Source organism: Phocoena sinus, chromosome 1 (genome assembly GCF_008692025.1).
Source record: "Phocoena sinus isolate mPhoSin1 chromosome 1, mPhoSin1.pri, whole genome shotgun sequence".
In the NCBI taxonomy this organism is placed as follows: Eukaryota; Metazoa; Chordata; class Mammalia; order Artiodactyla; family Phocoenidae; genus Phocoena; species Phocoena sinus.
The window spans coordinates 163446388-163590566 of NC_045763.1; the positions used below are offsets into that span (position 1 = coordinate 163446388).

The window sequence follows — 144179 nt, forward strand, 5'->3', positions numbered from 1 at the left end:
CGATTTTTCTGGCTGAATTGTTTAGCCTTTTCTTTTAAAGTGTCGCCATTTTGTAGTGTCAGAAGTGCGACTCGAAGCAGACAAACCCCTGAGGAACTCATGACCCACAGAATTGTGTACGGTACCCACTTGAACCCCTTGTGCACTCTGCTCCCATGAGTCGAATTCTTCCTTTCAGTTTGGTTAGTCTCCTCTTGAACTCAAACTCCCTCATTTTGGTCGAGCCCTCAGACTTTACTCAGGATCTGTTTCCTTGAAGGCGTCACCCTTTTGGTGAGTACTCATTTGGTTTTTTGTTTTGTTTGCTTTTCTTTTGTTTTCTTTAATCCCTGCTTTTGAAGTAGGGGATCCCAATCCTCTAAATTCTCTCAGGAGGGCCCTCCTTCTGGGACCTTTGCTGGTTTTATGTTAAAGAACTATGGTCCCTCCTCATACACATTCTTAACTAAATGGGTCAACTTAACCAAAGATAATTTAGAACACTAATGGCCATTATGGGGAAATTTCAAGAGCCCCAAACCTGTTTTTCTCAGAACCAAATAAGAAGACTGCTGCTCTGAAATTAAACATACTGAATGGGATGCCTATTTAATTGGTACCTGGAAGCTTCCAAACATACCCAAGATTCTAAAATTGCCTATTTACAAAATACCATTCCTAAATTATTCAAGGTGAACAGACGATTAAAGGAAGACAGAAATGCTTCTGAGGTCTCTTTTCCCCTTCCCCTGTTCTCTGTGTCTCTGGCGCCACCTTTCTCTTCCTCTTCTGCACGATACCCATCTCCTCTATACCCTCCACTTCCTCATTCTAATAGCCTCACCGAACTTCCCTTTCTCTCTGAACCTCTCCCCTCTTTCTCCTCCCTTAAACGTATTAAAACCTGCCCCTTCAAAATCAGACCCTCTGAAAATCCAAATGCTGAACCCCTAATATCTTATGTTCCCTGAACTAAAGCTGAACTACAAGCAGTAGTCAAAGATTTTCCCAAAGTAACTGAGGGTCTCCACAGATTTGCTGAGGAATTTAATATAGTCATTCAAACTTGTCAACCTGGCTTCGCTGACTTTTATCAGCCAGTACATATGCTTGCTGGTGAAGGTCAGGCCCAACACTGGATGAAAACTGACAGTTGGGATGATCCTGAGAAGTCTTTAGAACTACAGCTTGGGGACAAAGAAAAACCCTTACTGCCTTATTCCATGATCAAGTGCAGGAAATTTCCTGCCAAGTCCATTTGGCAATTCCTAGGGCTTTCCCAAAGGCAGTCAACGGGAATAAGATCCAGGCTTGTACCCAGGAGCCCAGTGAGTGTGTAAACAATGATTTCAGCTCCATATCATGTTTAAAGAAGACTCTGGTCTTCCTTTGGATGTTGAATCCGCTCAGGTAGCTTTTAACTCTATGTTCATTGTGCTTAATTGGGATCTTTCTCTTGTAATTAAAAGAACCAGGATAAAATGGGAAATTATGTCCACTCCAGATTTAGCAAATTTAGCAAGCCAGCTCTCCCACACGCTAGATGATTCAACTAAAAGGAAGACCACTAAAACCCTTTGTCTTCAACTCCAACAGATGAAGGCCCCTAAAAAAAACCAGGGGCTTTCCTGGTGGCACAGTGGTTAAGAACCCGCCTGCCAATGCAGGGGACGTGGGTTTGAGCCGCGGTCTGGGAAGATCCCACATGCCGCAGAGCAACTAAGCCCCTGCGCCACAACTACTGAGCCTGCACTCTAGAGCCCGTGAGCCACAATTACTGAGCCCATGTGCCACAACGACTGAACTACTGAGACCCACGCACCTAGACCCTGTGCTCCGCAACAAGAGAAACCACTGCAATGAGAAGCCCTTGCGCCGCAACAAAGAGTAGCCCCTGCTCGCCACAACTAGAGAAACCCCCTGCGCAGTAACGAAAACCCAATGCAGCCAAAAATAAATAAATAAGAAAAAAAAGTCTTGAACTATTAGAATGAAGTGTATTAGTATCTTGCTTAGAGGACTGTCCTTGGGCTCTCTGTGCCAAGGAACTATATTTTAGATAAGGTATCTTTAAGTACCTAAGGAACTAAACTACTTCAAGAGAGGAAAGAGAATACGACTACTTTGCCTTGTACTAAATTCTGTCCATTTGGAAACAGCTTTGGAATTAATCTAGATATTCTAAGTATTAAATCCTGTAGAGGTTATTTAAGACCCCCTTCAGTTCTATGTGCCTAGGAACTTGTAACTTCTAATTTCATTTCTTCCCAATTTTCTCCTTATTTCCCTTTATCCTTCCTGAAATGAAATGAAAATATGGCATTTCCCATATAATCATTTGCTGTATTTTGAAGAGTCCATACTATTCTCCCTAATAAACTCTTCTAAGATAATCCCTTACTTAATACTTTTATATAATGACAAATCAGTGCTTATGATTTCACAAATGATTTCAGTAATACAAAAAAGAACCAACATGAAAAATATCATAGGATTTGGGTAGAACTAGCAGACTAAGAATTCTGAATTTTAATCCTAACTCTAGTACTGATTTATTTAGTATACGTGACTTGTGAGGAGGCTACTTAACTTTATATATTTGCACATTAATGGTTTCAAGCCGTAATATGATCCTGTTAAGTTATAACAGTACATAAATGCTAAGTAATACCAGTCAGGCATAGGACAAAATCATTTTCTAAAAGCTTGGTCACAAAGTGAGTTTGTTAATTCTGTTGATTATAGATTTAAAATATGTAATAAATGTAATGCCATATAAACGGCTAATCATTAAAAAAAGAAATATGTCATACAGAGAAAGATGAATACCATATGATTTCACTTATATATGGAATCTAAAAATCTAAACAAACAAAACAGAACAGATACAGACTTACGGACAGAGATCAAACTGGTTGCCAGATGGGAGAGGTTTGGGGGGGTTGAGTGAATAGGTGGAGATTAAGAGGTACAAACTTCAAGGTATAAAATAAGTATGTTACAGAGATTAAATATAAAGCATAAGGAATATTGTCAATAATACTCTAGTGATTTTGTATGGTGACAGATACTAGACTTATCATGGTGACCATCCTTAATGCATTTAAATGTTGAATCACTATGTTGTCCACCTGACTCTAACATAATAGTGTACATCAGCTATACATCAATTTAAAAAGTTAGGCTTTCAATACTCTCACAGATGTTGGATGCTATGCTCCATATTCCCTCTGCCCACACCTCTGTTTCTCTGTGGAGACTTCCTCAGGCACTACTGTAGCTTGCCTGGTTCAGGGTAAGTCATCCCCCAAGGACTGAGATTTAATGCCTTCAGGGGCATCCCTCAGTCTGCCTGGAACTCCTCCCAGTGGATAAATACTCCAAATTTCTGGTCCTTTGATGGGACACTCCTGAGGTGCATCTACATGGCTCTTTAGATGGCCTCTAGTAGGACTGACCCGAGTTACCTATAGTGGTAAACTATGCAATGATGTACCCCTGAGAAAAATGTAAGATCATACATAAAATCTTGTTAAAAGGTTGGCTGTCCCTTTTAACTAGGTAATGGTGTCTTTCTTTTACACTGTATTTCTATCTCCTGGTGCTTTAGAACAATTTGTAGCATAAATCCAACTGAAAAAAAAAGTGCTACCTTATCTTTTCAGGAGTCCTTGGATTCTGGAATACTATTTGTTGTATAATTATAAAACCCCTCATTTAGTACAGTTGCTGCATAACTTACATCACTGTTAAATAGGCCATTGTTTTCCAATCCTGGCTTGCATTAAAAACAAAACCTGGGAAGCTTTAAAGATACAAATTTCTAGGCTCCTACTTTGAATGACAAAATTCATCTCTCTGTGAGTGTGTGTGTGTGTGTACATGTGTGTGTAAATCTCTCAGGTGATTCCCAGCTCAGTGTGGGAACTGCACAAAAGTTTGGTGTAATTCTTCCAACTCTTGCCCTTAGGGAGGGGGATTACAGAAGACAGGGTGGAAAGAAAGTGTATGAGTGGAGGTTTGCAATATGTGGTAATTGAGACATTAGAATTTTACAGCTACATAATGAAGATGATTTCATGACAGTGTCAAAAGCCTGTATCCAGCATCACTGAGATGTCTCTCAGATTAGTCCTTCTTTATTACAGCTTGTAATTTAAATGCCAAGGGCACAAGCTGCTTTGATGATGAAGTGTTATCCTTGAATATCTTTTATGTAAATGTAACCTTTGGGTGAGGAAGGAGGAGAGACAATATAATTAGTGAATCAAATGCAGATAATCAGCACCTTGTGTAGTACTGGCATATAATTACAAGGCTGAAATTCTCGAAACTTGATATTTGGGCAAGGAAATAAGGAAAACACCTGGAACTCATTCTGCAAGGTTAAAATGGGGTTCTCTCCAGTCTGTTTTCAACACAACATTAAACAGCAGATACTAAACCAACCAACCAAAAAAAAAAATCTCTCCTCACTTGGTATCTATTTCATGAAATCATTTTTAAAAATGAGATTTTTACAATCTTTCATTGAACTTTAAAGAATATATTAAATTTTCTAATGCCATAAAACATCCTTTAATCAGTCAACCTGCCCAATTTCCATCAACTCCTCCATACACAACAATACTGAACAAAGCGCTTTGGTGGGACAATTTGTCTCTAGGAGTCTTTTGCCTTCAAGCCCTTTGGGAAGCTTCTGTAAACACGTGGCACACTGCAGCACCTGGGACATGATTAATAAACAAATACACGAACCAGTGAATGAATGCACGCATGATGCACAGACCCTTACACACCGATACTCCAAATTGGCCTTGCCAACACATCCTCACATTCCACAATAAGCTGTCAAACATTTATCAAACACAGCCTATGCTAAGGTGTCAAAGGTAAACAAAACTGGACATTAGTTAAGGCGGTGAAAACAGATTTTATTCAGTAACTACTCTCAGAAGAGGAAAGAACTGAGCTCTATTCCAATATGTGCAGAAATGACTGGGAGTTTTAAAGGGAGAATGAAGGAGTAAGGAGGGAGAGTGAGTCGGGGGATCAGATAGAGTCAAAGAAGTGAAATAGTACAGAGACTACCTCAGTGTAATTGTGATGAGGCCAGCTGTGTTTACTAGCAGACAGTTATCAAAGTTAGGATGCTTTACTCCTACAGAGACAGAAGACAGAGACTCTCTCCTTCCTAATGGTTTTTAGGTGCCTGAGAAAAACATTCCTGAGTTGGAGAAGACACACATACATTTCAAAGGGACAAAGAAAGGATTCACAATTGTAAGCCCTTTTTAGTAAATGCTGTAAGTAAGGGAGGTAAGGGGCCCATTTGCATGTATTAAGCAAAACAAACAGTAAATTCTTTTGGCAGCTCTGAGCCTTTCCAGATTGGAACTCAAAAAGGGGCTTGGGGCTTCCCTGGTGGCGCAGTGGTTGAGAGTCCGCCTGCCGAGGCAGGGGACACGGGTTCGTGCCCTGGTCCAGGAAGATCCCACATGCCGTGGAGCGGCTGGGCCCGTGAGCCATGGCCGCTGAGCCTGCGCGTCCGGAGCCTGTGCTCCGCAACGGAAGAGGCCACAAGTGAGAGGCCCGCGTACCGCAAAAAAAAGAGAAAAAATGGGGGCTGTGTTTTCCCAGAGGCATTGACCTTAGGCTGCTAGAAACCAAGTTAAAGTTTGGTCAAGTCTCTTAGTGCAGGGTTATAGAGCCACTTATGTGCTGAGAGTTCTCTGCATTTCTCAGGGACTGTGACACAAATGACAATGAGTAAGACCAATTACTTATCTTCAAAGTCTTTACAAATGAGAAAAGATAGACCAAAAAATTAATATAGAACATCATATTATACACATAGAAGGAACTTTTTTTTACAAAGTACAAGGAAAAGACTCACAGATATTGTCATGGAATAGAGAGAAATGTTATGGATTAGCAATTAGGGAATGCTAGGAAATAAATCAGACAATTTCTAAGCAGAGTCTCGAGTACATTAGAAGTTAGGGAGTCTGAATTGTGGGCTATCCTGCAGCCCTGAAAGAGAAAGGGAAAGTAGAGAAGGATGAGGATTCTTACGTAGGCGAGGAAAAATATAATTTTCCTTTTACCCTTCTAAGGGGCTGGGGCTCCTCTAACAAAAGACAGATTAACAAGAGAAAAACAAACAGAAGTTATTAACATGTATACCAGGGGAAACCCTCAAAGAGGTGGCTTAGAATTCAGACTTAAATACCATCTTCTGGGCTTCCCTGGTGGCGCAGTGGTTGAGAATCTGCCTGCTAATGCAGGGGACACGGGTTCGAGCCCTGGTCTGGGAGGATCCCACATGCCGCGGAGCAACTAGGCCAGTGAGACACAACTACTGAGTCTGCGCGTCTGGAGCCTGTGCTCCGCAACGGGAGAGGCCACAACAGTGAGAGGCCCGCGCACCGCGATGAAGAGTGGCCCCCACTTGCCACAACTAGAGAAAGCCCTCGCACAGAAACGAAGACCCAACACAGCAAAAATAAATAAATTAATTAATAAACTCCTACCCCCAACATCTTAAAAAAAAAAAAAACCACCTTCTTTAGCTAAATTGAAGAAATAAAAGGTGTGAAGGAAACCAGTTATGGGGAGGTGACCAGGAAAAACACAGTAAACAAGAGTAAGGTTAGTTATGCAGATTTAAGTCAGTGCCTTCTCCACGGATGAGCGTTTCTTGTGATCATTCTCTTCCTGGTAAATAGAGACATGCTTACAAATGGAGATGTCTTTTATAACTGTAAATTTCCTTACAAAAGGGTAACCTCTACTGTATGTTCAGAGCATCTCCTGTGGCTGATCCTTCTGAAAATAATCAGCTCAAAGTAATCCATATGCCAAAGGCATATTTTCCCCCATTTTATTCACTCTGAGTCTGGATCAGCAGAAAAGTAAACATATGAGAGGCCCCAGGGCAGGAAGGGCAAGCAATTTCATGTTTTGTGCCAGTACTGACAGACTGGAGGTGGTAACCCCAGCACACTTGGAGAAAAATTCTTAGACTGAATCTGAACTGTGGCTGCCCAGGCGTAGGAAAGAAGAGTGACCACATAGATGCCACCCAAAAGATCACATCATGTACTTCAGAGGCTAATGTCTGAGTTCAAGCTCAGCAAGGATTAAAGTAAATGCACTGAGTGAATTGGGGGATGGGAAAGAGGTCATAAATAAATTTTTTTTTTTGCGGTATGCGGGCCTCTCACTGTTGCGGCCTCTCCCGTTGCGGAGCACAGGCTCTGGACGTGCAGGCGCAGCGGCCATGGCTCACGGGCCCAGCCGCTCCGCAGCATGCGGGATCCTCCCAGACTGGGGCACAAACACGCGTCCCCCGCATCGGCAGGCGGACTCCCAACCACTGCGCCACCAGGGAAGCCCTAAAATTTTTGATAAAGTTAGATGATGGTATCAAGCCCACCAACAGAGGCAGCCAGCAAACCTATAAATAAGTTTCACACCAAAAATGCCTCATGTTAAACTCTCCAGCTCTGTGGGAAAAAATTAATACACTGTATTCTCCTTGACCACTCCATTAAGATTGAATTAAATAAAGCAAATGCACTTAAGAAAGGATCCCTGTGTTTATATTCATAGGTCTATTTTAACATTTTTTTTCAGTTTATCCCTAAATTATGAGCACTTTCCACATCTGATCTTTCCTTATGTTGTATCAAATTCCCACAGCTTTTGCAAAAGAATGCTCAAGTGAAGGTGGGATCAGGATGGCAGAGTATGAAGACCCTGAGTTTACCTCCTCCATGGACACACCAAACTACAAGAACACATAGAACGACTCTGAGAATGACCTGAAGACCAGCAGAACAGCTTTCCTACAGCTACAATTATAAAGAAAAAACTACATCAAGATGGGTAGGAGAGCCAGAGATGTGGTTTAGTCAGGATCCATATCTCCGTACAGTGCCCCACAAGCAGAAGGGGATATCACAAACACAGAGGTCCTCCTTAAGGAATGAGGGGTTCAAGCCCCACAACAGGCAGCCCAGCCCTACGGTGCAAGACCTGCACCAGGAAGGTGAGCTCTCATAACTTCTGGCTTTGAAAACCAGCAGGGCTTATGTCTGGGAAAGCTGGAGGGCTATAGGAAACCAAGACTTTGCTCTTAAAGGGCTCACACAAAACTCACTTGCTCAAACTCCTATTGCAGAGACAGCAACTTGAAAAGCACTTGGGCCGTATGTGAAAGAGATTCACTGACTAATTCTAGGGCAAGTGCTTAGGGGCCGGGATCTGTTGGAACTTTCTCAAAACACTAGTGGGCACCCTTTTATTTATTTATTTATTTATTTTTGCGGTACACGGGCCTCTCACTGTTGTGGCCTCTCCCGTTGCGGAGCACAGGCTCCGGACGCGCAGGTCCAGTGGCCATGGCTCTCGGGCCTAGCCGCTCCGCGGCATGTGGGATCCTCCCAGACCAGGGCACGAACCCGTGTCCCCTGCATCGGCAGGCGGACTCTCAACCACTGCATCACCAGGGAAGCCCCCACCCTTTTATTTTTATTCTCCCTCTACCTAGGGGCCTCATGCAGGCAGGCACCACTTCTAACATTTGCCATCTACCTTGCTAGCACTGCTTGCCCCACCTCAGTGTTCCCCTGCAGACCCACCCCAGGCAAACGACCCACCTCAACTGGTACCCCCAAAAGTGGCTGCCTTGGTGATGCCCCTCCAAGGCAGGTCCCAAGCCACCATATACAACAGGTGGCTTCAGCCTGGACCAGCACTGCCCTCCCAAAGTGGTTCCTGTCCCAGGATCTCAGACCTGACCACCAGTGCACAGCTGGGCCCTACAGCCAGTCACACTGGGGCCAGCCTCCTCCACCAATGTACCTGCAGCTCTTGTGTTACTATAACAACAAGAAGGTACATGCAGCCCACAGGGGACACCCATGGATCACCTGGCTCTGGTCACCAGAAGAGATTACTCTTCTGAGCCCCACAGGAAACCTTCTACATAAGGCCACTCCTTCAAAATCAGGATCTGTAACTGATCTACCTAATACACAGAAACAAGCACAAATAATTTGGGCAAAATGAAGAGAGGAATGGATAAACATAGTGAGAACTTCAAAAAAGACACAGAAAATATAAAAAGAACCAATCAGAGCTGAAGAATACAAGAATTGAAATGAAAAATACACTAGATGGAATCAACAGAAGATTAGGTGATGCAGAAGAACAGCTCAGTGATCTGGAAGACAAGATAGTAGAAATCACCCAATTGGAAGACAAAAAAAAAAAAAAAGAATTTAACAAAATGAGGATAATACAAGGGATCTTTTGGACAACATCAAGCAGAATAATATTTGCATTATAGGGGTCCCAGAAGGAGGAGAGAGAGAGAAAAAGACAGAAAATGTATTTGAAGAAATAATGGCTGAAAACTATTCTAACCTGGCAAAGAAAACAGACATCCAAGTCTAGGAAGCACAGAGTCCCAAACAAGATGAGCTCAAAGAGACCCATACAAAGACACATTATAATTAAAATGTCAAAAGTTAAAGATAAAGAGCAAATCTTAAAGGCAGCAAGATGAAAACAACCAGTTGCATACAACAGAACCCTCATAAGATTATCAGTTGATTTTTCAGCAGAAACTTTATAGACGAGAAAGGAGTGGCATGACATATCAAAGTGCTGAAAGGAAAAAAATTACATCCAATATTACTCTACCCAGTAAGGTTATCACTCACATTTGAGGAGAGATAAAGAGTTTCCCAGATGAGCAAAAGCTAAAGGACTTTATCACTGCTAACCTGGCCTTATGAGAAATGTTAAAGGGAGTTCTTTAAGAGAAAAAGTAAAGGCCATAACTAGAAATAAGAAAACACATTAAAGGAAAAATCTCACTGATAAAAGCAAACATATAATAAAGGTAGTTGATCAGCCACTTACAAAGCTATCATGGAGGTTAAAAGACAAAGTAGTAAAATAAACTAAAAAACTACAAAAATTAGTTAAGGCATACCCAAAAATATGTAAAATATGATATCAAAAACATGAAAGTTAGTGAGGGAGTAAAAATGTGTTTTTAGAATGAGTTTGAACTTAAGTGACCATCAAATGAAATAGACATGCATAAGTTGTTACACATGAACCTCATGGTAATCACAAACCAAAACCTTTAATAGGTGTATAAAAATAACAATAAAGGAGTCCAAACATAATACTAAAGAAAATCATCAGATCACAAAAGAAGAGAGAGAAGAAAGGAACAGAGAATAACTGCAAAAACAACTTGAAAACAATTAACAAAATAGCAATAAGTACACACCTATCAATAATTAAGTGTAAATGGACTAAATTCTCCAATCAAAAGTCAAGGGTGGCTGAATGGATAAAAACAAGAACAATCTAAATGCTGCCTACAAGAGACTCACTTCAGATCTAAAAACATACAGAGACTGAAAGTGAAAGGATGAAAGAAGATATATTCCATGAAAATGGAAATGAAAAGAAAGCTGAGATAGCAGTACTTATACAGGACAAAATAGACTTCAAAACAAAGCCTGTAACAAGAGACAAAGAAGGCCATTATATAATGACAAAGGGATCAATTCAATGCAAGGATATAACGCTTGTAAATATTTATGTGCCCAATATAGGAGCATTTAAATATATAAGCAAATATTAACAGATGTAAAGGGAGAAATTGACAGTAATACAATAGTATTAGGGGACCTTAATACCCCACTTACTGAAACAAATATATCATCAAGAAAGAAAATCAATATGGAAACACTGGCCTTAAATGACATATTGGACCAGATGAAAATAATAGATTTATAGAGAACATTTCATCCAAAAACAGCAGAATGCACATTCTTTTCAAATGCACATGGAACATTCTCCAGGACAGATCACATGATGGGTCACAAAGCAAGCCTCAATAAATTTAGGAAGATTGAAATCATATCCAGCATCTTTTCTGACCACAATAGTATAAATCTAAATTAACTACAAGAAGAAAACTGGAAAAAATACAAACGTGGAGAATAAACAACATGCTACCAAACTCCACAAAACACTAATAGAACTAATGAATGAATTAAGTAAAGTTAGTTAATTAATTTAGAAAACACTGTTAAGCAGTCAGTCCTCGTTTCTCCCCAGGCCTCCAGCCATAGACAACTATTAAAGAGTATGGGGTTTCTTTTTGGTGTGATGAAAATATTCTAATATTGACTGTGGTGATGGTTGCACAACTCAGTGAATATAGTAAAAACAACTGCACATTTTAATTGGGTGAATTGTGTAGTATGTGAATTATATCTGGATAAAAGAGGTATAAAAACAGGTAACATACTGTAGCACCACTTCATTTGGCTGGTGAACACTTCTGATAAACAAACATTAGATAAAATTTAGAACTTTAACAGGAACATACATCTTACTTCATCATTACCATAGCCATATGCACAGGGAGCTCAGTATTAACAGATTTGGTGAAAGCAAAATATATGAGGGAGACTTCCATGGAATAAGAATTGGTTGGACTGTATATGTATATTTCCTGTAAGTTTCTAGTGTGTGTGTCCATCATTTAATTCACTAAGTCAGAATTTTTTGACCATCTGTTATCTATCAAATACCATTTTTTTGTCTTTTTTTTAACATCTTTATTGGAGTATAATTGCTTTACAATGGTGTGTTAGTTACTGCTTTAAAACAAAGTGAATCAGATATACATATACATATATCCCCATTTCTCCTCCCTCTTGTGTCTCCCTCCCATCCTCCCTATCCCACCCCTCTAGGTGGTCACAAAGCACCGAGCTGATCTCCCTGTGCCATGCGGCTGCTTCCCACTAGCTATCTATTTTACATTTGGTAGTGTATATATGTCCATGCCACTCTCTCACTTTGTCCCAGCTTACCCTTCCCCCTCCCCGTGTCCTCAAGTCCATTCTCTACGTCTGCATCTTTATTCCTGTCCTGCCCCTAGGTTTTTCAGACATTTTTTTTTTTGGTTCCATATATATGTGTTAGCATATGGTATTTGTTTTTCTCTTTCTGACTTACTTCATTCTGTATGTCAGACTCTAGGTCCATCCACCTCACTACAAATAAGTCAGTTTCATTTCTTTTTTTTTTTTTTTTTTTTTTTTGCGGTACGTGGGTCTCTCACTGTTGTGGCCTCTCCCATGGCGGAGCAGAGGCTCCGGACGCGCAGGCTCAGTGGCCATGGCTCATGGCCCAGCCCCTCCGCGGCATGTGGGATCTTCCTGGACTGGCGCACGAACCCGTGTCTCCTGCATCGGCAGGTGGACTCTCAACCACTGCGCTACCAGGGAAGCCCCTCGTTTCTTTTTATGGATGAGTAATATTCCATTGTATATATGTGCCACATTTTCTTTATCCATTCATCTGTCAATGGACACTTAGCTTCCATGTCCTGGCTTTTGGAAGTAGAGCTGCAATGAACATTGTGGTACATGACTCTTTTTCAATTATGGTTTTCTCAGGATATATGCCCAGGAGTGGGATTGCTGGGTCATACGGTAGTTCTATTTTTACTTTTTTAAGGAACCTCCAAAGTTTTCTCCATAGTGGCTGTATCAATTTACATTCCCACCAACAGTGCAAGAGGGTTCCCTTTTCTCCACACCCTTTCCAGCATTTATTGTTTGTAGATTTTTTTATGATGGCCATTCTGACTGGCGTGAGGTGATACCTCATTGTAGTTTTGATTTGCATTTCTCTAATGATTAGTGATGTTGAGCATCCTTTCATGTGTTCGTTGGCAATCTGTATATCTTCTGTGGAGAAATGTCTATTTAGGTCTTCTGCCCATTTTTGGATTGGGTTGATAGTTTTTTGATATTGAGCTGTATGCACTGCTTGTAAATTTTGGAGATTAATTCTTTGTCAGTTGCTTCATTTGCAAATATTTTGTCCTATTCTGAGGGCTGTCTTTTTGTCTTATTTATGTTTTCCTTTGCTGTAAAAGCTTTGAAGTTTCATTAGGTCCCATTTGTTTATTTTTATTTCCATTTCTCTAGGAGGTGGGTCAAAAAGGATCTTGCTGTGATTTATGTCATAGAGTGTTCTGCCTATGTTTGCCTCTAAGAGTTTGATAGTGTCTGGCCTTACATTTAGGTCTTAATCCATTTTGAGTTTATTTTTGTGTATGGTGTTAGGGAGTGTTCTAATTTCATTCTTTTACATGTAGCTGTCCAGTTTTCCCAGCACCACTTATTGAAGAGGCTGTCCTTTCTCCATTGTATATTCTTGCCTCCTTTATCAAAAATAATGTGACCATATGTGTGTGGGTTTATCTCTGGGCTTTCTATCCTGTTCCATTGATCTATATTTCTGTTTTTGTGCCAGTACCATACTATCTTGATTACTGTAGCTTTGTAGTATAGTCTGAAGTCTGGGAGCCTGATTCCTCCAGCTCCGTTTTTCTTTCTCAAGATTGCTTTGGCTATTCGGGGTCTTTTGCATTTTCATACAAATTGTGAAATTTTTTGTTCTAGTTCTGTGAAAAATGCCATTGGTAGTTTGATAGAGATTGCGTTGAATCTGTAGATTGCTTTGGGTAGTATAGTCATCTTCACAATGTTGATTCTTCCAATCTAAGAACATGATATATCTCTCCATCTGTTTGTATCATCTTTAATTTCTTTCATCAGTGTCTTATAGTTTTCTGCATACAGGTCTTTTGTCTCCTTAGGTAGGTTTATTCCTAGGTATCAAATACTATTTTTGGTGCTGGGGAATAAACAGATAAATGAATATATATAATTAATATATATAATGTGTATATAAATACATTTATATGTAGACTCTAGGACTTTATATTTATATATGCACACATATATAATGTGTATAAACATATATTATATTTATATACATACAAATATTAATATATCTAAATGTATATATATGAAGGTAAAGTCCTAGAGCATATACTCCATGCTGTGGGGGATGTAAAAGCAAATGCTACCTGCTGTCAAGGAAAGCTTCCAATTCAAGAACCCAAAACATAGTCACATAATCCTATTGGTTAACAAATAGGATTATTTGATGGCAAGTTACACAAATCAACTTGACATACTTTAAGCAAAAAGGTTTTTCTAAGGGTAGAAATGCAGCTGGGCTTCAGGAAGGAATGGAACTGGAAACCAGAAAATTTCAGCCCCCAGGTAGTATTTTCTCCCTGTATCTTGTTTGTGCATCTCTCTGCCTGCTTCTTCTCTTTCTCATTAGTATTCTGCTGATTTAGCCACTAGAACAAGTCTGGTTTCTCAGAGTTCATAGATCCAGACACAGAAACAAAGTCTGCTTTCTTTTTTGTCTCTTTTCTCATATTCAGTTTCAAATTACTTCCACAACCAAAAGCACCCTACCTTTCTGTCACCCTAAGTTTTCAGAAAGTAGCAGAATGTCCAGCTGTGTATTGGCTTAAATCTTTGTTACTGCAACTGAGGTTTATGGGCCAGCATCATCAGTGTCACTCAGGGGCTTCCTAAAAAAGCATGCTCTCTGGGCAACAAAATCAGAACCTGTACTTAACAAGACCTCCAGGTGGTTGGAATGCATATTAAAGTCTAAGAATTGGCTTAAAGAATAAGGGAGGGGCTTCCCTGGTGGCGCAGTGGTTGAGAGTCCGCCTGCCAATGCAGGGGACACGGGTTCGTGCCCCGGTCCGGGAGGATCCCACGTGCCGCGGAGCGGCTGGGCCCGTGGGCCATGGCCACTGGGCCTGCGTGTCCGGAGCCTGTGCTCCGCGGCGGGGGAGGCCACAACAGTGAGAGGCCCGCGTACTGCAAAAAAAAAAAAAAAAAAAAAAAAAAAAGAATAAGGGAGGTGTGTTCTCTCATGTAACAACAAAGCCCAAGACTGTCAGTTCCAGGGTGGGCTGATTGATTCAGAGGCTCAGCAATGTTACCAATGTCATCCTTCTGCTGCCCTCTTAGCTCTTCTCAGGCTCCTACGAAGGTTGCAGCTTTTGCAGGATTCCCATCCGTGCATAACAATGTCCTTAGAGGAGAGGGTATTCTTTCTTTGTGCTCTTTTTTAAATGAGAGAAAAATCTTCCCAGTGTCCCCTTAGCAGATTTCCCCTCACATATCACTGGCTGGATTGTGTCACACACGTATTCCTAAATCAGTCACTGGTAAAGGAACAGAAATACCATGATTGAAAGACTAATTAAGATTCACCCCTGCGATCTGGGGTGGGCCTTAACTTCCCCGGAAGCACATGGCCTCCCATTCTCTGATCAGAATTGGGCTCTATGAGCAAGGAATGAGGGAAGGAATGGGAACTGGTCAGGTACCAAGAGTGTCTGCCATATCAGTATAGCAACAAGCACCAATGTGTGAGTACGAAGTACCAGCATCCTATGTGTGAGGAATTAGTAGTAGAGGAGTTGATGTGTCAAATGGAAACAATACAGAAGAGCTCTTTGATCATTTCACATAAATTCCTCAGCAAATCCCATGTTCATGTACTTGCCCAGTAGCCTTCACCTCCTCATTGGAAAGCGATTTCTGCACAATGAAAGCTAAGTGCAACCATTTTGGGGAGAGCTGGGAGAGTAGTGGTGAAATTGACATGGATATTTTTTGACATGATGTAAGTCACCACAACAGGAGGCTGAAAATTTTAGTTTTAGCGATTGCATAAGATCTTGATCAACAACTCAAATAATGGATTGATATAAAATAATCGTAACTAAAATTTATTGAACATTCATTACATACCAGTTACTATTCTAACATGCTATTTGTGAATTAGGTAGTCCAATCATCTTATCAACCATATCAAACATATAATATACTTTTTTTTTTTTTTTTTTTCGGTACGCAGGCCTCTCACTGTTGTGGCCTCTCCTGTCGCAGAGCACAGGCTCCAGACGCGCAGGCTCAGCGGCCATGGCTCATGGGCCCAGACACTCCGCGGCATATGGGATCTTCCTGGACCGGGGCACGAACCCGTACCCCCTGCATCAGCAGGTGGACTCTCAACCACTGCGCCACCAAGGAAGCCCTATAATATACTTTTACTACCTCCAATATACAGAAGGAAAACGGAAGCAGGTAAAGTAAAAATAACTTGGTCAAGGTAACAGAGTAAGAAACAGAGACAGGATTTGAACTCAGAATCCAGGATTAACAGTTGAGGAAAAATACAGAAATTATGTTTTTTTGAACAAAAACTAACCCACACAAAATTTACTACAACGTTATAAACCCAAAGGAGTTTTCTGTGCCTTTTATTTTACTTCATCAACCTATCTAGTGGTGTTGCACTTTATGAATAAACTCCAGGGAAAGAAACATGCACATTATTTAATAATGCTGTCTACTAGTTTAAATATCTGTTAATTAAAACATCACATTTACATATCCCAATTATTGGATAATAATGTGAAGGAAAAAGTATTATGCAAAAATAGCCATGAAGGTTAGTGTATCCAGCTTTCTCTCTACTGGCTGCTGATTTTTAGTATCTATATTAGAATGTGATTTAAGGAATTTAAGCTTTTATAAAGCTAATTTAATCTGCATTCCAAATGGTAGCTAACTTGGGTTGTTTTTGAAAGAAAAAAATTTTAGTTATCCTATTATGGTTATTCAGTAAGGACTATAGAGGCCTTAATATATTGGCTCATTAAAGATTAACCTTCTTGTTTAAAGTGCTTAGAGTTACTTGGGGACTTCCCTGGTGGCGCAGTGGTTAACAATCCGTCTGCCAATGCAGGGGACATGGGTTCAAGCCCTGCTCAAGGAAGATCCTACATGCCGCAGAGCAACTAAGCCCATGTGCCACAACTACTGAGCCTGCACTCTAGAGCCTGTGAGCTACGACTACTGAGCCTGCGCACCACAACTACTGAAGCCTGTGTGCCGCAACTACTGAAGCCCGCGTGCCTAGAGCCCGTGCTCCATAACAAGAGAAGCCACTTCAACGAGAAGCCCGCACACTGCAACGGAGAGTAGCCCCCGCTCGCCACAACTAAAGCAAGCCCACGCACAGCAACAAAGACCCAATGCAGCCAAATAAATAAATAAATTTTAAAACATAAAAAATTAAAGTGCTTAGAGTTACTTGAAGTAATAGTATATAATTCTTGGATCTTATTTTTTTTTTCTAAATCAATTCATTCTATTATCACCAAGAGGCCTTGCCTCTGTGGTGAATTCAAATGGGCAGATGTGAGCTGAATTATAAAATTTATGGACTTTTAAAATACTAAAAGATCAATTGGTTTACATGAGAGAATTGTTTTGGTGTTGACTGATCAATTACCCACAGAACTAATCAGAAGAAAATTGTATTGTCCTCAGATTTGGTTAAAAGACAAACACTCATGGAGTATTCTATACGTGAGTTTTCAATCAATTAATCTCAACACTGGTCTACTAAGGAAAGAATATTTGGTAGAATTACAGATGAAAATCATCTCATTTAAATTATAAAAATTGTTCATTTGAGTACAAGCTTTTTTACTCTTAGAGCATCTCTATAGTCAATTAATATTTATCAAGGTACAAACTAATCAAACAGTTCTTAATCATGGTTTTGTCTTTCCCTATCATTAGCTGGTTTATTAAGTGCTCCCCAGAGCATTTTTGTTTGTTTGTTATTTTTTATTGAGGTATAATTGACTTACAATACTATATAAATTTCCAGTTTTGAGCTCACCATGTTTAAAGGTTATACTTTATTATAATTATTTATAGTTGGCTATATTGCCTGTGTTATAAAATATACCCTTGTAGCTTATTTTATATATAATAGTTTGTACCTCCTAATCCTCTAGCCCTATCTTTCCCCTCCCCCCTTCCCTCTCCCCACTGGTAACCACTTTGGATATGTACCCAGGAGTGGAATTGCTGGATCATATGGTAGTTCTGTTTTTAGTTTTTTTAGGAACCTCCATACTATTTTCCACTGTGGCTGCACCAATTTACATACACACCAATAGTGTTCAGAGGTTCCCTTTTCTCCACATCCTCACTAACATTTGTTATTTGTGTTCTTTTTGATGATAGCCATTCTGACAGGTGTGAGGTGATATCTCATTGTGGTTTCGATGTTCATTTCTCTGATGATTAATGATGTTGAGCACCTCTTTATGTGCCAGTTGGCCATCTGTATGTCTTCTTTGGAAAAATGTCTATTCAAGTCTTCTGCCCATTTTTTAACCACTTTGTTTATTTTATTGATACTGAGTTATATGAGTTGTTTATATGTTTTGGAAATTAACCCCTTATTAGTTATATCATTTGAAAATATTTCCTTTCATTCAGTAGGTTGTCTTTTTGTTTTGTCAACGGTTTCCTTTGCTATAAAAAGCTTTTAAGTTTAAAAAAAAAAAAAAAAAAAAAAAAAAAAAAAGCTTTTAAGTTTAATTAGGTCCCATTTGTTTATTTTTTGCTTTTGTTTCCTTTGCCTTAGGAGATAGATCCAAAAAAATATTGCCGCAATTTATGTTAAAGAGTGTTCTGCCTATGTTTTCTTCTAGTAGTTTATGGTTTCTGTTCTTACATTTAGGTTTTTAATCCATTTTGAGTTTATCTTTGCATATGGTGTTATAGAGTGTTCTAATTTCATTCTTTTAAATGTAGGTGTCCCGTTTTCCCAACACCACTTTTTTTTTTAATGGAGATTTTTTTCTTTATTCAGAAACTTAAGACTTGGGTACATCAAATAAAACCAATTTCTGGGAGAAAAAAATCAAAATCCACAATAGAAAAAAAAAAGTTAAAACTGTCTGGGCCATATCAGAACCCAGAGTATATATTCTTTTAATTGAAAATGTCTAGGCATTTCATAATTGACCTTTTGATATGAACTGACCTATAACATTTTCAATTTGTCGTTCTCGGTGTTGAGTACATAGGACAAGCTAGGAAGTCTTCAAACCTTGAGCTGAATTCCATGAGGGTTTATTTGGCTTTTGAATCGGTTTGTCCTTGTCTAAGAGATAGCAGCAGCAACAGCGCCCACCTTCTGGGCAGCTTCTTTCTTGGCATGATGAGCCTGTAGGACTGTCACATCTTTATCTACCTTGGAGCAGAGAGACTCGGGGGACTCCAGCATGTGCAGCAGCATAGAGCTGTCAATCCTCAGCAGCATTCCCATAATCTTCCCAGCCAGGTTTGAGTGCATGGTCTAGATGAGCGGGAACAAACGTTCACCCAGCATCTGCTTCTGTTCCTTGTGGGGGCGGGGGCGGGGGCGGGGGGAGAGGAGCGCTGCGGCCAGCATAGAGGCAGTCAGCGGCTCCTGCCCCTGCACATGGACCGCAGGCTGGGGTGCCTGTAGGGGCTGGATGGCAGGGTGAGGGCTGCGGACACTGGAGGCATATTCGTAAGGTGCAACAGCCCAAGGAGCAGCCGCAGCAACAGCAGCCCAAGGTGCTAAGTTCTGCACAGCTGTGGGAACTCACAGACTCACAGCTGTCAGTCAGCCCTTGCTGGGCAGCACCAGCCCCACCAAAGTCCATAGCCAAGCAGTCCGGGCACTCAGACCAGACTCTCTGAGCGGTTGTAGAGAGGCCGCGAGAGGCCAGAGCATTACCAGTTGGAGCCAGATGGCGAAGAGCTGGACGAGGCCCAGACTGGCGTATAGCACTTGGCATTCCTTGGAAGCCTTGAGGTCTCCCACGTTGCTGCCGGCGTGGATCAGGCCTCATCTGTGCTAACTGGTTAGGTGTATAATATGGAGGTCTTCCCTGAGCCTGTGGAACTGCTGGCACAAAGCAGCCCCCAGCTGCATGGTGGAACTGATTTAAGATGGTATTGGCAGGGAGAGCTCTCATCACAGCCACCTGCTGCATATACCGGTTGGTCAGGTGAGCCTTTTTCTCTTCCTTTCTCTGGGCCAGGGTGACATACAGTGACTTGGAGCCCATGATGCGTCCACTCAGTGACTGCTTTGGTTGCCTCTTCAGGGGCTGAGGAGCAGACAAAGCCAAACCCTTGCTTCTCCCATCCTCCAGCATCACCTTAGCACTGGTGATTGATCCTACTGGGCATATACCCTGAGAAAACCATAATTCAAAAAGATACATGGGGCTTCCCTGGTGGCACAGTGGTTAAGAATCCACCTGCCAATGCAGGGGACACGGGTTCGAGCCCTGGTCCGGGAAGATCCCACATGCCATGCAGCAACTAAGCCTGTGCACCACAACTACTGAGCCTGCGCTCTAGAGCCCGTGAGCCACAACTACTGAGCCTGCGTACCTAGAACCCGCACTCCGCAACAAAAGCCACCACAATGAGAAGCCCACCCCCCGCAACGAAGAGTAGCCCCCGCTCTCTGCAACTAGAGAAAGCCCGCGCACAGCAATAAAGACCCAACACAAACCAAAAAACTAATTAATTTTTTTAAAATAACAATTAAAAAAAAAGATGCATGTACTACAATGTTCACTGCAGCACTATTTACAATAGCCAGGACATGGAAGCAACCTAAGTGTCCTTCAACAGATGAATGGATAAAGAAGATGTGGCACATATATACAATGGAATATTACTCAGCCATAAAAAGGAAAGAAACTGAATTATTTGTAGTGAGGTGGATGGACCTAGAGTCTTTCATATGGAGTGAACTAAGTCAGAAAGAGAAAAACAAATACTGTATGCTAATGCATATATATGGAATCCAAAAAAAATGGTACTGATGAACCCAGTGGCAGGGCAGGAATAAAGACGCAGACGTAGGGAATGGACTTGAGGACACGGAGGGGGAAGGGGAGGCTGGGACGAAGTGTGAGAGTAGCATTGACATATATACACTACCAAATGTAAAACAGATAGCTAGTGGGAAGCTGCTGCATAGCACAGGGAGATCAACTCAATGCTCTGTGATGACCTAGAGGGGTGGGATAGGGAAGGTGGGAGGGAGGCTCAGGAGGGAAGGGATATGGGGACATATGTATATGTATAGCTGATTCACTTTGTTGTACAGTAGAAACTAACACGACATTGTAAAGCCATTATACTCCAATAAAGATGTGAAAAAAAAAAGGGGGAAACTCTTAACTTCTCATCATCAATGGTATCACCCAAGTTCTTAATGTAGAGATTCAGCCCCTGATAGCAACTACTTCTTTCCTGTTCCAGCTGTTCAAATTTCAGCTTTAAATCAGCCTGCCATTCCACTTTCCTCTGTGGATGGCCAAAGAAAATTACTTTCCCACTGATTTAGGATTTTCTGTGTATAGTATCATGACATCTGCAAGCAGTGACAGCTTTACTTCGTTCTTTCCAATTTGGATTCCTTTTTTTTTTCCCTGTCTGATTGCTGTGGCTAGGACTTCCAAAACTATGTTGAATAAAAGTGGTGAGAGTGGACATACTTGCCTTGTTCCTGATCTTAGAAGAAATGCTTTCAGCTTTTCACCATTGAGTATGACGTTAGCTATGAGTTTATCACATATGGCCTTTATTATGTTAAGGTATGTTCCCTGTATACCACTTTCTGGAGAGATTTTTATCATAAATGTATGTTGAATTTTATCAAAAGCTTTTTCTGCATTATTGAGATGACAATGTGGTTTTTATTCTTCAATTTGTTAATATGACATATCACATAGATAGATTTGCAGATATTGAACCATACTTGCATCCTTGGGATAAATCCCACTTGATCATGATGTATGACCTTTTTAATGTATTGTTGGATTTAGTTTGCTAATATTTTGTTGAGGATTTTTGCATCTATGCTCATCAGTATTATTGACCTGTAATTTTCTTTTTGTGTGATATCTTCATCTGATTTTGGTATCAGGGTGATGCTGGCCTCATAGAATGAGTTCGGAAGTATTTTTTCCTCTGGAATTTTTTGTAATAGTTTGAGAAGAATAGTTGTTAACTCTTCTCTAAGTGTTTAGATGTCTGTTTCCTTTCCCAGGTTAGGGAAGTTTGCAGCTATTATGTCTTCAAATATATTCTCAGCCCCTTTCTCTCTCTCTTCTTCTTCTGGGACTCCTATAATGTGAATTGTCATACACTTGGTGTTGTCCCAGAGATCTCTTACACTGTCCTCATTTCTTTTTTTTCTTTTTTTCTTTTTTCTGTTCAACATCAGTGATTTCGACTACTCTGTCTTCTACCTCACTGATCCATTCCTCTGTATCATTTAGTCTACAGCTGATTCCTTCTAGTGTATTTGTCATTTCAGTTACTGTATCCTTCAGTTGTTAGTTGTTCTTTATACTTTCAAACATTTTGTTAAAAACTTCAATGTGCACTCATTCTTCTAAACCTGGGACCCCAGGGCCCTGCAGCCAGAGACTCTTGAGACCTAGCATCACCTAACAGTGAGCAGGAACCAGCCCACACAATCCCTGGCCCTGCCCACAATCAAGTCTGCTCTAGCCTTGAGACTAGCCTCACCCACCAGCGGGGTGCACTCATTCTTTTCCTGAGGTCTTTGATCATCATTACGACCATTACCCTGAATTCTTTCTCAGGTAGATTTCCGATCTCAGCTTCACTTAGCTTTTCTTCTGGGGTTTTATCTTGTTCCTTAGTTTGGAACATGTTCCTCTGTTGCCTCATTTTGCCCCACTTGCTGTTTTATTTCTATGTAACTGGTAGGTTGGTTATGTTTTCTGACCGTGGAGAAGTGGCCTTTTGTAAGAGACATCCTACATGTCTCTGCAACGTACTCATCTCTAGGGGTGCCCCCCTACGTGGGCTGTGGGGATCCTTCTGTTGTAGTGGGATGACTCCTGTAGGTGGTCTGGTTGACTTGCTTGGCCCTCTGTCCAGTTGGTTGCCAAGCCCTGCCTTGTGTGGGGGCTGTCAGCCACTGATTGGCAGGGCTGGATCATCAGGCATCTGACTGCAGAACCCTGGAAGTTACTGGGGCTAGTCCTGTTTCACTGGTGGGCAAAGTTGGGGTCCAGGAGATCCTGAGGCCGGTGCTCACCCACCAGTGAGTGAAACCAGGTGCTTGGGCTACTGCTGGCCCACTGATGGAAAAGCCAGGTCCTAGGGTCTGACTGCCAGGCCCAGGTGTCCCATAGCTGGTGTTGGATCACTGATGGGTGGCGTTGATTCCTGACACACCTGGCTGAGTGGTCTGGGGTGTCCCGAAGCTTTTGTCTGTCCACTGGTGGTGAGGCTGGTCCCAAGGTTAAAGCAGACTTGATGCTAGGCAGGGCCAGGGGTTCTGGGGCTGGTACCTGCCAACTGGTGGATGGCGCTGGGTCTGAGTCTCTGGCTGCAGGCGTCTGGGGTCCTGGATCTCATGCCTGTGCACTGGTATGTGGAGCTGGGTCCGAGGTCCTCTGGTGAGCAGAACCGTATCCAGGGGTGGCCTGGGCTCAGGAGGTCTTAAGGCAGCCTCTCTGCTGGTGGGTGTGTCTGTGGCCACACCCAGTTAGTTGCTTGGCTTGAGGAGCCCCTGTTTTTGTACCTACATGCTATTGTGTCAGGCTGGGGCTGGGTCCTGAGGCTAATAAGCTAGAGGGAGGACTCCAAAATGGCACTTGCCAGCACCAGTGTCCAAGTGGTAGAAAGAGTTTCCAAAAATGGCTGCACCAGTGTCTATGTCCCCAAGGTATGCTCCAGTTGGCTTTTGCCTCTCCAAGATCGGCAGGTAGGTCTGACCCAGGCTCCTGTCAAATTACTGCTTCTGCCCTGGGTCCTGGAGCATGTGAAATTTTGTGTATGCCCTTTAAGAGTGGAGTCCCTATTTCCCTCAACCCTGTGGTACTCTCACAATAAGCCCCGCTGGCCTTCAAAGCCAAACATTCTGGGGACTGATGTGGGGCTCAGACCCCTCACTCCTTGGGGAGAACCTCTGCAATTATAATTATTCTCCCATTTGTGGGTCACCTACCCCAGGGTATGGGACGTGACTATACCATGACTCTGCCCATTCTACCCATCTTGTTGTGGTTCCTTCTTTATATGTTTAACTGTAGATGATCTTTTCTGGTAGATTCTGGTCTTTTTCATCGATGGGTGTTCTGTAGATAGTTGTAATTTTGGTGTGCCCGTGAAGGGAGGGGAGCTCAGGGTCTTTCTACTCTGCCAGCTTGGTGTATCTCCACTGGAGCATTTATTTTTAATGAAGTATACAGTAATTGAAATACAATGTTATATTAGTTTCAGGTGTTCAACATAGTGATTCAGCATTTATATACAGTATGAGGTGATCACCAAGATAAGTCTAGGTACCACCTGTCACCATTTAAAGTTATTCAAATATTATTGGCCATATGAACTATTCTGTATATTATACCCTCATGACTTATTCATTTAATAACTGAAAGTTTGTGGCTTTTAGTCTCCTTCACCTATTTTGCTCATCCTCCAAACCCCTCTTCTCTGGCCACAACCAGCTTGTCCTCTGTATCTATGCATCTGTTTCTGTTTTGTTTGCTCATCTGTTCTGTTTTTTAGATTCCACATATGAATGAAATCATACAGTATTTGTCTTTCTGTCTGACATTTCACTTAGCATAATATCCTCTAGATCCATCCCATGTTGTTGCAAATAGCATGATTTCTTTTTTTTTTTAATGGCTGAGTGACATTCCATTGTTAGATAAATATATATATATATATATATATATATACCACATCTTTTTTACCATTCATCCAGCAGTGGATACTTCAGTTGCTTCTATATCTTGGCTACTGAAAATAATGCTGCAATGAACATAAGGGTGAATATATCTTTTCCAATTAGTGTTTTCATCTTCAGGTAAATATCCAGAAGTGGAATTGATGGATCATATGGTAGCACTATTTTTAATTTGGGGGGAACTTCCATATTGTTTTCCATAGTGGCTGCATCAAGTTACATTCCCACCAACAGTGAATGAGAGTTCCTTTTTCCCCAATATCCTCAACAACACTTGTTATTTTTTGCATTTTTGATAACAGCCATTCTGACAGATGTAAGGTGAAACAAGCATACCTTGGAGACATTGCAAGTTTTGTTTCAGACCACTGCAATAAAGCAAATATGGCAATAAAATGAGTTGACAGATTTTTTTGGTTTCCCAGTACATATAAAAATTATGTTTACACCATATTTTAGTGTATTAAGTGTGCAATAGTATCATATCTGAAAAACAATGTACATACCTTAATTTTAAAATACTTTATTGCTAAAAAATGCTAACCATTGTATGATAACAGAGTGTTGCCACAAACCTTCAATTTGTACAAAATAAAATATTCGTGAAGCTCAATAAACCAAAATACAATAAAACAAGATATGCCTGTATTTTGCTGTGGCTTTGACTTGCATTTCCCTGATGATTAGTGATGCTGAGATTTTTTTCATGGGCCAGTTGTCCATCTGTATGTCTTGTTTGGAAAAATGTCTGTTCAGATCCCCTGTCCATTTTTAATTGGATTGTGTGTTTTTTGATATTAAACTGTATGAGTGTTTTATATATTCTGGATATTAGCCACATATTAGATATATGATTTACAAGTATCTTCTCCCATTCATTACGTTACCTTTTCATTTTGTTGTGGATTTCCTTCACTGTGCAAAAGCTTTTTACTTTCATGTAGTCTATTTGTTTATTTTTGGGTTTTTTGCCCTTGCCTGGAAAAAGATACAAAAAAAAAAAATTACTAAGATCAATGTCAAAGAGCTGAATGCCTATGATTTCTTCTAGGAGTTTTATGGCTTCAGGTCTTATATTCAAGTCTTGAATCCATTTTATTTTTGTACATTGTGTAAAATAGTGGCTTTTGCACATAACTGTCCAGTTTTCTCAACACAATTTATTGAAGAAACTTCTTCCTATTGTATATTTTTGCCTCCTTTGTTGTAGATTAATTGACCATATAAGTGTGGGTTCATTTTTGGGCTCTCTCTTCTGTTCCATAGATCTATCTGTCTGTTTTTGTGTCAGCACCATATAATTTTGATTACTATAGCTTGGTTGTATAGTTTGAAATTAGGAAGGATGATGCCTCCAGCTTTGTTCTTTCTTAAGACTGCTTTGGCTATTCAGGGTTTTTTTTGTAGTTCCACACAAATTTTAAGATTATTTGTTCTAGTTGTGTGAAAAATGCCATTGGTATTTTGATAGGAATGGTATTGCATCTGTATATTGCTTTGGGAAGTACGGACATTTTAATATTAATTCTTCCAATCCAAGAGATTTATCTTTGTCTTCTTTCATTTCTTTCCTGAATGTCTTACAGTTTTCAGTGTACAGGTCTTTCACCTGCTTAAATTTACCAGACAGAAATCATACTTTCTGTCTCTACAGATTTGCCTGTTCTGGACATTTTATATCAATGGAATCAACAATATGTGGTCTCCAGTAAATGACTTCTTTCACTTAGGATAATGTTTTCAAGGTTCATCCATGTTGTAGCAATCGTACTTCATTCCTTTTCATGCCTGAATTACATAACATACCATATGAATATACCATATTTTGTCTGTTCATCTGTTGATGGACATTGGGTTGTTTCCACTTTTTGTTTATTACAAATAATGTTTCTATGAATATTCATATGCAAGTTATTATATGAATTATGTTTTCATTTCTCTTGAGTATATATCAAGAGTGGAATTTCTGGGTCAGATAATAACTCTATGTTTAACCTTCTGAGGAAATGCCAAACTCTTTTCCAAAGTAGTGGTACTATTTTACATTCTCACAAACAGTATATGAAGGTTCCAATCTCTCTACATTGTCTCCAACACTTATTATCTCTTTTTTATTTTAGCCATCCTAGTGGGTATAAGGTGGTATTTCAGTGTGGTTTTGTTTTGCACTTCCCTGAGGCCTAGGGAATACATCATCTTTTGATAAAAATTAGAGGAGATGAGCTTTTTCTATATAATTAACCATTTCTTTGTTTCAGAGGATGTTTCTTTCAGACAGACTTCTTTTCATTGGCACAATTTTTCATAATTCCCAATTTACTTAAAACTTAGGGCAATCCACTCATCACCATTTTTATCTAGGTGTTTCACATACATATGCCCACTGATGGGCATACATATTTATACTCTCACAACCCCTATTGCAGTAGTTCTTTATCCCATGTAGGTATTTTTAAAATGCATAATTAATAATAAAGTAATAATAGTTCAAAGAAAAGCTGTTCTCATGAGAATAGCAAGCAGCGGTTCTCAGAGGCTGAACCTTCTCAGAATGGCTAGATTTTTGTCATTTAATCTTTGCCTACCCATTTACAATATATATTGCACTGTGAATAACAAAAGCAACACCCTTCCCTAAATTCCCAAAATATGTAAATCAGAAGTTGTAGTTCACGAGAGAAAATGTGGGTTCTGAGGGAATGGAGAAAGTACATGGACCACTATCTCTAAGAAACAAAGTTCTCTAAGGAGGCAAACAATAGCCCCTGTAACAATTGGCCCAACATGGCCAGGAGTTGGTTAATGATTGACAGCTCCTTTAAGTTTTGTCTCCATCTCCAACTTAAGGCCAGCCAGAGACATCCCTAAGCAATCATATAGGACGCCCCCCTTCTAGTTAGTCTTCCTAACCCTCCTACCACTTCCCCATGCTAACAGCCTCCAATCAAGGCATACCTGAAGCCTTCCCTTTTCCACTATAAAGGTTTATCACTCCTCTGTCTACCTTTGAATCTCTGCCAAAACACAAGTCATGGTGGCTGACTGCCTTGCTACAGTAAGCTCTGAATGTGTACCCCTTGGCTGTTCTCATTTGGTTCATCTTCTTTTACTTCCACATAGGCTATTTGGATTTAATAGTCTAGCCCAATTTAGAATCGGCTTAACTATTTTCTGGATCCCACAGAAGAAAGTAGGACTCCTGTGACATTGACCTTACTCTGAATCAGTCTTATGGAGTGGAAAGAGCATGAGGTTTGGAGTTGAGAGGCAATGATTGTAGTTCAAGTCTGCTGCTAACAGCTGTGTGACTCTGGTTCTGCCACTGGACCTCAGTTTCCCTACCTATAAAGGGGAACGGCTGGGGTGGGAGGAGAGGAGTGTACTGTATCTCTAAAATAGCTTCCGTTTCTTAATCACAGGATATTAGAATTGGTTTATAATATTCTGTGATTAATTGCCTCCCCCAACCTTCTAACTTCATTCTCATCTAATTAGAGCAAATTTCCTACACATGGAAGCCTGGTGTTCCTTTACACCAAGTGTTTCACACTAGTCTTCAAACCAACTTCATCAGACACCTGTGAGTATTTGTTAAAAAACACAGTTTCCTGGTCCCTACCTGACTTAATGAATCTGGATCCCTGGTAAAGGGCCCCAGAATCAACACTTCTAACAAGCTCCCAGGTGATTTGTATACTATTAATAATTAATATTTATTACTATGTTCCTGGATTGTTTCAAATGCTTTATATTCACTAATTCCTGTAAGCCTCACAGCAACTCTAAATGGTCAAGTTGGGGAGCTTCAAGATGGTGGAAGAGTAAGACGTGATCACCTTCCTCCCAACAAATATATCAGAAATACATCTACATGTGGAATAACTCCTACAGAACACCTACGGAACGCTGGCAGAAGACCTCAGACCTCCCAAAAGGCAAGAAAATACCCATGTACCAGGGTAGGGCAAAAGAAAAAACAGAGACAAAAGAATGGGGACGGGACCTGCACCAGAGGGAGGGAGCTGTGAAGGAGGAAAAGTTTCCACACACTAGAAGCTCCTTCACGGGCGGAGACTGCGGCTCGCAGAGGGGGTAAGCTTTGGAGACACGGAGGAGAGCACAGCCACAGGGGTGCGGAGGGCAAAGCGGAGAGATTCCCGCACAGAGCATCAGGGCCGACCGGCACTCACCAGGTCGAGAGGCTTGTCTGCTCACCTGCCGGGGCGGGCGGGGCTGGGAGCTGAGGCTCGGGCTTCGGTCGGAGAGGACTGGGGTTGGCGGCGTGAACACAGCCTGAAGGGGCTAGTGCACCACACCTAGCCGGGAGGGAGTCCGGGAAAAGTCTGGAGCTGCCGAAGAGTCAAGAGACTTTTTCTTCCCTCTTTGTTTCCTGCTGCGCGAGGGGAGGGGATTAAGAGCGCCGCTTAAAGGAGCTCCACAGACGGGCGCGAGCCGCGGCTATCAGCAGGGACCCCAGAGACGGGCATGAGACGCTGAGGCCGCTGCTGCCACCACCAAGAAGCCTCTGTGCGAGCACAGGTCACTATCCACACCCACTCCCGGGAGCCTGTGCAGCCCGCCACTGCCAGGGTCCCGGGATCCAGGGACCACTTACCCGGGAGAACGCACTGCGCGCCGCAGGCTGGTGCAACGTCACGCCGGCCCCACCCTCCGTGCCCCTCCCTCCCTCCCCCCCCCCGTGCCCCTCCCTCCCCCCCCGTGCCCCTCCCCCGCCTGAGTGAGCCAGAGCTGCCGAATCAGCTGCTCCTTTAACCCAGTGCTGTCTGAGCGAAGAACAGACGCCCTCCGGCGACCTACACGCAGAGGCGGGGCCAAATCCAAAGCTGAGCCCCCGGGAGCTGTGCGAACAAAGAAGAGAAAGGGAAATCTCTCCCAGCAGCCTCAGGAGCAGCGGATTAAATCTCCACAATCACCTTGATGTACCTGCATCTGTGGAATACCTGAATCATCCCAAATAGACGAGGCGGACTTTAGAAGCAACGATATATATATATTTTTTTCCTTTTTCTCTTTTGTGAGTGTGCATGTGTATGCTTCTGTGTGTGATTTTTTCTGTATAGCTTTGCTTTTGCCACTTGTCCTAGGGGTTTGTCTGTCCTTTTTTTTTTTTGTATAGTTTTTAGCATTTGTTATCATTGGTGGATTTGCTTTTTGGTTTGGTTGCTCTCTCTCTCTTTTTTTTTTTCCGTTACGCGGGCCTCTCACTGTTGTGGCCTCTCCCATTGCGGAGCACAGGCTCCGGACGCGCAGGCTCAGGGGCCATGGCTCACGGGCCCAGCCGCTCTGCAGCATGTGGGATCTTCCTGGACCGGGGCACGAACCCGTGTCCCCTGCAGGCGGACTCTCAACCACTATGCCACCAGGGAAGCCCTGGTTGCTCTCTTCTTTCTTTTTTTTATTATTACTTTTTAAACTTTTTTACTTTCAATAATTACTTTTAATTTTAATAACTTTATTTTATTTTTTCTTTCTTTCTTTCTTTTTTTCTCCCTTTTATTCTAAGCCATGTGGATGACAGGGTCTTGGTGCTCTGGCCGGGCGTCAGGCCTGTGCCTCTGAGGTGGGAGAGCTGAGTTCAGGATATTGGTCCACCAGAGAACTTCCAGATCCACGTAATATCAAATGGCGAAAATCTCTCAGAGATCTCCATCTCAACGCCAAAACGCAGCTCCACTCAACGACCAGCAAGCTACAGTGATGGACACCCTATGCCAAACAACTAGCAACACAGGAACACAACCCCACACATTAGCAGAGAGACTGCCTAAAATCATAATAAGGTCACAGACACCCCAAAACACACCACCAGATGCGGATGTGCCCACCAGAAAGACAAGATCCATCCTCATCCACCAGAATACAGGCACTAGTCCCCTCCACCAGGAAGCCTACACAACCCATTGAACCAACCTTATGCACTGGAGGCAGACACCAAAAACAATGGGAACTATGAACCTGCAGCCTGCAAAACGGAGACCCCAAATACAGTAAGTTAAGCAAAATGAGAAGACAGAGAAACACACAGCAGATGAAAGAGCAAGGTAAAAACCCACCAGACCTAACGAAGAGGAAATAGGCAGTCTACCTGAAAAAAATACAGAATAATGATAGTAAAGATGATCCAAAATCTTGGAAATAGAATGGAGAAAATACAAAAAACATTTAACAAGGACCTAGAAGAACTAAAGAGCAAAAAAACAATGATGAACAACACAATAAGTGAAATTAAAAATTCTCTAAAAGGAATCAATAGCAGAATAACTGAGGTGGAAGAATGTAAGTGACCTGGAAGATAAAATAGTGGAAAGAACTCCTGCAGGGCAGAATAAACAAAAAAGAATGAAAAAATTTTAGGACAGTCTCAGAGACCTCTGGGACAACATTGAACACACCAACATTCGAATTATAGGGGTCCCAGAAGAAGAACAGAGAAAGAAAGGGACTAAGAAAGTATTTGAAGGGATTATAGTTGAAAACTTCCCTAATATGGGAAAGGAAATAGTTAATCAAGTCCAGGAAGCACAGAGAGTTCCATACAGTATAAATCCAAGGAGAAACACGCCAAGACACATACTAATCAAACTATCACACATTAAACACAAAGAAAAGATATTAAAAGCAGCAAGGGAAAAACAACAAATAACATACAAGGGAATCCCCATAAGGTTAACAGCTGATCTTTCAGCAGAAACTCTGCAAGCCGGAAGGGAGTGGCAGGAAATATTTAAGTGATGAAAGGAAAAACCTACAACCAAGATTATTCTACCCAGCAAGGATCTCATTCAGATTCAACAGAAAAATTAAAACCTTTACAGACAAGCTAAGAGAATTCAGCACCGCCAAACCAGCTCTACAACCAGCTCTACAACAACTGCTAAAGGAACTTCTCTAGGCAGGAAACACAAGAGAAGGTAAGAGACCTATAATGACAAACCCAAAACAATTAAGAAAATGGTAATAGGAACATACATATCGATAATTACCTTAAATGTTAATGGATTAACTGCCCCAACCAAAAGACATTGACTGAATGGATACAAAAACAAGACCCATATATATGCTCTCTACAAGACATCCACTTCAGACCTAGGGACACATACAGACTGAAAGTGAGGGGATAGAAAAAGATACTCCTTGCAAATGGAAATCAAAAGAAAGCTGGAGTAGCAATTCTCATATCAGACAAAATAGACTTTAAAAGAAAGAATATGACAAGAGACAAAGAAGGACACTACATAATGATCAAGGGATCAATCCAAGAAGAAGATACTACAATTGTAAATATTTATGCACCCAACACAGGAGCAACTCAATACATAAAGCAAATGCTAACAACGATGAAAGGGGAAATCAACAGTAACACAATCATAGTAGGGGACTTTAACACCCCACTTTGACCAATGGACGGATCATCCAAAATGAAAATTTATAAGGAAACACAAGCTTTAAATGATACCTTAAAGAAGATGGACTTAATTGATATTTATAGGACATTCCATCCAAAAACAACAGAATACACTGTCTTCTCAAGTGCTCATGGAACATTCTCCAGGATACATCATATCTTGGGTCACAAATCAAGCCTTGGTAAATTTAAGAAAATTGAAATCATATTAAATATCTTTTCAGACCACAATGCTATGAGACTAGTTACAGGAAAAAATCTGTAAAAAATACAAACACATGGAGGCTAAACAATAAACTACTTAATAACCAAGAGATCACTGAAGATATCAAAGAGGAAATCAAAAATTATGTAGAAACAAATGGCAATGAAAACACGACAATGCGAAATCTATGGGATGCAGCAAAAGCAGTTCTAACAGGGAAGTTTATAGCAATACAATCCTACCTCAAGAAACAAGAAACATCTCAAATAAACAACCTAACCTTACACCTAAAGCAATTAGAGAAAGAAGAACAAAAACACCCCAAAGTTAGCAGAAGGAAGGATTCATAAAGATCAGATCAGAAATAAATGAAAAAGAAATGAAGGAAACAATAGCAAAGATCAATAAAAGTAAAAGCTGGTTCTTTGATAGGATAAACAAAACTGATAAACAATTAGCCAGACTCATCCAGAAAAAAAGGGAGAAGACTCAAATCAATACAATTAGAAACGAAAAAGGGGAAGTAACAACTAACACTGCAGAAATACAAAGGATCATGAGAGATTACTACAAGCAACTATATGCCAATAAAATGGACAACCTGGAAGAAATGGACAAATTTTTAGTAGCGCACTACCTTTTGAGACTGAACTTAGAAAAAATAGAAAATATAAACAGACTATTCACAAGAACTGAAATAGAGTCTGTGAGTAAAAATCTTCCAACAAACAAAAGCCCAGGACCAGATGGCTTCACAGGTGAATTCTATCAAACCTTTAGAGAAGAGTTAACATCTATCCTTCTCAAACTCTTCCAAAATATAGCAGAGGGAGGAACACTCCCAAACTCATTCTACGAGGCCACCATCACCCTGATACCAAAACCAGACAAAGATGTCACAAAAAAAGAAAACTACAGGCCAATATCACTGATGAACATAGATGCAAAAATCCTCAACAAAATACTAGTAAACAGAATCCAACAGCATATTAAAAGGATCATACACCATGATCAAGTGGGATTTATCCCAGGAATGCAAGGATTCTTCAATATACACAAATCAATCAACGTGATACACCATATTAACAAACTGAAGAATAAAAACCATCTGATCATCTCAATAGATGCAGAAAAAGCTTTTGACAAAATTCAACACCCATATATGATAAAAACTCTCCAGAAATTAGGCATAGAAGGAACTTATGTCCACATAATAAAGGCCATATATGAGAAACCCACAGTCAACATCGTCCTCAGTGGTGAAAAACTGACACCATTTCCACTAAGATCAGGAACAAGACAAGCTTGCCCACTCTCACCACTATTATTCAACATAGTTTTGGAAGTTTTAGCCACAGCAATCTGAGAAGAAAAAGAAATGAAAGGAATCCAAATTGGAAAAGAAGAAGCAAAACTGTCACTGTTTGCAGATGACATGATACTATTCTTAAAGAATCCTAAAGATGCTACGAGAAAACTACTAGAACTAATCAATGAATTTGGTAAAGTAGCAGGATACAAAATGAATGCATAGAAATCTCTTGCATTCTTATACACTAACAATGAAAAATCAGAAAGAGAAATTAAGGAAACAGTCCCATTCACCACTGCAACAAAAAGAATAAAATACCTAGGAATAAACCTACCTAAGGAGACAAAAGACCTGTAGCAGAAAACTATAAGACACTGATGAAAGAAATTAAAGATGATACAAACAGATCGACAGATATGCCATGTTCTTGGATTGGAAGAATCAACATTGTGAAAATGACTCTACTACCCAAAGCAAACTACAGATTCAATGCAATCCCTATCAAACTACCACTGGCATTTTTCACAGAACTAGAACAAAAAATTTCACAATTTGTATGGAAACACAAAAGACCCCGAATAGCCAAAGCAATCTTGAGAAAGAAAAACGGAGCTGGAGGAATCAGGCTCCCAGACTTCAGACTATACTACAAAGCTACAGTAATCAAGACAGTATGGTACTGGCACAAAAACAGAAATATAGATCAATGGAACAGGATAGAAAGCCCAGGGATAAACCCACACACATATGGTCACCTTATCTTTGATAAAGGAGGCAGGAATGTACAGTGGAGAAAGAACAGCCTCTTCAATAAGTGGTGCTGGGAAAACTGGACGGCTACATGTAAAAGAATGAAATTAGAACACTCCCTAACACCATACACAAAAATAAGCTCAAAATGGATTAAAGACCTAAATGTAAGGCCAGAAACTATCAAACCCTTAGAGGAAAACATAGGCAGAACACTCTATGACATAAATCACAGCAAGATCCTTTTTGACCCAGCTCTTAGAGAAATGGAAATAAAAACAAAAATAAATAAATGGGACCTAATGAAACTTCAAAGCTTTTGCACAGCAAAGGAAACCATAAACAAGATGAAAGGACAGCCCTCAGAATGGGAGAAAATATTTGCAAATGAAGCAACTGACAAAGAATTAATCTCCAAAATTTACAAGCAGCTCATGCAGCCCAATAACAAAAAACCAAACAACCCAATCCAAAAATGGGCAGAAGACCTAAACAGACATTTCTCCAAAGAAGATATGCAGATTGCCAACAAACACATGAAACAATGCTCAACATCATTAGTCATTAGAGAAATGCAAATCGAAACTACAATGAGATATCATCTCACACCAGTCAGAATGGCCATCATCAAAAAAACTAGAAACAATAAATGCAGGAGAGGGTGTGGAGAAAAGGGAAAACTCTTGCACTGCTGGTGGGAATGTGAATTGATACAGCCACTATGGAGAACAGTACGGAGGTTCCTTAAAAAACTACAAATAGAACTACCATATGACTCAGCAGTCCCACTACTGGGCATATACCCTGAGAAAACCATAATTCGAAAAGAGTCATGTACCAAAATGTTCGTTGCAGCTCTATTTACAATAGCCTAGAGATGGAAACAACCTAAGTGTCCATCATCTGATGAATGGATAAAGAAGATGTGGCACATATATACAATGGAATATTACTCAGCCATAAAAGGAAACGAAATTGACTTATTTGTAGTGAGGTGGATGGACCTAGAGTCTGTCATACAGAGTGAAGTAAGTCAGAAAGAGAAAGACAAATACCGTGTGCTAACACATATATATGGAATCTAAGAAAAAAAATGTCATGACGAACCTAGGGGTAAGACAGGAATAAAGACACAGACCTACTAGAGAATGGACTTGAGGATATGGGGAGGGGGAAGGATAAGCTGTGACAAAGTGAGAGAGGGGCATGGACATATATACACTACCAAACATAAAATATACATGTATGCATACAATGTATGCATACATACATTGGGAAGCAGCTGCATAGCACGGGGAGATCAGCTCGGTGCTTTGTGAGTACCTAGAGGGGTGGGATAGGGAGGGTGGGAGGGAGGGAGATGCGAGGGGGAAGGGATATGGGAACATATGTGTGTGTGTGTGACTGATTCACTTTGTTATGAAGCAGAAATTAGGACACCACTGTAAAGCAATTATACTCCAATAAAGATGTAAACAAAAAAAAAAACTACAAACAATAAATGCTGGAGAGGGTGTGGAGAAAAGGGAACCCTCTTGCACTGCTGGTGGGAATGTAAATTGATACAGCCGCTATGGAGAAAAGTATGGAGGTTCCTTAAAAAACTGAAAATAGAACTACCATATGACCCAGCAATCCCACTACTGGGCATACACCCTGAGAAAACCATAATTCAAAAAGAGTCATGTACCACAATGTTCATTGCAGCTCTATTTTCAATAGTCAGGACATGGAAGCAACCTAAGTGTCCATCGACAGATGAATGGATAAAGAAGATGTGGCACATATATACAATGGAATATTACTTATCCATAAAAAGAAAGGAAACTAAGTTATTTGTGGTGAGGTGGGTGGACCTAGCGTCTGTCATACAGAATGAAGTAAGTCAGAAAGTGAAAAACAAATACCGTATGCTAACACATATGTATGGAATCTAAGGAAAAAAAGTGGTCATGAAGAACCTAGGGGCAGGATGGGAATAAAGACCCAGACCTACTAGAGAATGGACTTGAGGACATGGGGTGGGGGAAGGGTAAACTGGGACAAAGAGAGTATCACTGACATATATACACTACCAAATGTAAAACCGATAGCTAGTGGGAAGCAGCATTATAGCACAGGGAGATCAGCTGGGTGCTTTGTGACCACCTAGAGGGGTGGGATAGGGAGGGTGGGAGGGAGGGAGACGCAAGAGGGAAGAGATATGGGGATATATGTATATGTATATCTGATTGACTTTGTTATAAAGTAGAAACTAACGTACCAATGTAAAGCAATTATACTCCAATAAAGATGTTAAACAGGGCTTCCCTGGTGGCGCAGTGGTTGAGAGTCCGCCTGCCGATGCAGGGGACACGGGTTCGTGCCCCGGTCCGGGAGGATCCCACGTGCCGCGGAGCGGCTGGGCCCGTGAGCCATGGCCGCTGAGCCTGCGCGTCCGGAGCCTGTGCTCCGCAACGGGAGGGGCCACAACAGTGAGAGGCCCGTGTACCGCAAAAAAAAAAAAAAAAAAAAAAAAAAAAAAAAAAAAAAAAAGCTGTTAAACATAAATAAATAAATAAATAAATGGTCAAGTTATCCCTATTTCACAGACGGGAAACTGAGGCATAGTTTCTCTTGGCCAGGATCACAAAGCTAGTGTAGGGGAGGAAAAATTCATTTCCCTCAACCCTCGTAGGGTCCCTTGGCTGGATCTGAACATTAAATTGAAAGATCAACATGAGGAAAGTAAACAAATTTGTTTAATACAAATTTTATATGGCAAGGGAGCCTTCATAAGGAAATGAAGACCAAAGAAACAGTTAAAATTGAGTGGTTTTATGCTACGTTTTCTGAAGAGTGAACAGTTGTGGAAAGATATGATAGGGCAAGGAGTATGAGCTAAGTGTAGTAAACTGGGGAGAGAGCAAGCTCGTTCGCTTTCTTCTCAGTGTTCCTCCATCTCCGAGATAAGTACTCCTTTCCTCCAGGTATAGGGAGAGCACCTGTCACATGAGGGTTTCACGACCTGCTTCAGGGGGGAAGGATGGGGGAAGGTCAGAGAGACCTTACTTCTTTTGCCATCTTCTCAAACTCCTTCAGCTTGAATTATTAATATGCCAAGGTGCAGGGCTTCCCTGGTGGCGTGGTGGTTGAGAGTCCATCTGCTGATGCAGGGGACACGGGTTCGTGCCCCGGTCCGGGAAGATCTCACATGCTGCAGAGTGGCTGGGCCCATGAGCCATGGCCGCTGAGCCTGCGCGTCCGGAGCCTGTACTCCGCAACGGGAGAGGCCACAACAGTGGGAGGCCCACGTACTGCAAAAAAAAAAAAAAAAAAAAAAAAAAAAATGCCAAGGTGCAATACTTGGGGGTAGCATGTCCTGAACCCCATCACTAGTAAGTGGTGAACAAGCACGCAAACCCAGGAATCTTACTCAGACTCTGAGCTCCAACCATTATTCTATGGCCATGCCACCAATTTATTGGATGACAAGAGGCCAAATCAGGAGGTCACTTTGTTGCTCACCAGGGCACTTCTACACAAGCCCTGAAGCTGCGTTTCCCCCTGGATGTGGCCTGGGGCAGATGGATTGGTATTTTGGTTACTTTCAGGTAATAAGCAATTTCTTTTTCTTAGTATTGAAACATCTAAGCCAGGATAATATCAAGACTCTAGACTCACCCAGTTTACATTGTCTCCCTTTCCCAGTTTGGTCCAACCTCAAGCTACAAGGTTTGCAGTCAGGCAGGGGTGGGAGGGATGGAGAAGAGGTAGAGGGGACAGATGCAGTGCTTTCTTGTTGGGCACTGTAATCTATAGCTGGGACCTTTTGTGTGACTGATGCCCCATCACTGGCTCTTTGTCCCATGATGTTTGTTTCTTTGTCAGTCCCCCCACCCCCTCCCTCCCACACACTGGGAGCCTCCAACTGTTGTTTCCTGGTGGAGCTGAAGCCTGCTCCCACTGCCACTCAGTGTTCCCTCCTCCCTCTAATTTCTGTATTCTTTGGCATAGCTCTAGCATTTTTCCACTGAGGTGTCCTCACACCTGGCAGGATACCCTCTTGGGCCAGGTTCTTTCTAGAGGGCTCATAGCCAGTTTCCCCAAGAACCATTTATCTTTGCCCCTCCACTAGGGAAAGTGCAGCTCACTCTGCACAGCTCTCTTCCCTCTAGCTGCAACCTCTCAACTTTATACTTTTTCTAGATATGAATCCCATAAAAGTCCCCGCATATTCCAGGGGATATGACTGAGCTCTCCAAGTGATCCTTTAGAGCTTCTATCAGTTCTCTAAAGAAATCATTCTCCAGGCTCTTCAACCTTCTCTTATCTAGTTAGGCTGAGATGTGGGCTAAGATTGACAGAACGATTTTCACAAGAATTTAGCCTGACCTGTAAAAGTGGTCTACAGCAGTGCTACCTAAAACTGCTACCGGTCTGTGAAGATCTCAGTACAGAAATTGAGAGTGTTTGCAACATTTTTGGCAATCTGACATTGCTACAATATCCAAGGGCATGATTTTGTATTTTACAAAATCTCCATCCACAATGGACGGAATGGTTCTTCACCATATATAATAGATTGAGAAATTACAACATATCTTAGGATATGGGATACTTTTTCCCCATTGGTTTGTTTTTAGCCTTTATGGCCTCTGCTGAAACTAAAAATCTAGGGAAGAGTCTTATTTTAATATCCTGTTACAATAAAGATTAAAAATAATTGTTCTCTTCAGTTTGGATATTACTAATATACCTAATCAATCTCCAAACTGTAAATACTTAATCTTCCTCATCAACCATAATAAAAGAGGAATTCTAAAAGTCCAGGCTACCCTGACAAGGCTCCCCCTGTCCTGTTTATGTGTCCAGGGGTGTCCAGCGCTTCTAAGTCATCATTGGATGCCAGTATAACTTGGTCTCATCTGGCTGTGTGCCTGCTGAGGAGATGTGTAGCTTCTGATAAAAAGCTGCCTTGCAGGCTGTATGGTTGTGTATCCCAGCTACTAAGTGGACAAATGTGAACCTTCAGCTTTGGGCTGTCTGTTTTCCCTCCCTGAACATGCTGATGGAGGCTGCAGACATCTAGAGTAGAAGCTGGCTGGGGCTGCTCAGAAGTGCAGGGGAGGTGTGTAATGGCGCTTAGGGCCAACTCAGCAACTGAGTCTCTCCAACTTGACATGTGGGTTATGAAGAGGTAAGGTAATGCCCATTCCTGCAGAGCAGTGCCCAGGCTGGGTCCACTTCTCCACCAGCTAGTAAGAAGCAGTCCCTCCAGGAAAGGCTGATCCCCCACCAGTCCTTAGACCCCACAGACTTATTTCCAGAGTGGCTGTCAAGGACTCTAGCAATTAGTTTGTTTAATGCATATACACAGCCACATCCCGGAGTACAAGCCAGCCCTGCATGCACAGTCAGCACTGGTACCAGCAGCTGACACCTCATGGCCCAGGACCACCATCACTGCCACCCAATCCTCCCCACCCTGTCCAGGATATTACGGGGAGCTGTCATCAGAGATTCTCCGGGAGTTTTGGAAACCTGCTATCATTGTACTATCGTTGGCTTCAAGTTGGAATCCTCTGAGGCATTTCAGAAAATGTTAATGCCGGGTTCCCATCTCTAGATCTGATTTAATTGGTCTGGTGTACAGCTTGGACGTCAAGAGCTTTCAAAGCTCCCCAGGCGATTCCAATGTGCAGCAGGGTTTGAATGCAACCAGTAGAGCTGGTAACCCCTCTCAGTGAAGAAGAGAAGAAAATTACACAAGTGTGGGCTTTAGTGGGGCATTCCCTTTGGAAAGGCTCCTACCAAACACACAGTTCTTCCCGAGGTTTTTCCTAGCCATAGTTTTGGAGCTTAGCTCAGATGAAGGCAACACGGAGCCCCTCCTGGCAGTCTAGCGTTGCTGTACTGCCAGCATTTCACACTGATAAACTGGGGGGTTGGATCATTGCATTCCCCTACCGTGGCTAAGAAAGCAGTGACAATACTAATTATAATTATAATTGTTTTTAAAAGATAAAATGATGTTCTCTGAAGAGTGTTCCAGCTCAGTAAAAATGCCAGCAGCATAGAATACAAACTGTGAAGACTGTAAATCTAAGGACAGCCAGAAGTTTTATTTCCATAGTTCTTGAAAACTGCTTAGCATTTGCAAAATCTGAAATGATACCCAAGAATCACGTGCATTTAATTATTTGAAGTTAACTCTGGCTACTTTGCCAATTACTTTTAAGGGGGGAAAAACTAGAAAGAACATGTATTAAGGAAAAATGTGTTATTATAATTCAGTAGCTAAAAGAGCCTATCAGTACAGAGAATATTTGAAATGAAGGGCAGACACAAGTTTAAATTCTGGAATTACCCCTAAAAAAAAACTCACTCAAAAGCTATACTCAATAAGAACTTATTTTGTGCCATTCCAAGGTCTACCCCACCATTTTTCTTCCCCCTCACCAAAACATACATATGGGTATACCTATTACACATTCATACGCATGCATGGCAATGAAAACGTGATTTGGGTAATGTTTACATTTATGGAAAGCGGCATGGTGCTCTAGAAAAAGCCGGAGGTTTTGGAGTCCTACAGAAGTGGCTTTGAATTCTGTCCTTCCTACAATCTAAGTGTGACTTTGGACAACTTACTTAAACTCAGAATCTCCATTTCCTGTAAAACAGGAATATTCTCACTTTTCTCACAGCACCATGCATGGCTGGGGGAAGTGGAGAGAGAAATAAGATTGAAGAACGTCTGTGACATTAGACAAATCTTGGTTCCGTCCCATTCCTTCCCTTCAATTCATTCAACTGAAAACCAAAACCCATCTCCCTTTCTCCTGGTACTGTCTACATTAACATAACTTTACTCTTTTATTACTTTCATTAGCACAAGTTTACTCTTTCAGGATGTTCTTGCCCAAGCAAATATCCTGATTGTTTGTTCTAGGAACTTCCCAAAAGACTCATCAACTCTTCAATAGGAAGCATCAACAGATGGTTTGTGGCCTAAGATTTCCTTGCTTCAAAACCTTTGCCTTGCTATTTCCGCCAATTCTAAACCAGGAGAGTCTCAATACAAATGGAGAATGGCCAGACCTCATATAAAAGTAGAACTCTGACCCGTAATCTGTGGCAGCCAGCCCAGGAATCCAACTCCATTATCAATAATAACCAGCCCAGGAGGCCAACCTACTGTCTACAAGTCAGACTTATAAGAAGTCATATCACTATCTCTAGCAAACAGTCCAGGCAGCCAAACCATAACTCCTGCAACAATTGGCCTCAAACAGCCAGGACTTGATTGAAAACTGCCAGCTTCCAAATTTCTGTGCCCACTTCCAACTTAGGACTAACTGGAGAAGAAAGCCAAACATGGCTAACCAGTCACTTCGGATGCTTTGCATCCAGTCAGCCTGCCTGTAACTTCCTCATGTCCATAGCCTCCAATCAGGGCACACACACGTTTCCTCTCTTCCACTGTAAAGCTGGACCACTCCTCTGCTTTCCTTGGAGTCTGTGCCAAATCCAAGTGATGGTGGCTGACTCCCTGGCTCTGAATAAATAGCCTTTGCCTCTTCTCATTTGGAGGGTCTTCATTTATTTCCACAACTGTTAAATTGTGATCTTACCGAAATCTAATTAAGACCATGTCAGGAAATGAACATTTTCGTATTTCTGCACAGTTAGGGATCTTTGAGCAAATTTTACTGGGATCTGGGTTAAAAGACAAGTCTTGGAAGTTAAAGGGAAGTTGGATGCCAGAGAACTCCAGAAAGATTTACCTCTCTGGAGACACACGTTTACATTTCAAGGGAGGATAAAACAGGGACATGGAGACATTCCAGCAGTTGTAAGCCCCAAGAGGCTTGTGTAGGTATCCCCTGGAGACATTTATTTGCCTTGCAGAAGGATCTTCTCCTCCAGAGGAGATTTTGTTTATAGTAGGGAGATTAAGTTTATTTCCCTCTCTCAGAAAGGGAGCCAAGTTGCTGTGCATGTTGTCCTACGGAAACTGCCAGATTGATGAATTTGGGGATCCTCTCCTGTGGAGTAAGAATCCCATTTGTACACACAGGCCCAACCGTCTGGCTCTCACTGCATTACACTAGAAGAGGGAAGAATTAAGGCTGATGAGCTAATATAGTTATTTCTGTGAGTAAATAATAATCTGCCCTGCTCCAAAAACCTCATGCTTTCAGGATAACATAAATAAATAAAAATATTAAAACTTATCAGGACCCCCCTTCCCATACTGAAAGACTTGCCTTGCCTTAAACCAAACTTCAAATTCTCAGTAAATTCCAATCTTTCTTTCGCTCTCGGAGACCCTACTGTCAAGGCTGTGCTCTCCCTTAGCACAGTAAGCAGTAAACTCAGCTTTTTCTTATCAACGAGCAGTGTTGGTGATAGGTAGGTAGCCAGCATTTGATACAAACGATATTTGTTAAGCACCTACTGTATGCCAGAAACTGCTCTAGGCACTTGGACTACAACAGTCAACAAAACCAATAAAAAGCCCACCCCTCATGAGCTTCCATTCCAGTGGAGTGAGATACACAAGAAACGTAACAAGGCACGCAAACAAAAGAAGAGGAAAGAGAATTCCTCGCATTATCCAAGTCTACAAAGATTAACCCGCTGAAGGGGCTGACCAGCAGTGCACTCGGTGCTTCAGAGAGAGGAAATTAAAGACAGTAACAGGATGCTCTGTGCTTTGGACAAACAGGCCCTCAGGTATGCATTTCAGGAAGAATTTTAATGAACCTCGCTTCTTGCATCTTCCCATACATAGGAAAGCACCATAATTCCTCACTTGAGATATCTGTGCTTTGTGACTAGCAGTCATCTTTTGTTAAGATGCATGCTTGACTTCATGTTATTCCCTAACAAAAATCACATACAAACTAGTCTCCTCCCTTACCTCTTTGGACCAGTTCCTCACAGCCATCTGAGAGTCTGTCTCCCAGGCAACAGTCCTCAGTAAGACCCTGAATAAAACTTAACTCACAGCTCTCACATTGTGCATTTTTCTTTCAGTTGACAGGTGAATTATATAGACTACTGAAGGTGATAAAGTGGTATAGTGTCAAAACGAGATCAGGAGTACCTGAAGAGGACAACGAGGAAGAAGAGGAGGTAGGATGAAATAATGTGAGACTCAGCAAAAGCTTTGTAGTGGAAGAAAAATAATTTTCCCTTTACCCTTCTAGGTTCTTGGCTAATACCTCCCTGTAATAAAAGACAAATTAACAGGAGAAAAAACCCCAAAAGTCTAATAACATGTGTACCTCTTGTATACATGGTAGGTAACCAGGAAAACTGAGTAACTCTGAAATTGCCCAAGCCATCACCTTAAATACCACTTCCAGCTAAAGACAAAAGAAGATGTTGGGACAATTATGAGAGAGCCAGTTACCAGGCAAAGTACATAATCAAAGGTATGGTTGATATAGATTTAAGTCACTGCCTTCTTCACTGCAAAGAGTTTCTAAAGGTTTAGTCATCCTCCTTTTCCCAGTACAGAGAGGGACATCCTTACAAAGGGAGATTTCTCTTATTAATGGAAGTGTGTCTTACAAAAGTGTAACTTCTACTCAGTTTTCAGAGCTTTTCCTATATCTGCTCTTTCTTAAAAAATTACCAGCTCAGGATAATCCTTATGCCAAAGAAGTATAATTTGGGGTGACATACTCCCCTTCAGCTTGAAGGAAATAAGAGAGCTAGCCAGGTGGACATCTAGGAGGAGAACTTCCAGGCAGAGGGAATAGCTAAAGCCCATGAGAGCTGAAATCACCCTGTGTACCTGACCTCACGAAGCATTCACTTGCTTGCTAGAGTTGCAAGCGATTCTAAAATGCTGCTTTTAACTCTACCTTGAAAGAGATGTGTCTATTTCCTTATCTCCATTGCATTTGCAATTCAGTTCCCATTTCTGATGCAAAATTGTAGCTTTGCATCAGAAATGCAAAGCTATAACTATCCATACCCAAGAAAAAGGAGTTAATAAATTACGCCTGACATTTCCAGATGGAAGGTTCTTTACAGGATTAAACTTCAAGGTGCTTAGGAAACTGAATATTTTATAAGATTTGCAGCAAAAAAAAAAAAAAAAAAAAAAAAAGTCACAAGTAAGGCTGAAGTTTTAATAGCAAAAAACAAAGGTGTTGAAAATGTCTTTGCATTTATAAGTCTTTTACAACACATGAAAAAATCAGACTGCAGTCTTTAAAAGACAGTAAAAGATTGTTGCTGAATGTTAAAATGTTTTTGCTTTGGTGGTTTTTATTTTATTAAATTAATAAAAACTAAGTCATGGTCATAACATAAGCAGGCAGAGAGCACATACCCAGACCAATGCCAAGTAATAAATAAGACCAGTCCCGCTCTTGGGCAATTCACAGCCTACAGAGAAACACATACAGATAAATAATTGAAATACATATGGTAGGAAAAAGACAGAAGGGCCATTCATCAGAGTGTTGACGAAGCTCACAGAGGAAGCGGTATTGGAGCTAAGATTTGAAAAATGACTGAAATGCCCACGGTCACGAGACCCCTCCACAAGACCACCAGAGACAAGAGTCAAAGCCAAACGGCAAGGGTCATTTATTGCAGGTTCGAACCTGGACCTCCGCGCACTCGTTGCCGGTGACGCTAAGAGGTCCCGATGGAGTTTAGTACAGCTCTTTTATAGACAGGTACAAACAAGCTCGGGACCTTCTGCGGGGCTTTCCAGGGGTGGGGAGTACTGATTGGCTAACTTTTAAAAAAAGACACTAGTCACTGATTGGTTAACTTTTAAACAAAGACACTAGTCACCGTCTGATTGGTTGGATGGTTGCAAAAGGGGGTTCAGCAAGCATAGTTACAGAAGCGAGAGCGGCTGGTTAAGTTTCGGTTTCCTGAGGCTTTGTTTTTCAATTAGGAATACTTAAGATGGGGCCATAGTTACAAACAGTACAAACAGGAAGATCGATGCAATCCTAGCAGCGCTACGGCCTAATGGCAGGGCATCAATTCAGTCCTATTTCTACCAAAGTAGAACATAGCCCTTCAATGACAATAGCAAACATAGTGCTGGCTGTGTGCTGGGCATGGCTCTAAGTGCTTTTCAACTAGTAGCTCCTTTTATCTGAACCATACTACCATGAGATAGAATTGTTTTGTCCATTCCCATCTGTGCAGTCTGTTTCAACCTTGGACTGGAGAATCCTTCTGCTAGAGTGCATGGGGCAGCAAACACCAAGCAGCCACTGGAGTAGTGATGGGGTAATTCGAGGTGTATTGTCGAGCTGGATGCTTTGGCAAAACAATTAACTGTGGTCTCGCAAAGGGATCTCAAAATTTCTACTATGGATTTCTTTGGGTCGTGGCCGGGTCTTCAAATCCACTCCCCGCAAAGGTGCCCGTGGACTTCCCAACAAGGAAAGAACAGGAGCAGGCCAACAGGGATAAAAATTCCTCACACTCGTGTAACTCTTTCATATACCATAACATCTGGATGACTGCAACAGGGTTCTCTGCCTTCACATTTTTGATATATAACATTGTATTAGTTTTAGGTATACAACATAATGATCTGATAGATGTATACGTTGTGAAATGATCACCACAATAAATCTAATTAGCATCCATCACCACACATAGCTACAAATTTTATTTTTTGTCACTAGAACTTTTAAGATCTACTCTCTTAGCAACTCTCAAACATACAATAGAGTGTTGTTAACTGTAGTCACCATACTGTACATTACATTCCCAAGAATTACTCATCTTATAACTGGAAGTTTGTGCCATTTAAATACCTTCACTCCTTTCACAATCGCCCCCTCCACCCCCCGCCCCACCTCTCACCTCTGGCAACCACCAATCTGTTCTCTGTATCTATGAGTTCAGGTTTGTTTTTTTTTAATTCCACATATAAACGGTATTATACAGTATTTGTCTTTCTCAGTCTGGCTTATTTCACTTAGCATAATGCTCTCAAGGTCTGTACATGCTGCAAATGACAAAATTTTCTTCCTTTTTATGGATGAATAATATTCCATTATATTTTCTTTATCCATTCATCCATCCACGAACACTTAGGTGATTTCCATGTCTTGGCTATTTTATATAATGCTGCAATGAACGTGAGAGTACATATATGTTTTCCAGATAGTGATTTTGTTTCCTTCAGATAAATACCCAGATCATATGCTAGATCATATGGTAGTTCTATTTTAATTTTTTTGAGAACCCTTCATACTGTTTTCCACAGTGACTGCACCGATTTTCCTTCCCACCAGCAGTGTATGAGGGCTCCCTCTTTTCCACACCCTCTCCAACACTTGTTATTTATTGTCTTTTTGAAAATAGCCATTCTGACAGGCATGAAGTGGTATCTCATTGTGGTTTTGATTTGCAATTCCCTGATGATTAGTGATGTTGAGTCCCTTTCCATGTACCTGTTGGCCATCTGTATGTCTTCTTTGGAAAAATGTCTATCCAGTTCCTCTGCCCATTTTTTTTTTTTTTTTTTTTTGCGGTACGCGGGCCTCTCACTGTTGTGGCCTCTCCCGTTGCGGAGCACAGGCTCCGTCCGGACGCGCAGGCTCAGCAGCCATGGCTCACGGGCCCAGCCGCTCCGCGGCATGTGGGATCTTCCCGGACCGGGGCACGAACCTGCGTCCCCTGCGTCGGCAGGCGGACTCCCAACCACTGCGCCACCAGGGAAGCCCCTCTGCCCATTTTTAATTGGATTTTTTCTATTGAATAGTATGAGTTCTTTATATATTTTTGGATATTAACCAGTTATCAGATATATGATTTGCAAATATTTTCTCCCATTCTACAGGTCACCTTTTCATTTTGTTGATGGTTTCCTTTGCTATGCAAAGGAAAATTTTATGTAGTCTCATTTATTTGTTTTTGCCTTTGTTGCCCTTACCTGAGGAGACAGATCCAAAAAAAAAATATTGCTAAGACCCAATGTCCAGTAGTGTAACGCCTACGCTTTCTTCTAGGAGTTTTATGACTTCGGGTTGCACATTCAAGTCTTTTATCCATTTAATTCATTTTTGTGTATGTTGTAAGATATTAGCCCAGTTTTATTCTTTTACATTTGGCTGTCCAGGTTTCCAAATACCATTTATTAAAGAGCTCATTTTCAGCATTTGGAGATCTTTAGACTTCTAATATAATAATATTCGGCAAAAATTGAAGTACCAGGGTATTTATAAATGAAGTAACTGGTAACAGCAATTTTGACAGTGCTCCGTTCATTTTAGAAACGGTTACTGAATGAATACTGTGTTGCTCTATGTGTATACATTTATATACATCTACAAATATTAATATGGAACGTAACTATTAAATACAACTATTGAATCAAATTAATAACTAGTAATTATGTCTGTAGTGATTTTTCTATCGGCACCATAAGACCCTAATGTTTCCCACCCTCAGCTGAATAAATGGCAAGACCCGCCTCTTGCTGCCTGGCTGGGTGATAGATCTATACACCTAAGTGACATTACCTGTGAAAAGCGGATTATGAGCCTGTATGCCCAGAGAAGGCTGTGTCAGTTTTAAGGCATCTGTTTACTGTTGGGGAAGGAAGAGGCATTTACTAAAAATGCTGATCTGTTACACAAAGAAGCCATTTTTCTGTGAGTTAGAAAAATAACCCTAAGGAGGATGCGCAATAAGTGTAGAGACTCACGCAGGTCAAACAAGATGGCGGAAACCTAGCACAACAGCCGTTTAGAGAGGAATGGGCTGTGAGCATTTGTTCTACGTCTATAAAAAGGGTAATTACTTTGGCAAGTAGTTCATTTTCTGCTCCCTAAAGGCAGCTGTAGATGGGTTATAAATAAAGGATGGCTCATAATTCATTAAAAACAAGAAGATGGGGAAAGTTTTAAGGAAGCATGAGTTTTAAGGAGAACCTTCCAAATTCAAGAAAGGTCACAGAGGACCAGAACAACACAAGTCCCTCTCCAAACGTGGATCGAAATAACAAAAAGGGGGCATTTTCCTTCAGAGGGGGTTGATCCTTCCAGCCCATCTGCTGTAGGCGCATTGCTGGGTGCTATCCTTCCTCTGTAGGTGACCTTCCTCCTCAGATGCAGGCAGAAGACTGGACTTGGAATCAGAAGAATTAAATTCAGATTACTCCTAGTAATCTTAGGCAAATCGTGTAGTGTCCTTGTTTCTCAACTGCAAAGTGAGACAACAATAGTATCTGACTCACAGAGCAGTTGTGAATGCTGCTTATCTTATTCATTCACAAATTCTTGATTTGTGATTGAAGTCCTACTTTGTGCCAGGCACTGGGGAAAGTGTTAAAGATGAATACCAGGGCCCCAGACCTTGAAGAATTTGAAACACCCCTGTCCAGGTCACACCCGAGACCAATTGGGTCCAAATGTCTGGGAGTGGGGCCCAAGCACTGATATCTTTTACAAAATCCCCAGGTGAGCTCCGGGCTAAGGACTGCTGTTGTAGGCATACTGAGAAGTGTCCCAGTGGAGGTAAGACACTAAGTAAATGGAAGGGGCTTCACAGATGTGGAGGAGGTCTTGACGGACAGGTGAGAGTTTGCCAGCAGAGGAAACCCAATGAACAAAGGCAGTGCACACTTGACCTTGAAGTTTGGAGTGGCTGAAGCCCAGGATGCATTTGCTCTGGTTCAGGAGATGAATTAGAGGTGTAAGCGAAGGCATAATGACAGAGGAACAGGAGTGCTGTGCTATCATGAAGGCAATTGGGAGTTTCTGGGGTTTTTCATATCTATATTAATGGGGTTCAGGACATACTACCCCCAAAATATGGCACCTTGGCAAATTAAATATCTTAAGCTGAAGGAATTTTTTAAATAACAGAAGCAGGAAGGTCACTCCGACCTTTCCCACTCCTCACCCTTCTTCCCTGAAACAGGTCATAAAACCCCATAGGAAAGGTACTCTCCCAGTACCAGCAGGTGGGAAGACATTCTTATCACTAGAGACAGTGAATTTGGGGCCGAGAAATCTGTACAAACAAATGTTATTAAAGCAACCCTATCTTTCTAGTTACTTCTTCACCATTTACTACCCCTAGCTCAAATCCATTTATCTTGCTGATTCATCACAAATTAATTGTTTCTGGGTCTAAAAGATACAAAAGCTTCTTGGTCTGGTCACATCTTTGGGTCATCGTTCTCTTGTGAAGACTCCCATGTACTTGTAAAAATTTATGTGCTTTTTCTCCTGTAAATCTGTCTTTGTCAGTTTAATTTTCAGACCCAGTCAGGGACTCTAAGGTCAAGGAAGACTTTCTGACAAAAAAGAATTTACAATGAAAATGCTCAACAGGGGTATAGAGGGAACATACCTCAACATATAAAGACCTTATATGACAACTCCACATATAACATCATACTCAACAATGAAAAACTGAAAGCTTTTCTTCTAAGATTAGGAACAAGACAGGATGCCCACTCTTGCCACTTACTCAATCCTAGACACAGCAATCAGGCAACAAAAAGAAATAAAAGCATGCACATTGGAAAGGAAGAAGTAAAACTACCTCTATTTACAGATGACATAATAATAAATATATATATATATATATATATATATCCCTAAAGACTCCACCAAGAAACAGTTAGAACTAATAAATTCAGTAAAGTTGGAAGATACAAAATCAATATGCAAAAATTTCATGCTTTATAACCTTTTTAAAGGTTATAGTAAACCAATATTTTAAATAGTGAAGCTAAGAAGTCTAGTAGAATTGCAAGTTTATTATAGATAGAATTTCATTGGTCTGGTTTAGCTAAGAAAAAGGATTTTAAAATAAAGCCACATTAGGCCTATTAGTCAACATTATGTTAGTAGTTTGGTCTTTAACCATAGCTCAGAAATTGCTATGTCTGGCCTCTCATTTCTTCTTTCCATGGTTACAAGGAAGACTTTGAGCTCAGCTCCAGAATTTGCCTAAAGATTTACCAGTAAATGGACAGAAGGAAGACTTAAATTGCCATTTAGCCTATGATGTGGTGACTTTTAAGTTTTATTCAAGGATGGTGGTTATGCCATAAGTAGCTGTGTGATTTTAGGTGAGTCATTGAGCCCTTTCTTGGTTCAGGTTTCCTTATTGTGAAATGAGGCATCTGTGAATAGATAAGAGACTAGAAAGGATGGAGTGATCTGTAGGCAGAAATAAGGAGTTACAGATCACATGAACGATTTGGCACCATATAGAGAAAGTGGTGTGCCTGTCCTACTAGGTCCAGTGCACATCTGGGCATCTGATCTTGCCTGCCCCCATCAGAGAAGGGGAGGAGGAAAGAGTTGGTGAAAGCAATGGGAGAGAATGGGAGAAGAGAGGGAGTACGGACGGAGGGGGAAAAAGAAAACAAATGAACAAGTGAATGAATGAATGAATGATTCAGGCAGGTCAGTGAGTAAAGGCAAGCCTGATGATGGGGATGATCTTCGGCAGAAACCACAGCTGACTGAGTCCCTGAAGCCTCTGTCCTTTCACAATCTTCTGGCCACTTCTCGGTGAAGCCTCCCGCCTCTGCTCTGCAGCTTCACAGCCCTTTGGCAGCTGGAGAAAGTGCCCAGTCTGAAGAAGCCTGGTCAGGGTGTCCAACACTGCCAGTTTCTCGTAGTAGCTGTTTTCCTTGAAAACTTTTAACGATGATTATAATTTCAAAATTGTGTGTTTGAATTACAGCACTTTAGACAGAAAGGAACTCAAAGCTGATTCAATTCCACCCTTCATTTTTATGGGTGAAGGAAACACAGGTCATATTTTATTGCAGCATCTTTGGAATAAAGCTTAAAGTATCCGAGGACTTCATAAACGCAAACATTCAGTAATAATGACACAATTTGTAGAGTGAAATAAAAGGTGGCCTGTTGATGTCCATGCTACTTCCCTGCTGCTTCTATATTAAATCTCCACAACTGGATTGCAGATGTATCAAGGACAGAGATTGTGATGAGCTTCTTCCTACTTTTGCACCAAACACATTACGCATAAACATGAGTATAACACCCCAGCCATGCAAGGCACACACACGCACACACACAGGGAATTTAGTCACATTTTTAGATCTGGACATCAGATACCTGTTCTAAGGGAAAGAGAGACACCTCCTTCCTCTAGGCAAGAGAGATACAAAAGAATAAGAGTAATAATAATGAAAACAATGAGCAACCTATATTCCATCAACTCCCTCCCCCCCAAAGTGATGATTTTTTTCTGAAGTGTAGTTGATTTACGATATTATATTAGTTTCAGGTGTACAGCCAAGTGACTCCGTATTTTTACAGATTATACTCCATTAAAAGTTATTACAAGATAATGGCTATATTTCCCTGTGCTATACAATATACTCTTGTTGCTTATCTATATATTAGTTTTATCTGTTAATCCCATACCCCTAATTTGTCCCTCCCCGCTTCCTTTTCCCCTCTGGTAACTACTAGTCTGTTTTCTATATCTGTGAGTCTTGTTTCTGTTTTGTATACACATTCATTTGTATTATAAACTGAAGCTTTTAAAACCCAAGTCAGGTGAAATCACTGGTCCGCTGGAAACCTTCCAATTGCTTTCCCTCTCACTCACAGTCAAACCTAAATTCCAAACAACAGCCTTCAAGCCCCTGCATGATCTGGCCTCCGTGACTCCTCTGCCCTCATTTCCCACCACTCTCCCGGCCTCCTCAGCTCGGCCCCCTGATCCCTTCCTATTCTTGCATATAAGAAGGCCCCACCCTAGGACCTTTCCAGTTGCTGTTGCCTCTGCCTAGAGCACCTTTCCCCAAAGCAGGCACACAGCTCACTTCCTCTCTTCTTTCAGTCTCTGCCCAAATATAACAATTCTCTATAAACTAGCACAGCCTCTCCCCTCACTCTCTATCCCTTTACCCTGCTTCATGCTTCCCATAGTTCTTATCACAACCTGTACTGCAATATTTTCATTTGTCTCCCCTCCCTATACTGCAACCTCAGTGAGAGCAGGGGTTGTTTCATTCCCTCCAGGATCCCCAGGACCCAGCACAGTGCCATTGAGTAGTCAATGCCAATAAGTCTATGTTGAATGAAAAAATGAATTTATTAAACACTTACTATGTGTCAGGTGCTTTTCTAAGTGCTTTACATGCTTTATCTCATTTAGTACTCACTTCACGAGTATTGTCCTTAGCCTACAAATAAAGAAACTGAGGGTCAGAGAGCTCAAGTAATATGCCCACGATGACACCATAAAATAAAGATACCTATTCATTCACAAATTCCCTCCTCCCTGAGCCCCACATATATTTTAATAATCATAATGGCTCTTCCATTTATGGAATTCTTATTGTGTGCCAGGCACAGTGTGAAGTACTTTCCATGTATTACTCCACTTGATCCTCACATGTAGTAGATCCCATAATTATTCCCATTTCACAGTTGAGAAAACTGAAGCACGAAGTTAAGCAGCTTAACCAACATCTCATCTCACAGCTAGTAAATGCCAGAGTCAGGTTTGAACCCACGCAGTCTGACTACAGATTTCACAAGCTTTATGACCTCACTCTTAATATACCCATTAGAATATGTCACATTCAGCCCATGTTAGGAAGTCTATACCTTTCTTATCTTTACTCGGCATATCTAAGTGAAAATATCTACTTTAAAGTATTTTAACATCACTTCCACTTTTACTTCAAAAGAGTCATTACATGTTGTGAAGAATCCAAAAATTGAGTAAGACATAGTTTCTGACCTCCAAGAGCTTACAGTTTATGGAAGAGATAAACACAAGTGCATCTGAACCAAAGCAGAGTAGGGGACAAATTCCATAATAAAGATCTAAATTTTTATACATATTATCTCCAGAGGGATGCCATATCTGAGAGTTATATAAATATGTCTGTTTTCTAATATATGTGCTTCTGTGTGTATGTGTGTGTGTAAAATTAAAATATTAGATTGATACCAAAATCAATCTAGTCTTTGTTGATTCAAAAAGCACTAAGGAAATCTTGCAGTTTCTTGTCCTAGAACTGTGAAAGGTAGAAGAAGTTGACCTGAATTTGATGATCCCAAGAAGATGTGTCCTAGAAAATGTGTGTTCTTATGTGTATCTGAATATTGATATAAGCTTCTCTGTTTGTCTTTATTTCCCCTGCAGAATGAAAAAAAATAAATCCAGTTATCTGAACTTTCAGATAGCTCAGAGTTTGGAAAAGCAGGAGTTTGTTCTATAATATGCTTATGAACACAATACCTGGAATGCAGAATACTGAATAAATGTGTTTATCCTTTGTATTCATCTAGTTCTCGCTTCTCTGTTCAACTAAGTTTAGAACATCGCTCAACAGTCTCTTTTGAAATGGAGATCCTTAAAGCTAGATCTGAATGGCCTGATGAGCTAAATAAGAAAGAGGGTTCTGTAGCTCCTGTAAAGGCCCTCAGCGGTACTACCATGTCCTGGGTAACCACGCGGATGGCAGGCTGTGGGGCCTTAGGGCCCTGTGATACCATGGAGAGGGCACAGGCTTTGAAATCATAAAGACACAGGTTAAAAGTCTGCCACAGTAGATATTTACCTTTGAGCGTGCTGTTTAACTTGAGCTTCTTTGCCTGTAATATAGGAATAATGCAAACACGAAGGTGTCTAGTAACAGTGAAATGGGTGGATATATGTAAATGCATATGTAAATGCTTAGGACATGGTGCCACCAAAAAGAGACAGAAAAAAAGCAGGAGGGGGAAGTAGAGAAGGAGCAAGAAAACACTTAGTTTATTTCTGCAAAATAAATTACCCCCAAAGTTAGCATCTTAAAACAACAAATATTTATTATCTTATGCAGTTTCTGTGGGTCAGGATTTAGGAGCAGCTTAGAGGGATGGTTATGACTCAGGCTCTCTCATGAGTTTGCACAGAAGCTGTCAGCGGCTGCTGAGGTCATCTGAAGGCTCAACTGGGGCCAGGGCATCCAATTCCAAGCTCACTAGCATGGCTGCTGGGAGGCCTCAGGAGATTTGCTTCCAGGCTGATTCACTTGGTTGCTAACAGACCTCCCTTCCTTCCCATGTTCTGCCTCTCCATAAGCTAAATGAGTGTCCCCATGACATGGCATGTGGACCCAAAGGAGAGAAAGCCAGAGAGTGCCCAAGATGGAAAGCACAGTCCTTTTATAAGTTAATCTTGGGATGACATCTAATTGCTTCTGCCTTGTTCTATTTGTTGAAGCAAATCAGTAAGTCTAGCCCACACTCAAGGGGAGGAGACTGATTACACGAGGACATAAATACCAGGAGATGGGGATACTGGGGGCTATCACCACTCTGTTTTTCCTCCATCAGACTAGCTCTCTAAAGAATCAGGAATGAAGTGCTTACTCTTGGAAGGTGCAGAGAAATATAATTCCGCATCTCCAAGAGTGATTCTTAATCTGGTTTCATGATATTCTGATGTCCATGTCTTTTAAATTAATTTTTTTTTTTTTTTTTTTTGCGATACGCGGGCCTCTCACTGTCGTGGCCTCTCCCGTTGCGGAGCACAGGCTCCGGACGCGCAGGCTCAGCGGCCATGGCTCACGGGCCCAGCCGCTCCGCGGCATGTGGGATCTTCCCGGACCGGGACACGAACCCCTGTTCCCTGCATCGGCAGGCGGACTCTCAACCACTACGCCACCAGGGAAGCCCCCATGTCTTTTAAAATCTTTTCTTACCTTGATATTTTAAATTAAGATCCAGTGCAATTTTTTAAATCACAAAGATTAAATTAAATTACCTTTCCAATATTTTAGTATGAAAAAACTTCTAACAAGAAGCAAAATTAAAAGGATTTTACAGGAAACATTTATATAGTCATCACTTAAATACTACCATTAATATTTAGTACACTTGCTTCATCTCACATCTCTTTATCTAGCCGTCCATCTATTCAGCCTTTAATCCATCTTATTGTTCAATGCATTTCAAAGTAAAGCGAAGATATCAGTAAACTTCCCCTTAAATACTGCATTATGCATGTCATCAACTAAACTTTAATATTTATTTGCAGTATTTTATGTAAAATTTACATACATTAAATTTATATACATTGAAAAGGTACATCCACTGAGTCTTAATGCATACACCTTTGTAACCCAAACCCCTATCAAGATATAAGACATTACCATCACCTCAGAAATTTCCCTCATGCCCCTTCACAACCCCTGTTCCCACCCTCAGAGACAATCACTATTCTAATTTTTTTCCACCCCAGATTAACTTTGCCTCCTCTAGAATTGCATATAAATGGGGTAATATAGTATGGACTCTTTTCTGTAAGGCTTCTGTCACTTAGCATAATGTTTTTAAGACATCTGTGTTGTTGTGTATATCAGTAGCTCATTCCTTTCTATTGCTAAGTAATGTTCCATTATAAAATTATATTATACAGTTTGTTTATCTACACTCCTGTTGATGGATTCCTGGGCTATTTCCAGTTATTGTAAATAAAGCTACTGCAAACTTTTGTGCTTCTGTAACTCTTGGATAAACATACTTTTCACTTTTGAAAAGATACACATCCTTGGGACTTCCCTGGTGGTCCAGTGATTAAGACCTTGCCTCCCAATGCAGGGAGTGCAGGTTCGATCCCTGGTCGGGGAGCTAAGATCCCACATGACTTGTGGCCAAAAAACCAAAACATAAAACAGAAGCAATATTACAATAAATTCAATAAAGACTTTAAAAATGGTCCACATCAAAAAAAAATCTTAAAAAAAAAAAAGATACACATTCTTGTCCTTTTATTCCGAGTAATCCAGCAAGGCGAAAAAAATGAAAAGAAATAGAATGTAGTGTTTTAGCCCCTGGAGGTGAAGAATGAACAAAAAGTCTAGACAAAACAACATGCATCTGAGACAGTGTATCTTTTACACCTGAGAGACGTGCCCACAATCTAGTGTTGGTAGTCCCGAGGAAAGATCTTTGGATGAGCCAATTCTGTTCATGGTACCAGTCCTGGACCCTGCCCTCCACTAGTTCCCACTTCTGCTCCTGAGCTTTCTCCATCCCTACTGCCTCTCCACATGCTCACCTCCCACAGGTTCCCAGATTCCCCTTTCTGTCTATTTCCCATGGCCAGCCCTGTAATCAGCTCTTAGACCTTGCATGAAAGTTGGCTTCCCTTCATTTGAACCTCACCACTGTATTTTTAAAACAAACACTTCAATGTTATTTGTTTCAGATCATAAAAGTGATACAGTCAACCATCAAATGATCAGTCAGATGTTCATTTCTCATCCAATTAGACATAGGGCTTAAAGTCCAGGACCTGGCGACTTACGATATAGTTCCTCTCAAGTCACGGGAGACCTATGAACTAAAATGACAAGTTATCTGGCCCCCATACTTCCAATTCATAACGGTAGAATTGGATAGCTGCAATAAAACTCTCCCAGTTAAAAAGGAGAACAAGAGAAGGCGTAACACCTAGTCATTGGTCCAAGCAATTCTGAAATCCTGTTGGGCAAACCCTGAGGGTTGTAGGGAAAACTGTGCGCTTCAGTGGAAAAGTATGCATTGTTTAGAGCATACTCCTCTACTTTATGTATCTGATTCTGAGTCTATGCGTGTTCTCTGTTTTTCATTGCCTTTGAGCTATCTTACACTTGTAAATTTTAGATAACTAATAATAATGTAGAATAATTATTGTCTGTGGACATGCAAAAAATTCTGTCTAGTGGAAGTTCATTTGACTTTCCTCTTCCACTATGGAAGAAGCAAGTTTTTTCCTCCATTTGCACATTTCTGATCTATAAATATGTCTGCTCTTTGGACTCTTTTTGGAGGATCTTCTTTGCAACATACGCCTGGTTCCCTCATTAATAATGAGCTTTAAAAATTTTTTTTAAACATGTGTTCATTCTATGTCTGTATGAGAGTCATGATTTTACCCTTTTAAAAAAATCATCCTAAATAGATAATGAATGTTCCCTAATTGGGCCCTGACTCCGATTCCTGGAAGTAGGTCTCCAGTCATTTTCCTCCAAAGCTCTCAGCTCTGTCCTCTGGGATTTCCTTCCTTTTCCATCATCCTCTTTGGCCATGTCTGAAAAGATCACTGGAGAATATGCCCTGCCTGGAAGTTCAGCAGCTTTCTTGGCCTGCTCCCTGCCTATGGAAAGTTGAGGGTCCAAAGATAGTTTTACCTCTTGAACTGTGACCGGCTCTATTAATGCAGGGTGGTAGCATTTTTGACAAAGTATTTCTCTTAGAACTTTCTTGTTTTTCTATCTATTTGATTTCTGTTGCCTTGTGCCAATAGGCATATACACAGTGCTTTCTGAGACCTAACTCTCTCAATTAATTATAGAAACTTTGGTTCATAATGCTTCTGTGGAACCATGCCCTTGGTCTTTTTCCATGAAGCATTTTGTTCAACTGAAAAGATTTGTTGAAGGACAGTTTAGACCTATACCTTTGATTTGGTCTTTGCCCCCAGGTTGTGTCTTAATTCGAGACTCTTTAGCAGTTGTCTCTTTCAACCCTGAAAATCTCAGAATATCTGAATTTTCTTGTTTTCTTCCTTTAACCCATGCTTTCAAACAGACCTATTTGACTTTATCCAAATTAAGAAGCATTGTTAAAAGAATGAAAAGACAAGCTACTGACTGGGAGAAAATATTTGTAAATTGCATTTGTGGTGATGGATTTGTATCCAGAATATATAAAGAATTCTCAAAACTCAGTAATTAAAAAACAAATAACAGGGCTTCTCCGGTGGCGCAGCGGTTGAGAGTCCGCCTGCCGATGCAGGGGATACGGGTTGGTGCCCCGGTCCAGGAAGATCCCACATGCCGCAGAGCGGCTGGGCCCGTGAGCCATGGCCGCTGAGCCTGCGCGTCCGGAGCCTGTGCTCCTCAACGGGAGAGGCCATAAGAGTGAGAGGCCTGCATACCACAAAAAATAAAAAAATAATAATAAAAATTTTTTTTAATGGGTAAAAGATTTGAACAGACACTTCATCAAAAAGACATGTTTGGCAAATAAACACAGGAAAAGATGTTCAACATAATTAGTCATTAGGGAAATGCAAACTTAGACCACAGTTAGATACTATTACTTACCTGTTGGGATGGCTAAAACTGAAAAGAATGACAATACCAAGTGCCACAGAGAATGCAGAGCAACAGGAACTCTCACACCCTGGAAATGTAAAATGTATAACCATTCTAGAAACAGGTTAGCAGTGTCTTATAAAGTTAAACATGTACTTATCATTAGACCCAGCAATCTTACTTCCAAATGTTTCTCAAAAGAAAGAGAAACATAAGTTAACACAAAAAACAGTATGCAAACATTTATAGTAGCTTTATTTGTAATTGCCCCGAATTGGAAAAAACCCAAATCTCCTTCAACAAGTGAACTGCTAAAACATGGCACAGCTATACAGTGAAATAATACTCAGAAATAAAAAGAACTAAGCTATTGACATATGCAACAACATGGATGAATCTCAAATGCATATACCAAGTGAAAGAAGCCAGACTCATAGGCTGCATACTGTATGATTCCATTTAGTGGACTTCCTGCAAAAGGAAAAACTACGGAGGCAGAAAACAAATTAGTAGTTCTAAGGGCTACAGCTGGGGGCAGGGGGTTGACTCCAAAGGGGTCTATATCTTGATTTTGGTGGTAGTCATATGACTGTATATATTTGTCCAAACTCCCAGACCATTTACTAAAAAGGACGGATTTTTATCGTATCGATAACTTATACCTGAAAACAAATAGGCTGTTTATTTTCTTAGTATCTTTCTTTTAGTGCCTTATCTAGTACAGGTAGTGACAACTAATACTCATACTGTAAACATTCTGCCTTGAAATCTCTTTACCCTAAGCCACAAGAACATTTAGTACATTTCTGACAGTTTCCCAAATGATCTACATGACAAAGATTGCCACAATGGCGGTCTCCTGAGGCCAAAGCCATATTTTGGGGGTTTTATTACGGTAGCAGTTTACTCTTAGGTACCTACTCCTACAATTGTTAGCTTTTGCTGCGGCAACCAATATTTTCAAACTCCAGTGGATTATAACGACGGACAACTGTCTTCCTGGTGAAACATGAGGGTTGGCTGTGGTTCCACTGGGCTTGGAGGGCTCAGCTGGGCCTGGCTGGACTTGGCTGGGCTTGGTTTGGTTCCATGTATCTTCTCATGCTGGCTCTTACACCAAAGGAGCAGCCACTATCTGGGGCATGTTGTTTCATAACAGAGGGCAGAACCTCAAGGGAAGCAAAGCCAAATCACACAAATACATTGAAATATTTTTCTCAGATATGGCATATGGTCCATTGGCTAAAGCAAGGCACACAGCCAAGTGCAAAGTCGACGCAGTAGGAAAGAGTAGGCTGACTGTAGGGAAGCTTAGCAAGGCCTGAGGAAATAAATGATGGTGAACCAAAAATACAGCCATTCTCAGGAAATCTGTACGAGGATACAGATTCCTGCATTGTTTGCGTTAGGAAAAAGGTAGAAACAAACCTAAATGTCCATCAGAGGGAAATGCATAAATAAAATACGATAGAGTCACACAATGAACTGTCATACAGCAGTTAAAAGGGAATGGACTCTCTTTATATCCATCATCTATGTCATCTATCTATGTCATAGACCTCAAGAATATGACATTGAGTGAAGAAACTGAATTTCTGATTTGGTTTGTGTTGAGAGTTTAGCTAAGTAACTCCGTGATACTGCCACCTCGGCAGCCATTTTGTTTGGCCAAGCAGCCTGCAGAGCCTTTAACTGATACTAGCCCCCTCTTGAAAGCACATGCCCTAAATTGCAGCCCACAGAGTCACAAGCAAATATAAGTTCCTGTTATGACTTCCCAGCAGCCCTGTGATCAACAGTCTCCCCCGCCTTCTTGCTCTCTACCCTTTACCTGGCCCTTAGGTAAGACTCCCATGGAGCTTGCTAAAGTCCCACTCTTCTGGGTTTAATTAAGTAATCTGACTCGAGCCCAGGAACTTCAAAACGCTCCACCCACAGACCCTAATAAAGGCACGTGCTCCAGGTCCTGCTGTGATTTCTGCCTGCACTCTGCCTTGACCTCTCCAGGTGGCCCCTCAGGTGTGCCATGTACCTCCTCCAGGACCTGTAAGTAACACACTTCTCTGCTTCAACTCCTTTGTGGTCGTCTATTGAACTGTGGCTCACATCTGGTACCCAGAGGCTTTATCTAACAAATGTTAATGTAACAAAGTCACAACAGTTGGTTACTGCAACATTTCAGTGACTTATAAATAGGTGGGAAGTGGTGAGACAAAAAGAGACAGACAGAGCGGTTAGACTAAATTCTCAGTTTATTTGTAAAAGGAAACAACAATTCAGCTGACATGAGCAGTCCCACAGAGCAGTAGATGAAACCTGTCTTGATGGCACGTCTTTGGTCCCCAAATTCCCTAACAAGTGTGCAGTCCATGTAAGGAATCTTGCTGGATCAGAGAAGCCTAATCTCTAGCCATGTCCTTTTTCTACACTGGGTTCACATTACTAATTCAGAAATTTTATAGCTTACAGAAAACCCCAAACAGACTTTTTGGCCCACCCAATACAAACAGGTGTACATCCACTGAAAGGAATTCTGGAATCTCCTAATTCTTGAACAAAACTCAGCATCAGTGAAGCTATATCCACATTCAGGGACAAGCAGAGCTAATGGCTAGGCATTCTTGAGCTGCTTGTCTCTGCTTTTCCTTCCAGGGAAATTGAAAGCCTATTTTTCCAGATATGCTTTGACAGTTGGGGTCCCTTACAGTATATAATTAGGTGCTCAGTGTGTGGAAGGAAAGGTAAGCGCACATCTATATGAGGTGGACTAGAAGTGGTAGCTGGGTCTTAAAAGATGACTAAGATTTTATTTTATTTTATTTCGCGGTACGCGGGCCTCTCACTGTGGTGGCCTCTCTCGTTGCAGAGCGCAGGCTCCGGACGCGTAGGCTCAGCGGCCATGGCTCACGGACCCAGCCGCTCCACGGCATGTGGGATCTTCCCGGACCGGGGCACGAACCCGTGTCCCCCGCATCGGCAGGCGGACTCTCAACCACCGTGCCACCAGGGAAGCCCTTAAGACGACTAAGATTTTAAAGGCAAAAATTAAAAATTTTAAGGGTTAGGAAATTACAGATGAAAGGGAACAGTTTGGGTAAAAGTATAGAGAGACATTCCCGATAAGTCACTTAACCTTCAGGTCACATTGCACGGAAAATGTGTCTAAGCAAAAGTTGATTCACAGAAATGGGACGGATAGTACCTTGAACAGACTTGGTTCTGTAAGGGATGACATTGTAGTTGTAATGTCATTGGGTCCACTCAATTCAGTCACCTCTTCCTGAGAATAACTGGAGGGTATTCTCAAATGCAACAGAAGTGTGAAATCAAAATCACTCTTTGCAAACGACTCATATGCAACGTTCTAAAAGTTAGCAAAATACATTTGGCAAATGGACTTTTGGAGCCCTTAAAAAAGAGACGCTGAAGTGGTGTTTCTGTCATTGCCTGGAGACACTTCTTCTGTCAACCCAGTTCACCAGTCTAAGTCCCCTGTCTGGATCTCCACCAGGTCTCCAATCTGGATATGCCATTGGTGTCCATGTGATCCAGTCATTTGTCCTGACCGGGCATGCTAGCCAGGATGCCACTTTTCCACATGCTCTCCCTAAACAGGTATCTTACTTCAACTACTGTGAGTTCAACTATGGTGTTGTCACTGTGCTTGCTATTTTGGTTTCAGTCCCTAATTGCTATTGAAAAAAGCAGTGCCATGCTGGTACTGCAGGAGTTGTGAATTTCCATATCCTCTGTGCTACTGCAGTGGGAAAGGGTTGGAGTTTTTCTGCAACAGCAGGTGAGATAAAAAATATTTTCTGGTCTGAGTTTACCTATAAGACCTTCCCCATTATTAAAACTACTTTGAGGGCGAGAGAGAGGCATGGACATATATACACTAGCAAACGTAAGGTAGATAGCTAGTGGGAAGCAGGCTCATGGCACAGGGATATCGGCTCGGTGCTTTGTGACCGCCTGGAGGGGTGTGATAGGGAGGGTGGGAGGGAGGGAGACCCAAGAGGGAAGAGATATGGGAGCATATGTATATGTATAACTGATTCACTTTGTTATAAAGCAGAAACTAACACACCATTGTAAAGCAATTATACCCCAATAAAGATGTTAAAAAAAAAACTACTCTGTCTTCTGGCAATATCATGGTCCAACAGAAAAACAAATTTAAAAGTAAGGAGAACCTTCAGGATGGCAGAGGAGTAAGACGTGGAGTTCACCTTCCTTCCCACAAATACATCAAAAGTACATCTACATGTGGAACAACTACAGAACACCTACTCAATGCTGGCAGAAGACCTCAGACTTCCCAAAAGGCAAGAAACTCCCCATGTACCTGGGTAGGGCAAAAGAGAAAAGGAAAAACAGAGACAAAAGAATAGGGATGGGACCTGCACCTCTGGGAGGGAGCTGTGAAGGAGGAAAGGTTTCCACACACTAGGAAGCCCCTTCACTGGCGGAGACGGCGGGTGGGCGGGGTGGTGGGGGAAGCTTTGGAGCGACGGAGGAGAGTGCAACAACAGGGGTGCAGAGGGCAAAGCGGAGAGATTCCCACACAGAGAATCAGTGCCGACCGGCACTCACCAGCCCGAGAGGCTTGTCTGCTCACCCGACGGGGCGGGTGGGGGCTGGGAGCTGAGGCTCGGGCTTTGGAGGTCAGATCCCAGGGAGAGGACTGGGGTTGGCTGCGAGAACACAGCCTGAAGGGAGCTAGTGCACCACAGCTAGCCGGGAAGGAGTCTGGGAAAAAGTCTGGACCTGCATAAGAGGCAAGACACAATTGTTTCCGGGTGCGCGAGGAGAGGGGATTCAGAGCACCGCCTAAACGAGCTCCAGAGACGGGCGCGAGCCATGGCTACCAGCGCGGACCCCAGAGACGGGCATGAAACCTTAAGGCTGCTGCTGCTGCCACCAAGAAGCCTGTGTGCAAGCACAGGTCACTAACCTCCCCTCCCCTCCCAGGAGCTAGCGCAGTCCGCCACTGCCAGGGTCCCGTGATCCAGGGAGAGCTTCCCCGGGAGAATACGTGGCGTGCCTCAGGCTGTTGCAACATAACGTCGGCCTCTGCCGCCGCAGGCTCGCCCTGCACTCCGTACCCCTCTCTCCCTTCCCCCGGCCTGAGTGAGCCAGAGCCCCCGAATCAGCAGCTCCTTTAACCCCGTCCTGTCTGAGCGAAGAAGATATGCCCTCAGGGGATCTACACACAGAGGCAGGGCCAAATCCAAAGCTGAACCCCAGGAGCTGTGCGAACAGAGAAAGGGAAATCTCTCCCAGCAACCTCAGGAGCAGCGGATTAAATCTCCACAATCACCTTGATGTACCCTGCATCTGTGGAATACCTGAGTAGACAATAAATAATCCCAAAATTGAGGCAGGGGACTTTGGGAGCAACTGTAGACTTGGGGTTTGCTTTCTGCAACTAATTTGTTTCTGGCTTTTTGTTTATATTAGTTTAGTATTTAGAGCTTATTATCACTGGTATATTCATATATTGATTTGGTTGCTCTCTTCCTCTTTATTTTTTATTTTATATATATATATATATATATATTATCCTTTTTCTCTCTTCTGTGTATATGTATGCTTGTTTGTGTGCTTTTATTTGTATAGCTTTGATTTAGCATTTGTCCTGTGGTTCTGTCTATTTTGTGTGTGTGTGTTTTGTATAGTTTTTAACACTTGTTATCATTGGTAGATTTCTTTTTTGGTTTGGTTGTTCTCTTCTTTCTTTTCTTTTATTGCTTTTTAATTTTTTAAACAATATTTTTTTATTTTAATACCTTTATTTTACTTTATTTATCTTTCTTTCTTTCTTTTTCTCCCTTTTCTTCTGAGCCAAGTGGCTGACAGGGTCTTGGTGCTCCAGCCAGCTGTCAGGCTGGAGCCTTTGGGTGGGAGAGCCGAGTTCAGGACATTGGTCCACCAGAGACCACCGACCGGCCCCATGTAATATCAAATGGCAAAAGATCTCACAGAGATCTACATCTCAATGTGACGACCCAGCTCCATTCAACAACCAGCAAGATACAGTGCCGCACACTCTACACCAAACAAATAGCAAAACAAGAACACAACCCCACCCATTAACAGAGAGGCTGGCTGAAATCATAATAAGTTCACAGACACCCCAACACACCACTGGGCACAGTACTGCCCACTAGAAAGACAAGATCCAGCCTCATCCACCAGAACACAGGAACCAGTCCCCTCCACCAGGAAGCCTACAAAACCAACCTTACCCACTGGAGGCAGAACCAAACTTACCCACTGGAGGCAGACACCAGAAACAACGGGAAGTACAAACCTGCAGCCTGCGAAACGGAGACCCCAAACACAGTAAGCTAAGCAAAATGAAAAGACAGAGAAACACACAGCAGATAAAGGAACAAGGTAAAAACCCACCAGACCAAACAAATGAAGAGGAAATAGGCAGCCTACCTGAAAAAGTATTCAGAGTAATGATAGTAAAGATGATCTAAAATCTTGGAAACAGAATGGAGAAAATACAAGAAACGTTTAACAAAGACATGGAAGAACTAAAGAGCAAACAAACAATGATGAACAACACAAGCAATGAAATTAAAAATTCTCTAGAAGGAATCAATAGCAGAATAACTGAGGCAGAAGAACGGATAAGTGACCTGGAAGATGAAATCGTGGAAATAACTATCACAGACCAGAATAAAGAAAAAAGAATGAAAAGAATTGAGGACAGTTTCAGAGACCTCTGGGACAACATTAAACAAACGAACATTCAAATTATAGAGGTCCCAGAAGTGAAAAAAACAAGGGACTGAGAAAATATTTGAAGAGATTATAGTTGAAAACTTCCCTAATATGGGTAAGGAAATAGCCAATCAAGTCCAGGAAGCACAGAGAGTCATATAAAGGATAAATCAAAGAAGAAACACACCAAGACACATATTATTCAAACTATCAAACATTAAATACAAAGGAAAAATATTAAAAGCATCAAGGGAAAAGCAACAAATAACACACAAGGGAATCCCCATAAGGTTAACAGCTGACCTTTCAGCAGAAACTCTGCAAGCCAGAAGGGAGTGGCAGCACATATTTAAAGTGATGAAAGGGAAAAACCTACAACCAAGATTACTCTACCCAGCAAGGACCTCATTCAGATTTGACAGAGAAATTAAAACCTTTACAGACAAGAAATAGCTAAGAGAATTCAGCACCACCAAACCAGTTTCAAAACAAATGCTAAAGGAACTTCTCTCGGCAGGAAACACAAGAGAAGGAAAAGACCTACAATAACAAACCCAGAACGATTAAGAAAATGGTAATAGGAACATACATATCAATAATTACCTTAAATGTAAATGGATTAAATGCTCCAATCAAAAGACATAGACTGGCTGAATGGATACAAAAACAAGGCTCATACATATGCTGTCTACAAGAGACCCACTTCATACCTAGGGACACATACAGACTGAACGTGAGGGGATGGAAAAAGATACTCCTTGCAAACAGAAATCAAAAGAAAGCTGGGGTAGCAATTCTCATATTAGACAAAATAGACCTTAAAATAAACACTATTACAAGAGACAGAGAAAGACACTAAATAATGAACAAGGGATCAATCCAAGAAAAAGATAAAACAATTGTAAATATTGATGTGCCCAACATAGAGCACCTCAATGCATAAGGCAAATGCTAACAACCATAAAAGGGGAAATCGACAGTAACACATTCATAGTAGGGGACCTTAACACCCCACTTTGACCAATGGACAGATCATCCAAAATGAAAATAAATAAGGAAAAACAAGCTTTAAATGATACGTTAAACAAGATGGGGTTAATTGATATTTACAGGACATTCCATCCAAAAACAACAGAATACACTTTCTTCTCAAGTGCTCATGGAACATTCTGCAGGACAGATCATATCTTGCATCACAAATCAAGCCTTGGTAAATTTAAGAAAATTGAAATCATATCAAGTATCTTTTCCAACTACAATGCTATGAGACTAGATATAAATTACAGGAAAAAATCTGTAAAAATTACAAACACGTGGAGGCTAAACAGTACACTACTATATAACCAAGAGTCACTGAAGAAAGCAAAGAGGAAATCAAAAAATGCCTAGAAACAAATGACAATGAAAACACAACAACCCAAAACCTGTGGGATGCAGCAAAAGCAGTTCTAACAGGGAAGTTTATAGCAGTACAATCCTACCTCAAGAAACAAGAAGCATCTCAAATAAACAACCTAACCTTACACCTAAAGCAATTAGAAGAACAAAAAAACCTCAAAGTTAGCAAAAGGAAAGAAATCATAAAGATCAGATCAGAAATGAATGAGAAAGAAGTGAAGGAAATGATAGCAAAGATCAATAAAACTAAAAGCTGTTTCTTTGAGAAGATACACAAAATTGATAAACCATTAGCCAGACTCATCGTGAAAAAAAGGAAGACAAATCAGTAGAAATAGAAATGAAAAGGAAAGTAACAACTGACACTGCAGAAATACAAAAGATCATGAGAGATTACTACAAGCAACTCTATGACAATAAAATGGACAACCTGGGAGAAATGGACAAATTCTTAGAAAGGTTCAACCTTCCAAGACTGAACCAGGAAGAAGTAGAAAATATAAACAGACCAATCACAAGCACTGAAATTGAAACTGTGATTAAAAATCTTCCAACAAACAAAAGCCCAGGACCAGATGGCTTCACAGGCAAATACTATCAAACATTTAGAGAAGAGTTAACACCTATCCTTCTCAAACTCTTCCAAAATATAGCAGAGAGAGGAACACTCCCAAACTCATTCTACAAGGCCACCATCACCCTGATACCAAAACCAGACAAAGATGTCACAAAAAAAGAAAACTACAGGCCAATATCACTGCTGAACATAGATTCAAAAATCGTCAACAAAATACTAACAAACAGAATCCAACAGCACATTAAAGAGATCATACAACATGATTAAGTGGGGTTTATCCCAGGAATGCAAGGATTCTTCAATATAACAAATCAATCAATGTGGTACACCAGTTTAACAAATTTAAGGATTAAAAACCATATAATCATCTCAATAGATGCAGTAAAAGCTTTTGACAAAACTCAACACCCATTTATGATAGAAACACTCCAGAAAGTAGGCATAGAGGAAACTTACCTCCACGTATAAAGGTCATATATGACAAGCCCACAGCCAGCATTGTTCTCAATGGTGAAAAACTGAAAACATTTCCACTAAGATCAGGAACAAGACAAGCTTGCCCACTCTCACCACTATTATTCAAAATAGTTTTGGAAGTTTTAGTCACAGCAATCTGAGAAGAAAAAGAAATGAAAGGAATCCAAATTGGAAAAGAAGAAGCAAAACTGTCACTGTTTGCAGATGACATGATACTATACATAAAGACTCCTAAAGATGCTACCAGAAAACTACTAGAGCTAATCAATGAATTTGGTAAAGTTGCAGGATAGAAAATTAATGCACAGAAATCTCTTGCATTCCTATACACTAGTGATGAAAAATCTGAAAGAGAAGTTAAGGAAAGACTCCCATTACCACTGCAACAAAAAGAATAAAATACCTAGGAATAAACCTACCTAAGGAGACAAAAGACTTGTATGCAGAAAACTATAAGGCACTGGTGAAAGAAATTAAAGATGATACAAACAGATGGACAGATATACCATGTTCTTGGATTGGAAGAATCAGCATTGTGAAAATGACTATACTACCCAAAGCAATCTACAGATTCAATGCAATCCCTATCAAACTACCACTGGCATTTTTCACAGAACTAGAACAAAAAATTTCACAATCTGTATGAAAACACAAAAGACCCTGAATAGCCAAAGCAATCTTCAGAAAGAAACACGGAGCTGGAGGAATCAGGTTCCCAGACTTCAGATTATATTACAAAGCTACAGTAATCAAATCAGTATGGTATTGGTCCAAAAACAGAAATATAGACCAACGGAACAAGATAGAAACCCAGAGAGAAACCCACGCACATATGGTCACCTTATCTTTAATAATGGAGGCAAGAATACACAATGGAGAAAAGAGAGCCTCTTCAATAAGTGGTGCTGGGAAAACTGCACAGCTACATGTAAAAGAATGAAATTAGAATGCTACCTAACACCATACACAAAAATAAACTCAAAATGGATTAAAGACCTAAATGTAATGCAAGACACTCTAAAACTCTTAGTGGAAAACATAGGCAGAACACTCTATGATATAAATCACAGCAAGATCCTTTTTGACCCACCTCCTAGAGAAATGGAAATAAAAATAAACAAATGGGACCTAATGAAACTTAAAAGGTTTTGCACAGCAAAGGAAACTATAAACAAAACGAAAAGACAACCCTCAGAATGGGAGAAAATTTTTGCAAACGAAGCAACTGACAAAGGATTAATCTCCAAAATATACAAGCAGCTCATGCAGCTCAATTTCAAAATAACAAAAAACCCAATCAAAATATGGGCAGAAGACCTAAATAGACATTTCTCTAAAGAAGATACACAAATTTCCAACAAACACATGAAAGGGTGCTCAACATAACTAAATCATTAGAGAAATGCAAATCAAAACTACAATGAGGGCTTCCCTGGTGGTGCAGTGGTTGAGAGTCGGTCTGCCAATGCAGGGGACACGGGCTCGTGCCCTGGTCCGGGAAGATCCCACATGCCGCGGAGCGGCTGGGCCCATGAGCCATGGCAGCTGAGTCTGCGCATCCGGAGCCTGTGCTCAACAACGAGAGAGGCCACAACAGTGAGAGGCCCATGTACCGTGGAAAAAAAAAAAAAAACTACAATGAGATATCACCTCACACTGTTCATAATGGCCATCATCAAAAAATCTACAGACAATAAATGCTGGAGAGGGTGTGGAGAAAAGGGAACGCTCTTGCACTATTTGTGTGAATGTAAGTTGATACAGCTGCTATGGAGAACAGTATGGCTCCTTAAAAACTAAAAATAGAACTACCACATGACCCAGCAATCCCACTACTGTGCATATACCCTGAGAAAACCATAATTCAAAAAGAGTGATGTACCACAATGTTCACTGCAGCACTATTTACAATAGTCAGGACATGGAAGCAACCTAAGTGTCCATCTACAGATGAATGGATAAAAAAGATGTGGCACATATATACAATGGAATATTACTCAGCCATAAAGGGAAATGAAATTGAGTTATTTGTAGTGAGGTGGATGGACCTAGAGTCTGTCATACAGAGTAAAGTAAGTAAGAAAGAGAAAAACAAATGCTGTATGCTAACACATGTATATGGAATCTCAAAAAAGAAGGAAAAAATGGTTCTGAAGAACCTAGGGGCAGGACAGGAATAAAGATATAGACATAGATGGGGCTTCCCTGGTGGCGCAGTGGTTGAGAGTCCGCCTGCTGATGCAGGGGACACGGGTTCATGCCCTTGTCCGGGAAGATCCCACATGCCACGGAGTGGCTGGGCCCATGAGCCATGGCCGCTGAGCCTGCGTGTCCAGAGCCTGTGCTCCACAACGGGAGAGGCCACAACAGTGAGGGGCCCACGTACCGTAAAAACAAAAAAATAACAAACAGAAAAAAGATGTAGACATAGAGAATGGACTGGAGGACACTGGGGGTGGGGGGGAAGGGTAAGCTGGGATGAAGTGAGAGAGTGGCATGGGCTTACATATACTACCAAAAGTAAAATAGATAGCTAGTGGGAAGCAGCCGCACAGCATAGGGAGATCAGCTCGGTGCTTTGTGTCCACCTAGTGGGGTGGGATAGGGAGGGTGAGAGGGAGACGCAAGAGGGAGGAGATATGTGGGTATATGTATACGTATAGCTGATTCACTTTGTTATAAAGCAGAAACTAACACACCATTGTAAAACAATTTTACTCCAATAAAGATGTTAAAAAAATAAATAAAATAAAATAATAAAAAAGATTAAAAAATAAAATAAAAGTAAGGAGAAAATAACTAAGTTCTGGCTGAACTCTAACATTGTGACCATAAGAACATTATTAACCTCTCTGATATTCCAGTCATTAATCTAAAAATGGAGAAGATCTAATAATGTATATCTCAGAGCCGTGAAGATTAAACGAGGTACGTACATCAATGTACCTAGTGTCCAGCTTAAAGAAGACATGAAATTATTATTCCTCCCTTTCTCCTTTCATTAAACCTGCTCTCATAGCAAAGGAACCCCACCTCCCAGTGCAGCAGCCAGCAGGCTAAACAACAGCAGGCTTTGCTAGCTATATTCCTCTTTGCTAGTAAAAGAGAGACTTACCTGTAACCCTGCTGGTTGAAATGATAAAAAGAAAACCAACAACAAAATCCCAGAAAATTTCATTCTAAATTCAATAGCACTTTAAAATTTTATTTATTTTTTTTGACAGATTGTATATACATAGGATGCACACCATGATATTTTGATACATTGTATACATTGTGAAATGATTACCACAATCTAACTAGTTAACATATTCATCACTAGCCATGGTTACCATTTTTTTGAGTTTGGTGAGAACACTTGAGATCTACTCTCTAAGCAAATTTCAGGTATCCGATATATTATTATTAACTACAGTCACCATGCTGTACATTAGGTCTCCAAAAGTTTATACATCTTACAACTGAAAGTTTGTACCCTTTGATCAGTATCTCCCCTTTCCTTCACTCCTAGACATATAGTAACTGTCATTCTACTCTCTGTTACTATGAGTTTCACTTTTTTTTTTTTTTTAGATTCCACATATGAGATCATGCAATATTTGTATTTCTGTGTCTGACTTATATCTCTTGTCCTTTTGATAATAGTGATTCTAACAGATGATATCTCCCTCTCTTCTTCTGGAACTCCAATAATTCATAGATTTCTTTTTCTTGCTGGTGTCCTGTAATTCACATACGCTTTCTTCACAATTTTTCATTTTCATTTTTCTTTTTGCTCCTCTGACTGGATAATTTCAAACGATCTGTCTTTAAGTTCACTGATTCCTCTTCTGCTTGGTTGAATCTGCTAACAAAGATCTCTATTGAATCCTTCAGTTTAGTCGTTATTTTTCAGCTCTAGGATTTCTGTGGGTTTTCTTTAATGGTTTCTATTTCTTTGTTGAAATTTTCATTTTGTGTATGCTTTGTTTTCCTAATCTAGTTTAGTTGTCTATCTGTGTTTTCTTGTAATTCACTGAATTTCTTTAAAAGGATTATTCTGAATGCATTATCAGACTGTTCATAGATCTCCATTTCCTTAGGGTCAGTTATTGGATAGATTCGGTTTTTCTGGTGGTGTCACGTTTACCTGATTCTTGGTGATCCTTATATACTTATGTTGCCATCTGTGCATTTGAGGAAGTGGTCTCCTCCTTCTGTCTTTCTCAGCAGTCGAGCAGGGCTGCTGGCTTGCTTCCTTGGGCTGTAGGATGTGCTCCACTGCTGCCCAGTGCCTGGCCAGGCTTTCTCATTTGGCAGGGCTGGAGGCTATGCTCAGCTGGTGGGCTGGGTTGATGACTTGCCTTCCTATCCAGGCAGGGCTCTAGGATGGACTCCATGGCCTGGTCAGGCCGCTGGCTGGAGACCCAAATCAGGCAGAACTGCCAACTGAGCTCTGCAACTAGATGGGGCCATCAGTTTGGCTCTGAAGTTGTGTGGAGCCACTGATGGGGATCTCTACTCAGGCGCCTCTGCTAGCAGAAACACAGTCTACCAAGATCTATTCATGAGAATCCTTGATTTTTTTCCAATACTGTTTCTTACCCTCCCTGTACAAGGGTGCCTGGTGGGTGCTAATCTACTATGCCCACATCTTGGGAAACACACTGAAAAATGAAGTTTATTTCTCTGACTCTGGTAACAAATAGTCCAAAGTGCATTCAAGCTGGTATTAACTTACCTTGTAGCCCTTTCTCATAAATATGACATAAAGTTGTGGCTGAATTTCTCACTGAAGAAAAGTCATCATTTTTTCCCTAAGATTGATTATTTAATTCCCAACAGAAAAAAGGTATATAGCATAAGGCCCCAGCAAAATTATCAAGCCTTGAGACTATCTCCAGAATCCTATTCAAGCCCAAAGCATCCCTTCTTTCCATATCCCAAGAAAAAAATCTAGATAGTGTAGGATTGAAGGTCTCAGACAGGCCTGGGTTTGGAACTAGCTCTGAATGGTTGAATGCATGGGCTCTGAAGTCAGGCTGCCTAGTTAAATCCAGTCTCAGATAATTACAGTTCTGGGACGATGGGGAAGATATTTAAAGTCTCCACCCCTCGGTTCTTCTGAATACATGGATAAATGAGGATAATAACGGGGTTGTCCTGAAGATTAAATGAGATTGCTCACATGGAGTCATTAGGGAAATGACTGAAATAGTACAGTGTTTCTCTTTCAAAGCTTGATTATTTACTCACAACTTTAAAAAATGAAACAGAACTGTAGATGTAACTAGGCAGGGTTTTTTTTTCCAGCATTTTGAATATATCATCCTACTCACTCTCCTGGCCTGCAAGGTTCTGCTGAGAAGTCCCCTGATAACCTTATGGAGGTTCCATTGTATGTGCTGAACTTTTCTCCTGCTGCTTTCAAGATTCTCTCTTTCTCTTTTTTTTTTTTTTTTTGCGGTACGCAGGCCTCTCACTGTTGCGGCCTCCCCCATTGCGGAGCACAGGCTCCGGACGCGCAGGCCCAGCAGCCATGGCTCATGGGCCCAGATGCTCCGCGGCATGTGGGGTCTTCCTGGACTGGGGCACGAACCCGTGTCCCCTGCATCGGCAGGCGGACTCTCAACCACTGCGCCACCAGGGAAGCCCTCTCTTTCTCTTTGATTGTTGATAGTTTTGGTTGGGGAACTAGATCTTGCATGCATACCACAACTAAAGATTCCCACATGCCACAGTGAAGATCCCGCCAGCCACAACTAAGACCCATCACAGCCACAATAAATGAAATAAATAAATATTTTAAAAAAATATATCTCAGTAAAGTCTTTTTTGGGTTGACACTGATTGGGGAGCTTTAACCCTCATGTACCTGGATGTCTATATCTCTCCCCAGATTTAGGAAATTCTCAGCCATCATTTCTTTAAATAGCTTTCTGCCTTTTTCTCTCTCTTCTTCTTCTGGGACTCCTGTAATGCAAATGTGGTCTCACTTGATGGTGTCCCCTAAGTCTCATAGGCTTTCTTCATCCCTTTTCATTCTTTTTTCTCTTCTGGTTGGATAATTTCAGGTGCTATGTCCTAGAGTTCATTGAATCTGTATTCTGCCTGATCTGTTCTATAGTTGAAGCTCTCCACTCCTTTTTTTTTTTCTTTTTATAGTTCAGTCATTGTATTCTTCAGTGCCACACTTTCTGTTTGGTTCTTTTTTGTTTTCTATCTCTTTGTTGAACTCTTCGTTTAGTTCTTGTGTTGTTTTCCTCATTTTGTTAAATTTTTTATCTGTGTTTTCTTGTAGCTCCCTGAGCTTCTTTTGAATTGTTCTAAATTCTTTTTCAGGCAATTTGTGGATCTTCATTTCTTTGGGGTCAGTTACTAGTTTGTTGTGCTCCTTTGGTGATGTTATATTTCCTTGATTCCTCATGACTCAATAACCTAACATAGGTGTCTGCCTTTGAAGATGCAGTCACCTCTTCCAGATGTTATGGACCGATTTCAGTAAGGAAAGAACTTGACTTGCAGGGTAAAGGGTACGGACATGCTGGAGTGCGTACTGGCCCCAGGTTTAGTGGCGAGGTGTGGCAAGCGTGGGGGCATGTGGTGGTGCCAGGTCCATGGAGGGGCATGGCATCTTGTCAGCTCAGGCAGCTGTTGTCCATGACGTTGTGATCTTTGGCATGGTCCTTGGTGGCAAGAACTATGGGGAGTCCACAGTGGCTACAAAGGCTGTTGGAGTCTTCGGTGGCACCTCCAGGTCCAGTGGCAAGGGACCAGGGCAATTGACAGTGGTGGCTGAAGCCAGAGGCATGCACGTTTGGCTGCAAGGGCTGGTTGTCTGTGTATTGACAGTGGCTGACCGCAAGCACATGTGCAGTGGCAAAGGCCAGTGTCTCAATAATACTTTTCACTCCTGGTTTGATCAACTTATCCCCACCTAGACTCTACCAAATCAATCATCATTGTGGGAAGTAATCACAGCCGGAAAGGAAGTCTGACGTGGGTTCCATTCTCAGAGCAGAGTTTATCTCACTGTCCATGTCTATTATACACCCAAAGGGCACATTTACATAACACAGCCGTTTCACAAGCCTTTCAGAAGAAAACAAGTATCTCTTTCCACACTTACTCATTTGTTATCTCCTGGGCTCATGGCATGTTATTAACACTGCTCTGCTCCTTATTCATCAAACCCAGAATAATCGTTGTCTTTGTCTTCCAAGAAATACTTCATGGCATTAACCCCTGCTATGCTGAAGAACTTCCATTTTCATTGCTGCGTATGGAAATAAACTTTCCCTTTTTTCATCAGCTAAGGTCAGCATACAGAGGTGAGGAAAACAGTGAGAAGCATGGGAGAAGACATGATGGGGTTGAAGAACAGTAGCAGATAATTTATGACTTACCTTTCCTCTCCTTCCATTTTATCTTTCAAATTCAAACTATTTTAGGAAATATCTTTCAAAGCTTAAGAGTTTCTGGGGACGTTTATAACCTACCACAGTTCCTTGACAATCAAAAGGGCACTTTTCTTCTGAACTGTGAAGACAAATTCATAGGCAGAAACATTTTTAGAAATGTAATCTCCATACCCCCAGAAATAAAATGAGAATGTGTACTTCTCAGTAGTGATTTTGACAATGCTATTTCTTACTCTACAGTTGAAGAAAAAGAAGCATATGTTGCACAAACACCTTTCAGGTCCATGGATGTGAATTTAAGAAGGTGTTTGTGAAAAACATCCCAGTTCTATACTTAAATGCCTGCAAAACACCTGCCACCACTGCACAATGTGTAATTCTTGGTGGCATTTGGTAGACTGACAACAGAAGAAATTGGTACTGGACGTACTACTGATGTCATAGAAATAATTATACTACTGAACAATTGCTGAAATCTATTTTTAACATAAATCTCAATAATAGACATATAAGAATGAAAGATTTTGTAAACCAGTTATGGGACGAAAAAGACTGTAGTTGAGAGAATTAAAGTAAGCTAGGAATATTCTTACTAAAATTGATCTCTTAAAGGTCAAGAATGAGTACTCTCTAAATCCTGTTACTTGTTATCAGTCCTCATCTTCCTTAACTTCTCTTTACCCCTCCTCTTTCTTGTAATTCTCTGCCCCCTTCTCTTCTAAAATGTCACATTCTCCTGGTTCTCTTTCTGTTTCTCTGAGTGTGCTCCTACCCTTCTCCTACCGCCCATGAACAAGTTGAGATAAATTGTTAAGAAAGTGAGCTTGGAGTCACACTTAGGGTTGAATTCCAACCTGATCATTCTTTGAGTAATCTTGGGAAATAACTGAATATCTGTACATCTCAGTGTTCTTATCTATCTAATCAAGATTATAAGTATACTACTACCATGTAAGTTCTCATAAGGACTACCCCTTTGTACAACTTCAGAGGGCCCCATTTCATTCCATGTAAGTGCCTCCCTACCCACCAGAGTTTGTATAATGTAGCAAGCATCCCAGGCTCCCTCACTTGTTTAGGATCTATGAGGGCAGACACTATGTTTTGTTCACCAAGTGCCTAGAACATTCCCTGGAGCATAATAAACACTTAATAGATATGTACTGAACATCAGCTCTGTCATCATCAGTTACTCATGTTCTTTTTACCTTTCTGTGCTACCATCCTGGCCTTCTATACTAAATGTCATATCATGGTTCAATACGGCTGCTGGAGTGCCAGCCATTGCATCTATACTCCAAGCAGCAGAAAGGAGAAAGGGAAAAAAAGTGTACTTCCCAGATAATCAATTCTCCTTAATGATCCTTCCCAGAAGTCCCACAAAATGCTTCCACTCACAACTCTTTGTCCTGAACTTAGATATGGGACCCCACTTAACTGGAAGGGATTGGGAAATATAATTTTTGGCCGGGTATATTGCTGCCTCATATAGAATCATGGTTCTGTATTTTAAAAAGAAAGGGAGAATGTACATTGGGCAGGCAACTAGCAGTCTCTGCCACAAAAGCACTTGGCACAGCTCAGAGACCACCCTTCCCAGACTCTCCTCTGTGAGGCCCAGGCCCCATGCTCTGCTTTCATGACCTCGCCACTGGGGAGAGCACCCCTCTGTGAAGAAGCTTGTCACATTTTTGGAAAAGTAAATGTCTGAGTTTTTGTTTGTTTTTTATTTTGTTTTGTGTTTGGCTCTGACAATCATTTTCCTATGACTTTCACCAATTTGTACTAGTTCTGCTCCATGAAAAAAAAAAATCTACTTTTTTCTTCAGTATAACCATGGATGGTTTATTGAGTGGTTGGATAATAGCCCTTCAAATTTTTTAAGAAAGCCATTATGTGGTAATGAAATCTTGCCTTCTTCAAACTAAATGTCTTCAGTTCTTCAAACATTTCTTCGTAAGATCCTACACTATTATTCTTACTCTACATCAGGTTCTCACTGGCCTTTATAAAACATGGCTCCCAGAACAGTGTAGGGTATTCCGGATCTGGGCCAGCCAGTGAACTTGGGGAACTAACTGTTCCTGTTCTTCCCAGCACCCGAGATTGAATTAGCTTCTTTGTCAACTGCATTATACTATTGGCTCATTTGGAGCTTGGGTCTACTAAACTTTCAGGTATTTTTCACATGAACCTCTATTAAGATGAGTTCTCTCATTTATACTTTATAATATTTTTAACCTAAATAAATTTATATTTGACCTTGTTGTACTTTCTCTTTAGTGTATTTGTTGAGATCATTTAGAATTCTGACTTTGCCGTCCAGGTATTTTCTATCTCTACCCATCCTTCCCCCGGCTTCATATCCCCTAGAGATCTGAGCAGCTTGCCTTCTACATCTTTACCTAGGTCACACCACTTAGCAGAGCATTGTTCTAGTGGTAGATGGTAAGAAACCCCCTATCTGGTTAAAACTAACCCATTGTCATGTGAGGCAGTTTCTTTCAGTCATGTTCCAGGGCTTGGGTGAATTTCATAGTAAAATACAGATAGGGTAAAGAATGGACTTTGCTAGAAATAGGAGGAAACATACAAAATGAGGGTCAGCAAGAAAAAGAAAGTATAGGTCTTTCTTCCTCCCATTGTTCTTTATGAGAGGGGGGTGGGGTCAGGGCATTGACCTCACCATGTGGTTTTGTGTTCCAGGGCAGGGACCTGGTCCCAAACTGCTTTCCCTTCTTTCAGGGCAAGTCTGAAAATAACCTTATTGGTCACCTGGCAGTCTGGATTTGGGTGCCAGCTGTTCTTAGGAGCTCCCTGCAGAAGCAGACAACCAGCACCTGCAGACCTCAGACCCATGGGATGCTGCAGCCCCATCTCCTCATGGGAGGATGCCAGGAGCACTTCCCACTGGAGAAAAGGTGCCCCAAATCCCAGCTGGATTGTTGTCCAGACAAAGTAGAGGGAATTCCCAAGGTCATTCTTGCCCACTTCTGCCATTTGCATCACACCCATTAATTAAAGATTCTTTGGATTTAGCCTTTTATTCAGCTGCAAATTCACCAAACAATCCTGACATCCAACCCTAATTAATCATCTTGTCTATAAAGAAATCAGTGAAAACCTTGGTAAATATGTAGCCCTCATCAAAGACTGGCAGCACGAGTTCCATAGGCACACATTCAATCTACCCCATTCCCAGAATAGAAGCTCTTTGAAGACAGAGACTGTGCATTATTCTGTCACCCACAGTGTTTCACTCCTGCCCCGAACAGAGTGACAGCAGCCACACTTACTGATGGTACCAAGTTAGGCACTGCACTGCTTGAATCCATTACTTCATTGACACTTCATAACTCTTCCAGGGTACCCAGGGATAATACCCATTGTACAGGTGAAGAAACCAAGGTTCAGGGAAGTTAAGTGTTATGCACATAGTATGCAGATGGGAGCTAATGGGGCTGGATTTGAGCTAAGACTGACATGCCCAAAGCCTTTTTTTTCTGTTGTATTAACTGCCTTGCAGGCTCCCAAAATATCAATGAATAATCAAGTCTGTTCATCTTTACATTTCCAGGCAGGATTGTGGACAACAATTCTGATACATGAAGATTTATGTTATCATAACAGAATCAGGTCACCATAGTCCTCCTGGGATAAGAGCCAATCCTAAACCCAGAACAAAGCTAACAAGTCTGGGCTCAGTCTGCTACCAGCTTATCACATGAGCTGTGCACCAAGGGCAAACACTCCCTTTAAACCTGTCTCTAGGAATCCATCAGCCCTACCACCCCACCTGTCCCCTGGATTAAATCTTGGGTTGAGACCAAAGCTTTTTCAGTTACTCTCCAGTAACAATAGGTTTAAGGTAATAATATGCTCAGTCCAGTCTAATATCAAAACTCCACACTCATTCAATTTAAAGTTTCTTCCCCTCTCCCAGCCACCCAGGACACTCTGGGAGTTGGACTTTTCTTTTTCTCACTCTCTACCTCATTCGTGAGCTGAATTGTAGGGCCCCTCCAGAGTGATTAATGGGGTTGGAAGGGAGCTGAGGAACAGAAAGACCCTCTGGGTGTAGCCGGGGACTTTTAGGGGTTCCTGCAAGAGCCCCCTTCCTGGAGACCACAGTCCCCTGGTGCCGGTTGTCCTCTGGCTGACTGTTAACAAGCTCTTTGCACCCATCAGCAGCCCAGGTTCTGTTTGCAACAAAGTATCTCCAGCCCTTTCCTGCTGTAGGTGCCTCATCCTGGCAGAATGTCTTCTTGGAAAAAGTTCTTTTCAGGTGACTCACAGCTGGCTGTTCAAACTTCAGAGAACCCATGTCACACTCTCCAGGGGAGTTTTCTCTAGGTGGCTCCTTTCTCTTTGGCTTAAGGAGAAGGGAAAGCCCTCCCTCCTCAGCCCCCGTGGGTGGGACAGGTGGTGGCACCCGGCATACTGGCAGCCCTCTACTGGCCTCTTGAACCACCCAGTGAATTCTAGGCCTTTTCTCATGGACCTGCTTGGTGGCTGATGAGCAAAGGGCCACAGCTGGTTTCATAGTCGCTGTGTTTGTAGTGTTGCACCTGTTATTCTTGGCTTCCGGTGCTTCTGCTAAAGCTTTAAGACCAGAGGAACAGTTGTGTTTAACATCCTCTCACACAAGTATGACACAAAAGAGATCTCAGTAAAAATTAGCAACTCAAAGGTACAGAAGGGAGGGAAATAAAGTGATCCATGAGGGTGAAAGAAAGGCACTAATAATGAGTTTGCTTATTGGGCACCTATCTCGTACCAGGCATTATACTAGGTTCTCTGCACACGCTACATCATTTAATCTTCATATCAACCCTATGGAGTACGTATTACCCCTGCCTGCACCCAGCACCCTCCTGCAATTTTACAAATGAGAAAACGGAAGTTAATACCTTTCTCAAGAACACAAGGTGACTTATCTGATTCCCAAACTCACACATTTAACCCCCCTACCACACAGCCTCCCCAAAATCAGGAAGGAGGATGACAGCTCTATGAGAACCATTAAGAAAAACACCAGTCAGTTGTCTCTAAGCCCAGAGAGAAAGAATTCAGGTTCACACTGTTTTTGAGAATGTTATTGGGGACCCCACTAACGCACGCTGCTGATTCAGTAACAGAGAGATTTGCCATCCTAGGAAACCATCGTGTCAGAACTAAACTCTCCTGCCCACCGTTCCAGGTCCCTACCAGTCATGACATTAGCCTTTCCCAGTTGCCCGACAGGGACCTTCCACTCTACCCAGACAATTGTTTTCTTGGCCCAAGAATGCCAAACTTACTTTCTTCTCAATTCAGAACTTTAGTGTGTGATATACTTCCAGCCTAAAAAATTCATCCAATTCTTCAATCTATATTTGTAATTTTATTTCAAGAGCCAACTAAGAACTCAAATCATGAATTGGTTTGGCATATTCATCCTCAGTTCATCCTCATTCATTTATACTTTACTCATTTTTCCTGAGGACCAAGAACGCAGGGAGAAAAATTTATAGACTTGCAATTGTCTTTTCCTACCACTAGATGGGGATATAATGATGGTAAGATGAAATGCTGACTCAGTTTGCTAAGAGAAACCAGAAAACTGGTAAAGTAGAGGCTGAACTTAGAGGCTGAAGCTTATAAATTGGTCAAGTACAATAAGTCTGTAATAGATATTTTTAAATTAATTTATTTATACTATATATATGCAGAGCTAAACAAGTGAATACGTGAAATGCAAGTTTGCAAGAAGCCGGGACCGCCTACGTTAGGTTTGTATTATATGATCTTGTGTGAGGAATCGCGGCATGTTGGAGTAATCACGTACTCCATCATTTTCCTCCTAAAGAAACCAAAACCCAAGAATGTAAAGCAATTTATCAGAGGGTAAAAACAAAATTTTTTATGTCATTTTGAAATTGTTTTATTCCGTTTCATGATACCTCTGATTTATTTTTCTATTAAGACTATAGGTAACAGTAAGAAAATTTAAGAATTAAAATTTTCTAACTCATTGGACTCTCTCACATCCCTACAAAGTACATAGGAATAGCAATATCACCAGCCATAGCAATCATTTTTGAGCACCTAATATGTGTTAAACATTTTAGGCGATGCTTTACATACCTAAACTCTTTTGCCTTTGCTGCCCTGGGCTGGACCATTTCTGGCTATGGCCACAGAAAGCAGCGGAGCACCACTGCTCTGAGGACCCAACCAAGCCTTGTAAATTTTCTGGACTTAGTTGTTTGTTATGGAAACAGCATGGGATGGCATTGAGCCTTTCTATCAAATGTTTATTCAGTATCAGCTATGTCCCAGGCTGGAGATACTAATAAACACTGTGCCTGCCCTCTGAGGGCCCCATCCAGTGGAGGAGACAAACAGGGCTTGGTGGCAGTGAGCTGAGGGACCTCAGGGGGAGGAGCAAGTGCTGAGGAACTGGGACTGAGGGGGTGACCCAGCCTGCAGCTCAGAGGATGCTCAGCGCCGTTTCTGCCCTCACCAGCTCCCCATCACGCCTTTGTTGGATCCAGTGGGATCCCAGAGATCACCTCTGTTGATTGTTCATTTTTAAATTAAATTAAACATGACGTAGTGGCCTGAGAAGGAATCTCAGAAGTGTCTTGCCCCGCCCTTTCCCCCAGGCATGCCGAGCAGGTGTCCACACCACCAGCAGAGGGCGCTGTGCCCCAGCTGGCTTTTTTCAAGGGACACTGCCGGTAAAACACATGGTAAGAAAATCCTTGAAGCTGGAACCTTGTGATTATAAATCACTGGGCTTTAAGGCTCCTGTCCATAACTTGCTTTGGGACATTTAAATTAAGCAGTCTTTGCAGAAATCGGAATCCAGAATGGGATGAGGGAAATCTAGTTCTCACTTCATTTGGGGTCAGGCTTGTGGGACACCTCAGCCCGCCTGTGTTCTGGGGCACAGTCACCTCCCCCCTTGGTTAATGGCAGCTGTCACTGACCAGCATCTGTCGGTACTAAGCACGCTGCATGTGTGTCATCTCTTCCAACCCCCTCAGCCTCCGTCTCGGTCGTCCTGAGGAGAGCAGTCCTCTCAGAGCCACAAGGACACCTCGTGATGACCCCAGTCCTGGCAGGGGCTGGATGGGCAGTATTCACAGCCTCACTCCTGTAACTACTGCAGGCTCAGAGCATATTCTTTTTGGTCACCAGCTTGTAGTACAGTCAGGAGGAGAGATGCTACCCCCATCCCAGAGTGGCCAAAGGATCTGAGCTCTGAGAGGAAATCCATGTCTCTCCTCAGCCCCTCCACCAAAGGCCACTTCAGACAAGAGCATCTTGTCAGGACCGCTGTCTTGACCACTAGCCATGGTGCAGGGACCCAAGAGCCTCCCTCACAACAGCTGACATTAACATGAGAATGGGCCATTCAGCAAACTTCTCAGCACGCACTCCTCCAGACTCCGGGCTGGGTGCTGGGATGTAGAGATGAAATGGGCCTATAGTCCCCATCCTGGATCCCAACCTGAGGTGGAAAGGAGTAACAGACCAACAAAGAAAACATTGATTTGTGTGAATATTTGTTCACTGGGCTGAAAGCCACAAACACTGGGGCTCTTTCTGTTTCTCTCACAATGAATTGACTCTCTCCCTGACATGGTGTCCACACATGGATACCTCTCCGTAAATATTCCCTGAACAAATGAATATTGAACTCAGCTAAGGAGGCAGCACTCGCTGCTTTTATTCCCCAGGTTTATAATCAAAGAAAATTTGCCTTCTCTCCCTTTAAAGTTCTCTCAGAGCACTTAGAGGCAGTGTAGAAGGGGCACTGTTGCAAGTGAAGGTCTGATGATGGTTAAGGCTCAAGACTCATTCACCTTCATGCCAACAGAATGTCTGTGGTTAGAGGGGCCTCATCCCCACTGGGAAAGCCCACTACACTGCTGGCCTGATTACTTTTTCCAGTTAACCTAAGTGATCCAAATGCAGTATAGACACTCCATGTGTGAGTTTCAGCTTCCAAGATTCACTAGACAGTGGCTCTACCACCTGCGCCCCACCTTGGCTGTGTGTGGGGCATGAAACCGAGCAGGACCCTGTGGGGCTCCTGGGCATGGAAGCCTTTCTGCATCTCCCATTTCTTGTTTGTGGGGAATAGACTCCAGCCTCCATGACCTTCCCTGAGTTCCAAAGGGCAGGTTCAAACTGTTGCTAATCAGGGAAGGGAGGGGATGCAGAGAGAAGGGAGGAGCAGTCAGGAAACAATAGTGCAGCCTTGGGGCAGGGTCCTGGTTCCCCCTCAAGGGATACACATATCAATATCTTTGAGCTCTTCTACAGAACTAAAACTCCCAACAAACTGAAGATATTAGCATTCTTCATTCCGGAGAAGGTCATAGTTTGATAACCTGGAGAATCTCATCAGGAAACCACCTGAGGCCAGATCAAAGGAACCAGAGAAACTCATCAGCAGACCACCTGAGGCCAGATTAAAGGAGTGTAGGCCCTGTGCATACCCTAATGCTTATTAGCAACTCCGCCCTTGAACCATTGCTATACAATTCCTCCCCAAATCTTCCCTGGTTTGGACACACAGTCTTTCAGGGCACAAGTCAGCTGTGTCCCCCTTTGCCTGGCAAAGCAGTAAAGTTCTTCTTTTCTACTTCACCCAAAATTCTGTCTCCAAGACTCGATTCAGCACCGGTGCACAGAGGCAGAGTTTTCAGCATCAGGCAGGATAACATAGTGACCCTTCTGTTGTCACATGTGGGCTTTGTCAAGGCAATGACTAGGCAAGCTCTGGAGATTAATGCTTCAAAGAAGAACCCCTTCAGTCTATCACTAGATTGCAAGTGTGAAGATGATGTCATCACTTTGGAAAATGACCTTGTCAACAAGGTCATTTTGGTTTATGATCTCTATTTTCCAACAATCCTTTTGGTTTATGATCACTGATTCACTTACTCTGCCTCATTATTTCTTCTTAAGCAGATCCTGACAAAAGCCCACCTGGGCAAAGTTCTCACCTAAGGTAAAAGTCTCTGGTTGTGATTATTGTTTATAATTAGAGTGACTAAGGAGCAAAGGGCCCCCCCCCAGAAATGCTCTTCAGAACTAGGACCATGAGTTCAAGCTACCTTATCATAATGTGGTATCTGTGTGAGGCCTAAAGGGAATTCTGCTCTCATACAGAATTAATCATTCCATCTAACCAGTAATTGGGCACAGTTTAGGGGTCTCATATAACACTCAACTGAGATAGGAAGGAAGAACCAACTCATATTTCAAAAATTTTAGCCACATGAATGAGCCTGAGTGAACGCTATTTGCAGCTCCTTGGCCTCCAGGCCCTCAGCTGTCCACTCCTCATGAAGAGGAGGGTCTTCAGCATTAGTCCAGGCGAGCATCCAAGGAGAAAACCTGATGCCGGTGCCAGGTGAGACACACCAAGGAATACTATATATAGAAAGATATAATCATGGCTCCTGTCTTTAAAAAACTTGACATCCATATGGGGAGCTACGCAAAAACTTGCTTTGTAAAAACGTAAATTGAATTATCTAAATACTAATAATCACTGGCAACTGAACGCTATAAATAAAAGTCCTAAGACCTTAGAAAACAGAGTCAGTGTAAATCAGACTAGCCTGCCACAGCCTCACAGGGGTGGGGCTACAGGCAGCCCTTGAAGGTGGGTAGGTTTGGGAACTGATCAGTATTACTTCTTTTCTCCTATGTATTTAGCCACAAAGGCTGATTTTTTTTTTTTTTTTTTGCAGTACGCGGGCCTCTCACTGTTGTGGCCTCTCCCGTTGCGGAGCACAGGCTCCAGACGCGCAGGCTCAGCGACCATGGCTCATGCGCCCAGACGCTCTGCGGCATGTGTGATCTTCCCGGACCAGGGCACGAACCTGTGTCCCCTGCATCGGCAGGTGGACTCTCAACCACTGCGCCACCAGGGAAGCCCAAAGGCTGATATTTTAACACCTGGAGTCTGATTGTCCTTGGGAGGTCTGGTGATATTTTTACTGTGACTATGGCCATTTTCCCAGGATAATAGTCAAGCTCCATCTGATAATTATTTATTTACAGGATTCGCTGGTGCTCCCATCAATTTCAGTAGAGCTGTCTTGACCTGAAGCATCATCCAGGGCTGAGGCTAGTTGAGCCTCCACACTGCTGGGTCCCCTAAGGTCTCACACTGAGCTCTGACCACTCAGAGCCTTGCTGCACTGTCTCAGCCAGGGATCTCCTGCCAAACAGCACCCAGAACTATTCTAATGTCTTCCTCATCAGTCCTGTATAGCAAGCTCTGGGTTGGCACAAGGGCTACAGAGAGGATTAAGATGGGTATTTGTGGACTGGAGGGGCACACAGTCCTCACATAAACTTTAGCTTAATGTTGTGAGTACAATAACGGTGGCAAGCAAAGGGAGCTAAGGGAGCATGGAGGGGGTTCGAGAAGGCTTCCTAGAAGAGGTGGTGCAGGAAATGAGCATTGAGAAAGTAATGAGGCCAAAGAAGAGAGCTGATGGGATGACATTAGAAGGTAAGAGAACACCATGAACAAAGACAGGGAGGTGAGAAACTTGGTGGAACTGCAGTGGTGTGCGGTGCTGGCTCTTTTGCTAGAGCTGGTTGGAGACGTTCAAGAATTTCCAGTTGTTATATTCAATATCCTGTGATAAACCATAATAAAAAAAATGAAAAAGAATATACATGTCTAACTGAATCACTTTTCTGTACAGCAGAAATTAACACAACATTGTAAATCAACTATACTTCAATAAAATAAATTTTTTCAAAAAAGAATTTCCAGTTGTTAAAACTTCCGTAGCTTGAAATTGGCTATAGTAGGAATATTTATACCATGGAAGTTGGCAAATGCTACAAATAAGGACCTTTTTGTTTATTAGAAAGCCATTTACCAGCACACCACTGGACCTTAATGTGAAGAAGTAAAAGCAATTTGTTAATTTTAGAAGTAACGGGACTCTTGGTTAAAAGGAGCAGAAGTTTATGCTAAGGATACTGGGCTATCTTGTAGATTCCAAGCAAACTGCAGGCCTTTAGAAATGGATCTAAACAAGAACCTGAACACTGTCAGGACCTTCTGGCTTTCAGCTCTGCTTTTTTCTGGTATCTCTGTCTCTGTCTCTCCCTCATTTCTCTCTCTCCCTCCTACTCTCTCATTTCTCCTCGTGGTATCTCTGTGTCTCTGTTCCAGATGTCAGGAAACATCACTGACATGGTTCTTGAAATTTAAATATTATAGCTTGAACTACTGAAAAACACTTATTTCCCCTTCTCCGTTCTAATCCGAAAATGTTCTAGAGAAGGATTATAATTCTCTCACTTTGGCCAGGTGTTCACTTCTGGACCAACCAACTACAGTAGAGGAGGTGTGATTTGGAGAAGGAACTGAAATGGTCCCTATTTGGTCAAGTGCCTATCCCAGAACCTATCAACTGTGGCCAGAGGTGAACACCAGCACTTGCAAGGTAACCGTGGGGGTATGTAGGGGTAGCAATTCCCAGAAGAAAAGGAAGAAAAGCAATAAGTTTCAGCGTGGAGAAGCAGCATAGCAGAAGGTAAGCTTATAAGGTAGGCAGACTTTTGAATAGCAGGCTTGGGCTTCATCCAGGGGATGACTCAGGGGACAGGGCTGGGGCACCTGGGGAAAAGTATAGCGGTCAGATTTCTGTTTTGAATAGATTGCCATGGCTCTGCTGTGAAGGATGAGTGTGTGACCCGTCCAGCTGTGGCAGAGAGAGCAATTAGAAGATGACTGCTCTAGCCCAGGCAAGGACTGACTTACTTTATTTCATCTCACCTTACGCATATAACTGTGTTTTGTTTCGTCTGTTTCTTTTTGCTGGCGTCATCATATTACTCCTTGTCTTTTTCTTCCCCTCATTAACTTGCAAGTGCTTACCATACTAGTGGTTATCTTCCTTCACCCAAAGGTCATAAGCAAACTCATTTTTCCCTCAGATTTATATCAAACAAGATGCAAGATATTTCTACACAGTAAGGCCTTGTAATCCCCCATTGTTGCTTCCCTTGATAAGATGAGGCCTTTAAAAGTCATGATGACCCAACTCTTTCCCTTGACCTTCAGAATGCTTTCCTCCAAAGACTTATTATTATGGCTTCGTATAGCTTATTTTATTCCATTTTAATACAGAAGAAGCACAGTGTGGGGTTAAGAATATCAAAGAGGAGGAGGGAGAATGAACTGAAATAGACAAGACCGGAAAAGAAGGAGTCAGGGGAACGGCCACGAGGGCCTGGAACTCAACGATGAGTTGGAAGGAAAGAGGAGATTGCACTGGAGCAAACAAGAGGCTCTAGAAGAGAGCAATAGAAGAGGAGAATGGAGAGAAAAGACCAATATACTTTTGAATTACTTTTGCTCGTTAACCTCTATTTCTTTGTTGGATTGTGTTTGTACCAAGACTGATCCATCTGGGGTCCCAGATGTATATAGGTTATAGTTTGCTAAGTCTCTTTGTAAAAGTTATTATTTTGAAAATCCATCCAGTAAGAGCCCCTTGTGTGCTGTCTTTTGGTTACTACTAACTAGAAAGATAAGCTTCTTGCTTCTAACAGGACAGATTGGTTTTGCATGTATTCTTTGTTTATAAATAGACTCACATGGTATGTTCTCTTTTGGGACCAGCTCCTTTGGTTCAATATTATGCATGTGCTATTCATCCATATGGTAGCAAGAAGCTGTGGATCATTCACTCTTGTAGACATGTAGAATTCCATTGGGCAAATATGCTATAATTGATTTACTCTATCCGTATGATGAGCATATGGATAGTTTCCAGTGTGAGTTTATTATGAATAGTGCTGCTAAGACCCATCCAGTTAATATGAAAACATGTACTCAGTTCCTTATTTTCTAAATTATTAATTTATTTGGCATCAAGGAGTAGATGCAAGTTTTTAACCAGTCCTGAATTTAGCCGATCTAATCTCGGTCAGAGGACTGTGACGGGCTATGCAGCATGAGACAGGTTGGGGGTGGGGGAGATAGAACGATATAATAAAAGAGAATAACATTTTGCCTCTGGCCAAATGGGACTCATGTGCAAGGCAAGATCCCCAAACTGTAGAACACCTTAATCTCCTTGGGACACTCTGCCTCCTTCAACTCACCCTCTTCTCTTACACAAAACTTCACACCATCATAATAGAACAATGCAATGTTTCATTTAATCCATCATTAACATGCCATGGTCACACTCCCCTCAGTATCTGCTGCTATTTCCATTTCTATTGGACCGACAACGAATCTAAAATTTATTCATTTTGTTGAGACAGACAATGCCATGTATTAAACTGCTTCCCTCCACCCCTTTTTTCTTTATATCTCCATATGCATTTGCCTTTGAGATTGGAATGGAGCCTATTCATTATGCAGGAAATAAAATTTTAAAAAAATGATCTCTAAATAAAGCAGTGCACATGGGTCCTCAGAGTTTGTCAGAAACACGCACACAGAGTTTTCCACTGTAAGAATTTTCTACCTTATTAGAGTTGACATTTAGCCCAGCCCCACATCTGAATTGTAGAAAATGACTCTTCTAAAATAAATTGGCAGAGTACAGATGACCTTGCCATCTGCATGAATTATTTTAACTTTGGAGTTTAATGAAAGATGTAGTAGCAAATATTGCATTTCCATCTCAGGGTTTTACCCAATAGCCATATTTCCTGTTTCCTACTTGCAACGAAAGGAATGGACGGAAGTGGGGAGTGGAGGAGGGTGAGCCCGGATGGGAGCAGGCCTTACATCTGTCATTGACCGAATTATGACAATGGCATCATGTAGATTTCACAGGTGCAGTTAGGAGGCAGGTGGAAATATTTATAATTTGCAGTAAACACTGTCAGCCTGGCAACTGACAGGCTATGGTTAGGATGTGAATTTGGGAGGAAAGTTCTGCCAACAAACCTAAACAATTTTTCTGCATCATTGATCAGTTCCTCATTTGGAAATGGAAATGTTTGATTTGAAAAACTTTGCATTTTAAAGCAGCTTTCAGTCCAGGAAAGAATGCTAAATCAAGAGCTCAAAGAGCTGGATGCCAGTCCTCTGTCTACCACGTCTTAGCTGTTTGATCCTGGACAAGTCACAGCCTTTCTAGGCCTCCGTTTCTTGGCTAATGATTTTCAGATAAAGAAGTTGATTGATGTGAAAGTCTTCTCTGTAAATGATTCAGCCCTGCTCTCAGTCAATGAAATAAGATTGTGACAAGGTATTTCCCTTGGGAAAATGTGTCTTACAGCAATAGTGTGCCAGCTAATAACATAAATGTTTGTATTCTGTCCTTCTGCTAATTTTTCTCTTCTTCCTATGGATTCTGGGCCGTATGGAAGGTCCACACGCACATGTAGGTGGGCCATCTTGACGCTATAGGAAGTGTGGCCATGGTTTTATTGCTCCCTAACTAGAATGTGTGAGTATGGATGTGATGGCTGGGGGTGCGGTACAGAAGGAGGAAGCAGGGTCCCTGGGCCTCCAGATTATCAATAAGCATTTTTTTGATAGTAAAGATAAATTGGGGGCTTCCCTGGTGGCGCAGTGGTTGAGAATCTGCCTGCCAATGCAGGGGACACGGGTTCGAGCCCTGGTCTGGGAAGATCCCACATGCCACGGAGCGACTGGGCCCGTGAGCCACAACTACTGAGCCTGTGTGTCTGGAGCCTGTGCTCCGCAACAAGAGAGGCCACGACAGTGAGAGGCCCGTGCACGGCGATGAAGAGTGGCCCCCGCTCGCTGCAACTAGAGAAAGCCCTCGGACAGAAACGAAGACCCTACACAGCCAAAAATATAAATAAATAAATGAATTAATAAAAAAAAAAAAAAAAAAAAAAAGATAAATTGGAAGAGAAAAAAAATGAAATTAATCTCTTTCCTCATGGAAAGCTGATGACCCTCTGGGGCACACCCTCCAAGCAGTTTCCGTAGGGAAGGACTCTTCAATGGGATTTGAGGACCCTAGGAAGGCCTCCCAGCTCTAAAAGATCCTGTAATCACTAAGTACCAAAGTTCTACCCTCAGACCTTTTGGGTCAAATGGAATCCAGATGGGATGAGCACTTTTAACATTTAGATGTGATAGGTACACAGGTATCAGATTGTTTTTTCCAGCATCGTGGGTGACCTTGGAGAGCATCACGGGCCTGAGGGTGGGGATGGAGGTGGAATAAACAGGAGAGGAAGGTATCAGCTTGGCAGAGAACTAGCCCAGCACTGGGTTCATGGGTAAAAGAAATGGACTCTGTGCTCAAGGGAGTCAGTCTAGTGATCACCCAAAACATAAGCAGATGATAATGCAAAGTAGAAAATTCAAAGATACAGAAACCCATAAAGCATGAGTCTAATATTCTCATTTCACAGCTGAAAAAACTGAGGCCCAGGGGGAGTGTAAGTGACTCATCCAAGGTCACCCAAGATAAGTGACTCATTCAGAGTCACACCAAGGATCAGATCTCCCACCTCAGAGAAAATTTCTCCTCTCACCAACCCCCTTCCTCTGTCTTCTTCCTTTTTCCCTCTCCCCAGAAGGGCTGCTGCATATTTAGCACCTCAAACATGCCAAGACTATGCTAAGTGTTACAAGGATACTTTGCTTTTAATCTAAAAAAATTTCATGAGTAATATATCATTACATGTAATTTTACAAAAGAGTAAACTGAATGTGGAAGAAATCAAATCTTCTCCTTCTTCCGTGGTTATAGATTTGTGGCCAGAAATAGAAAGCTAGATTACACTTCCCAGCACCCCTTGCAGCTAAGCATGGCCGTCTGACTAAGTTTTCTCTCTTGAAATAAAGGTAGTGATTGCCACTTCCTGGGTACATCTTTAAGATGATGAGGGTGCTTCCTTGACTCTCTGTTTTTCCTTCCACTGACCAGATGTAGATGATATGAAGATCCTTGGGGAGAGCAGAGTCCCAAGAGAGAAGGAACCAGTTCCCTGAGTCACTACGTGGAAGAGAACCTCCTGCCCACCTGAACACCTGCCCTAGACTGTTAACAGAGTGAGAAATAAATGTCCGTAAGGTTGGAGCCATAATATAATTGGGTCCTTTTGTACAGTGATTAGCAATCCAAACTAGCACAATGAGGTGTAATCTAGAATGGTTAAGTAACAAACACAAGACCACACAGTGATGCAGTGATTTGGTCATGATTTCTCCTAAGATCTGATTAAGTCTAAACACTAAAGCATTGATCTCCAAAGTGGGACACAAGATAAATCAATATTCAAAAGGACAGGGTTTAAATAGGTGAAATTCTATTACTATTTTGTGTATTTTTTAAATGTACATACTATATCAGGACAATTGTATATGAATAATTTATAAATAAAAATATATACATATGTTGGTGGTATGTGTTTGAAATCTTTTACTGACGGGGTGAACTCTTTAAACAGCTAGCCTGAGTGGTACTTAGAGTAAAGTGGAGGGGAGCACGCAGTGATGGTTTTGCCTCTGTGGTTTGCGCCCTGTTAACATTCAAACTTCAAACCACCGGGTCCTTTATAGATGCCACTCGTTTTCCACTGATTGCCGATTAATCTTCACCTTACAGAGTGAAGTAAGTCAGAAAGAGAAAGACAAATACCGTATGCTAACACGTATACATGGAATGTAAGAAAAAAAAATGTCATGAAGAACCTAGGGGTAAGACAGGAATAAAGACACAGACCTACTGGAGAACGGACTTGAGGATATGGGGAGGGGGAAGGGTGAGCTGTGACAGGGCGAGAGAGAGGCATGGACATATACACACTAACAAACGTAAGGTAGATAGCTAGTGGGAAGCAGCCACATGGCACAGGGATATTGGCTTGGTGCTTTGTGACTGCCTGGAGGGGTGGGATAGGGAGGGTGGGAGGGAGGGAGACGCAAGAGGGAAGAGATATGGGAACATATGTATATGTATAACTGATTCACTTTGTTATAAAGCAGAAACTAATGCACCATTGTAAAGCAATGATACCCCAATAAAGATGTTAAAAAAAAAAATCTTCACCTTCAAGACTTCTTCTTTTGCAATGTAGGAGGAGAATAGAAGAACAATTCTTTTGCTTTTCCTACCTTGTTTAGCCTCCCCGGAGCCCCTAGGCAATGATTTTTTTAGAATCTGTGGCTGAGGCTTTTTACAAATGGATATTTGTCATCAGGTACTTCTATTCTCCCTGACATTGTGAGCCTTGCTATCCAACTTTTGCTTGTACTCATGCATGTGCTTCTCTGTAAGAGGTTTCACCTGCAGTATGGAAGTCTGACTTTCCTGCAAGATTGTAGGTTCCTTGAGGTCTGGACTGCTACAAATCCTCTGTAACTCTTCTAAGTTTCTTACATGCTGCCTGGCCTCTTCATGGTCAAGAATTTCAGCCCAACCCCCAGCACTTTCTGACATCCTGTTAGCATGCTCTGCCCTCCTAAACTTTAGGGGAATTTTCTAGTTATTATCACTGCACAACAAATTAACCCAAAACTCATTGCCTTAAAGTGGCATTTATTTTGCTCATGGAATTGCAACTTGGGCTTGCCTCTGATCCAGCTGGCTTCAACCGGGATGGTTCAAGGCTGGGAACTGGAATCACCTTGAAACAGGTGGGGAGGGGACAGGATACAACCTTTATTTTTTTTAATTGGAGTATAGTTGCTTTACAACGTTGTGTTAGTTTCTGCTGTGCAGCAAAGTGAATCAGTTATATGTATACACATACCCACTCTTTTTTTCGTTTTCCTTCCCATTTAGGTACCACAGAGTACTGAGTAGAGTTCCCTGTGCTATACAGTAAGCTCTCATTAGTCATCTATTTTATACATATTAGTGTATACATGTCAGTCCCAATCTCCCAATTCATCCCACCCCCTGCTTCCCCCCCTTGGTAACCATAAGTTTGTTCTCTACGTCTGTGACTCTGTTTCTGCTTTGCAGATAAGTTCATCTGTATCATTCTTCTAGATTCCACATATAAGCAATATTATACAATATTTGTTTTTCTCTTTCTGACTTACTTCACTCTGTATGACAATCTCAGGGTCCGTCCACATCTCTGCAAGTGGCACTATTTCATTCCTTTTCATGGCTGAATAATATTCCATTGTACATATGTGCCACATCTTCTTTATCCATTCATCTGTCAATGGACATTTAGTTTGCTTCCATGTCCTGACTACTGTAAATAGTACTGCAACGAACATCAGGGTGCATGCATCCTTTCGAATTCTGGTCTTCTCTGGATATATGCCTAGGAGTGGAATTGCTGGGTCATATGGTAGCTCTATTTTTAAAAGAATGACATAACCATTGAAGACACGACAAAAACTGTTTAGAACTGATTAGGCCCAAGATGGCAGAAGATTCAACTTCCAGTAGACCTTGAGCCTCATTAAACATTCATCATAATACATTAGCACACTAAATAACACACCCACAGGTGCCATGACAGTTCTGAGACTGACCATAAAAGGCCAAAAAGTGGACGATGGCCCAGTTCCTGGAAATCCCCACCCCTTCTCCAAAATAGTTGGAATAATCCTCCCACTTATTAGCCTATGAAATTACCCAGCCCATAAAAACTAACCATCCCATATTTCAGAGTCTCTCGCCTTCTGGGATGGCCCACACTCTGTCCGTGGAGTGTGTTTCTCCCATGGCCACTCTCAGCTTTTGAGACAGACCTCATTCTGTCTGCAGAATGTGTATCTCCCAGGCCACTCTTGCCTTCTGAGATGGCCCACACTCTGTCTATGGAGTGTGTATCTCTCTCAATAAATCTACTTCTAACTTATCACTTTGCCTCTCACTGGATTCCTTCTGGGCTGAGACATAAAGAACCTGAATTTCAGCAAGTTCTGGGGCCAGGTGTGTTATCTCAATTAAAAGACAGTGGGTTCAAGTCCCAATCTGAGTTGTGAGGTTTCAACCTGAAGGTTAACTTACCCATGTGTTTGGTAGTTAATGCTGGCTGTCAGCTTGTTTAATGGTGTTGGCTGGGACAACTACACATGGCCTCTCCATGTGGCTTGGGCTTCCTCACAGTATGGTGGCCAGGTTCCAAAGATGAGTGTCTTGAGTGAGCCAGATGGAAGTCCTATCACCTTTCATGACCTAGCCTTAGAAGTGTTACTTCCACCGCATTCTATTTAATTGAGGCAGTGGCAAAGTGCCCCCCACAACACACACATGCACACACTCCAGTTTCAAGGGGCAGGAAAATAGACTCCATCTCTTTATGGGAGCACATGTGGAAGTAGAAATATGGCTGTGCCATTTTAGGAAAAGATATTCAGCCACAGGGATTCTCATGATGGTGATACTGTGGATTCTCCTTGTCAGAAGATTTTATTTCTTTACATTTGTATTCATGGAAGGAGTACTCAGTGCTACCTCAAACTGCAAATTTCAGATTTCTTGCTCTCTGACTTAAATGTTTAAAATTAGAATGAAAATTCTCAGTAACTTTACGGACAAAACAGAATACATATTCACATGCTTTTATAAAAAGCATTGTTTGTCAGGAACAAGATAAGATTCTTATTGTTTATGCCAGCATAGAGCATGATCTTACATTGATACTTGTTCTGACACTGTTAGGAGACATGATTTTTCAGGACTTTTAAACTAAATTCTTCCCTTGCTGTCTGCACACACATTGCCATCTGTTCATGGCTGACATGGGAGGCAGTCCAACTTCCTTCAAGGTCATTTGAAGCAAACTTTTGTTGCATGGCAGTAAACACTTTCACTTGGTAAAATTACTTATAGAATAGTGGATGAATGCATTTCAGGCACTTCAACCAACAGCTCTCTTGGATCTGTATAAAGCTTCCCACTAGGAATGAGGCAGTATTGCAGTAGAGTCCTTAGCCATGTTTGTGAAAACTCAAGCTTTGGAAAGCAAGGAAACCTAAACTAATTAACATGAGATATGAGACTTGTTTAACATTGGCCAGCCCCACTGAACTTGCCTCAAAACTAAAGCCTCTAAAGTACACTGTGAGGATAGCCTCATCCACCAGAGGGCAGACAGCAGAAGCAAGAAGAACGACAATTCTGCAGCCTGTGGAACAAATACCACATTCACAGAAAGATAGACAAGATGAAAAGGCAGAGGGCTATGTACCAGATGAAGGAACAAGATAAACCCCAGAAAAAAACTAAATGAAGTGGAGATAGGCAACCTTCCAGAAAAAGAATTCAGAATAATGATAGTGAAGATGATCCAGGACCTCGGAAAAAGATGGAGGCAAAGATCAAGAAGATGCAAGAAATGTTTAACAAAGACCTAGAAGAATTAAAGAACAAACAAACAGCGATGAGCAATACAATAACTGAAATGAAAAATACACTAGAAGGAATCAATAGCAGAGTAACTGAGTCACATGAACGGATAAGTGACCTGGAAGACAGAATGGTAGAACTCACTGCTGTGGAACAGAATAAAGAAAAAAGAATGAAAAGAAATGAAGGCAGCCTAAGAGACCTCTGGGACAACATTAAATGCAACAATATTCACATTATAGGGATCCCAGAAGGAGAAGAGAGAGAGAAAGGACCCGAGAAAATATTTGAAGACACTATAGTTGAAAATTTCCCTAACATGGGAAATGATCACCCAAGTCGAGGAAGCACAGAGAGTCCTAGGCAGGATAAACCCAAGGAGAAACATGCCAAGACACATAGTAATCAAATTGACAAAAATTAAAGACAAAGAAAAATTATTGCAAGCAACAAGGGAAAAACGACAAATAACATACAAGGGAACTCCCATAAGGTTAACAGCTGATTTCTCAGCAGAAACTCTACAAGCCAGAAGGGAGTGGCACAATATACTTAAAGTGATGAAAGGAAAGAAGAACCTACAACCAAGATTACTCTACCTGGCAAGGATCTCATTCAGATTCGATGGAGAAATCAAAAGCTTTACAGACAAGCAAAAGCTAAGAGAATTCAGCACCACCAAACCGGCTCTACAACAAATGCTAAAAAAATTCTCTAAGTGGGAAACACAAGAGAAGAAAAGAACCTACAAAAACAAACACATAACAATTAAGAAAATGATAATAGTAACATACAAATCGATAATTACCTTAAAAGTGAATGGATTAAATGCTCCAACCAAAAGACACAGGCTCTCTGAATGGATACAAAAACAAGACCCATCTATATGCTGTCTACAAGAGACCCACTTCAGACCTAAGGACACACACAGACTGAAAGTGAGGGGATGGAAAAAGATATTCCATGCAAATAGAAATCAATAGAAAGCTGGAGTAGCAATACTCTATTATATAAAATAGACTTTAAAATAAGGAATGTTACAAGAGACAAGGAAGGACACTACATAATGATCAAGGGATCAATCAAAGAAGGATATATAACAATTATAAATATATATGCACCCAACATAGGAGCACCTCAATACATAAGGCAACAGCTAACAGCTATAAATGAGGAAATCGACAGTAACACAATAATAGTGGGAGATTTTAACACCTAGCTTACACCAATGGACAGATCATCCAGACAGAAAATTAATAAGGAAACACAAGCTTTAAATGACAAAATAGAACAGAGAGATTTAATTGATATTTACAGGACATTCCAGGCAAAACCAGCAGATTACACTTTCTTCTCAAGTGCACATAGAACATTCTCCAGGATAGATCACATCTTCAGTCACAAATCAAGCCTCAGTAAATTTAAGAAAATTGAAATGATATCAAGTATCTTTTCTGACCACAAAGCTATGAGAGTAGAAATAAATTACAGGGAAAAAAACATAAAAAACGCAAACAAATGGAGGCTAAACAATACGTTACTAAATAACCAAGAGATCACTGAAGAGATCAAAGAGGAAATAAAAAAATACCTAGAGACAAATGACAACAAAAACATGATGATCCAAAACCTATGGGATGCAGCAAAAGCAGTTCTAAGAAGGAAGTTTATAGCAATCCAAGAAACAAGAAAAGTATCAGATAAAGAATCTAACCTTACACCTAAATGAACTAGAGAAAGAAGAACAAACAAAACCCAAAGTTAGTAGAAGAAAAGGAATCATAAAGATCAGAGCAGGAAAAAATGAAATAGAAACAAAGAAAGCAATAGCAAAGATCAATAAAATTAAAAGTGGTTCTTTGAGAAGATAAACAAAATTGATAAAACTTTAGCCAGACTCATCAAGAAAAAGAGGGAGAGGACTCAAATCAATAAAATTTGAAATGAAAAACGAGAAGTTACAACAGACACTGCAGAAATACCAAGCATCCTAAGAGACTACTACAAGCAACTCTATGCCAATAAAATGGACAACCTGGAAGAAATGGACAAATTCTTAGAAAGGTATAACCTTCCAAGATGGAACCACAGGAAGAAATAGAAAATATGAGCAGACCAATCACAAGTAATGAAACTGAAACTGTGATTAAAAATCTTCCCACGTGGGGCTTCCCTGGTGGTGCAGTGGTTGAGAGCCCACCTGCCGATGCAGGGGACATGGGTTTGTGCCCCGGTCCAGGAGGATCCCGTGTGTCACGTAGCAGCTGGGCCCGTGATCCATGGCCGCTGAGCCTGCGCGTCTGGAGCCTGTGCTCCGCAGCGGGAGAGGCCACAGCAGTGAGAGGCCCGTGTACCACAAAAAAAAAAAAAAACAAAAAACTTCCCACAAACAAAAATCCAGGACCAGAAGGCTTCACAGGTGAATTCTATCAAACATTTAGAGAAGAGCTAACACCCATCCTTCTCAAACTCTTCCAAAATATTGCAGAGGAAGGAACACTCCCAAACTCATTCTCTGAGGTCACCATTACCCTGAGAGCAAAACCAGACAAATATAGTACAAAAAAAGAAAACTGCAGACCAATATCACTGATGAATACAGATGCAAAAATCTTCTACAAAACACTAGCAAACAGAATGCAACAACACATTAAAAGGATAATACACCATGATCAAGTGGGATTTATCCCAGGGATGCAAGGATTCTTCAATATTCGCAAATCAATCAATGTGATACACCATATTAACAAACTGAAGAATAAAAACCATGTGATCATCTCAATAGATGCAGAAAAAGCTTTCAACAAAATTCAACACCAATTTATCATAAAAACTCTCCAAAAAGTGGGCATAGAGGGAACCTATCTCAGCATAATAAAGGCCATATACTACAAACCCACAGCAAACATTATTCTCAATGGTGAAAAACTGAAAGCATTTCCACTAAGATCAGGAACAAGACAAGGATGTCTACTCTCACCACTATTCAACATAGTTTTGGAAGTCCTAGCCACAGCAATCAGAGAAGAAAAAGAAAAAAAAGGAATACAAATTGGAAAAGAAGAAGTAAAACTGTCACTATTTACAGATGACATGATACTATGCATAGAGAATCCTAAAGATGCCACCAGAAAACTACTAGAGCTAATCAATGAATTTGGTAAAGTTGCAGGGTACAAAATCAATGCACAGAAATCTCTTGCATTCCTATACACTAACAACAAAAGATCAGAACATGAAATTAAGGAAACAATCCCATTCACCATTGCAACAAAAAGAATAAAATACCTAGGAATAAAACTACCTAAGGAGGTAAAAGACCTGTACTCAGAAAACTATAAGGCACTGATGAAAGAAATTATGATGACAAGATGGAGAGATATACTATGTTCTTGGATTAGAAGAACCAATACTGTGAAAATCACTATACTACCCAAAGCAATCTACAGATTCAATGTAATCCCTATCAAATTACCAATGGCATTGTTTACAGAGCTAAAACAAAAAATCTTAAAATTTGTATGGAGACACAAAAGACCCCAAATAGCCAAAGCACTCTTGAGGGAAAAAAATGGAGCTGGAGGAATCAGACTCCCTGACTACAGACTTTACTACAAAGCTACACTAATCAAGACAATATGGTACTGGCACAAAAACAGAAATACAGATCAATGGAACAGTATAGAAAACCCAGAGATAAACCCACGCACCTATGGTCAACTAATCTATGACAAAGGAGGCAAGAATATACAATGGAGAAAGGACAGCCTCTTCGATAAGTGGTGCTGGGAAAGCTGGACAGCTACATGTAAAAGAATGAAATTAGAACACTCCCTAACACCATACACAAAAATAAACTCAAAATGGATTAGAGACCTAAATGTAAAACCGGACACTATAAAACTCTTAGAGGAAAACATAGGAAGAACACTCTATGGCATAAATCACAGCAAGATCTTTTCTGACCCACCTCCCAGAGTAATGGAAATAAAAACAAATCGGACATAATGAAACTTAAAAGCTTTTGCAAAGCAAAGGAAGCTACAAACAAGACAAAAAGACAACCCTCAGAATGGGAGAAGATATTTGCTAATGAATCAACGGACAAAGGATTAATCTCCAAAATATATGAAAAGCTCAAGCAGCTCAATATTAAAAAAACCAACAACCCAATCCAAAAATGGGCTGAAGACCTAAATAGACATTTCTCTAAAGAAGACATACAGATGGCCAAGAAGCACATGAAAAGCTGCTCAACATCACTAATTATTAGACAAATGCAAATCAAAACTACAATGAGGTATCACCTCACACCAGTTAGAATGGGCATCATCAGAAAATCTACAAACAACAAATGCTGGAGAGGGTGTGGAGAAAAGGGAACACTTTCGCACTCTTGGTGGCAATGTAAATTGATACAGCCATTATGGAGAACAGTATGGAGGTTCCTTAAAAAGCTAAAAATAGAATTATCATACACCCCAGCAATCCCACTACCGGGCATATACCCTGAGAAAACCATAATTCAAAAAGACATATGCACCCCAATGTTCATTGCAGCACTATTTACAATAGCCAGGTCATGGAAGCAACCTAAATGCCCACTGACAGACGAATGGATAAAGAAGATGTGGTACATATATACAATGGAGTATTACTCAGCCATAAAAAGTAACGAAATTGGGTAATTTGTAGAGACGTGGATGGATCTAGAGACTGTCATACAGAGTAAAGTAAGTCAGAAAGAGAAAAAGAAATATTGTATATTAACGCATATATGTGGAACCTAGAAAAATGGTACAGATGAACCGGTTTGCAGGGCAGAACTAGAGACACAGATGTAGAGAACAAACGTATGGACACCCAGGGGGGAAAGTGGCGGTGGGGGGTGGTGGGGGGATGAATCGGGAGATTGGGATTGGCATGTATGCACTGATGTGTATAAAATTGATGCCTAATAAGAACCTGTGTATAAAAAATAAATAAAATAAAATTCCAAATTAAAAAAAAAGTACACTGTGAAAGTGAATTAGGCTTTTTACATCATGTGGACACCCTCTGGCTTGCTAACTCACTTTGCTGAACACTCCTGCTCATTAATCTCCCTGAAATAGATCCTGTTCCCAATTTCTACTGTCTCCATACTGGTAGAAGCCTCATTATCTCGTCTTGTTCAGTCACCTGACTGGGCTTTCTGTTCCCTTAGCCAGCCCATCCTCTGACACTGCTTTGTCCCCAGTTCAAAAGTTTTCAGTGATTATGAATTAAAATTTACATTTCTTTACATTTAATTTCTTTAAACTAAACTGAAAGGCCCTTTATAGCTGCTCCAGACTGTGTTCCAACTTCATCTCCTCCAATATGGACCACTGGGATCTCCCGACAAAACTCACACTTTTGTTTATCATTACACTTCTGCTCCTGGCATCCCTCAGCCTGGAGTGCTCTTCTCTTGACCTGTTAAATCCCACCTATTTTTCAGAATCAAACTAAAATGCTTTTGCGCAGCCTTCCCTAAATCCCTGCAGCTGGAAGGGATTTCTTCCTCTTCTGAATTCACAGAGCACTCCATCATTCGCACCTCTCTAGTTACTCACACCTACTTTCTCTACCTTGTGTCATAGTTGTTTAAGAATATGTCTTAATTTGCTTACTAGACCAGAGTATCTTGTGGACAGAGTATACGTGTCTGATTCATCTTTAAAGTCGCCGAAGCATCTAGCCCAGCCTCTGACACATGAGGCTCAAACTCAGCACTTAATCACTCCAAACTCATCTGTTTCCCCCTAAATTTGTCCCTTCTCCCAACTTTCCTATTCTTCAGCACTGCCATTCTTCTTCCATATTCGCAGCACCAACTCCCCCTCCACACCAACCCCCTTTCCTATTGATTTTTCTTTTGCAGTCCTGTGCATCTGTCTTTTCACTGCATTTCCACTTTATTGCTACCTCCCTACTCTACTGTATGACCTGAGCTTTTATAATAGTTTCATAAGGCATTCTAGCCTTCAGCATCTCTATCTTTAAATTCCTCTGATAAAAAAGCACCATCTTAATATTCAAACAGTACTGCTCCACGCAAGTACCTCCTTTTCTCAGAAACATTAGACAATTGTTTTTGTTTGTTTGTTTTTGCGGTACGCGGACCTCTCACTGTTGTGGCCTCTCCCGTTGCAGAGCACAGGCTCCGGATGCGCAGGCTCAGCGGCCATGGCTCACAGGCCCAGCCGCTCCGCGGTATGTGGGATCTTCCCGGAACGGGGCATGAACCCGTGTCCCCTGCATCGGCAGGCGGACTCTCAACCACTGCGCCACCAGGGAAGCCCTAGACAATTGTTGATTGCCCTCCAGACAGGTCTGAACGCCTTAATCTGGCATTTGAGAGTCCTCCCTGGTCTCACCCTAACTTTCCTTTCTAGCTTTACCTCCCACACTTCCTACATTGGATCCTTCTCTTTAACTGAACTGAAGTCTCCCTGCTTGGTCCCGCTTCTAACACGTGGACTTTGTTTCTGCCTGGATTCCACCTTTGCCTCTTCAAATCCTAACCATCTTTACTCCGGAGCCGAATTCCGTGTCCTTTGTGAGGTCTTCTCACATCCTCCCAGGCAGAAGCTCTCTCTCCATCTATGACTGACAAGTTAAACCTTTGAGACTATGATTATGTCACAGTATGTCATTTCAATATTCCATTTTTAAATATTTATTGGGTCTTTGCTCATAAGCCTTATTCACTCAACATGGCACATTTCCTAGATTAGCCAACCTGTGTTTAGCAGACACTGCTGCTGTCCCATCCATATCTTTGGGGCCCTAACACTTGGGTGAACACTACCAACTTCCAAGGGCAAGTATATGCATCTCTTTGCCTGAGGGCTTTCTCTGTAGACTGAGGGGGCTGGGGCAGGAGTGGGGAATTAATATAGCCCTGGTGCAGCCCTCAACTAATGACTGACAGAAGTTGGTGTATCAACACCCCAGATCCCTCACCCCTCAGGTGGGGTAAATCTAGGAGTATGTTTCACATTATTATCCATAGTTACCCTAAGGATTAAGCTCCAGACACCCACAGAGGAGGCCGGCTTGATAACACACCCTCCATGGGCTGCCTTCCCTCCCCTGTCTCACGACTCACCCTTCCCTTCTGGTGCCTCCTGCCCCTCTCAAATAAACCACTTGCCTTAGAGTCCTTACCTCTGGGTCTACTTCTGAGGGAGCCCAAACTAGAACACCATGTGACAGAGCTAACACCTACCTCATGAGAAAGCTAATGTATTCACCACCAGAGCTTCAATTTAACATCAAGATAGTTCCGTCTCCCTGCTCCTCCCCACAGACAACCAGAAGAAATTTTCATCTTAAACGGAGTGGTTTTTCATGTCCTGGCCTCCTCTGACACTGGGATCTAGAGCTCACCTTGAGTGTATAACCCATGCAGATAGGATTCATCAGACCCAATCCTGAGGTCTATCTTCCATTCTTCTGACTTTGATTTTTATAAAATCCCCTGGTTCAGATCTCTCACCTGCAAGAAATAGGCCACTCAAGGTCCCTTCACATCCATCCCACATGCCTGCCATCCTAGCCTCACCCCTGTAACTCCCCCATACACCCATATGACCCACTTGTGGCCATCCTTGTGGGGAACGTGGGTGCTTTCCCTCCCCTCTGCCCTTTCGTTCTGTTCTGTCCTCCCGGAATGTCCTTTTCTTACTGTCCTTATCCTCTGGCAAACATCTCATCTGAGGCTGGTGAATTGTTCCTGAGCTGAGTTGTCGTCTGCTCTAGAAAGCTTTTGTTAGTTTCTCTAGAGCAGGGATTCGATTTCCTCCTCTGTGAATATAATTCTATTACAGCACTGCCATATTTATTTATGTTTCATATATCATCTACTACACCATAGATCTTTGGAGTTTGCAATCACAGAATGGCCATTTTCCACCAGAGGAATTACAATGCAGTGATGGAGATCCTTCATGGCTTCTGGAGCCAGATTAGTTGGGTTCAAATCCCAGCTCCAGCACTTAACAACGATGTTACAAGTTACAACGATGTGACCTTGGACAAGTAACTTAAGCTCTCTCTGCCCCAGTTTCCTCTCTTGAAAGATTTGGATAATAACAGAAGTTAACGCAAAGGGTTGTTGTGAGGACTAAAGGAACAGAAAATACAACACAAATGAACAGTATCTGGAATACAGAAAGCACTGAATATATATTAACTATTATTAGAAATGGTAATTTTATTAATATTAGGGTTAGCATTACTTATCTTTATATGCCAGAGCAGAGATTTCCTACTGGGGGAGGTGCGTTCGTGAAGCTTTCGAAAAAGAAACTTTCCTGGGACCCACCCCAAACCTACTGAATAAGAATTTCTTGAGATGCAGATTGGAGGAAACTGAGGAGACATGAGAACTAAATACAATGTAGGATCCTGGACCAGGAAAAGACATTCATGGGCCAATTTGCAAAATTTAAACAAGGTTTGGAGATTGGTTAATAGTATTGTGTCAGTGTTAATTTCCTAGTCTCAGTAGTGTGCTACGGAGACTCATTTGGAAAAGCTGAGTGAAGGATATACAGAAACTCTGTCTACTATCCTTGCAATCTTTTTGTAACTCTAAAATTAATTCAAAAGTTTTAAAACTTTTCCAAGGATGGTGCATGTGTGTTACCAGAAGGCTTCGTTGGTGGTTGGTTTGATGTGCACACTTGCTTAATGGCTGCCTAGAGCACAACTCAGTGCCTGTTCCAACAGATGAAGCCGATGATTCATTCCCTGCGTCTTGGATGATCGTTTAATGTTTTACAGCCCCTTGGTGATCTCCCCAGTGAAACTCTAAGCACTCAATAAACAGGGCCATTTAATTATTTTGTTGCTCCCACAGGACCTAGCTTAGTGTGCTGTAGATTCAACAGTAGATAGAATTTGTTTAATTGAATTTAATCAGCACTTCCTTCTATGAATTCCCAAAAGAATTTTTAGTAGCTTTCCTAGGAATACTAACCTCTTTTCCAAGATACGATGAGTTTCTTTAAACTCATTACTGGACCTCAGAATACAGATGAACATTTTTGGACTCATATCGCCTTCTGAATTTATGGCGCTTACCTAGAGAGAGTTCTAGAAGAAAACTGAAATGTAAAATGTTCAATTTAGCAGTTTCTCTTAAGTGCTATAAGTCATTGTAATCTCAATGGAAACAGGAAATATTCCTTTAGAAAAACTATGGACTTAATATCCTAGGAGCCAAGAAGGTCCTGCAATCAATGCCAAAATCATTCAGGGAGACAAGTAAAAGCCTTAGGTGAGAACATAAAATGAAGGCATACAGGGAAAGCTTCCCTGAGAAGATATCTGCCCCCTAAAAGAAAGCCCTGAATTGCTGAAGGAGGAGTAAAGATTTCACAAATGTCAGATGGGCAGCAATGATGTAGAATTTTACCCAAAAAGTGCAGTACTAATGAACATTATTTTTTAGTTAGCAACTGTGGATCAAGGTCAAAGCCAGAGCAATCTACTCACCTACCTTGCCACATTCATCCATATACCTGGCTCATCTGTGTCAGAATTGCTCTCTGTGTTTCAGATAGACCTCCCATGGGCCCTCCCTACTGACCAGAGCTCTTTACAGATTTCCTAGGTACCCTCAGGACTGGAGATACTGTCTAATTTTGTTCATTGGTGTTCTAGGAATCCAACGGATATGTCCAAGGATTAATGTGGAATGAATCAGCATTTAGGACTTATGGCCTGAAGGAATACACAGGGATTCCTTTTGAAATCAGGATCTCCAGAGGGAGAGCAGACGGTCTCCATTTCCACACTCCTTGAACACCACTGAGTCGCTTGTACAGACTTGGATTCCAAGAGGTCAGATGAGTAACACAATCTTAAAGAAGACTGAGTCAAGTGCCATGCAGTCAAGCCCACCAGAATACACCTAGCAGAGGACCACCACCTCCGATTTCACACCTGAGGCTGTCGAGTAATCCCAAAGCCCACCAAGCTCATGCCGGGTTGCTCCAGAGTTGTCCAAGCCTAGAAGAAGACATTTAGAATTGATAGTGGAACCATAATTTTATTCACACTACTCTATAGGGGTCACAAGTCAGTGCTACAGCATCCCTCATAAAGGATGCCCCCATCCCAGCTTCAACACTCTCAGCTCTGGGAGCTCTTTATCTTCCAAAGTAGCCAGTCCCTTTCCAGGACAGCTTTATCATGCCATCATTCCTATGTGGCATCCGTATCAACTACCTACAGCCACGTGGTTCTGTCCTTTTGAGTTAAAATTCATTGAACATTTACTATGTTTTAAGATCTTGATGTGAATTGGGAATATAAAGATATATGGCACACATCTGAGACCTCTAAATGTTACCATCACAAGGTCTGTCGACCTGGAGTGGTAAAACTGTATAGAAGAGATCAGTGTGACACAAAGTACCTTTCTGAAAATGGATATTCTGTCGCACCCTGCCTCCTCTTCTCCAAACTAAACATACCCGTGAACTTGACAGGTCTGAATTGTCAATATTTCTCATGCCTCTAGAATCAAATCCAGACTACTTACAAAGCCCAGCTTGATTCCTGAGTCTCCAGCCTCACCTCCACCCTCTCCCTGCTGTTCAACATGCTCCAGCACTCAGGCTTCCTTGCTGGGCCTCTTTCCCATCCCAGGGCCTCTATGTTTGTTGTTTTCTCTGGTCAGAAGGTCCTTACCCAGGTCTTCACAGGCCAGCCTCCTTCTATTCTTCAAGTTTCAGCTCAGAAGTCTTTACCTCCAAGAGGCTTTTCCAGAAAATTCTAAAGTAGTTCCCAACACCTTGCACCCCCTCCCCCATTGCTCTCACTACAGCATAACTTATCACCATTTGAAATCATCTGTTGACAGACTTTTCCCACATGCCATTGATAGATTTAGTATTGTGATCTGTCTCCCCCAACTTGAAAGAAATTTCCATGATGGCAGGGCCATGCCTATGTTATTCCCACTGGATCCCCCTACCCACTTGGAGGGTACTAATAATCTTTTTAATGAACCAGACACCGCTTGATCCAGATCATTCCCTCAGAGCAGTCTCCATAAGCCAAGGGCTCTCCTCACTATATCCAGAGCCCACGCTAAGACTCTGCACGTGACGGAAGGGAGTGGAAGTGGTCTCCAACATAATGAACACACCAAAGGGTTAATCATGTCAACCACAGCTGGATTGCCGCAGACTCCTGACACATTTCCACACTCAGTACACACCCAGGGAAGCTCAGTGTCTCACTGGATTTGTTGCCTAATCACCCAGCAGAAGAGTGCCACTGCCTCCTGGCAGTGCCTACTTTCACCCACCGCCTGCCAGCTTTCTGTTCAGCACACCGGTTGTCTATCAAACCCTGGCAATGGTGTCTCCATCCTGAGCTCTCTTCATCCCATTACAACCATGCCTCTAACTCATGTTTCAAAGCTCTCTCCAGCCCTGTATTTACCAGTGCACTTATCTGTGCGGTGATTATGAATGTTTGGGCGATAGTTTTTACTCAAGGAAAATGGCAACAAAAGATAACCCATTTTGTATGATGGAGCAGCCTCTCCCAGACCTGCAAAGTGCTAAAAGGGAAGTTGTGTTTCTTCCTTATGTTTTAGGAAATGCTCCCACCAAGGCCCAAGTCGTGGCCGTGGAAAGGACCAGCATTCGTTTTGAGTCTAATGGAGACTCTGAATATTGACTAGGAAGATCAACTCTTATGAGAAACGTATCAATATAAGGTTGTTAAATCATAAATTCATGTTTTGGTATTTAATCCAGAGACTTAATTGGGATGCCAGGAGCCTGTGAGCCCCACTATCTGGCTATTATGTGTTCCGCCACAGCTGTGGAGGCTGCGAGACATGTTTGCAAGTCCTTCAGCCTGCTTGCCATCGGAACATGGGGTCTAGGGCCCCCTCTCTTGAGTCTGGGTGGAAATTTGTGACTGCTTTGACAAACAGAATGTGGCAGAGTGACACTGTCACCTCCCACACAAGTTCAGGAAAGGCCCCACAGCTTCTGCTGATCTTTCTTGGGGACCTTCAGTCCAAAGGACATATAAGAAGGTTCAGCTGGGCTAAGGCCAACTGGTGGGGAGGACACAGTGAGAGACCAGAGAGAGAGAGAGAGAGATTGATTACTGAGGAGCCTCCATTGTTCTAGTTCCCAGCTGGTTAAATCCCAGACCAGGCACCAGAAGGAAGATGCCACTACCTGACTGTGACCATAAGGAAACCCCTGAGCAAAATCTGCAGAGCTGAGTCCAGTGAAACCCCAGATGCAGGAGCAAAACAAATGATGATTATTATTTTAAGCCACTGTTTTGTGGTAGTTTGTTAAGCAGATAACCAGAACACCAACTCTTTCTAAAGGTCTTTGATTGATGTAAAACATTGTGAGGGCTATGTCCTCATACTATCCCTAATATGACTACTGCCCCTACCCTGCTAATAATTAGCATGATAATGGATCCCATTTGTTGTGCTCTTTCCGTGAAGGCAGACTATGGTCTAATTGCTTTCTATACATTATTCACTTGTGTTAAAGACAACAGGCCCAAAATGTAGCTGCTTATGCCAAGCCTCATGCCACCAAACCAAGACTTAACAGTTAATTTAATTCCAGTCTCCTCTCTCCCAGGAATGAAATCATAAACTAGTCAATCAGAAATTACCTGATCAGCACTAGTGAGGTCGTCTGCCGGATAGACCCCTGCTGTCCCCAAAGGAAAGTGATCTTGCCACAACCAATCCACTTTTTGCTGGTATAACTTCCTTGTCCTGCTCCCCTCTGCCTATAAAAGTCTTCCTTTCGTACAGCTCGTCAGAGCTCCTTTCTATCTGCTAGATGGGAGGATGCCCGATTCATGAATCATTGATTAAAGCCAGTAAGATCTTTAAAATGTACTAAGTTGAATTTTGTTTCTTTTTACAACAAAACTCTTCTGGCAGTGACAGGATATGAAGGAGACTTCTGACAGCCTCAGGGACAATAAGAATCACAACTATTGGTACCAATGAACACTTTGAGTCCTCTGTCTTGCCGTTTCCAAGGGCTGTGGGTAAGTTCGTCCTGGTTCTGAGCTCCTCTCTCTTCGCATTGAGCTCTGGATCTAATTGTCTTTTCAGTCCAGGACAGGTCAGCTTGAGTCAGCAGATGGTTCCACCAAGAACCCAAGTCCCTAGCCCTTGATTCAGTCTTCAGTTCCCCATTTGATTGGAATCCCAGTACTCAGTCCCCATTCATTAGGGTCTACTGGTTCAGTCCTCTCCCCAGTTTCCAGTACCATGTTGGGAATTGCTGGTGATACACACAAGGCCTCCTACTGGCCAGTCCATGGTAACATCTCTTTGCTTACGGCTGCTGTGCACATGTGGTAAAAGCTATTGCTAATATGGAAATCTTGAAAGCCAAAACTGCAAAATTTGTGGGCATGGATCGAGCATTTAAAAGGTGATAGTGCACTCACCAGCACTTGCCACCTAACTCTAAGGTGCTGGTTAGAGAACAGTTTAGATTGACACTGACTCACCGCCAACCTCAAGAAAATTTCCGTGCAACGAGGTACATTATAAGACACCACATAATCCCCAGCCCAGAGGCACATTCCTCTTAGGTATAAATTTGGCTCCAAGAGACCCAAGGCTTAGCTAAAGAAATGGGATCACTAAGTTCCAAAGACTTGACTGTGCCACCTTCTGACTTTATGTCTAAGAATTGTGGTCCTGAAAGATACAGATATCCAAAAATGGCAAAATCTTACTAAGACAACCCAGAATTACCAATGGCCATTATGAGGAACATTTCAATCAGACAAGATCATTAATAAATGTACTTGAAAGAAAGGGCTCCCAAATCAAACAAACAGAATAGGATACTGATTTTAGTTTGCATACAAAAGCCTCCAAAAAGTGTTAAAAATTCCGAAATGGCTTTATTAAAAGGTTTGTTTCAAAAGGGTAATGAAAAATTAAAGACACAAGAGGTACCGAAAACAAAAGACTATAAGACTTTTGGAACTCCTACTGTCCTTCTCTATTCTTTTTTACTTGAGTAGTCATTCTACTAATACTGTCTAAACTGTCTTTCCACTCTGAAGAGACTACATGACCATAAACAAAAGGCTTCCAAGTTAGTGCCTTACAGATACGCCATATTTATTTCAAGGGAGAACCCTGTATGGACCCCTCCCAGGGTTGATGGGACTCTGAGGGTTTTTCTGGTAAACTGCTACATTATTCCCTTAGACAACCAAGGGAAACTAAAATTCAAATTAATGGAAAACCTTACTAAGTTCTGGTAGATACTGGCACCTCCAGCTGGGATCCTGGGGAAACTGGCAAAAGTTGGCTAAGAGTGTGAATTCTTACCAGAATCAGCTGTCCTGAATCTCTGTCTGTAAGTGCCCACTTGAAGGAGGAGAATAAAATTTCATGTTGTCCCTTCCTTTTCAAATCCAGACCCATTGGTTGTTGATCCTTTCTCTTCCAGGGGCAGCCATTACCTCTTAGTTTGTCTTGCTGTGTGTCCTGAGAACTTGACTTGGTAACTGTTAGGTAGGGAGCCCTAAAATATGGACCAACATAAATGTGGGTTACACCCCATTTGCAGCTAGATGTGGCTGGACAGAAAAGTGAGTTGAACTTCATATATATATGTAACTGAATCACTTTGCTGTACAGCAGAAATTAACACAACATTGTATATCAACTATACTTCAAAAAAAAGAATATACAATGGAGAAAACAGCCTTTTCAATAAATGGTGATGAGAAAATTGGACAGCTGTACACAAAAGAATCAAAAAAGACTACTTTCTCATGCCATATACAAAAAATAAACTCAAAATGGATTAAAGACTTAAATGTAAGACCTGAAACTGCAAAACTTCTAGAAGAAAACATAGACAGTACACTCTTTGACATCCGTCTTAGCAATATTTTTTTGGATCTCTCTCCTCAGTCCAGGGCAACAAAGGCAAAAATAAATAAATGGGATTACATCAAACTAAAAAGATTTTGCTCAGCAAAGGAAACTATCAACAAAACAAAAGGGCCACCTACTGAATGGGAGAAGATATTTGCAAACAATATATCTGCTATCATAAAGGCAAATAACAAGTGTAGAGAAAAAGAAACCCTCATGCACTATTGGTGGGAATGTAAATTGGTGTAGCCACTATGGAAAACGATATAGAGATTCCTCAAAAAATTGAAAATAGAACTACCATACAATCCAAAAATTTCTCTCCTTGGTATTTATCAAAGAAAATGAAAACACTAATTTGAAAAGACATATGCACCCCTATGTTCATTGCAGCATTATTTACAATAGCCAGGATGTGGAAACAACCTAAGTGCCCATCAATAGATGAATGGATAAAGAAGATTTGTGAAATGGATAAATTTATATGTATATGTATATGTGTGTGTGTGTGTGTGTATAATGGAATATTACTCAGCCATATAAAAGAATGAAATCTTGCCATTTGTGACAACATGGGTGGACCTAGAGGGTATTAAGCTAAATAAAACAAGTCAGACAGAGAAAGACAAATACTGTATGAATTCACTTATATGTGGAATCTAAAAAAAAGAAGAAGAAAAAAAGATAATGTAGCTGGATGGGTGGATCAGCCCCTTGATATCATTTAAGTTACAACCCAATTCCTTAAGGAATTAAAAGCAACTGTCCTTATCTTACAAATCGTTGGAAAACCAGGAATGCAGCTCTAGAAACAGTTCAAAGCCAGCCTATCCTTTTTAACCAGTCCCCAAACCTTCCCTATTCATGTCAAAAGCCTTGTAAGTATAGTCAAAATTCTGGCCTTAGGAAACAAAAGTCTTTCTTGGAGAAACTCTCATTCTTTCTCTGTGCCTTTGATATGTAAATGTTCTACCTGGTCTTCTCTTGAAACTGAGGGCCATCTCTTTGAAATGCAAACTTCAGAGAGCTGGTTTTTTCAGAAGGAGAGAAAGGATGAGGGAGACTTCAGAATTTAGGCAAATGAAAAATCATGTGTCTTCACAAATATTAATAAAATGCTTTAGCCATCTGAGCTGGTGATCTTAACTCATTCTATCTGCCAGAAACACAATTTAGATCTAACTTCTTTTATAACTAGTGAGTTTTATATTATTGCACCTGATTCATGGCTAAAATTTTAGAACAGAAATTCTAAGGTCTCTGTTTGCATCTGTATGTTTAAGTGTGTCTGCATACATGTGTTGTAGACATTTTTCTATCTCCAGATAGTATTGCCAAAATTAGTTTATAATAGAGCTCTATTTAATTGGCTCAAAGAAAATTAAGCACTTACATGAGTTAAGTATTCCTAAAACTCTCAGAAATGTAATAGAAACTAACCCAGATGATTTTCAAGTTCATATGATCTGGGAAAATCTGGTAATTAAAACCAGTTTCATTGGTTTAATTAAAATAAGCATGTCCTTAGAGTTATCAGCATTAAATATAATATTTCTATTCTCAAATAAGATCATGTTATCTCTGTTATAGAATTTGTCAGCAAGAAAAATAACCTAAGATGATGAAATATCTCATGAAATTTTCATGAGTAATCTAAAAATAATTGTTACGAACAAGCGAGTTAAATAGATGTAAGTGAGATAAAAATTTCTAGGTGAACTTTCAGCAATAATTATGTTTTAGGTATGTTTACTTAAACCATTTACACAAATATTTTTGGTATCCTATCCTGAAACCTTAGAGTTTTGCTAAGTTAAATTAAATGACGATAGTCATTGAATATCTAGATCACTTCCAAGTAAAATAAAATATGGAGTATTAAATACTGAACATAGTTTATCTACTTTTGGATACAGAGAAACTTAAGATATGTGAGATTATTAATAAACATGTTTTGTGTCACATGGAAACTTTACTATGGGGAAGAACATACGTCTAGAAATTAATCAGTATATATAATTAAAACTCCTTAGAGGGACTTCCCTGATGGTCCAGTGGTAAAGAATCTTCCTTCCAATGCAGGGGATGTGGGTTCAATCCCTGGTCAGGGAACTAGGTTTCCACATGTCGCGGAGCAGCTGGGCCTGTGCGCCACAACTACTGAGCTCATGTGGCTCAACTAGAGAGCCTGTGTGCCACAAACTTCAGAGCCCACGTGCTCTGCAGCCTGCGCACCACAACTAGAGAAGAGAAAACCCACATGCCACAACTAGAGAGAAGGCTGCATGGCGCAATGACGAGCCTGCGTGCCACAGTGAAAGATCCCGCACGCCTCGACGAAGATCCCACATGCTGCAACTAAGACCCAATGCAGCAAAAAAAAAAAAAAAAAAAAAAAATCTATTAAAAACTCTTTAGAAATAATAAGAGTGAAAAGAAATAACTGCGTATGAAAAGCTCATAAGGAAAGCAGAATGATTGATTATTCCAGAATGAGCAAAAGGGGGGAGGGGGAGGGAAACAGTACAAAAGTGTGGAAGGTTTGTGGAAAAGGAATCTTTTGAAAGTTATGTGTGATCAAGCTGTCTAAGATTGGAATGAATTTATTTAAGTAAAAAAATGTAAATTTGAATATTAAGTTTACTGGTACAAAATTAGAATTTGGGTTTCTCTTGCTAGAAGGAGAAAGACTTTTTGGAATTTTGGTCTGCTTATAATAAGAAATTGTAAACAAAGGTTTTTCTTTACCTTTTAAGTGATATGCCTGGACATCACAAATTTTGTGTCCTACCAAAATAACTTACCATGTTTCACATTGTCTTTATCTTGTCTTTGATTACTTAAGAAAACCCAGTCTTCTCAATATTAAAAAAGCTAAGTTTTGCTCACAGCTGTGTAACCTTCTGTATTTGCCTTTAGCATGTTCTATTGTCACTTTGGCTAAATGGATGTATTTGACAAACTTCCCCAAATCTAATTCTAGATGAAGTTTTTTTGACCTTCAATTAAATTGGGGATTTTCCAGAGAGCCCCTGGAACCTCTCAAAATATTTGTTCTGAAAAAAAGGAACATCTCCTTATAAAAAGGGAGATGTTAAACTAATTAGGCTTAAATGATATGTTAAATTACATGAGAAGCATTGTCAAATAAGAAGTGATACTAAGCCTTCTTTATATGGTATTTGTACAGGTATATGTTATAAGTGTTTCAGAAATTTTATGAATTTCCTGAAGTTTGGTATATCATGGTATGCTATCAGTCTTAATTCCAGTTATGTGTCACAGAAATGATCAAATTTCTTGTCAATTCCATTATAATGAATGCTCATCAGATCTTTAATCATGGGCATTTTAAAGTCTTTTGTCATCTAGAGACAGTTGTTTTACTCTAATGCTTTTGCAAAATTGAGATTCATGGAAAGGACTGTACCAATAACTCTTGGTCACCAATACTGCTGCCAAATTACAAGGTGTCAAAACTTGGGTGAATATTTTGCAACTAAAAAGGCTACACCTAAAAAAAAAAAAAAAAAAAGGCTACACCTGACACCTGTGCAAACACTGGAGACCTCAGAATCAAATTGACTAGGAAGAGAAGTAGCCAATGTCTAGGTAGACTGCTTAGTCCTGAGACATCAGATCAAGGACATTCTTTCCATTCCTCCTCCCTCTCTGACCGTCATTTTCCATAAAGGTTTTTATGATTCTTTTGTCCACCTTTTGCCTTGCCACGGTCTGAAAAGATAATACCTTTGTTCACATATCTCAGACCACTGTAAAGGGGGGTAGTCCAACACCCAAATGACTGTTGAGTTTGCCATGACCCTGGTGATTATGTGGCTCTGGTCAGGGCAAACTTCTCCCTGATTTCTAATGCTTCAGTTTTCCTAGAACAAACTCAGACCCACCCCACTGTGTCAAACACTCTAACCGTGGGGGTCCACTTCCCTGTCTCTTGTTAACAGCCTCAGAGCTGGGGAATCTTTGTCCAGGCTCTAGACAAAGAAAGGGAAACAGGCAATGGTAACCAAAGTAAAACCACCTCTGTGGTCTCCAGAACCTTGAATTCTACTGGCCTCCATGGCTGTCATCTTTCATCTCTGAACCACAGACTCAAATGGGAATTACCAAGAGGCATTCATTGTTCAAAATTAGCTTCCTTTAGCAGATCTCTATTATCCTGACTAGGAGTAGGTGCAAATAAGTCTATGACCAGGAACCTGTCCTTAACTCTTGAAGATACTGCAGAATCTGCTGCTAAAGCAAGAGCTGCCCAACAGAAATACTTAGACTCTCTGAACAAAGTTCTTGATAACAGGATAGCCCTTGATTATCTTTCAGCCAAGCAAGGAGGTGTCTGTGCTGTGGCCAACACCTCCTGCTGCACCTGAAATAACACTTCTGGGGAAGTTGAAGCTCAGTTACATAAGGTCACTGAGAAAGACTTGGCTTAAAAGGTGACTCCTTCAATGGAGTCTTTCTTGGACTTATTTCATTTTGATTGGTTTGGGTCTTGAGGACCATGGCTCCAAAGTGCACTCCAACCATCAGGAATTATCCTGCTTATAATAATCATAGTTGTCTCCCTGGTGCACTCTACTCTCTCAAAAACTTTTTTGATATTGAGCTGCATGAGCTGCTTGTAAATTTTGGAGATTAATCCTTTGTCAGCTGCTTCATTTGCAAATATTTTCTCCCATTCTGAGGGTTGTATTTTCACCTTGTTTATGGTTTCCTTTGCTATGCAAAAGCTTTTAAGTTTCATTAGGTCCCATTTGTTTATTTTTGGTTTTATTTCCATTTCTCTATGAGATGGGTCAAAAAGGATCTTGCTGTGAATTATGTCATAGAGTGTTCTGCCTATGTGTTCCTCTAAGCATTTTACAGTGTCTGGCCTTACATTTAGGTCTTTAATCCATTTTGAGTTTATTTTTGTGTATGGTGTTAAGGGAGTGTTCTAATATCATTCTTTTACATGTAGCTATCCAGTTGAGATGATATGGTTTTTCTCCTTCAATTTGTTAAGATGGTGTATCACATTGATTGATTTGCGTATAATGAAGAATCCTTGAATTCCTGGGATAAACCCACTTGATCATGATGTATGATCCTTTTAATGTGCTGTTGGATTCTGTTTGCTAGTATTTTGTTGAGGATTTTTGCATCTATGTTCATCAGTGATATTGGCCTGTAGTTTTCTTTTTTTGTGGCATCTTTGTCTGGTTTCGGTATCAGGGTGATGGTGGCCTCGTAGAATGAGTTGGAGAGTGTTCCTCTCTCTGCTATATTTTGGAAGAGTTGGAGAAGGATAGGTGTTAGCGCGTCTCTAAATGTTTGATAGAATTCACCTGTGAAGCCATCTGGTCCTGGGCTTTTGTTTGTTGGAAGATTTTTAATCACAGTCTCAATTTCAATGCTTGTGTTTGGTGTGTTTATATTTTCTACTTCTTCCTGGTTCAGTCTTGGAAGGTTGTGCCTTTCTAAGAATTTGTCCATTTCTTCCAGGTTGTCCATTTTATTGGCATAGAGTTGCTTGTAGTAATCTCTCATGATCCTTTGTATTTCGGCAGTGTCAGTTGTTACTTCTCCTTTTTCATTACTAATTCTATTGATTTGAGTTTTCTCCCTTTTTTTCCTGATGAGGCTGGCTAAAGGTTTATCAGTTTTGTTTATCTTATCAAAGAACCAGCTTTTAGTTTTATTGATCTTTGCTACCATTTCCTTCATTTCTTTATCATTTATTTCTGATCTGATCTTTATGATTTCTTTCCTTCTGCTAACTTTGGGGTTTTTTTGTTCTTCTTTCTCTAATTGCTTTAGATGTAAGTTTAGGTTGTTTATTTGAGATGTTTCTTGTTTCTTGAGGTAGGCTTGTTTTGCTATAAACTTCCCTCTTAGAACTGCTTGTGCTGCATTCCATAGGTTATGGGTCATCGTGTTTTCATTGTCATTTGTTTCTATGTAATTTTTGATTTCCTCCTTGATTTCTTCAGTGATCTCTTGGTTATATAGTAGTGTATTGTTTAGCCTCCATGTGTTTGTATTTTTTACAGATTTTTTCCTGTAATTTATATCTAGTCTCATAGCGTTATAGTTGGAAAAGACACTTGATATGATTTCAATTTTCTTAAATTTACCAAGGCTTGATTTCTGACCCAAGATATGATCTATCCTGGAGAATGTTCCATGAGCACTTGAGAAGAAAGTGTATTCTGTTGTTTTTGGATGGAATGTCCTATAAATGTCAATTAAGTCCATCTTGTTTAATGTATCATTTAAAGCTTGTGTTTCCTTATTTGTTTGCATTTTGGATGATCTGTCCATTGGTGAAAGTTGGGTGTTAAAGTCCCCTAATATGATTGTGTTACTGTTGATTTCCCCTTTTATGGCTGTTAGCATTTGTCTAATGTATTGAGGAGCTCCTGTGTTGGGTGCATAAATATTTACAGTTGTTATATCTTCTTCTTGGATTGATCCTTGATCATTATGTAGTGTCCTTCTTTGTCTCTTGTAATAGTCTTTATTTTAAAGTCTATTTTGTCTGATGTGAGTATTGCTACTCCAGCTTTCTTTTGATTTCCATTTGCATGGAATATCTTTTTCCATCCCTTCACTTTCAGTCATATGTGTCCCTAGGTATGAAGTGGGTCTCTTGTAAACAGCATATATATGGGTTTTGTTTTTGTATCCATTCAGTCAGTCTATGTCTTTTGGATGGAGCATTTAATTCATTTACATTTAAGGTAATTATCAATATGTATGTTCCTATTACCATTTTCTTAATTATTTTGGGTTTGTTATTGTAGGTCTTTTCCTTCTCTTGTGTTTCCTGCCAAGAGAAGTTTCTTTACCATTTGTTGTAAAGCTGGTTTGGTGGTGCTGAATTCTCTTAGCTTTTGCTTGTCTGTAAAGGTTTTAATTTCTCTGTTGAATCTGAATGAGATCCTTGCTGGGTAGAGTAATCTTGGTTGTAGGTTTTTCCTTTTCATCACTTTAAATATATCTTGCCACTCCCTTCTGGCTTGTAGAGTTTCTGCTGAAAGATCAGCTGTTGACCTTATGGGGATTCCCTTGTATGTTATTTGTTGCTTTTCTCTTGCTGCTTTTAATATTTTTCCTTTGTATTTAATTTTTGATAGTTTGATTAATATTTGTCTTGGCATGTTTCTCCTTGCATTTATCCTGTATGGGACAATCTGAGCTTCCTGGACTTGATTGGCTATTTCCTTACCCATATTAGGGAAGTTTTCAACTATAACCGCTTCAATTTTTCTCTTCTTCTTCTGGGACACCTATAATTCGAATGTTAGTGTGTTTAATGTTGTCCCAGAGGTCTCTGAGGTTGTCCTCAATTCTTTTCTCTTTATTCTGTTCTGTGGTAGTTATTTCCACTATTTTATCTTCCAGGTCACTTATCCATTCTTCTGCCTCAGTTATTCTGCTATTGATTCCTTCTAGAGAATTTTAAATTTCATTTCTTGTGTTGTTCATCATTGTTTGTTTGCTCTTTAGTTCTCCTAGTTCCTTGTTAAACGTTTCTTGTACTTTCTCCATTTTATTTCCAAGATTTTGGATCATCTTTACTAACATAACTCTGAATTCTTTTTCAGGTAGGCTGCCTACTTCCTTTTCATTTGTTTGGTCTGGTGGGTTTTTACCTTGCTCCTTCATCTGCTGTGTATTTCTCTGTCTTCTCATTTTGCTTAACTTTCTGTGTTTGTGGTCTCTGTTTCGCAGGCTGCAGGTTCGTATTTCCCATTTTTTTTGGTGTCTGCCCCCAATGGGTAAGGCTGGCTCAGTGGGTCGTGTAGGCTTCCTGGTGGAGGGGACTGGTGCCTGTTTTCTGCTGGATGAGGCTGGATCTTGTCTTTCTGGTGGGCCGGACTGTGTCCAGTGCTGTGTTTTGGGGTGTTTGTGAACTTATTATGATCTTAGTCAGCCTCTCTGATGGGTGGGTTTGTGTTCCTGTTTTGCTAGGTCTTTGGCAGGGGGTGTCCAGCACTGTAGCTTGCTGGTCGTTGAGTGGAGCTGGGTCTTAGCGATGAGATGGAGATCTGTGGGAGAGCTTTCACCGTTTGATATTATGTGGGGCTGGGAGGTGGGCCAATGTCCTGAGCTTGGCTCTCTCACCTCAGTGGCTCAGACCTGACACCCAGCCAGAGCACCGAGACCCTGTCAGCCACACGGCTTTATCTTGGTCTTCACAACCCGAAGGAGAATGTCGCTACGCAGCGCACCTCAGTGTGGGCCAGCGCACCACACAGGACGGGCCGAGCAGGGGCTGGGGCCAGTTGGCAGAGGAGGAACTTGGGGGCCAAGGGCCGTGGTCTTTTGACCAGCAGTGAGGTGTCTCCAGGGCTACCTTGGTGCTCTCCTGAAACCTGCTTTGGCTCCCGGTGCCCAGGCTACCCTGGCATCTCAGGTCCTCACAGGCTCACCAAGCTGAGAAAGCCGGAATCTGCATTTTTAACAAGCCCTCCCTAAGGTAATTCTGATGCAGATGATCCAGAGAAGAGAGTTTGGGAAACAATGAAGTGGAATCCATAGTTTTCACATTTTTCTGAGACTGATTTCAATAAGAAACTGATTTTATGGTCCAATATACAAGGCTTTCACATTCATACAATCAAAACAGAAGTTTCATAAAATAATATATAAAGTTCATCTTGTTTGCGGTGCTCTAATCTATCTTGTACTGTTTTTAATCAATTTCATCTCATTTTTTAAACTGTTGTCCTTGCCTCACTAACTGCTTTTGCAAAACACAAACTGAAAAACAAAAACAGTGAAATACATAATTTCTAAGTGCCCTCGCAACACTTTATGATAAAATCATAGCCATCCTGACGCAAGACTGCATCCAAACTCTGTATGTGGATTTGAAATGAACTGTGATTGACTCTCCCAATTAGGGCCTGTTTCTACCATGTGGCGTTTGATTTGACCTTAAAGAACAAGTGTTCCCCCACATGGGACTAAGCCAAATGGAGGAGCTACAGTGAAGCTCAAAAGTAGTTGCTATCTGTGAAGAGAAAGGGAGCCCTCCTGTGCTCAGGAGGGAAACACCAATCAACAGGCTTGATTCTGATGTGGAGGAAGAATACCCTGCAGGGGTGCAGTAGAGTGGGGAGAGGGCAGGGGGCAAGACTACCAGGTGGAGGTGAGGCAGGAGATAGAGGGGCCCCAGGGTGAGCAGCTGGAGTTTGCCCGCTGTGGACAGGTACTCCAACATGAAGACAACAGCAGGAGGGAGGAGAAGCTGAGTGCTGCCCAGATAAGAGATAAAGAGACCATTCTCCAGGTCAAGGAGAACTTCCAGACTACACATGCACAGAAAGGCAAAAGGGAGCGGGCGCCACTCCACAGTAGGTGATGTCAGCCTGCCCATAGGCCCCTTCGCTAGAATCCATCTTGGTTAAGAGATGCGCGCACACATGGGAGGACCCTGAGGTAAATTGAATACGGACTCAGAGCCAGGCCAAGCAAGATGATTGGCCAGGGGAAACACGGAAGAAATGCCCCATATGTGTGATTCAAACTACCACAAGTGCACAACACTTTCTCTGAGCCCCCTCGTGTGTCTATCCACACGTACACTTTTTCTTCCTAATAAACACTTTTTCTTGTTTTACTACTTTCCACCTCTTTGCGGGAATTCATTTCTACAAAGCCAATAGGCCAGGGGCCTTGTCACTGGCCACTGTTCCTGGTGGTCTGGTGGCTAGGATTCAGCGTTCTCAGTGCCATGGCCTGACTTCAATCCCTGGCTGGGAAACCGAAATCCTCCTTCAAGCCACTGTAGGCTGAGGCCACCCGAGATCAGAGGAGGGCAGTGTGCACTCTGACACCACTTCCTGGGCCCTTGAACCTTCACGAGAGTGAATGAGCTCACCCAGTACTTGTTGTGAGTGGCTTCTTGGCACCAATGAAGGAGCCAGTTCGCATTTGTTTTTGATAAGAGACAAATCAGACCTCAAACAGAATTGCAGGAGTACAGTCAGAGAGGAGGCAAGATGCTGCTGCCGACCTGTGGGTCACTTTTTACCACAGTGAACCTGACAAACCCCCCATTTTACAGGTGGAAAAGTCAGGTCATCCTATACTTCAGAAGCTAAATTTGGACTGAGGGCAAAGCTGTCCAAACCCTCCTCCAGTGCCTCCCCAGCCCACTCCTAGGATGCACCACCCAGGGTGGAAGATTAGCTGACTGGGCACAAGAGGACCAATGCCCCAGCCTGGGTTCCCCAGCCCGCTTTTTGCCCTCCTTTCATTGGAGCTGACTTTCCCCACGAGAAGAGCTAAGTCAGGCAGCAGGACCCAGCCTCATGCACCTGGGTTTTGTATGTCCTGACCGGCAAGATGCCACACTTCTTTCAGCGAGCAGGGGTGATGACGACCACTCCCTCTTGCCAAGCCCAGGACTTACCTAGTCACGGAGGAGGGCAGGTAGACAGGCCCCCCCCAGGTTTGTTTCAGGTTCGCTGTGACAAACAAACACACTGAGTTCAACGAGCCAGTACTCAACAAGAGGACACAGAGAGCAATGACACGGAGCCACACGGAAGTCATATTTATAATTGCCACTTACTCTCCACACCCAACAGGGCTGATGAAAACCTGACAAGAGCCCCTCTTGGTACCTCCCTGATGTGCTTATTTTTAGTTCTTTGCAGCAAATAATTACTTATTCTTCAGCCTGCATTTCCTGTTGTCATGTCCTATTGTGTTCAGGACTGCTTGCCTCAGTAACAAGCGGCTGGGGTAAATGCAATACTTTTTCTATTTATAATCTAAAATGAATCCAGTGGAGTGTTCTCCAATTCCACTTGCCCTGAGTATAACAGAAAGCAATAAGAATGTCAGCACAGACAGGTTCAAGCAGTAGCCAAAGGAGAGAGAGAGAGAAGACCCCATGTACAGGCTGTGGCAGGCACACAGGTGGGAGGAAAAGCGCTAAATTACACCTGCTGGATATGAAGAGTGCCTGGGACCTTACCCACTTTACTTCCTCTAATCTTCTGAACAGTTCTGTGAAGGCAAATTATTATCTCCATTTTAAAACTTCCAAAGTCTACACAGCAAGTAAGAGTAAGTAACTGAATGTGTATGTAAAGACATTTCAAAACACGTGTTGGGGGCTTCCCTTGTGGCGCAGTGGTTGAGAGTCCGCCTGCCGATGCAGGGGACGCGGGTTCGTGCCCCGGTCCGGGAAGATCCCACATGCTGCGGAGCGGTTGGGCCCGTGACCCATGGCCGCTGAGCCTGCGCGTCCGGAGCCTGTGCTCCTCAACGGGAGAGGCCAACTTTGAATAAGGTCTTCCACTAAATTTGTAACAATGTTAATTTCATGACTTTTATAACTTCACTGTGGTTACGTAAGAGAATGTCCTCATTTTTAGGAAATAAACACTAAAATACATAGAGGTCAATACTTACTCTAAAACATTTCAGAAAAATAATTGTGTGTCTGTGTGAAGATAGATAGAGAACAAACGATTAAGCAAGTGTGGTACAATTTTAACATTTAGAGAATGTGAGTGAAGGGTATATGGAAATTCTTTGTATTATGTTTTTCCTAAACCTGAAATTATTTCAAAATAAACAGTTAAAAAATATAGCATGAATGTGAGTTGCTGATCTGAACAACAAAAGGCAGATTTTGAAAGCATGGCAATTCAACTTAATTGGAATGTAACTTTTCAAATGACGGCACATAAGGAGGCTTTAAAGCTGAGGTTGTAATGTAGTTTCTCTGCAACACTTGTCATTTTGATTTTTTCAAGTTTGCTAATGATAAGTCATACGATGTTCCTGTCAAGAATCAAACAATCATACTGAAAAGGACCCAGAAGAACAATTAGGTCAACTTCTCATTTTAACAATGAGGAAACTGAGGCTCAGAGAAGCAAAGTGCTTTTCCAAGGTCATAACAGAGCAGAAAGGTCACCAACATTCTAATTCAACAACTAAAGAAGCCGGCCCATAGAGGCTAACCCCTGCTCACACAGAAGAAATACAGGCTGGAACCCAAGACCAGAAACTAAGTGACAGCTGGATCCCCCAAGTGAGGATGGAGAACCACTTCAGTTGCTAAAAGTGTGCCCTGAGGTTGCGGCGTGATTTATGTTTTACCACAGTGATGTCAAACATAGCCATTTCTAGAAAGTTCTCCCCTGAAAGCCCTGTCTTGGGCGGCTCCCACCACTGACTCCTTGGAGGAAGGCACTGATTATTGACAGCTGTGACAGACCCAGAGCTCCAATATAGTTTCTGGCCCAGGAAAGATTCTACCACCTGGGTTTCTGCTTGGACCTAGACATTCAGGGTAGTCTGGGTATACCTTGCTTAGCATATTCTATTGGCAGAGCAATGACCTTGAAGTCGGATGACTTGGGGTCTAGTCCAAGCTTCACCATTGACCATATAATCCATATAATAATTGGTCTGAGACTATGTTTTCTCTGCTCAAAACAGAGGTGATATTTGCCCATTATACCTGACAACGTCGGTGTTCCGCTCAGAGTCCCTCAGAATGTTTTGCATCAGTGTTTGCGCATCTCCCTGTCAAGAACAGGGCAAGAAAAGCTTTAGCCTGTGAAGAAGCGAAGATCTTCTTGTTTTCGGGCAGTTTATTATTCACACACTGACTCTGGGGAGTGAGAAGCGCCCGAGGGGCCAGCTCCTGCGGCTGCACACCAAACAGAAGGGGTCAGCCGACGACGGCACAGAGAGTGGGACACTGCCGCTGAGAAACTATACTATAAACGTTTTCCATTTTCGGTGTCTGATGATGTCCTGCCTCTTCCTGGGTTGCTAATTCTTAGAGATGGCCAAGGGCTCAGCAGGGAGCGTGCTTTTGATCTGCAGACTAAGCGATCCAGAGGCCCCCCTCCTCCACGTGGCCCCGGGCGGGGTTGAGGCTAGGGAATATCCCTCTGCTTAATCATCCCAGAGCCAGGTTCCAGGCAGCCGGGAGGCACCCCTATGACCCAAAGCCTGCCCGTGTTATTCAAATTAGCTGGTCCCAAGCCTTGCCTTCCTGCAGAAACCCCAGTAAAGGCTCTGGGATGATTCACTTCTGTCTTCTGCCTCCTGACCACCCTGGTGTCTTCCCCACGTGGCACTGCAGGGCCAGCAGTACCTCCCATCTCTAGGACCTGTGAGTATAAAACAACTTTGTTTCTGAGCCTCTCCTGTGTCTCCTCTTGTGGCTGCATTTGACAGACCTCCTCAGAAAAGAATACAAGAACAGAAGCCCGGGCCGCGTGCAGCCAAGCTGTGTTAGAGTCGGCAGCTCTACCACAGGTGGGGCAAGGCAGAGGGCCTCCGACCTCATCAGAACCTGAGAAGCCACGAGAACTGTCTCCTGCCAGCCTCCCAGGGCAGACAGGGGGTGAGTGGGCTGCGGGCTTGCAGCCACTCCTCATGGGCCCCCCACGCACTCACGTTCTGGAAGGATCACGGAGTATTCTGGCAAGACTTAGATTCAGCCACAGTTCAAGCTCCCTTTTTTTTTTTGGCAGTACGCGGGCCTCTCACTGTTGTGGCCTCTCCCGTTGCGGAGCACAGGCGCGGGACGCGCAGGCTCAGCGGCCATGGCTCACGGGCCCAGCCGCAGAGCGGCATGTGGGATCTTCCCGGACCGGGGCACGAACCCGTGTCCCCTGCATGGGCAGGCGGAGTCTCAACCACTGCGCCACCAGGGAAGCCCTCAAGTTTCCCTTTTGTGGCATATGTGGTGATGTGCAAGGGAGCAGCCCCCGGTTTTGCTACACACGTTGCTCCCAACAGCCGGTACCTGCAGCTCTTTTTCAAAAGACTGTCCCCCAAAGCAAAGAAGCAAGAAATGTCTGGGAATTGATTCTCTCTCTCTGCACCCTCCCATCCCCACCCAGGGAGCCCTTAGTCAATGACTAAGAGATGCAGAAGTTTGAATCTCTGGGTCTCTTGTCCCAGGAAACATAGCTTAGACTCTAGTATTCTCCTGAAGGATCAGCCCCCGCTGTGGGACTCGGCCTGAAACCTCATACCATTGGTTGGCTCCTTCCTCTTCCCTCTCCTCTCCAGCACCCCCTCAGTGGTTTCCCCTGGGAACCATTTCCATCACTTGTGCCTCATCCCTGGGGCGCCTGTCTTACAACACCCCCTAACCTCACAAGAATGTTGTGAGAATTAATGGAGATAATGTTTGTGAAAGAGTTGTAAAGCTGAAGGGCCTACAAGTAACATGTGGCCGTATTATCAGAATGGACATTTCTGAGGTTGTCCCACCTCTAAACCTCCTGGGCTAGTTCCCAGCTGGGCCCAAATCTCAAATTTCTCTGCTGATGCACATGTGTGCCTATACTGGTTATCTATGGCTGTGTAACACGCCAGCCCCAGATGAGGGGCTTAAGTGATTGATCATTTCTCACAATCCTGTGGACTGACTGGGCAGTTCTCCTGCCAGTTGTACCTGGACTCACTCAGGCTGTTCAGCCAACAGGATCACTGAGCTTAGCAGCTGGAGTGACTGCGCCACGTGGTCTTTGGTCCCAGCCTCCTTCAGTTTGACAGTTTCAGAGCAATGTTTCGAGAAATCAAGGGCAGAAACCACAAAGCCTCTGGAGGCCCAGACTTGGAAGTCACACGGTGCCACATTCTACGCACCCTACTGGTCAAGACCAGGCACCGGGTCAGTCTGGATCCAAAGGGGAAAACAATAGACTCCACCTCGTGATGGGAGTTGCTGCAAAGAATGCGCGGCCGTGTTGTTTGGCCACGACACCTAATTCGCTGTGTGGGCTGTGACTAGTGGTGCTGATGAAGTAGAAGTCATAGGTTTGATTCCCATGTTAGTCAGAGAACGCACTGCATCTCCCGATCGTGGGCAGCAACCATCTCCCCAGGGCAGGTCACTGATCCGAAAAGCACCTGCCTGAGAGAGTGGCTGGATCTGAAGAATCCCATTACTGCCTCCAGACGGACCTCTTAAGGTGGTCATCTGAGGCCATGATTCTCAGCCCTGCCTCACCTATACAAGATGGCGGCCCCTTACCTGGCCGTCCTCTGATGGTCCCGCCCCATCACATTCATCATCTCACAGAACGAATGGAGTAAAACCCCTTTTGGTATTGCAGTAGTTCATTACTTGGAAAAGAGTTTTCAATATGGAGAGCTCCGGCATGAGCGGGGCTGGGTGGGATTCAAGAGGGGCTATGATGATACTGGTTCTCTAGTGCCTGACAAGCACCTGGGGCAGGAAGGAGCATCTCCCAAGGGTGGGGCAGGTACTTACAAGGTGGGGGGTTGGTATAAAAGGAGAAGAAGAGGGGGCAGAGCAGTGCAAGGCAGGACACAGGAAAGCCAAGAGCAGGTGTGCACGGGCCCACATAGAGTGTTATTCCGGAAAAAAGGACAGACTGATTCTACCTGCTCTGAGCTACCAAAAAATAAGGTTGCTCATGGTACTACCCTCATATCTCCCCTCATCTCTGTCACCCCCAGAGAGACAGGATGAGGTAACTGGGCCTCAAAGAGGTCTCAGGCACTTGCCAAGGATCAGAGAATTCACAAAGTGGAAGAATTGGAGCTTGAACCCGGGTCCCTTTGCTGGTTTGCTCTTTTGGTGTGATTCATTTGTTTTGCCTTCTTTAAGGCTTGGAAAACCTCCACCTCTTCGTGCCAGGGCTCTTCCACCAAGAAAACAATTCCTGCCGCCTCCTGGCTTCTCTACCACAGGATGACTGAGTAATGCCTGTAAGGAGCCGCAGGGCTTCTGGAAGTGTTACCAACCAGGTTTCTTGGCCTCCTTAATCAACAGAAATTGATAAAAGGTCAGATAAGAAATTCAGGCAAGGCTTTATTGGGGCCCCTGCTGAGCCAGTAACAGGTTCCCTTGCTCGCTCCCCAAGGGGGGCTGAGCTGGATCCCTGCGTAGGGTGAGGGTGGGGATGTGTCCAAGGGGCAGGCAGGAGGGGCGGCTTAGGTGTTCTGCCCACTCCTTTGGTGGTGGTGTGTGCAGGGGGTGTGCACAGTGCCCTGCTTTTTCTCCAGACATGCTCCCGGCTCTTCAGAGGTGGCAGTTGGGTTTTTCTGGTCTTTTTGCATCTTTTCCATAATTTGCCCCAGCTTCACATGCATGTAGTTATTTTTAGTCGCTCGTAGTTTCCTTGTATTTTGTTGCTTGAGGAGACGTTCGTCCAGGTGCAAGCACTGCAGCAAAGGGTCCCAGGTCCCAGATCCCAGCCTGTCTCAGAAGGACCCACACACTACCATATGCTTTGGAGGCCAGCCAGCCGGAGGCCACCCGCCCACTGGGGTGACATCTTTCTTTGATTTTCTGTTGCCGAGAGCCTTGGACCCCAAAGGGGAGCAAAACCACGAAAGTATCAGCAAACTTTCTCATGCATTCGCTCTTTGCCAGAAGCTCTGCTAAGACTTTTACAAACCTTAATCCATTTAACTTTCCCAAAGACACTGTGAGGCAGGCAATTACTAGCTCCCTTTTGCAAGAAGCAAAACCACAAAGTTAAGTCACTTGCTGAAGGCCACAGAGCTGGTGAGTGTCAGAGCTGGGACAGACCTACAGTCCTCTGACCCCAAGGCCCTTTCTCTTAGCAATAAGGCTTCAGCGTATCCCTGACATTGTTAGGAATCCTCAAATACATTGTCTGTGGACTGAGGAAGAAATACATGTTATAGAAGACTAATAGCATACAGATTCACTGAAAAATCATTAATAAATTCCTTGGAGCTATTTCATTATGCTCTCAATCAATTGCGTACTAAAATCACATCGACTAAAAAATGTTGGATCTCTCCACCCTTCAGTCTTTACCACAAAATCACAGCATTTAGTACTGATTTGTCCTGTGTCCCTACTTACCTCTTGGTGTTTTTGTATTGTTTCTTCAATCAGGTGCTAGTAGGTGGAGATACACTAAAAATAGAGGTTTTCTTTTTCTTTTTGAGTCTTGCTTGGTCCTATTCCAGGGTCTTACACTTCATACGCCTTCCATAGATTCAAGTTTAGCTGATGGGTTGATCGCAACAGCCTCTGCAATATTTCTCCTCATAACGGTCCACAAGGGAGGTTAGTCTCAATTCTCCTGTACTGAATCACCACTGGGAGTGCCCTAATGCAGCTTGCATGCTTCCAACAGCACCTGGGCAGGATGGGGGTGGGGGAATAATGAAAATAACTACACATATAGAGTGCCAACTATGTACCACACCCTGCACTTTGTGCTGGGGGTACAGCAGTGAAAAAACAAAGCACAGAGCTTGCCTAGTGACCACATATGGCATTTCATTAGTATAACCACCTATAGGAGAAATGTCATCATCTGCTTTTACTGATGGAGAAGTTGTAGAGGAGCAGAGCTTCAATTAAGATTTATCTCAGAGTGTTTCAAATTGAGAGTTACGACCTATTGTTGGATTAGTGCATAGTAAAATGTACTTAGTGGGTCATAACTCACATTTATTTTAGTTGATTGGATTGGAATGGAATTATCATAGAACATAGGAGTACATAGCATGTAGTAAAAGCATTATTTCCTGAAACTTCTGTTTCATTTATACACACACAAGAGTCACAGTGTATTTCTTACTGTGGGTCATGTCAAATAACATATGAAAGCCACTGGTTTCTTCAAATCCCAACCTGTCCTCCTAATTTCTATACTACCTCTTCAGAGAAAGAAACTACCCAGCATATTATAAGAGTCTTTGGAAACTTCCTTGAACATTTTGGCCCTGATTATACTTTGGAATATGGAACACACTGCCACGCTTAGGCAGTGTGGTTATGCACCCATCCTCCCTCCCACTGGAAGGCATCGTTCGGTCTGCCTGCTGAAGAGCTCTGTCCCACCTTAACATTCACAGGCAGCTCCTCCTCATCCAACTATTGCCTCAATTGGTTTACCAGCCTAAGAGATGCACAATTAAGCTCCATGGCAACCACCAAGATATGATGGAGATCATCTAATTTTTTATAACACTTAAAGGGGTGAAAAATGATACAAGGAAAAGGACAGATAATACTACCTAATACTCTTGAGTGCCAGAACCACAATAACATATTAACCATAGAGCCCTCAAGTGTCTGAGCACATAGCCACCAAGACTCGAGACTGGGGTTACAGGATGATGTCTGAGGTTTCCAAGGAACTATGCAGCCTTTACACCTGAAACCAGACTCCTAATTTTGCACCTTTGAGGAGCTTTAGGCATTTGGCAGCTCCTCTTGTGACTGTAGGAGAGGATGGGATGGAGAGACGCAGTGGGTGGTTCTATGGAAACAGTATTACACCACCAATGAGGAGAAGACTGGGTCTAGTCCCAGCTCTTTCTCTCACTAAACATGGACTTCAGCAAGTCATTTAGTCTGTAAGCACCTATTTATTCCTTTCAAAATGGAAATTTAAAAGGATTTGCATTATTTTTGGAATTATGAAGATTAGTTAAGATCATGTAACCCAACTATAACTATAAACTCACTTTAGATTTGAGGACTTGCATAGGCTGAAAGTTAAGAGATAGAAAAAGGTATTTCATGAAAATGGTAACCAAAAGAGAACAGGAGTGGTTATACTTACATCAGATAAAATAGACTTTAAATAAAAAACTGTGACAAGAGACAAAGAAGGACATTATATAATGATAATTGGTCAATCCACTAGGAAGACTTAACAGTTATAAATATATATGTACCCAACATCAGAGCATCTAAATATAGAAAGCAAACATTGACAGAAGGAAAAATATATAGAAATACAATAATAGTAGGAACTTTGATACCCCTCTTTCAATAATGGATGGAACATCCTGACAGATCAATAAGGAAACAGAGGACTCAAATAATACTATAGAACAAGTGGAGTCCTCTCAGACTCCACTAACCTGTTAGCAGGTACCTATAAAACATTTCACCCAACAGCAGCAGAATACACTCTCCTCTTTTTCCAGGATAGATCACATGTTAAATTACAAAATAAATTTTAACATTTAAGAAGACTGATATCAGGCTTCCCTGGTGGCGCAGTGGTTGAGAGTCCGCCTGCCGATACAGGGGACACGGGTTCGTGCCCCGGTCTGGGAAGATCCCACATGCTGCAGAGCGGTTAGGCCCGTGAGCCACGGCCACTGAGCCTGCACGTCCGGAGCCTGTGCTCCGCAACGGGAGAGGCCACAACAGTGAGAGGGCCGCGTACCGACAAAAAAAAAAAAAGACTGAAATCATACCAAGTTTCTTTTCTGACCAAAGTGGAATGAAACTAGAAATAAATAGCAGAAGGAAACATGAAAAAAAAATCACAAATAAGTAGAAATTAAACAACACACTCTTGAACAACCATCAAGTCAAAGAAGAAATCAAAAATGAAATTAGAAAATACTTTGACACAAAAGAAAACAAAAACACAACATATCAAAATGCATGGGATGCAGCAAAAAGCAGTACTAAGAGGAAATTTTATTGAGATAAATACCCATATTTAAAAAGAAAGAAGTTCTCAAACGGCTAGATAAAGAACAAACCAAGCCCAAAGTTAGCAAAAGAAAGGAAATAACAAAAATTAGAGCAGAAATAAACAAAATAAGGAATAACAAATGATGGAAAAGATTGATGAGAGTAAGAACTGTTTTTTTTTAAGATAAACAAAATTAACCCCTAACTAGACTAAGAAAAAAATGAGAGAAGACTCAAACAATAAACCTGCAAACGAAAAAAGGAGACATTACAACTGAAGCCACAGAAGTAAAAAAGATCATAAGAGACTACCGTGAACAACTATATGCCAACAAACTAAGTAACTGATAAGAAATGGATAAATTCCTAGAAACATGCAAACTACAAAGATTGAATCATGAAGAAATAGAAATTCTAAACTGATCTATAACTAGAATGGAGATTAAATCATCAATCAACAATCTCTCAATAAAGAAAAGCCCAGGACCAGTGGACTTCACTGGTGAATTCTTCAAAAATTTAAAGAAGAATGAATGCCAACCCTTCTCAAATTCTTTGCAAAAAATTGACGAGGAGAGAACACTTCAAACTCACTTTACAAGGCCAGTCTTACCCTGATATTAAAGCCAGTTGAAGACACCAGAAGCAAAGAAAATGGCAAGTCAATTCCCTGATGAATATAGATGCAAAAATCCTCAACAAAATGCTAGCAAACTGTATCCAACAGCACACTAAAAGGCTCATACACCATGACCAAGTAGGATTTGTCTCTACAATTCAAGAATGGTTCAACATACAAAAATCAATGGATGTGATACACTACTTTAACAGAATAAAGGATTAAAATCGCATGATTGTCTCCATAGATGCAGAGTATGCATTTAAAAAAATTCAACACCCTTGTATACTTACATACTAAAAATAACAAAACACTGATGCAATAAATTAAAGATATAAACAAATGGAAAGACATCCCATGTTTATAGATTGGAAAAAGTAATATTGGTAGAATGTCCATACTACCCAAGTGATCTACAGATTCAGTGCAATTCCTATCAAAATTCCAATGGCTTTTTTAAAAAAATAGAAAAAAACAATTCTAGAAGTCATATGGAACCACAAAAGACCCCTAATACCCAAATCAATCTTAGGAAAGAAGAGCAAAGCTGGAGGCATCACACCTCCTGATTTCAAGAAATATTACAAAGCTACAGTAATCAAAATAGTATGGTACTGGCATAAAGACAGACACATAAACCAATGAAACAAAACAGAGAGACCAGAAATAAGGGTGCCAAGAATACACAGTGAAGAAAGGACCATCCCTTAAATAAATGGTGTTGGGAAAACTAGATATCCACAAACAAAAGAATGAAATTGGACCCTTATCTTTCACCTGATACAAAAATTACCTCAAAATGGTTTAAAAACTTAAATGTAACACCTGAAACTATAAATCTCCCGCAAGAAAAGATAGGGGGAAAGCTTCATGACAATGGCCTTGGCAAAGATTTCATGGATATGACACCAAAAGCACAGGCAATAAAAGCAAAAATAGACAAGTGAGATTATACCAGACTAAAAAGTTGTTGCACAGCAAAGTAAACAATCAACAGAGTAAAAAGGCAACCTACATATTGGGAGAAAATATTTGCAAACAATAGATCTGCTAAGAGGTTAATCAATAGAATATCTAAAGAACTCATACAATTCATTAGCAAAAAATACAAATAACACGATTTTTAAAATGGGCTAAGGACTTGAGTAGACATTTCTCCAAATAAGACACACAAATGGCCAACAGGCATAAGAAAAATGTTCAACATCACTAATCATCAGGGAAATACAAATCAAAACCACAATGGGATATCACCCTGCACATGACAGGGTGACTATTATCCAAAAACAAAAGACAACAAGTGTCGGTGAGGAATGTGGAGAAATTGCACTCTTGTACATTGTTGGTGGGAATGTAAAATGGTGCAGCTGTAGGAAAAACAATATGGAGGTTCCTCAAAAAATTAAAAATAGAACTACCATATGAACTACACAGAAGTGAGCAATCCCACTTCCGGGTATTTATCCAAAAGAATTGAAATCAGAATCTTGGACAGATATTATTAGCACCCTTATGTTTATCACAGCACATTATTTGTAATAGTCAAGATGTGGAAACAATCTAAATACCCATCAACAGATGAATGGATAAAGAAAATGTGGTATATACATATAATGGAATAATATTCAGCCTTTAAAAAGAAGGATATTCTGCAATATGTGACAAAGTGGATGAAACTTCAGGACATTAGGCTAAGTGAAATAAGCCAGTCATAGAAAGAGAAATACTGCATGATTTCACTTATGTGAGTTATCTAATATAGTCAAATTCATAGAATCAAAGAGTGGAATTATGGTTGCCAGGGGCTGGTAGAGGGGGGAATGGAGAACTATAGATCAATGAGCATAAAATTTCAGGGAAGCAAGATGAGTAAGTTCTAGAGATCTGCTGTACATTATACACATAGCCAACGACACCAGAGGTACACTTAAAACTTTGTTGAGAAGTTATATCTCATTTTAATTTTAAAATAAAGATTTAATTTTAAATAAAGACCATACGAGTGAAAGCATTTTGTAAATATAAGGCAAGTTTCCACATTTAGATAATAGCAGTAGCATTAGTAAAAGTAGTAGTAGTGATAGTAGAAAAACTAGAAGCATAACTAGTAGCCAAGCTTCCTCCAAGTTCAAAGTTCTAGGAACATCAGAAACTTGGTAAAAAATAATTTTAATACAGTATGGTCTTAACTACAAGAGACAAAACAAAACCAAAATAACTAAACTATGTATAATAAAATATATTAGAAGGAAATACATCTAAATGTTAGCAATGATTGGGATGGTAGCTTTTCTTCCAATTTGTATATTCCTGGATTTAACTTTTGTATAATGAACATATAAATATATTTTATAATGACAAAATAAACATTTATTAAATATAGCAAAAAAGACAGCACTCTTTTTTTAAATAAAGAGAAGAAAGGATTCCTGATTGAAAAGAGAGCTGAAAAATTCTTTGGAAGAGCCAGGGGCTCCAGGAATGGAAGATCCATGAAGTTTTCATTTGTCAATTTTCATTCGTATTGCCCAGAAAGAAGGCAACATGAATATCCGAATCACTAGAGAGTTATTGATATTGCCATAAATAAAATCGTATTCATTAAATTTTACCATAACATAATTAAAATTTTCTTAGCTCTGTGACTTGGGAAGGGCTTTTAAGCCTTCTGAGACTCCATTTCCTCAGCTGGAAAATGGCAGGAATTCAGTTAAGATTAAATGAGACAATGTATGTATGAGCCCTCACTTGTTCCACTTCCTCTCCAGCAAGGATCTTCTCATGTCTTTTTGTTGTAACTCCTTGTTTTATTTGAGAGCCTTTTATTTGCAAATAACTGAAACCAACTGGAACCAGCTTAACCAAGGCAAAAAAAAAAAAAAAAAAGAAGCAAATGTCCTAGAAAGACACAGGAGCATCTCACATATGGCAAAGAAGAGGCAGAGCCAGGCTTCAAGGCATCACGTGACACCTGAAGCAAGAACCAGCAAGCTGTCATGACTCAGAGCACAGCTCTCACGGTCTGTCTCTGGGGCCACATGTCTTCATGCTTTCATACTCCGTGACATTGGTTCCACCTTTCTCCCCCTGCAGCTAGACAGTGTTTGCTTTCCCTCCTTAGGTCAGCCCCTCAGTTCCTGAGTTTACTCTCCTCAGTGCCAGCCTCTCTCAGAGATTGACTGGAAGTTGCTCACTCTCAAGTCTTAATTCACGGGAGGAAGTGGCTGCCGATTGGCCAACGTGGGTCAAGTGTCTACTCTGGGTGCAATCAACTCTTTCGTTCATCTGCCTTTTGGAGAATTGGAGCCTCTCCTCAGAAAAGTGCACATACAAGCAATTTTTACACATAATTTCAAGGGATTCACAGATGCTCTGGGGCATAACCACGAGCCATGAACCCCAGGTGAAGAATCCCTGGTCAGCAGTTTTATTACCAAAACTCACTTTCTCTTTACCTCTTTCATATGTGAACGAAGTGAGTCATTAATATAATTTGCGTAAGGTAAACGCCCACATTCCAGAGGCAGTTCTTATAACCTGGTCATAACAAATGCTGCTTGGATACAAACACAGCAATAGCAATTATATTTTACTTCTAATTTCTAATTGACTATGACAACCACATGTCTTTACAAACCATTCCCATACATGCCCCTTAGCACAGCAGCCACCTGGGGCACCAGCAAGTAACATTTCCATGTGACTGTTTGGCCGTATCACTTGCTGCTGCCCCAACACTTATGCACACCCACACTGTCCCCTGGAGGTGTGTGTGAAGTCTAATCTCCTTTCCTTTCCTTTTTTCCACCTGGGTACTGTGAGATACCGAACGTTGTCTCATAGGAACAACTTCCCAGCCAAGCTTTCTCATCGGTTTCATGTGCCCTTCCCACCGTATTACCCCAAGTTGTATGCTTCTATCAGGATTTGATTTGATCAGGATTTGCAAAAACAAACAAAAAAATACCAGAAATATAACTACAACTGATTTGAGAGAGAGAGAAATTATTAGTTTATTACATAAGTATTAGGTCATGTAACTGAAAAATCCAAAGTAAGTAGAACTGACATTAGGTGCAACTGTATCCCGGGACTAAAGAAGGTCCTCTAGACCAAGCCCATATAGCTCTTTTCTCATCTCTTAGTTCTGCTTTCTTCTTTGTTGGCTTCGCCTCAGACAGGACCTATCCACCGTGAACCCCTGTCAGCTCCTGATTTATATTCTCCTTTTAGCTAGCATTCCAGGAGAAGGACAGCCTCTCCATTCCAATAGTTGCAACATAGCCTCAAAACGGAGTTGTGCTCGGCCCCGGGCGTCCCTGGGAGTCCCGACCAGCAGGACAAATCCTTGTGAGTCCGAGGAGGAACCTGTAGGGGTTGAAAAGAGAAGAAGGGGCAGGAGACGCGAAAGAATGGAGGCAAGACAAAATCCTGATCAAGCCTCAAACCTTTATTGCTGCAGTAGCTGTATTTATACAGTACAGAGAAAGGGGGGCGGGATCCAGAATAAGGGAAGTACTTGGCAAATTATCATTGGTGCTGCGTGCGCGGGCTTTCGTTGGAAGCGCGGGCTTTCGTTTTTAGGCGCGGGCTTTTATCTCATTAAGCAGGAAGAGAAGCAGGATGTCGGCCATCTTCTAATGGCGAAAACTTCTTGGCTCCCAACATCTCCTCCCTTTTTATTTCTTTTAAGGAGGTGGGCATTAACCGAGTGAGGGAGTAGTGACCTGAATCCTCCCGTGGACAATGTATGTGTGTCCACCATTGCTGGCTCTTGGTATCTTTTGGGGAGGAGAGGCAGAGCCAAGAATAATCTTAGATACTGAAGCCAAAAACAATGTTTAGATACCAACCTCTTTCATAATTCAGGTATACTCACAGGGAATAACAGAGATTACCTTATGTATAAAGGTTTTCCCTTGTGCATGCTTTGCTGTCACACTCAACTCGGTACCCATACCCTCCCATCAAAGAGGGGGGTAGGCATGTCTCTGTCTCATGCCGCTCCAGTGGAGGGGCAGCCGGAATCATCTTTTGGTTCTGCTTCAGGTTAAATTCTGAGGCAAGTGTGGAGGGGGTTCAGCCTGGCTGACAACCAGCAAAGATGACAGGATCAGGGTCACAACGGATAGTCCTTGTTGTCTTTGTCGTCTTTTCAATGCCAAGAGGATCTCCATCTTTTTCTGAAAAGGAAAAGAAATACAATCTCAGGGAAAAGGGCCCTGGATAATTTTCATTATTTCATAGAATTTATAGGTTTAATAAGACGCTCGGGCAGCCAACGTCTGGGTGAGGGGAACTTGTCCAGATTTTTGAGGAACAAACCGAATCGCCCCTTGGTTCGGTTCCAAGGAAGGGGCCAGGGGCTGGCCCCGTGAAAAGTTTCCCTGTTTTTTGGGGAGTAGTTGGCCATTTATGTCCGTTTTTTTTTTTTTTTTTTTTTTTTTTTTTTTATGCGTTACGCGGGCCTCTCACTGCTGTGGCCTCTCCCGTTGCGGAGGACAGGCTCCGGACGCGCAGGCTCAGCGGCCATGGCTCACGGGCCCAGCCGCTCCGCGGCACGTGGGATCCTCCCAGACCGGGGCACGAACCCGTGTCCCCTGCATCGGCAGGCGGACTCTCAACCACTGCGCCACCAGGGAAGCCCTATGTCCGTTTTTGAATAACATTCCGAAGACCAATGTTTGCCTCTTTTACAGCGAGGACAAACGGTGGTGGGAGGAGCTCGGGATTGATGTTGGGGTTGTTGTGGGTTAGCCTTTGATGACTGTCCTTGTCTATATAGTGGACAATCCCGGGCAAAGTGTCCAGGTTGTTTGCAATTATAGCAAGTTTTTTGTTGTTTGTCTAGGTCGGATGTGTCTTCAATAAAATCTTTTAGGGCGGCTCCTATTGCAAGACCAACAGAATGGGAGGGACCAATTCCGGAACACAATTTAATATAATCAGCAAGGCTACCACCACGATGAGCCCGAAGGGCAGCCTGGCAGGCCGCATTAGCATTTTCATAAGCTAAATGTTTAACAAAGGCGTTATCAGTTTCACTGTCGCCCACCAGACGTTCGGTGGCGTCCGTGAGGCGGCTAATAAACTCACAATAAGGCTCTTCTGGTCCCTGGCGAATTTTCGCCAAGGAAGTTGTGGCCGAACCCTTAGGCGGAAGGCGGCGCCAGGCCTTAAGGCCAGCATTTTGTATTTGAGCCAACAGACCAGGGGGAAAAGCAGCCTGAGCCTCATTGGAATCACAGGGGCTGCTTTAAGAATTGTTTCTCCGGTCTCAACAACCTTTTGGATATCGGGGTCAAAAAAATGACCCATAAGAATCTCTCTAATTAAATTCCAATATGAAAATGCAGTCACAGGTACTTTAGAAGGCCCAAAAGTCTTATAATAATCATTTAAACAATCTCCTACACGATTCCAACATTTTTTATCTATCGTCCCTTCTTGTGGGAACCATGGGCAAACATCAGACAAAAATATAAAAAAATCACGCAAATCTTTTTTTCTACCTTAATCTTTCGCATCTTGAGGGAATCCTCGATCCCCTGAAGAAAGAGTTCGTGGGAACTCAATTCCTGTCCCATTTTTAAGCTCCACTTACCTTACTCTCTACCGGTCACAACTGCCGAAGGGCGGCTAGTCCTCCGGGGACCTAATCGAGCCGCACTTTCGAGTTCACTCTCGCGGCGGCTCAGTGGGTGCCTGGCCAGGCGTTCGTAAGCGTGCTACCTCCGTTAGGATCCGTTCCTCGAGCCCCACGTTGGGCGCCAATTGTGCTCGGCCCCGGGCGTCCCCAGGAGTCCTGACCAGCAGGACAAATCCTTGTGAGTCCGAGGAGGAACCTGTAGGGGTTGAAAAGAGAAGAAGGGGCAGGAGACGCGAAAGAATGGAGGCAAGACAAAATCCTGATCAAGCCTCAAACCTTTATTGCTGCAGTAGCTGTATTTATACAGTACAGAGAAAGGGGGGCGGGATCCAGAATAAGGGAAGTACTTGGCAAATTATCATTGGTGCTGCGTGCGCGGGCTTTCGTTGGAAGCGCGGGCTTTCGTTTTTAGGCGCGGGCTTTTATCTCATTAAGCAGGAAGAGAAGCAGGATGTCGGCCATCTTCTAATGGCGAAAACTTCTTGGCTCCCAACACGGAGTCTCCTTGGGGAAACCTGAATCATGTGCACGTTCCTGAGCCGATCACTGTGGCTAGGGAGATGGCAGACACCAACTGACCAGGCCAAGTTTGCATGGCTATCCCTGGAACCAACTACCAGTGGGTTGACCTCACCAAAACCTTATGGAGTGAAGTGGTTCTTTAAGGGAAAATCAGAGCTATTATCAGAGAAGAAAGAATAAATAGTAGGTACGGAAAAAGCATAAGGACCCATTACGGTATTAAATTGCCGTATTCTTTTTCTTCCATTCTCTTCTTGGAATCTTAGTTTTATAGCATCTTTTTACACCCCAGAACAAAGAGAGCTACATTAAAGTTCAGCACCCACTTTGAGGATCTTTCTACTCTAATACGGTCTTTCTCTAATATCAAGTATGACTCAAGACGGTGGACCCCCCCAACTCCTGGGCACCCAGAAAGATGAATGATGGAATGGGAGTATAACCTCATACTCTCCATAGCTCACACCCTAAGCAAGAACCTAGATTTCTTTTTCAGTCTTAAGTCATTACTGCTAGATTTATAACCTCAAGAGTAATTCTATATATGTGCCCAGGATTCACAATTCATAACTCAGGAAACAAGACCATCTGCTTATAACTAAAGATAATTAGAAGGAATATAGGGATGACGCAGAATTTTTTCTAGAATCTCAAAAAGGGGGTTCTGATCAAGCATACGATGTTTCCCAGTGTTTTTCTCATTGTGCAATAACCAATGTAACTTGGGCTGTATCATCTCTTCTCTAAAGCCTAAGAAGTGATTGAATTTGCTTTCTAAGCCCTATTTAATATAATACTTGGGACTTCCCTGGTGGCACAGTGGTTAAGAATCCGCCTGCCAATGCAGGGGACGTGGGTTCCATCCCTGGTCCGGGAAGATCCCACATGCCGCGGAGCAACTAAGCCTGTGCACCACAACTACTGAGTCTGCGCTCTAGAGCCCGTGAGCCACAACTACTGAGCCCACGTGCCATAACTATGGAAGCCCAGGCGCCTAGAGCCGGTGTTCCACAACAAGAGAAGCCACCGCAGTGAGAAGCATGCACACTGCAACGAAGAGTAGCCCCCGCTCGCCGCAACTAGAGAAAGCCCTCGCGCAGCAATGAAGACCCAACGCAGCCGAAAATAAATAAATAAATAAATTTGTTTAAAAAATATATATAGTAACAATTACCCTGCCTACTTCACAGTAGGCTCCAAGGAGCAAATGAGATAATGTGTGTGGATAGACTTTGAAGATTATAGAGTACAATTCAAAAGCAAGTTCTTCTTAATATCATTAAATAGCAATTAAACAGTCATTATTAAATCGTTCAACATTTATTTTCTAAATATTTACTGTTTTCAAGCATCATGGCATTTTCTAGGGCTATGAAAATGAATAAGACATATATTGGGATTGACATATATACACTAATATGTATAAAATGGGTAACTAATAAGAACCTGTTGTATAAAAAAATAAATAAAATAAAATTCAAAAAAAGAAAGAAGAAAATGAATAAGACAGTCTCAGAGGTAGCACACTCTCTGGCAGGGAGCAAACGTGAAGAAGTAATGCCAGTACAGTGGGATGTGAGGTGGGTACAGATGTTGTAGGTGCACAGGAACTAGCGTACCCAAGTCACCTTGGGGGGATAACTCCGAAAGAGAGGGCATTTGAAAGAAGCATCCAAGTGTGAGTGCCATCCTGCCAGCTGAAGCAGGGGAAGGAGAATGTTTCTGCCCCAAGACGCAGTCTGAGCAAAGACAGAAAGTGGCCAAGCTCACGCCGGGTAGACATTTGTCCAAGACCTCCTGGCAGTGTTCTGACTTATCATTCTCAGCTTCCCGGTCTTTATTGGGTTTGCCACTATTTTAACTAATACCATGGCCAAATATTCTTTGTCACTGATGGGGTTCAGGACATGCTACGCCAAAATATGGTACCCTCGCATATTGAATATCTAAGCTGAAGGAGTCAGGGAAAACGGCAGAAGCAGGAAGGTTGCTTTGACCTCCCCCCACCATCCTGCCCTTCTTTCATAAAAACAGGAGATAAATCTCCCACGTGAAAGGTACCCTGCCTGTACAAGGAGGAAGGAAGGTATCCTTAACACCAGAGACAGGTTGATTCAGGGCCGAAAAGGCTGTATAAACAAGCCTTCCTACTTCATCATTTACTACCCCTGGCCCAAATCCCTCTGCCTTGTCAAGTCTTTACAAATTTATTGTTTCTTTATTTAAAAAGTATAAAAGCTTCCTTATTTGAGTCGCATATCCTTGTAGGACTCCCATATATATGAAATTAAATTTGTTTTTCTCCTGCTTATCTGCCTTACGTCAATTCAGTTATTAGACCAGCCACAGAACCCAGAAGGGAAAAAGGGAAATGCTTTCCTCTCAGCATAATCTAATATTTGCTGTCATCCACCTTTCCCTCTTTAAATCCTTCATTCTGTTTTGTAAACTTTTCCTTCCTCTTTCCTCAGAAAGTATCTATAACCATTTTGTCTAACCTGCTTTAAGGGAAAGACCCAACTTTTCAAACTCGCTGCAGAACTAAAAGGTACTTTCCCCAACAATTACTACCTTTAAGTTTGGGACTATTATTAACAGCCAGTGGCAGCTAAAACTGACCTGATTGTGTTTTTTTAGTAAAAGAAATTAATTGCATGCAGATACATCCCTCCAAGTAGGGCAGAGCAATATCCCACACAAGCAAATAGTTATTTTCCCCCGAATAGGTGGAAATTGACAGTGTTCATCATAACTGCTCGTTGAACATGGTTTCTAATTGCACAGTCTCAGCCATGAGTGAGTCTCCAGTTTTCATTCCAACCATGTCGTTCCAGAGGAATTTCTCTGTGTTTCTCTTACCTAGATGTGAATTCTCTGCCTCAGTCTCTCTACCCACTGGAGAAAATTGCCTCGTCCAGCCCTTGCCCTCGCTGTGAGAATCTAGAATAAATGAACGTTTAGTCAGACCAGGTGACATCAGGGTCACATCTCTGGTATGTCGAAAGAGGAAAGCGCTTAAGGTTTCATTCTGCATGATGTTTATTCTATCAGATGAGGAAAAGTGGATGAAAGAGAAAAATGAGAGTGCGGATCAGAAAACAGAAGCATTCTCTGTCAGGCTACAGTTTGGAAATAAAAAATCAATCTATCCCTTTTATAACCATCCACCTCCAGTTAGGAGAGAGGCAAACCGTTAAATCGCTAAGCACTTTATTTAATTAATCACTAGTGAAGAAGAAAAAAACCCAAATAAATAGAGCAAGTGTCCTATTGCCTTCATTATCACTCTCACAGCAGTTTCATAAATTTCAGCACCCAGTACCCGCTGTTTCTAATGACACTTTAATGGCTGTTCACTCAGACAGTTTTGTTTGGAACAGTGGGAGACAGTCAAGATTTCAGTAACGAGGTGAGAGTCCACCCAGGCTCAGGAGGAAGTAAGAGGCTGGATATCCCTCCGCAGTGCCCAACCCAGCAAGACATTCAGGCATCCTGCCTGCCCCCCACGGGCTGCTCACCAGTTAACTCATTAGTGCTGTTGGCCCTGACATTTGCTATGGAAAAGGAAGACATCCTGACTTCTGGGGAGACCAGAAGGCCAGCTGAGGGGGCTGGAGATGGGAGTAGGAAGGCGGGATCCAGAGTGTTGTCTTAGGTACCACAGCATGTGCTAAGTAAGGTGAAGGTCCCTATGGCAACCCTCCAAGAGGCCAGAGTCTTCTTCCCATACAGTGGTTTTCATGGATTCACCCGCTCTTTCTTCAACAAGTAGTTACTGAGGGCCTACCAGAAGTTATAACACATCAGATGAGGGAGTAACCCGAGAAGAGACACTGCCTCCAGGGAATAGGTGAACTAGTACAAGAGGCAAAGGGAGTGCCACGGATGGTGATAAAGGGGAATCCCAGGACGAAGCTGTGCAGCTGGCCAAGAGATCAATCAGTTCAAGTCAGAGGTAAGAAGGGGGAGGACTTTTTCTGAGAAGATGAAGTTGAGAGGATACCTAATGTGTTTTGAATATATTGAGGGATTCACATAACCGGGAGAGAATTTTAGGACAAGTCAGTGGTAAGTACCTTAAAAACTCAGCAAAGACCATTACTATAACCACCCCCCCCACCAAAACAGATTCGAAAAGTTATGCCACAAAAGAAATGTATATGGCTCAGCTGTGATTAGTATTTACATAGTCATAATAATGTAAATCCTGACTCTTGATTGGATCAAAATGACCATATAACAATGACCACATAACTACGCTGGGAGACTGTGGAGAAGGGCAGTTGGCTTGGGGAGGGTGGTGAAAGCTTAAATTCTCATCTTGCATAGAAGGAAGCCAATAGAGGATGTCTAAAATGGAGAAATCAAGATGTAACAATACAAGCATGGTGGTTAGAGAAAGGGAGCTACACCTCCCTCACCAGAAAAAATCAGCTAGAGGAGCTGAAAATTGTTGTTTCTGGACTGTGGGAAATGAAGAGAGGGAATAGTGGAAGAACCATGTATTTATAGCAAGCCACGTTGAACTGTTTGACTCCCTGAACTTGGTGGGTATATAACGTGGATGTAAATAAAATGTTAAACAAACAGGATAAAAGCAGCTCTATGAGTCTCCATTGTTGTATTTATCAAGTCAGGCTGCTAAATAAAATATGGAAATCCCAACTGAATTTGAATTTCAAATAAACATCAAAAACTTTTAAATCTAATTTATTTTTGGCAATAAAAGTTGTATATCTTTAAGGTACACAATGTGATTTTTGATATATGTATACATTGTGAAATGATTACCACAGTCAAAATAATTAAAATGTCCAGAACCTCACGCGGTTACTATGTGTGTGTGTGTGTGTGTGTGTGTGTGTGTGTGTGTGTGTGTGGTCGGAACACTTAAAATCTACTTGCTTAGCAAATTTCAGTTATACAATATAGTATTATTAACTACAGCCACCAAACCACATATTAAGTCTCCAGAACTTGTTCATCCTGCATAAAAGAAACTTTGTACCCTTTGACCAACATCTCCCCATTTCCCCTACTCCCCAGCCCCTGCCAACCACCATTTCACTCTCTGCTTCTATGAGTTCAACTTTTTTAGATTCCACAAATAAGTGAGATCGTGTAGTACCCAATAACTTTTTACTAGAAGTTATGTCGCAAATATTTCATGGGACATACACCAAAATAATTACTCACTGCTTATTTGAAATTCAAATTTAACTGGTGTTCTATGTTTTTATTTGCTCAACCTGGCAACCCTAATCATGAGAATATCCTAATACTAGATATCTTGTTCATTATATCAGAGGCCACTTTAGAAAGAACCACAGAAGAGATTTCTTTAAGGTCTCAGTTCCAGAAAGAACTCCTGAGCAAAATGAATTTATCGTTTTTACTTCTGGACACTAGGAACCATGTAGAAAAATTGATCTGGACTAGAGATTTGTTATCAAAAAGTTGTCATTCTGATGAAGTCTAGTCATTGGTCTAAAGCTGACAGACCTACCCACAAATCTGGTAATGAGGAAAATGGCGACATAAACCAAAGAGACAAACTTTATTATAAAAAAGAACAAAAACTAAATTAACAAACAAAAAAAGCAAGCCCTCTGATTTTCTAAGTCAATTCCTTTTTGGTGGCCTCAAAGAAGTTCCAGGGCTGTCTGGACCAGAGCCTTCTTCAGCACCAGCTGGCTGGACAGTTGGGTCTGTCCTCACATGGTGGTCCCAGGGGCCAGCCTTTGGGCCTCATAAGTCAACATCTTTCAGACAGCACAAAAATGTACCTGGGAACAAAACCTTCCCCTTCCCTTTTCACCACGTGAGCATTAGGCATGAAACCCCAGCTGGCCACTCATTAGATGCCAGGTTTTGCTGGTTTCTCTCTGTAGGAAGAGAGTATCTGTCATTGGGGAGGTGACATCCTCAGCTGCTGGAGAAGAGGAATAAATTATCTCTTTCCTGACATCCCCTGCCAGCTTGTTAGCATCACTGACAACTGCTCAAAAGCAGTAGAGCAAGAGAGGTGAGAATGAAGTAGGGAGGAAAAAAAGTTGCCACTTTCAAGCTTACACTGGGCAGATCCTTATTTAGAGTAATTAGCAACAGTTTTGTTCAAATATTCTCCTCACCCCCTGGTTTCCTATATGACAACACAAAATGTAGCCTGCCACCCCTACCCCAGTCGTAGCCATGTACTGCTGCTCTGGCTACATCTCAGTGTGAAAGCATCAGGAAGGGCTGAGTATTTCTGAGCAGCACCTTTCAAAGGCTAAAGGGCATAGTGTAGGGATTAAAGGGCACTCCCTGGGGTCAGAAGGGCCTGGGGCTTAAAACCTGACTGTATCACTTATTAGCTGAGTTCACTTTGGGCGAGTAGCCCCTTGAAGCCTCTGTTTTCTCATCTGCAAAACACATATAATGAGCCCATCTTCTCCCCAAGTTTATTGTGAGGCCTGAATATTAAAAAGCTGAATGGTGCCTGGCATAGAGTAAAGGCTCGTCGAATGTTCTTATTAACCTGCACACCTAACCCTTTGAGCTCTGCAGCCCTCCCGCAGACAACCATCCCATCATCCCTGCCTTCTCAGCCCCACCGAGAGCAGCTGACTGATCACTCCTTGCACTGTGGGCCACAGAAGACAAGGGGGGACAACGGCTACAGCAGCAGTGCTAGTTCCAGGTCTCAGGACAGCTGGTATGGCAAGACGTTTCAGCAGTGGAATCACCAAAGGGCAGTGCCCCAGGGCAGCAC

The 144179-nt window shown here is 41.8% G+C and overlaps 1 pseudogene; it reads right to left on the bottom strand.

Moving 5' to 3' along the window:
* Positions 1–18877: 18877 nt before the first annotated feature.
* LOC116742063 lies at positions 18878–77926 on the bottom strand (annotated as a pseudogene).
* Between the last annotated feature and the right edge of the window lie 66253 nt (positions 77927–144179).